Raw genomic sequence first — 116,922 nt, 5'->3', positions numbered from 1 at the left:
CAGGGGCTGGGGCTGGGGCAGGGGCTGGGGCAGGGGCAGGGGCAGGGGCTGGGGCAGGGGTAGGGGCTGGGGCTGGGGCTGGGGCAGGGGCTGGGGCAGGGGCAGGGGCAGGGGCAGGGGCAGGGGCAGGGGCAGGGGCAGGGGCTGGGGCTGGGGCAGGGGCTGGGGCAGGGGCAGGGGCAGGGGCTGGGGCAGGGGTAGGGGCTGGGGCTGGGGCTGGGGCAGGGGCAGGGGCATCTACTTGGAGCTACTTGGAGCCGGCCTCCAAATGGTCGTGATTCTGGGCTACCAGGGGCCCCCACATGATTCCACAAGAGCCCCCTCATGAGGAGAGTGGTTAGGGGAGGGGAGGGGAAGTGAGACCTCTGGGAACCTCTCCAAAGAGGGGGGAGGAGGGGAGACATGGTGCACCCCACGTTCTGTTTGGGGGTGGGGAGGGCTGGGCCTTCAATTCCTTATACTAGAAAGCATTGGAAGAAGGAATTTCTCCCCCTCTTCCCCACCCTGTGTCCTTGCTATGATGAAAAATAAGGATGTGTGTGTGTGTGTGTGTGTGTGTGTATCTGTATGTCTGTGTGTGTGCATGTGTGTGTGTGTCCGTCCGTGTGTGTCTGTATATGTGTGTGTGTGTGTGTGTCTGGTGTGTATGTGTGTCCGTGTGTGTCCGTGTGTGTGTGTGTCCGTGTGTGTGTGTGTGTGTGTGTGTGTGTGTGTGTGTGTGTGTGTTGTCTGAGCCGCTGTTTCGCCTGAGTCCAAATACACAGGGATTTCATCATTTAAAAGGCCCCGGCAGAGACAGAAGCAGATGGTTTGGGGCAGAAGGACGAGCCTGGGGAAAGGCGCCAGGCCAGGCCGCAGCGTGTAAAGCCCTCCCGCCTGGGCAGGAATGCTCAGCGGGTCTAGAACGCAGAATGAGGGGAACATCCCCGATCTCGACTTCAAATGCAGGAGGCACAGTTTGTGGCAGGGAGACAGCCGGGCCCAGGGGGGCCTCGAGTCTCCCTTGGGTGGCAGGAGCCCTGGAAGACGGGTGAGCACCACAAAAGGATCTGTTAGAACGGCGAGGAAGATGAGGGTCGGCATCTGCAAAGTGGTGGAGACGGGAGCGGATTGGCGGCAGGTTGGGGCCACGGGGTGATTGCCCAGGTCAGAGGCAGAGGGGGAGTCCCCGCTCCCAGCTCGGGTGCCCAGTTGGTGGCCCAGGGCCCCTTAAATAAGGCTTGGAGGTCATTCCTTCGTGAAGAATGAGCTCAGGGGAAGGTAAAGAGGTGCGAAGGGAGCAGGTGCGGCCTGGCTGGGCCAGGGCTGAAGCACTGTGAGGCACCAGAGACACTGAAGAAAGGTCACTTCAGTGGCTGAGGAGGCCGTGCCCGAGGGCCCGGGGGAAGGGGAGGCACCGAGACCCAAGATTCCAGGCTTCTTGGGAAGGTTTTTTGGTCTGTTATTGCCACCCACCCGGGTGAAGTGACTTGCCCAAGGCCTCTACTGTTCTTCCTGGAGCTTCCAAGGTGAGAGTGAGCTGGCTAACGGGTGCCAGCTGATCCCCCTTGGGCTTGTGAAGGGCTGGACAAGAGGACCCCCCACCTCTCTGAAAGGGAGATGGAGCTGCCTCACTGGGGGCCTGCCCTTCAAACCCGAGCTGTGAGTGGGGGGCTACAACGGCACCCCTAAAAGCTATCAACATGAAGAATTCAGAAAAGCCCTGGAAGACTCCTCCAAGCTGACGTGGAGGGAAGGAAACAAAAGGGGGCCAGTGATGGGCATGGCAGCGACAGGGACATTGAAACAAAACCAAAGAGGGGACAGCAGGCATCACCAAGCCTAGATCTGGAAAGGATGCCCGCAGAGGCCAGGGGTACGAAAGATGCCGAAGTTGGAGGCAGCAGCTCGCCAAGGCTTTTTACTAAACTAAGTTTTACAAAAACTTCGAGTTTTACAAAAAACTGCCCAGCTGGAAGGGCAGTGGTCACTCCTGGTCTGCCCCCACAGCTGCTTGGCCCCATCTTTCTGACCGGCACCTACTGGCCCAACCCTGTGGGACCTGGGGAAGGTGATGTGACTTGAGCCCCACGTCCACACTAGATCTCCTGCCCACCGTCCATCCACCAGGCCCTCCCTAGGACCAGGAACTGCAACGGCTCGGCCATACCCAACCCTCCCCAAGGGCTGATGCCCCCTCCGTTAGGCTGCCTCCATAGGGGACTCTATTCAGTTCAGTCTTTTTCTTTCCATGAAGTATTATTTTATTCTTTTATAAATTGCTTATTTATTTTTTTCCAACCATATGTAAAGATAGTTGCATTTGAGTCAGTCTTAGCAAGCTTTGATTAAGCAGTTACATGCCAGCAGCACAGCAGGTTCTGGGGGAACGGGCACTGCCAACAAGCAAGGAAGGGGAGAGGAAGACAAGCTTCCAGGACCCGGTGACTTTGGTTCGGCCAAAGGGCAGAAGGGGCACGGTCTGGAGTGTGGGGTCTCAGGGCGACTGGCCAGGGCTGGATGTTAGGAGTGTCCCTTGGCAGTGGTGTGGACAGACAGGAGATGAGGAGAGGACACTTGGGGGGCACTGCCAACATCCTGGGGTGATGGGAAGGCTGCCTGGCCGCCCATGGTGACAAGCTAACCCCTCCTGGGTCCCAAGCAGAGGGCCAGGTGATGGGGCAGAAACGACAACCTTCCATCATAATGAGCAGGGCATGGGCATAGCCCCCCAAAATGTTGTGCCAACCACAGTGGGGAGGGGGGTACCAACCCCTGCCCTCTAGGAGTGCCCTTTGTTCTTGAAGAGGACAATAGGATGTATTGAAAGGCGAAAGGTAGTTCCCAGGCAAAGTCTCAGAGGTGGGAAATGGAATTTGGGAAGCACAAAGAGCCATTTACCTGGAGTATGAGATGCTTGAGTGGGGTCCAGTGACTTTTAAATCCTAAAAAATAAGTGTGTGTGTGTGTGTGTGTGTGTGTGTGTGTGTGTGTGTGTGTGTGTGTGTGTGTGTGGACATCTATAGCTGCTTTTATTTATGTTTTTTATATTTATATTTATGGACACATGTATACACATATACTATTTCTTTTTAGTTTTATTAATCATAAAGAAATGAATTAAAAGCAATTTCAATAAACCAATTCATATATTTTATATTAAAAATCACATCTTTTGAAAGCCCCAAGGCAGAGGCCCCTGGTGAGAATGGCAGCGGGGCACCGGGTGCAGGTCCCGACCTGTTTCAGGTGTGGAGCAGGGCTTCCTGGGAAGCTGAGGGGTTGACTTAAGGCCCACACACCGGCAGCCCCGAGGCCCCAGCACGATGAAATCCTAACCAGCTCGGCTACCTGGTAACACCGACTCTTCGGCCTTGCCTCGACTTGCCCAGACGCCTCTCGGGGAGCCGGCTCCTCCAAAGCCTGCGTCATCAGCCTGGAATCATCCAAAGGGAGGAGGCCGCGGTGCTTGGAGGAAGGTCAAAGCCTTGCTTGATCCTGTGGACAACAGAGGCTCAGGACCCCCCCCCCCAGTGCTTGTGTTGACAAGGGGGTACTTGGGGATGAGACCACCCCCTCCTCTTCTTGAGGGCCACACTTCCACTGACTTGGAAGAGTCCCAGGCTGTAAATCCCACTGGTGATCCTTGCTCCCGCATGACTTGGGCCAAGTCTTTTATCCTCCCCCCCCCAGCCTCAGTTTGCCCCTCTGTAAAATGAGGGGATTGGGAGAGATGAGTCGAGGTGGCCCTTCCCAGCTCCCGAGATCCTGCTGACCTTTCCCAAGTGGCTCTGGGATGCCTGGCTCTGGCCCCGCTTCCTTTGCTTTCTCCTTTTCACTCTTAGGTTCCAGTTGTGTCAGATTTAGATAGGAGAGTTGGGGGGAATGGCCCTTCTGAACCGCCGTTCTCAGGCTTTCCACTGAAGGCTGCTTTGGGGGACCCAGGAGTTTCTGCAACAATCCATCCCCAAGAGCTTGGGAGGCCAGCGCCCAGGAGCAGAAAGGAGAATGGGGTGTGAGGGGGGCCTAGAGAAGCTCAGATTGGGGGCGGTGGGCACCCAGGGGACCCTTCCCCAAGGCACCAGAGACATTCCTAATGATACTCTTTCCTTGCCCCATTCCGGAGGTGACCCCAGCATAGACAGCTAGTGTCCACTGTGGCTCCAGGAGCCTCCCCTTGGTGGCCCTGCCTGGTCATCCATGTCCTGGCCTTGAACCATGAGCAAAGCCATGGACAGCCCTGAATTGGGAGGACCCCATAAGCCCCACAAGAATCAGAACACCACCCAGGCCTGCTTATTCCATGGGGAAAATGGGGAAATTGCCCTGCCTTGATGAATGGTGACTTCAGGTGGCTTTAGCTGGCAGCAAGTGGCCCTGGTAGAGCCTGGTCTCTGATGCCAGACCTACGCTGGCTTCCGCAAAGACCCCACTGGTTATTAGGAGCTATCTTTGGGGCAGCTAGGTGGCATAGTGGATAAAGCACTGGCCCTGGAGTCAGGAGGACCTGGGTTCAAATCCAGCCTCAGACACTTAATAATGACCTAGCTGTGTGGCCTTGGGCAAGCCACTTAACCCCACTGCCTTGCAAAAACCTAAAAAAAAAGAGAATCAATGATGGCTTGCCTTCTTCTTTACCTTTTAACTTGAGGGTTATAGCCAAGTTCTCTCCCTTCATTCCCACTACTTTGCCCCTCCCACACCATATTCAATTATCATTAATATCTTCTTAATCCACAATTTATCAGTTTATCTTTTCAGTTTATGTCATTTGCCTTGGCCTTGCCTGAGGATTGTCCTTTAGAACTTTCCTTCTTCCCTTACTCTTTCCTCCTGCTCCTCATCTTACAACTTCCTCTCATGGAAACAGTCTGGCTCTGGAGATGACGCTCCCTCACATTTTCATTTTCTTTCCAATTTCCCCAACCCAGATTTAATCACTAGTCAAATCCAGTTTCCTTCAAATCACCTTCACAGTATCATTCTTCTTCTTCAGCCCAAGCCCTTCTCTTTTCTGCTCCCTCCTCCATAGAAACTGGAAGTAATGGAAAAGCAATATGGTAGATATGTGGATCCCTAACAGGAAGGATGGCTATTTTTGTTTCTCAAAGAAACTCTTAAATGTTGTAAGTTTAGAGCACCGGCCCTGGAGTCAGGAGTACCTGGGTTCAAATCCTGTCTCAGACACACCTAGCCGTGTGGCCTTGGGCAAGCCACTTAACCCTGTTGCCTTGCAAAAAAAAAAAAAAGCTAAAAAAAAATGTTGTAGGTTCCAATTTTCTTTTAATTCTCAGTTGCATTTCTGTCATGCTGAGTACTTTACATACATTGTCTCTTTTGGACTGTACAAAAAAATTTGGTGACTAAGATATTATTATCCCCATTTAACATATGAGGAAACTGAGGCTCAGAGAGACTTGCCAGTTTTCCAGACAGCTAAGTTATGGGCAGCCTTTGAACCCATGTCTTCTGGATGATAAATGTATCTTCCATTGTTCTCATCCCATATCCCTTCTTTTACTTTATTAGGTATCCTTGGTCCTCAGAAAAAAGGACTATGCAAATACAGAAAAGGGAAATGACAAAGTCAATACAGGGGTGTCCTCTTACACCTAGGCCCTGGATCAGTTTTTTAAAAAAATATTCAGACTCATTTCAAATATCCATCCCTTCTTGTTGCCCTTGTCGCCATATTATGGAAAATAAAATAAAATAAAATATTCAAATACTGAAATCTCCCTCCCTCTCAGTTCACTGCTAATCTAACTGCCATGTTGTTTTGAAGGTCATTTTTCACTGATCTCACTTTGGTTTCCTAATATACCATGTAAATGTTATCTCCTAGCCTAAATCCAAAGTTGTGCTTCAAAAGCCTCCAGACATGCTTCCCCCCAGGTAGACACATTCTATTTTTTTGTTTCATCTTTGTTTTTAGGATTTCTCAACTATCTACTGTCCCCTTTGCTGAATTAGTGTTATTTCAGGATTTATAGAGGGTTTCCCCAAAGATCTCAGCTCAGTTTTGAGTTATTAAATTTCCACCTTTGAGACACCCCATGTCTTAGATTTCATTGAACAACTTTTGTCTAAGGATTCGACCTCATTTCTTCTCCGAGATCTGTTGAGAGTGGGTATTTCTTGAGTTTATAAAATCATAGCAGGGATGAAGTTAGAGGCTGTTTAATCCGGGGTGTCAAGCTCAACCAGAAACCATATATAAGGATCCTGTGGGCAGCATATAGACTTAGAAAACCAGAATATGTGCTTATATGTATGCATTTCTTTTTTATGAATTTATAAAGACATTCAAATCAGATGTGAATTACACTTTAATCTGGCTTGGACCACACTTGGAGAGTTGTGCGCCGGGGTCCCACGATTGACCCCTCTCACCCAAGCCCCCATGAAGACTTAGAGGTCCAAGATCAAGCCAGGATTCAGTCAGGCCCTCTCACTCCAAAGCCTGAGCCCTTTTCACCGCTGTCAACCTTCCCTTGTCTTTTTTTTTTTTTTTTTGCAAGGCAGTGGGGTTCAGTGGCTTGCCCAAGGCCACACGGCTAGGTCATTATTAAGTGTCTCCAGGGCCGGTGCTTTATCCACTGCGCCACCTAGCTGCCCCCCTTGTCTTTCTTCTTAACTCTCATGGCCGTCTGTCTCTACCAAGCTTCCCCCACTGTTCCAGTCCCTTTTTAGCTCAGATTATCACTGGGAAGGCCATGGAGGGACCACACGTGTTGGTGCTGTTTAGAGTGGGTACAATTCAAGCATTCAAGGACAAAGACTTTTCATTTTTATCTCAAAATCCTCAACACCCAGTAGTTTGTCAAGAGGCATTTTTTGAAGTGTTCACTGTTGTCAGCACCTGGGCTAAACCCCAGCAGCCTCTGGCATATATGGATGCTTAACAGATGCATGCTGAAGTTTGGGGCCAAAGCAGAGATTATAAGAAGCATCTTCCTCTCCCTCCACTTCCTTCTTGGCAAAGATGGTGAATCCACAGGAATGGGGCACTGCAAACAATGTTAGTTAAAAAAAAAATTTGATGATCAGTTTTCCTGAAATTTATTTTTCTTTTGTTATAAGGAATGGCTTTCAATTAGGGGAGGGGATACAGGGGATATTTAGGTGATAGAAAAACAAGAAACCAGGTGATTTTTAATTGCTAGTCCATTGATTGATGATTGCAGAGAAAGAAACCCAAAATAGGAAAGGAGGTCAGAGCAAAAAGGAAAGCTGAGAATGTTAAGATGAGATGGGAGACCTGGGGGAGGCCGCTTGGCAAATACATCTTCTCACTTTCTCTGACTCACCAGAATTTGGCACTTCTCAAGTACAGCAAGATGAACATTCTATTACAGTACACATGAGAAACCACGTCTAACCATTGGAATGTCCCGTCCCTCGGCACCACATCGTTCTGTCCCTAAACCAAAGTAGGCAGTACATCTGATCAATCAACCAACAAGCATTTATTAAGCCCGACACTGGGCGAGGCAATGGGAATTCAAGTACAAAAAATGAAATCAACCCTTCCTGCGAGCAATTTTCATTGTAATGTTAGAATCATGGTTCTTCTCAAATTCAGCTAAATCATCAACTGCCCACTGCCAGTAAGGCACTATCCCCTTGGTTGTAGAATAGCTACTGATTACTAATGATTCTGTTCTAGGTTAGAATCTATTTGAGATTTCACTGAATGAATCTGTCCACCAATGTCTGAAATACCAAAAGTCTCCCCTTCCCGATTTCCTCTGGGGTTGCCGTCGATACTGTCGGCCAAACAAATGTACAAAGGACACAGGAGGATGTTCAAAACCACAGCCATAAAAATAAAGGGGTTTTATTTGGTTTCTCTTTGCCACTTTTGGGCTAGCTGGGGAACATTTGGGGTTCCGGGGACAGTTTCACAGCATCCCCTTCTGGAGTGGGCATCCCTGCCTCACTTTCCTGAGCTGCCCCACCCGCGCGGAAGCTGCTGCACATCTCGTCATCCTCAGGGCTCCACCCCTTAAGGTGTCACCTTCTTGTAGGTGATGTGAAGGTGTTGAGTCATTGGCTGGGTGGTGGTTGCCATGGAGACCGTCTGCTCCAGTCTCCCTTCGGCGTTCAGCCGGAACTTTCGCATGATCTGGGGAGGAAAGAAAAGTCCCATCACTCGGGTGGACCAAGCATCAGCCTTTCTGCAAACCCTCAGAAGGACTCTACTGCTCCAGCTCTGGCAACATCCCCCCCCCCCCAGCCAGATGTCTAGTGGGCTCCTGGGGCACTCCTCAGTACCTCCAACCCCAAACTCCGCTGCAGCCCTCCATCTGGACTGTGAATCTCCCAGCTACCAAGGAAAAGATAATACATCTTCTCTTTTCTTGGGAAAATCCATCAGTATGTATTAATAGAACATCTGGAAGCATGCCCAATGTGGAAAGATGTTTCTTGGCTTGGCTCTGTCTCTTGTCTATCTGTCTGTCCCTCCCCCACCTCCCCCTCAGAAGCCCTGAGTCTTTCTAGGCTTTTATCAACTAGTCACACATTGTTTCTGTAATTCAGAAATATTTGATACAGAATTTAAATGACCAGTGGCCTCTTTACCATCTAAATCTCACAGAACCAAAAAACCAGACTGCTCCCCCCTTCTACCGAGATGGGAGAGAAAGGAGATAGAAACATCTAAAATGTCACTGAGACCAATCCAGTTCTCTCCAACCCACTAGCACAGTAGGGGGAGAGGTGCCAGGGCTCTGCCCCCTCAAACTGAGCCACAGGGCTGGGGGTCAGCTGGCACAATCTGCCAACATTCACTCGATCCCAGCTGCCTCTGTCTAGGTCCCTGCACAGCTGATTTCTGTTAATCACTTTTGCCCTGACTCTGGGGGAGTGGGGTGGGGAGCCCCAAAGCCTCTACATATGTCTTTTGAGACAGGCTGGGGCTCATAGTTCAAATGCTTCTGATCCCTGGGTGGTACAGGGAAGACTTCAAGGAATCTTAAAAAATTTCCCCAATGGGGTCATGGTTGGGGGATGCTCCCTCATCTGGGTTTCTCACATTAGAGAGAGAGAGGGTGGGAACGGAGCATTACCATTTTATTCACTCCAAGGCTTTTGAAAACAAACAGCTGAAAAAATATTTGTCCTTCCCTAATATTGACACGGCTGGCTTCCAGTCCTTTGCCTCTGAGTGCCAATCTCTCCATCGGTTAGAGAGCCATGGGCTGGGTGGACGCCCTCTTGGGTCTCACTGTGACCTCCTCATGGCCCGGAGCTGAGCCCAGAACCAGGAGGTCCTGTCCCAGAGCTCCAGTTCTGGCAGGTGGGCCTCTCTGGAAAGCCTTTGAGCCCAGGCCCAGCCCCAGGTGGATCCATTCAGAGTGGATTGTGTCCCAGAGATGGAACGTCACAAGACCTTCTTCCCAGAGAGACTGCTCCGGGGTGGAACAAGGGCCACCCCAAAGCCACCCCAGAGTTTCTGGAAGGAACCAAGAGACCTTTTCTATTGATTCTGATGCCATTCTTTCCTATGGGTGGCCTTACTGTAACGTGACCAATCCTCCACCCCTCTGTAAAATGGGGGGGGGGTGGACTTCCAAGGATCCCCTGGGCAATTAATTGATCAATCCATCGATTATCCTCCAATAGAAAGCTTAATGCTTTGTCTTGATTTGTACTGAAAACAGCTGCCAGGTTCTAGGTAGCTTCCCCGCTGGGAGCAGAGGGATGATTTTACCCCTGTCCTGGGAGAGGTCTTTTTTCCCTTTTTCCCACAACCCATGAAGCAAACCCTGTGCGTACAGTAGGACAGCCAGGCACCTCCCCACAAAGTCTCTCAGCCTCCCCAGGGCAGAGGCTCACCCATACCTTACTCTGACTCAGCCTCTTCCTTAACCAGAGGTCCTGGGGCTCAACAATGTCCCCATTACCCCAACCCTGTCCCCTGAGAGTGGATGGCATCTAATCCACACTAGAAAAAAGAGCCAAAACCCTCCAAGCTAGAACAAAAGATCAACTCTGAAATGCTGAGGAAGTTAAAGGCCGGACTTCACTTCCTAGTGGAGGCCGCTATTAGCAGGACACCTCTACACACTAGTCAGGAGGGCTTTTCCCATTTTCTTGGGGGGAAAGGGGCAGGGAGAGAAGAACATGGAGATAAAACCAAGCACCTCTGTCCATTCCCAGGCCCACTTCAGGCATTCAAATCTGGGCCCCCAGCTGCAATGCCTGGACTGTTTCTCTCCATCAGGTCATTTAAAACCCCCTCTGGAGGAAACAATCCTTACAGACAAGATGCCCCCCACCCTTGCCTAGAGAGCAAAGAGCCTCAGTGTAAATGGGGAAGGGGAGAGGAAGAGGAGATGACGGCAGATGCTTTGTGTCTCTCCAGTTGAGAGCAAACAGTCCAGGTGTCACTGGTCCAGCAACAGGAGGTTCCGGGGAGGGAGGCCAATGAGGTGACTTGGTCATTCCCCAGCCCCCCACGACAAGGCCACATGTCAGTCAGCATGGATCCAAACTGACCAGGTCCAACCAAGCTGGGGCGTGCATGAGGACAGGAATGGAAAGTTCCTACTGGCTCTCTTTGGAGAACAAGCAGCTTGGGGAAAGGGAAACGCACTGGAGGGAATGATGCCAGGCAGGGGCAGAGCTCTGGAGGACCCTTCCCACTCAGCGTCAACACCTAAGAGAAGATGGTTCCTACATCTTGATTTCTTTAACACTGCCTCCTGGTCACAAAGGTTCTGGACATTCTTCTGGCTCCTCTTCCTCTCCAGAGGAGAATCATCGGGGAGAATTTCCAGTTGAGGCGGACTGTGGGCTCCCATCCATCATGGAAAATCAATGCATTCTGTATTGATAAAGTGGGCCTGCTGCCCCGAAGTCCCTTGGGTCTTGGCCAAGGGATGGGCATGATGCAGAATGACTGGAGGGAGGGCCCAACATAATTTATCACGGAGTTTTTGAGGTTCATTCTGGAATTGGAGGAATCAGGTCTGGGAAGTCCTGGAGAGACACTAACCTGACTGGTGACTGATCGCAGTTTGAAAATCAAAGGGTGGGACCAGGTGGCAGGGAGAAGGCTGTGGCCCAGCTCGTGGACAAGCTGGCTCCCCTAGGGGGGAGATGCCATGCTGCTATGTGTGGGAACTCATTTTCTCTGCTTGTTGGGTTTGTTTTGGGGAGTGGTCAGGGAGGAGAGGGAGAACAAAGCAGGGGTGGACAGACTGTCTCGGCTGCCCAGGAAGTCAATGCGGTCATTACAATGCCACAGGCTCCTGGGGAAGCCCACAAAGGGAAGGGGGCAAAGCGCATTCTGGGGGGAGGGGGTCGCCAACCACCTGGGAAAAGAGGACTTGAAAATAAAACATCTAGGGAAGTGTCCCAAAGCCCTCACAGGCTGAGAGCAAGAAAAGAGAGGGAGCACCTCAGGAAAGCCCCCCAAGAAGCCACTTTCATGGGGCTCCTTATCCTCTTCTTCCTTTACCCATCCTGCTCCAGCCCCCCACCCAGGTTACAAACCCCACCCTTTATCACCCTCCCTTCCCCAGGGGCATCTGAGGCCGGAGAGAGGCTCTGCACAGAACAGAGACCTGAATGAGATTTGTTCAATTCCCATTGGGAAGATAATGTTTGTCCTTCGTTCTTGAAGAAGACCAGACATCAGGAGGTGATGCCATGACCAGCATGTGAACTGGACTGAGAGGGGGGGGCTGTGCTACGTCATCAGCACCAGCCAGCTGTGTGACTCTGGGCATGTCCCTTAATCTGTTTATCTTAATCCACTGGAAAAGGAAATGGCAAATGCTCCTGTGTCTTTGCCAAGAAAATTCTATGAACAGTACAAGTGGGCTAGGGTCTACAGGGTGACAGAGCGGTGCACCATAAACAGCGATACCTCAAGGCGGGTGGACCCGAGGCCCTGGTCACCGACATTCAGCCTGAGGGACTTCCAGGTTGCTCCCCACCATCTCCTTTAAAGGGAGACAGAAACAGCAGTGCACCTTCCTAGGGGAAATCCACCTCATCATGTGTTTGCATTACCTGAAGAGGGGCCTGTGCCAACTGTCCTGCCAGGGAACACATTTCCATCTCATGGACTGGCATTCTGGCATTCCCTCGCCTCCCACTCATGACGTCCCCTGGAATCAGGGAGGTCCCAGCTGCCTCCCCCCTCCCCCAGGGTGATGACTTCACTCAGGTCCCTGGGTTGGGATGACATTCCGGAAGGCTCTCAGCATCCTGGTGATCTCCACGCAGGAGAGGCCAGAGCCTGAGATCTGGGGCTTCACTGCCACAGCAGGAGGCAGCTTCAAACAAGAAAGCAGGCGGGGGGTGGGAGGCAGGAGACAAACGGCACAAATCTGACCGACCAGATGGAGCGTGGATGTGGCGGTCCCACAGGATGGCAGATGGCCATGGGGGAGGCGAGAGGCTCCTTGAGAAGAGTGTGGGTGGGGGCCTCTCCAGAGGCAGACTCGGGGGGCTGGGTATTTGAAAACCACCCAAGGGCCGTCCTGAGGAACAGGAGTCCTCTGGGCGCCAGCCTTCCCCGAGCCCGCAAGCCACCCTCTCCCAACACAGCCAATCACAACCCAGGCCCATGGAGTCATCTGACTTAAAAAGCCCAGGATAAGTTTTTGTCCATGGAAAGCGGGGGGGGTGTCTCATCCCCCCAGACTTGCTGGGGCAGAAAGAGCAGAAAAGGGAAATCACATAAAAGAGATTAAAGGAGTTAATTGCTGAGCTGCCTGGGGCAGGCCTTGGATGGAGGGGCCCAGGACTCTCCCCAGCCAGCCTAGGGAGGGGCAGAGGGAAGGAATGGAGTCACCGGCACCAAGGACTACAAACCGCAGGGCACAGTAGGGATGGCTGAGGTGCTCCCCAGGTGCCCCCCGGGGAGCTGTGCAGCCCAGATGGAGCCAGTTTCTCCCTCCTCTCTTCCTCTTCTGGGTGGGAGGGATTGGGCAACCTACCAGGACCGCAGCCTCAACTTGTCCTTACTAGCCTTGGAGGCCTGCTGCCCCCTTTAATCTTGTTAACAGAGAGCAAACAACATTCCCTCCCATAAATCCCTGTAGCCACAAAGAGAAGACAACTCTCCCTCTGGCCACCTCTGCTGCTCATCCTCACCCAAAGGAAGAAGGTGGGCGCCACCAAGAGGGGCGGGAACCAGTCAAACCAAGGATGAAGCCAAAACCACCACCTGCTAAGGACAAGAACAGCCAGTGCATAGATCTGGGAAGCACCAAGGTTGTGTGCCTGGAGACAGCAGGCCTGGCAGGTTCACTGCCCGGCAGCCAGTCTCCTTTGGGCATGGGGCCCTCCCCTCCATGGGAAGCTGCTCCTTGGGTACTGATCCCCTGGAGCACCCCGCTGCCTCTCAAATACAGGAAGCCAAGAGCTTGCTGAAAGAAATTCTGCAACATAAGAAGACCAAAGGCCCAAAGTCCCACAGAATTAGAAGCTGAAACATCAGAAAAGAGATCGTTCTGAACCGAGAGAAAACCAAATGGAAAGTTGAACGGATAACTGGCCTATGTCGTGGGGAGGTCAAGGGCCAGTCTGGGATGGCAAGGCCCACAGGCCAGGCTGGTGAGGCCCATGGACTGTGCTGGGGAGCCACAGGCTGGGCTGGCGAGGCCCAGGCCCATGAACGGCTACGTGAGCCTGGGGCAGGCCACTTCATTTCAGTTCTCCTGCACTGTAAATGGAGATAAAATAAGGGCACCTGCCTCCCAGGGTTTTGAGAGGACTAAATGACATACCATTCTCAGAAAAAAATGTGGTTTAATAGCTAAAATGCCTAAGATCACAAAAGACCACCAGTTCTACTGTGCACGACCCCATGTTCAGAACGTTCACCTGCAGTAAAGGAGTTGACGGGAGCCTGTGGCTCAGAACATGAGAGGAACTGACTCGGTGAACTCCAAGAAAGCTGACCAAAGACACCCCAGAAGTGGTCAATGCCAGAACCAACATGTGGGCAAGAATTGATGGGTCAGGGAGAGCGCTGCCCACACACACACACACAAGGAAGACTACGGTGAACACGGCATCACACCGGCCCGAGGCTGGGCTGGAACCCAGGGCTCTCCATCCTCACTGCCTCCTGAAAAATCAAACTAGTGCAGAATGCCAAAAAGCCCAAGATCCAAAGACAATGGAAGACAGAATAACAGACTTTACCCTAGGGGATCCCAGAGGATATTTTGTCTGATATGAAGAGGAGAGACAGGAAGACCCAAGTTCATATCTAACCTCAAAGGCCTGCTGGGGTGACCCTGGGCTGGTCACTTCACCTGAGCCTGCTTCTCTCTCTCAGCTGTAAGATGGAGATAATAATGGCCTGACCTCCCAGGAGGGCTGTGAGGATCTAACAGATTTGTGGCATACTCAGGTGACAGGTACTAGATAAATGCCAGTGGTCCTCAATGACCACATCTGATCCATGTGGGCTTGCCTTGGATGAAGAGTGTGGGAGCGACCTTGTAGGTCGGCGTCCTTCACGCATCAGGGTGCAGGAAGCTCTCAATGGAAGGAACCCTATTCTGCCTTTGAATTCTTCTCCAGGGGGTTCCAAAGTCAGATTGGGTCTACACCTTCAAGACTGTGGGTGCTGAAAAGGTCAAGTGAGATAAGAACACGGATGAGTTAAATATAGGATGAAATTTTATAGTAACTGAAATTTTAAAAATAAATTAAAAGGGATTGGCCTAGAAAAAAGTAATAATGATAATGCATTCCCCAGTTAACTTCAGTAGGACAAGACTGGGGGTGTGACTTGGTGAGAGAGAGCTGGGGGGGTGGGGGGAGAGAGCACCCTCCCCATGAGCCAACAATTCATGGTGGTGGCCCAAGGAGGAGATGACCACCTTGGGCTATCTGAGGAGAGGGCACGAACTGCCCTGGCCCATCCCTGGACCCTCTGCAGCAGCCAGGGGTAGCTGGGGGCAGCATTCTGATCATGCTGTCAAAAACAGGGACCCTTTTCAGGGATGCAGAGAAGAGGCAGCAGGGAGTCCCAAGGGGATGCTCATGAGCTGGGCAGCATGGGGTTAAACCTCAGATGGATTTAAAAACAAGCAACTGACTCCCGTTTCCTTTTGGCTTCTTTGTACATGGAAAGGTTTAGATTTGCTGTTTATCAGATTCATAAAAATAAAATAATTTTTAGAAAATTAGATGTGTTGGTGAGTCAGTGATCCCAATGCTGGGTGCAGCCCACCAGATGACCGGGGCCAAAGGGTAAATACAAAGAAAGGCCCCAGTGACACATGGACTCCGAGGATGCACCCCTGCCCAGGAGAGTGATGGTTCCTTGGCAGGTCTGACAAGGAGAAACAGGAGTGAGGGCCCATGAGCCACCGGGCCAGACCACATCAGAGCTTTGGGGGGTGGGTTGTCCTGAACTACCAAGTATGGTCCCCAGGCAGAAGGGGAGCAAAAGCTGCCCATCAGACTCTCCGAGAGAGCTTCTGGTTTACCAAGTTGCTTTGACTTCAAGTTCTTTGACTAAAACACCTTCAAGATGCCTCTATGAAGGAAGAAAGAACAAAACATGGGGGAAGGGGGAGGCCTGGATTCTCTCCAGACAGCTGGGAGCCCAGATGGTTATCGGGGTACTGGGTCCTACCAGGCAGGGGCACAGCCTGGCCCACTCTACTAAGAGCCAGGGTGTGGGGGCGCTGGGCCCTTCCTTCTCAAAGAGGACCTGGCAGACAGACCCGAGGCCTCAGGGAAGAACCAGGAGGGCCCCTTGGGAGCCTCTCTGCTGGCCAAAGGTCAAAGAGACGAGTGGTGACCAGAGACTGTCTCTAGATGGACGTTCCGTAGACTCTCAATTCTCCAGGGGGCAGTGAATGACAAAGGGACCCAGGTATCATCTGTAGGACTCCCACTTCTAGGTACCTGGCAGACTGGCAGAGAGCTGAAAAGGGGGAAAGTGTGCCAAGTCTAACTGAGGCTTCAACCAGATGCCCAGGATGAGGTGGAGCCAAGTGGAAGAGGGGCCTTGGACGAAGCCCAGAGGAGGGCTGGTGGGGAGGTGGGCATGAAGATCAGCCCAGACAGTCCCACCCAAGGAAAGGAGACCCTGGGGTCGGCAGAGGCCTCGGGGGAACAGAAGTGGTGGGTGAACCACCAAAGAAAAGAAGGTCCAGACAAGGCCTCTGGGAGCTGCCAAAGTGGGGTCCAGTCAAGGAGCCTGAGGAGGAGGAGGGCCAGGGATTGTGTGCCCAAGCAGCTGAGAGGAGGGTGGGGGAGCAGGAGGAAGACCATCCATCCCACAGGGGGGCCCCCAGCCAGCGCCATGCACTGCAGTGGTGGGACTGGACAGGGGCTGAGAAGGGACTAGCAACGAAAAACAGACAGTGGAAAACTTTTTTCTAGAAACTTGATAGTGCTGAGACAGTTCAATCAATGGGTGTCTGCAGGGAACAGAGAAGAGCTGGAGGATGCCAGGAATCCAAAGGGTGGCCCAAGGAAGGCCCCAGAGTTCCCACGGAGGGAAGCGTGGGGAGGCCAGAGATGAGCACTGGCGACGCCCAAAGAGCATGGCGTTTTTTCTGGGACAAACCGTTCTTTTCATCCTCAATAAGATGGAGACACTAACATGCATTCTCCTGTGTGCTGCAACGATCACAGGGAGAGCAAAGAGGCCTCCTTTCTAACAAAAGATGAGACGTTCCAGGGGAGCTGTCCGAGCTCGGGGCTCAGTCCAGGGAGACCCCTTCTAGGGGCCGAGCATGTCACCTGCCACGAGGAAGACTCTGGCCCCGGGTAGAAGGACCCCAAGGAATGGAAGAGGATTGTTTCCTGACTGGCAGGAGGTGCAGAGCTCTCCGGCCGGGGTGTTAGACAGGAGAAACAGAGAGCAGCCTCCCAGGCCATGCAGGCCTCTGCCCTCAAGGACCTCACAGTCTACCAGAGCCTGGAGGGCCCGACCCAGGTCCACCCCCGCCCCTGGCTGCTCTGGCTCTTTCTGGGGGCTCCCCCTAAGGAGAAGCTCCTCCCAGAAGCCGCTGTGCCTCCTTCCCAGCCCCTCCTTGTAGACTCCCGGAGAGCAGAATGCCCTTGTATGGGCCAGGCCCGGCCCAGCTGAGTCATGGGGAGCTGCCGGCTGGGAATATCCCTCTCCTCACAGGGAGGTGGAACTGTTTATTCTTCCTGTCACTTCAGGAGGTCATGGGAGGTAGACATGGAAAGCTGGGAAAGTGGAACGCCCCAGCGGGGCCCAAAGGAGGGCTGTGAGCTGACAGGATGTCCCCCCCTTCTTTGCATAGGTGGGGGCTCCCAGCCAGGCCTGCTGTGACAAGGGGTGGCTCCCCTGAAAAAAAGGGGGGGAAAGCAAACAGGGGACACAGATGAAATGAAAACAAAAGCTCCCAACAGAGATAGAGTTAAAAACAGAACAAAATGAAGATGGAAGGGGGGGTCTCAGGAGTGTCCCAATAGAGTTCCCAACTTCCCCCCATAAGCTCTGTAGGAACATTTTTAAAAAGAAAATGAACGTTCATAATCATCATCCTGCTCACCAGAGGATCTATTAGAAGAGGCCCGGCTCAGCAATGGCCCCCAGCCTCGGCCTGGCCCTCTCCCTCATCATCAACAGTGGACCATCCCCTGGTGCCTTGTGGACAGGCGAGTGACCAGACCCATCCCCTCAGCTGGACAGGCCTGGAGCACATGGCCGATGTGTGGGCTCATCAGCATCGGCCACCTGAGCCACGGGAGAGAGTGGCGACACTATGGCCAGCACTGCTCCTTGAAATGTGGAAGTCATCAAGATGGCACCATTCCTAGGGAATCGGGGGCCAGGTTAATTCTGTGCAGATAATTATGTTTGTCCTTCGTTCTCAAAGAAGACCAGAACACTAGGGAATGAATTGGATTGGAGTGAGGGGGCTGTGCTAGGTCCCCAGCCTCACTTTCTCCTCCAGAGTCACCTGGGGCCAGTGGCCAGATAGGAATCAGGACTGGAGATGGCCCTGGATGTGAGGAGTCAGAGTGAAGGGACTTGTCCAAAGTCACACAGCTAGGTAATGTCAAATGTCTGAGGCTGGATTCAAACTCTGGCCTCCTGACTCCAAAGTGAGTCTTCCTCCACTGCACCGCCTAATGCTGGTCTGGTCCTCTTTCTGAAACATGGGAATTTGTAATTAAGTGAAAAATGCCCCTTAAGGAGGAGGGAGAAACTGAAGGTCACCCCCACATATCTCTCCCTTCCGAGGCAGCTCCAATCTCCAGGAGTCTCATTTCTGGGCCCTGGCCTGGCCCTCCCTGCCACCCATCTGGAGCAGCTCGAAAACCGTTAATGTCAGATGTGGTGAAAGCCTTGGAGGGAGATTTGGTGTGAAGACAGAAAGAACGAAGAGAAGAGAATAGAAGAGAAGAGAAAGAAGAGAAGAGAAGAGAAGAGAAGAGAAGAGAAGAGAAGAGAAGAGAAGAGAAGAGAAGAGAAGAGAAGAGAAGAGAAGAGAAGAGAAGAGAAGAGAAGAGGACTGACAATCCTCTCGGCCCCTCGTGGAGGGAGAACGTGGAGAAGAGGACTCTGATCGGAGACCAGATCTGTGCAGGTTCTGAGCTGAGTGCTTACCAACACCCCCTCCTCTGACCCAAGAGTGGCACATCCCCAAAGGGGTGGCGGGCTCTCACCTGCTCCACGCGGGGCTCAGCAGCAAAGGAGATCCGGGCGATTGAGTGCGACGCTATACACAGCTCCTGCCCGTTCACTTCACCCTCCTCTACTTCGACAATACCTAAAGGAGCAAGAAGTTCCATCCTTTAGCAGGGATGGTCCTGAAAGTCTGGCATTGGGGTTTCCTGGCAGGGCTGCTCTGCCTCAATGGGGGAGACTACAAGCCACGCCCTCACCTGGTCTGCACACCCCTTCCTGTTACTGATATTCCTGCCCTAGGGCAGTCTCCCTCCCTCCCTCCTCCTTAAGAAGTCCTGATCAATTCTGACTCCATCTCACCAGCCAGGCGCTAATGGGAGGACGGGTCCAGACCCTGCCAAGCTCCATAACTCTGGCCAAGTCCCTTCACCTGCTCTTCCACTTCCTGAGCAGTTAAGCCCCCCCAGAGGCTACCCCTCTCCTTTCAGTACCACCTGGGGAACCCAAGAAGGTTCTAGACTGTCCAACCGTTTGCCTGGGGCTGCACAGCACTGTGCTAGGGCCTGCTCTCTCCCCCCCCGAGTCTGACATTGCTGCCTTGCCTCCAGGTAACGGCGTACACGAGAGCATGGTTAAGTGGGTTCCTTTCCCAGGGAGATCTTTTTGAACTGACCTGCTTGGGATGAGCATTTCAGCATCATTAACTAGATGATCAAAACTGCCAGAGCTCAGAGATGGTGACAGAGGCAGGACCACTGCCACTTTCCCTCCCTCAGGGCCCCCCAGATGCAGCCTGCAGGACCACCCCGCGTCTATGAGTCACTGAGAGAAACGGTTCCTGTAGACTGCGGCGGCCTGCAGCCTGCTACTGGGGAACCCCCCTCGCACCAGGTGAAGGAGTGGAAGTGACTGGCTGAAAGCAGTCTTCATGGGGGGCCCCAGTTCTAAACCTGGATTTCTGACCATTCTTCATCAAGCATGGAAACCTTGGGTGACCTTCCCCCCATCTTCCTGTTGTCCCTTCTCCTCCAGCAGCCACCTCAGGGCTGGGAACACTCTCCCCCAAAGCCCCCCACCATGCGGGTTCTCCTCTCCTCTGCCAGAGAGCTCTCTCCTGCCCTAGCAACGACACAATGGCAAAATATGGAAATGACCCAGGCTCCCAAGGCCCCTTGCCCAGGCCGCTACCTGTGTTCTGAGCGCTGACAAAGGCCACCTTGTTGGAGTCCGGCTTGAGGCGGATGAATCCACATTCTCTGTGCATGGGCTTCTTGGTGTCTGGGTGGAAGGCATTGAACCTAGGGGGAGACCAGGGATCATCAATCCCGACCGGGAAGCAGCCAGAGTCTGTCATGTTCCCCCAGAGGGGGAGAGCCGTGCTTGGGCTGAAAGCCTGGACAAGTCAACAGCCTCAAGGCACCACTGAAGGTTTCCCTCATCGTGATCTTTCCCTTGGCCAAGCCAGGGCCCCACGTTCAAGCATTCTGGGGTGAGGCTTGGGGGAAATGGGAACGATTGAAATGGTTCTTTCCCAGGCAAGGAAGCCACCAGACCAGGACTGTGGTTCCTGCTTCAAGGGGCTCAATAAATGTTTACAGATTAATTGATTAACTGATCCTGGGCCAAGCTGAGTGATGATCAGAGCAAATCCCTGTGATCTTTACTTTTTTAGTAAAAATGGGTGGCTCTACCTCCCTGAGAAGGGTGCTGTGTGAGAATCTTCATAAAGGACTCAATCTCGAAGCTCTGTAAAGCCACGGACCGGGGGAGGAGCAGCAAAGAGCCACAGAAACATTCACTGCTGTTATCAGCTCCGGTCAACTGGATTAGACCAGCAGAGAGAAGGGCTCCCACCCCCCCCACCCCCACTCAGTATGAAGCCTCCCTCGGCTCAGGGAGAGGGAATACTTGGAGAATGTCAGGTTGCAAGGGGCAGCTAGGTGGCACAGTGGATAGAACACCGGCCCTGGAGTCAGGAGGACCTGAGTTCAAATCTGGCCTCAGACAATTAATAATTACCTAGCTATGTGGCCTTGGGCAAGTCACTTAACCCCATTGCCTTGCAGAAAACCAAAACAAAACAAAAAAAGAATGCCAGATCCTGTGAGGGAGGTGGGACAAGTGACTACCATTCCCACTTTAAAAACAAAGAAACTGAGGCCCAGCACAGTGATCCGCTGCCCCCCCCAGAACAAAGTGGGGTATCAGTTAAATGCCAGGACGTGGGTACAAACTGCCAATTGGTCATCCTGCCATACCCATGACTGGGCCCAGCTTTAAAAATAACCAAAAACTGTCACTTCCATTGGCTTAAAAAAGGAGCAAACCATCACAAAAACAGTAGCAGAAGCCGCAGGAGGCAGAAGGTGAGGAAGCTCTGTGGCACAAGACTCCCAGAGACCACCGAGAAGAGACAATACAATTAAGACCTGGGGTTTGGATGGAAGGGATGCTGAACCAGCGCCCTTCTGGGAGAAGAATGGAGGCATGATGGGGTAAGTGTGATTTGCATTAACATGTCCATCATCACCTCCTTAGGTCGAGACAATCGACAACACAATCAATCAAGCCCTTGATCTATTGGCTTGCTGTTTCTGAGGTATAAATACTAATATTGACTATTTAACAACCAGCTCTCCTGAGTTGGCTGACTCAAACACACCCCTGGTTAGAGGCCTAATTAAGCTAATACGCCTGGAAAATCTTGACTGAAGTAGGGCTTGTAGCCCAAGCACAACCACCAGCTTGTTCAAATAGTCAATCATTTTAGCCAGAAGTAGTTTCTATGTTGGCAGTTCAAAGACATCTAGGGACCATTTTTATAAATCAACAAGCCAGTCGCCCGACATTTCTCCCAAACACCAAGAACGATGAGCTGCTGGACTTCATTGTGCTCAATGGGTGGCTATTTCATCAGGTTCCCTTTTCACAAGACACAACCAAAGGCCATATTCATAAGAAAAGACAGAATGAATTCTCCACTTACGAGAAGTTCAGCATCGGCTGGCCCACGTGAGTGATGTGCACCTCCTCCAAGTAATGAAAAGGTTGCAGGGTCGGGTAGATACCATCTCCAGGGGGTTCAGAGAGCCAGGTGCCCAGCATCCAGGAGAGAGGCTCAATGATAGGGTTCATCGTTGGGGTCTCTGAGGACAACAAGGAAGGTAGGGTCAGAATGCACCCAGGTCACTGGCTTGAACCACAGGATGGGGGACTAGTCCAACCCACTCATGTAATGGGAGGAAATGAAGGTACATCCAGGTAGTCAAGACTCCAGGCTCCAGGGCAGAGAGCTGGACCCAAGACCCTGACCACACAAGCTCCAGCTCAGGGTTCCATTTGCTTATTAGCTTTCTCTTGACTATTACTATTTGGATGTCTGTTGGTTTCAAATCATTTGGTAATTACTGAGAAACTGGTAGGGGAACACCAAGATCTATTGCCTGGGATTCAGCTCCCACCCCCTGACAGGGGCCGGGGAGGCAGACACCAGCTGATGCAGCCCCTTCCCACCGACAGCTTTTGGAGACTGTGTCAAGACCAATAGGAGTCTCATTGTTGCTGCTGTTGATGATGATGGGGAATGAAAAAATAATGACAAGAGGACCAAGAGCAAAAGGAACATGCAATGGGAGAGATTTCAATCCAGAATCCTGAGGGCCTTTCACTGGGATTGCACCATATACCAAATGGTCCCTATAATGTAACAGGTCCCTATAACATAACAGGTCATGGCCTGACTCCTCTCATCTCCACTGAAAGTGGGGGAGTCACACGTATGAAGCTGTCCACCTGAAGACTTGGGAACAGTGATGTGAGAATTAAGAAGAGGGAGGAGGTAAGGCCACTGTTGTAATGAGTCTATGAGGGTCCCTAAGACCTCCCCCATCAGAATACCACCAACAGTCAAATTGATATATCAAAATCGAAGACTCCACTTTCCAAATAAGCAAATTCAGCTGAAAAGTTTGTAAGAAACCTGGTCTGATAGACATTTACTTTTCTTTTTTAAAAAAGAAAGATTTTATTTGTTTTGAGTTTTACAATTTTCCCCCATTCTTGCTTCCCTCCCCACCCCCTGAAGGCATTCTGTTACTGTTTACATTGGCTCCATAGACATTTACTTTTACAAAATACAAGAAAGTTTTCAAATGTGAACTTTGAAGTTCAAAGGTATAAACTGGTGAAAACAAATCTCACTTAAAGGGGTGAAATAAATGGAAAATGGAGCCATTTAAAAGACTAGATCAATTTGGGGAGAACCTAGAGAGAATTTGTGAAAAGAGAGGGTGCTGCCAAGGGCCTGGATCTCATGAAAGGAGCAACAAACAGCTGTTGGTGGTGGGCCACCATGTTGTTGACCTGAGCTTATTGTGACAGGTGCACCTGAGGGAAACCAGTGAGGACCTGGAATCCTTTCAGAGCACCGTGAAGGTCACAAAGCTAGGGCTGGAAATTAGAGGATACTGTCTACTGCACAAGAATATATGGGACAGGGTATGGTGAGACAGGAGATGCTCAGGAAAGAGTAACTTAAGTTGTATACATCACACATAGCAAAGGAGCCAATATTCAGAGGAACTCTAGTGAGGACTTTTATAATGCTTGTCATTGAAGACACATAAAAGCAGAAATGGTGAGGCCCAAGAAAGTCCATGAGCCTTGGATTAACATTGGTCAAGAGAGATAAGCAGCAAGAATGGTCCAAAGGAATAGACTAAAATTGACTGCTCCCCATCCCCCACCCAAGAAGTCCTAAGCTCACAAAATCTTAAGGTGGGAGGAGACTTTTGAGATCCCAATTCCATTTTCCCCAAATGAGGATCTTCAGGTACCAGGAGGCTCAAGTCATTCGCTGACCTTGAACTGGGATCATCGGATTCTGGGTCATTTGCTACAATGAATGGCTTTGAGGCCTACCAAGCACTTTATACAGTTCACCCTTACCATGAAAGGCAGGTCTATTATCTCCCTTTTATAGCTGAGGCAGCCAGTTTCCTTGACTCTCACCATGGGGTCACCTTTCTTTTCCACATCAGCTGCTTCATACTCTAACATTTCAAACATCTTGGATTTCACTGACATGTGTACACCCTTTGCCCCCATGTCTTCAAAGATGGTCTTTGAGGATCCTGTGGCCGCTCTGTGGTCACTCCAAACTCTGCTAGACCAGTCCTTTAACCTTGCTGAAGCCTGACATGGACCGACCCAGGGCACCATCTTGAAGAACAAGGGTACCTTCCACTTCAGGATGAGGAAACCTTTCGGGTGGGGGGGAGAACAGGCCTTTTCCTGGCTATTTGGCCAAGTCTGCCAATGCCTCCCTCTAAAATAGTCACTGGACAAAGAATAAAGAGGAGTCATCTGAACTGAATTAAGAAATTCCATAGCAGAACACTCACAAAGTTCACTCACATCCATGTTATATTGCTATATATCTTCTTAAAAATCCCACTGCTGCTCTCTGTCAGTCTAGGCCAAGGTCAGGCCTGGATAGAAAGAGCAGTTTGCACATGGTGCCCACCTAGTCTCTGTCTGTTGGAGACAAAGCCGCCCCACAATCTAGATAACAGCCTGGACTGAGGGGTTCGACTTCCTTGTAGGCAAAGGCTTCAATCATGGAAGAGGAGCAATTAGTGGGCAAAGCCTTACGCAAACCAAAGCAGTCCCTATTCTCCATGGCCCGATTCTCTTGGGGGCTCAGGGTCATGAGGTCCAGTCATTCTCTGTCTGCTCCCCCCCCACCCCCCGCTCCCATCAGGAGTCTTGGGGCAGGAGAGAGGAACATGTTTTCTTCCAATTTTGCCACAGGGAGAGTTTCCAGGCTTTGGCTGCTATTAAAACCCAGACAAGGGAAGGGAACATGAAAGAATGGGAAGTCAGCCCCAGGGCAGTCAGCTGCTGCTGAGTCAGAAGAAATGAGTAAAGACCAGGCAGAACCTGATCTGGGGAGACACTGCAGGCAACAAGGCCAAAGCCCAGTCCAAGGTGTCGGCAGGCAGCCTCAGAGCATGGAGGCCATTCCCTTTGGGAGGCTTCTGCTGCGCTTGTCAAGGGGATCCTGATGGTCACACCTGGAGGGAAGAGAACCGAGGTCCTTGGACACCTCATTGAAGACATTGGCTTCCACTCTCTGACAGCAACCAATTCTAGTTCCCAAAATGTTATAGTGAAAAACAGACACTCCCTCAATGGCCCTGGCAAACCACTTGGGTCCTTGGGCTTTCCCAGCCATGCAGCCAGGATGCTGGGGTCCCAGCAACACAGACGCAGATGTAGAAACACACACACGCACACACACACACACACAATCTTGGGACCAGCCCTCTCCTCTCATCTACGAAATGGCTAAAATGAGTTGAACACACCATCATGGAAGACCAGTTGCCTGGACCACGCCTGCCCCCCAGTGGACATGTGATGCAACAGTTGCCTCCTCCCGGGGCTCAGCCTCTCAGCCAGGACTTTCACCTTGGGGACCAAGGAGGAATGCTGGTAGCTCAGGTCACAGTTTCCTGGTGAAATGGTTCCTTTCTTCTGAGGCCTAGCTCTGGTTCTAATCCTTCCTCGGTTCTCCCTCCATTCCCCAGGCATCTCTCCCTTCTCTCATGAAGAGGCATTTTTCACAGTAGCATCATCATCATCATCATCATCATCATCATCATCATCATCATCATATTCTCTTTGCTAAACCAACTGTATCCGAGTTCTTTGGGAGGCAGAGAGCAGAGGTTAAAGGGCTGCAGGGCCTTTCAAGGCCAGGTCTGCCGACGCAGAGGCCCTCAGGAAATGTGTGGTCAAGGGGCCCACTATCAGGCACCCCCTTCAGCCCCTAACTTCCTGATGTGTTCTCCCCATGCCAGTCTTCTGTAGTGGGGATGAGCAGTGGCACTCCCACTCCCCCCCCCACCAAAAAACTCCCCCCCAGGGCAGGGACTGTTGCACCCTGGCATTGCTTAACAAGAAAACATTTTGTCAAACAGAAGTTCACCCTCAGCCACCTATTATATGAAACTACATAAAGGAGATGAGCACGGTTCTGTCCGAAGCTTAGCTTTCCCTAAGATCCCGTACTCTCCCCTCAGAGACATCCACCAATGGCCCAGATACTGGTCAGCTGGGCAGTGGAGTCAGAAAGCCCTCAGTCTGGCCTCAGGGTCAGGGGCAGCTTGGACACCACTAGAAGAAGGGCCCACCTGCCCTGGGCTACTTGCATCAGGGGATCCCTGCCACCAGTTTCCTGACAGACAACCATAAACTAACATTATCTGTGTTGTATTGCTCTGGGTTTTGTTCAGTCTTTCCCAATTCTATTTTCAGCTGCACTGGTCTCCTTAGGGGTTTTGTGGGCATGCTGTCCGAGTCTGACCCCTCCACACTAGCAGGATCCTGCCCATGCTGACTGACCGTCTGAGGCCCTCTGAAGGAGGCAGCACCAGGAGGCCGGCTTGGCTGGCAGACAGACACTCAAGAGGGAGGTGGGGCTTCCCACCAGCACTACATACTATCTCCCCATTTTCACCCCCACTCTTTGGCCTATATTTAGCTCTGGGGTCACCCTCCTTCTCTTCTCTACCAGATAAATGACACCTAGAAGGCAGCTAGGTGGCTCTGTGGATAAAGGCACCAGGCCTGGAGTCCTCCAAGTTCAAATCTGACCCCAGACACTTACTAGCTGGTGACCCTAGGTAAATCACTTTATCCCATTTGCCTCAGTTTCCTCATCTGTAAAATGAGCTGGTAGATGACAAGGCAAACCTCTCCAGTATCTTTGCCAAGAAAACCCCAAATGGGGTCATAAAGAGTCAAACAGGACTGAACAGACCACTAGAAGGCACATTGGATAGGAAGACCTGAATTCCAGTCCTGCCTTAAACACTTCCTTACTAACTAAGCATGACCCAGTGTGCCTGGGCAGGTCGGCTCACCTCTGCCAAGTGAGGAGCGTCTGAGCATCCCCTCCCAGAGTTCCAGTCTTGTGAGGATCAGATGAAGACGCAAACCTTAAAATGCTCATGATTCACCTCAGCTTCATGGCCGGCAAGGCTTCTTCACTTTCCCCACATTTAAAGCCTTCTTCCAAAGCTCTGCTCACCCTCAGTCCAGGGGTCCTGCCCCCAAAGTTTGGCCTGACTTGTTCTTGAGGAGGCTGCGTTGTCTCTGGCAGCAGTGTTCCCCCTTCCCTGTGGGGTATGAGCACTGCGTCAGAAGGAGCAGACCCCTTCCTCCTGGTTTCAAGACTCGATGAGCTTGCACTGGAAGACACCAGAGATGGGGGCTCTTTCAGGCTCGGTCGGGTCCCCTCCCACTCTCATCTCCTTTCAAAAGTCAGTGATGATGGCACTACACACAGTCTGACTGAGGAGGTCGGCCCTTGTCTGCTCCATCATCTTGGACTCCTCAAGGCTCTCTTGCCCTATTTATCTTGTGGAGAAAACAAACTTCTGAACTCCCTAAGCCTCCTCTGTAAAATTAGCTCGACCATCCCCTTGGGCTCTACATCCATGATCCTGGGACCTTGAACCTCTGGTCACTCCACACCACAGGTCCAAGTGCACCAGAAGACTTTGATGGGCTCAATATGGCATTGGTGTTGGCTCTCGACCCAGGCCTAAATCTCGGGGGCATTGCCCAGAGAGCCTCTAAGACCCTTCCAGCTCCCAATATATATCTCCTCTAATGCTCCTCCTCCTGCAGAGGGTCAGACTGGTGAAAGCAGATGAGAATATTGATCTGGGAGCCAAGAACACAAGGCTGAGTTTCATGTAAAGAGGCCTCAGGGAGCAGAACAAGGAACAAAAGTAGAAGCAGCAAAAATCCATTTCCAACTGAAACTCAGGACCAATGTTCAACCTGGGGAAAGGGAAGTGGGTCCCCCCTCCCAGGAAGTCTCCAAATCAGGATAGCTGATCCCTTTGCCAGAGGGAACTCTGATGTCCCTTCCAAGTTTGGGCTTCTGTCAAGGGACGTTCTCAACAGCCAGAATGGAGTCAGGGAAGTCCTGGATTCGAATCCTGACATCATTTGCAAGCTGTGTGTCTCCACATGGGTCCCTTACTATTTCTGAGTCTATTAAATGAAAATGAAACCCCCTAACATACATCTCCCAGGGTTGTGTCCCAGCCTCTTAAGAGGTGACCTTAAAAGCATCATATAAATGACTATTAACTTATGTTAATTATCATTAACTAGGATTATTAACTTACACTTATTAACTTATTATTAACCTTAACAGTTTCAAATGACTCAGGGTTTTCTGGACTCTCATTGCCATTTCTATCTGAGGTCAATAAAGGTCTGTGTTCACTGAAAATGGAATCTCGGATCCCAAGGTCCTCCCCTCTTTAGATTAAGTTTCCGTGACTGAACATTGTCAACTGATCATGAGAAAAACAGAGAAAACCAGTCCAGTGTGTCTACCTGCAAACTCACCAGCACTCAGGGTTACAAAGATCCAACGGTTTCTATAATACACGCTGCTTGTTTGAAGAGATTAGATGAAATGAGAGAAACTTTATGGGGAATATCAGGAAATATTAGTAAGAAGAAGTCCATGAACTAGACCATGAAGGACTAGAACGGACAATAGAAATGAGCTGGAAACTAAAATCTCTTTCTGAAACCCATTATTAGGAAGAGTTCTACAATGATGTCAGTAATTTCCAAAGAAACGTGAAGGGATGAAGATGGGGTTAGGATGATCCACCAACTTGATCAAGCTGAGCTTCCAAAGAAGAAATCCAAACCAAACCTTTAGATTTCCTATTTCAATTTTAGACTTGGCCTGCCCTGATGGCCTTTGATTTCACCAATCAATGTGCTCCAGAGATATCTACCAAGAGTGAAAGCAGAACACTCTGAGCATGGGAAAACTCTTACATAGAGATGTGCCTATTTGTGTAGAAACATAGATAGATAGATAGATAGATATTGGTATATACACACCCAAAAGTATTCTCTCTATAGATATAAAAGTGTCTACATGGGAGTATGGGCATTTATGTGTGTAGACATACAGATATATTTGGAAAGAAAGAAGCATTTATATAGTGTCTACTGTGTGCCTGGGCTCCTCACTTTACAATCATCTCATTTGGTCCTCACAAGAACTTGGAATGAGGAAACTTCTAGATGAGGAAACTAAGGCAAACAAAGATGTGGACTGACTTGCCTAGAGTCACACAGCTTGTCAGTGTAGTAAGTCAGCTTTCAATTCACTCTATCTTCAGCCATCTTCTACACTTTTAGATAGATAGCTAGATAGATAAACACACACACATATCTTTAATTTTAAGAACTGAAAGAAAAAAAATCTGAGAAAATCCTAAAGCTCTACTGAAATATCGAAAACTCCACTTTTTGAAATAGAGTTCTTCTGGAGAAGAAAACTACATTATTTTAGAGAAAAAAGGCCTAGATGTTTAGTTCCTTTGACCTAAGCCATGGTCTTATAATTTTTGAAGTCCCAGTTTTGGAGCCAACTTTTCAGCTACCCTTATAAATGCCAGTTACCTGCCCAGATTCCTTCAAATGAATCTCTTGGCTGCTTTGACACCTGCCTCAGCCATCTGACCTAGCTACATCTTTTCCTTAGCACACAGATAATGGAACTTGGGTATATACTTTGCCCCCTTTGCTCCTGTCACCCACTCCTGGGTCCAGTGCCACTGACCTTCCAGCTGCTTCTTGCCCAAGACCTTCCCTCTCCCAAGTCCAGGCATTCCCAGACCTGGGATGCTCTCCCTCTTCACTTCGACCTCCTGGCTTCCCAGGACTCCTCCTAGTCTCAGCTACAGGATGCCTTCCTGGCCTAAGGTAACCTCCCTGAAGTTGGCTTGGATGTGGCTCATTGGCATGTTGTCTTCCCGATTAGACAGGAAGGTCCTTGTAGGCCAGGACTACTTTTGTCCCCCAAACTCTGCACAATGGCCAATGGCTATGGAGTAAGTGTTGAATAGTTGCACTATGACAAAAACACAGGGGAAAGTTCTACCTGGGCGACTCTGATCCAGGAAGTTCCAAGCTCTCCTCAGATTCACCAACCATTGCCTTCTATCCCTTGGAAGGCATGACAGATGAGAACCCAGAAGGTCAAGGAGGCCCCTTGAACTAATGCATCCACTTTTTGCCCCACATAGCTCTCCACCACTTCTGGGTTAGAAGAGGAAAGAGCTTCTTGGGCCCATTGCCAACTCTTCAGAGCCTGCCATTATCCCTCATTCTTTTCATTAAATATTGGGAGAAAAAAAGCAAGACTCAATAACATTGTTCTTTTTAAAAATAAAAACTCAGTGAAAATCAAATGAAATGCAGAGGCCTGATCCCTGTTGGTCTCTCTGTACAGATCGAGTAGGCGTGGCTAGCCTGGCCTTTACTTAGGAAGAGGCCCTCTTTTCATCAAGTCATTCATGGAACCTGCCTCCAAATGCAGAAGGTAAAAATGGGTCATTAACTAGCTATCTGAGTTCCTGGAAGAGGCTTTTATCTGGGCTGTCCTGGGAGATGTGAAGCCCCCCATGAAGACAGAGGGAGGGAAAGGAGGGAGGGAAGGGAGAAAGAACCATTGTCAAAACAAAACCAAAAAATCTTACAAGAAGTTCCTGAGGCTGCTGCTGCTCCAGGAGCCTCAGGCCAGTGCCCAGATCACTGCCACCTGCCGGGGTGGAGAAGGCTGCTAGGAAGAGGGGAAGGAGACCTCAGCTGGCCAATGTGCTTCCTGGGAGAGGATGCCAGGAAGAGGAGGGGCAGTCACGGGTGCAGAAATGTGGAGGAAGAATGAGCAGGGAGAAGGCACCAAGTGCCAGGACCAGGGGCAGAGAGGAACAATGAAAAGAACCAGGAGTAATCCCCACTGGCACTGCCAGGGAGCAGAAAGGGTGGAGCCGCTACTGCCTGGGCTGCCCCAAATTAGAGGGGAATGGGGGGTCACAGGAAGAGGAGACCAGAGCCCCTGAATTTCCTTCAGCCAGCCTTGGCCCCTGGCCTGGCTCATCTCCCACCCTCTTGCCCTGGGGTGCAAAGAGGCAGAGACAAAAACCAAGGCTGCCTCTGAAGCAATGATCCCAATCGCTATTTAGATAGTACATGATACTTGGCAAAGCCTGGCAATGCATCTGAGAATTTTATAGATATTATCAGTTTTACAGGAGACCGAAGCTTGAAGAGGCATAGTCCTGGGGTGAGGGCAAGCGTGGGCCAGACCCCCCCCTCCGACTCCAGCCCAGTCATCTGTGCCTAGAAGCCAAGCCCCAAAGACTAGCAGGAAAAAGCTACCTGAACAAGAGGGAAGATCTCCACTTCGAGATTCCTTGAAACAATAGCCATAGGGGAGCCAGTAGCTATTCGATCCCAAGTCAGAGACTAGGGTCAGTCTTTCTCTTTCTCTCCTCAATCCCTCTCTCTCCCTCCTTCTCCTCTCTCTCCTTTTTCTGCTTTCTCTTTTCTTCCTCTCTTTTTTTCTCCTTTTCTCTCTCTCCCCCCTCTCATTTTTCTCCTCTTTCCTCACTCTCTGTGTCTCAATTTCTCTGTCTCACAAATATACACACAGAGGACAATACAGGACATGAAGGGGAAGGAATCTTATGTTACCTCCAAGTTATCTACCTTTTAAGATATTGAAGAAAAAGAAAAATTATTTCTCTAGAAACGGGGTGGGGGGGGGGACAGCTAGGCAGCACAGTGGATAGAACACTAGCCCTGGAGTCAGGAGGACCTGAGTTCAAATCTGGCCTCAGACACTTAATAATTACCTAGCTGTGAGGCTTTGGGCAAGCCACTTAACCCCATTGCCTTAAATAATATTTTTTCAAAAAAGCAACAAGGGGGAGGAAATAGCCATCTGAGAGATAATGAAACAAAGAAAAATTTCATGTTTTAAATCTTTCAATGTAAAGAAACAAAAAGAAAAATCTCTACAAAATTGAGCACTGAATCTGCACCAGAAGGAAAGAGAAAATATCAAAAAACAGAAGATTTTTTTAAATTTAATTTTTTAAAGTGACTAAGTTCTGATTCAGCAAATTTTTTTAAAACAAAAAACCAAGCTAAAACAAAAGCCAGCTCACTGAAGTGAGGCAATGGAACAGGAGGATGAATAGCTATGAAGGGCAAAGGCTAGAGGACTAAGGAGAAGAGCAAAGCTCCTGGATGATGGTGGTTTAGAGGAGAGATGAGCCCAGAATGCTGGAAAGCCAAGACAATTTGGAACCAAAGATTCAGGCTTGGGGGAGACCCCAAAAGGCCAGGCTGCCCCTGATTGTTCCCTCCACTAGCAGGTCTTTGCCTTGCTTCAGCAACCTAACCACAACTGTTTTCTAGCCACCATATCACACGCACTCTACAGTCTCCCCATCTTTCTCAGGAAGCTGGCTGCTGAGCCAGGTCTCCCCCCATTTTGTGCTTGGAAAGTTGGGTTTTGCATTTGTTCCTATAAGGTTCTTGTTGGCTTCAGTCTAATATTCTCATCTGTCAAGGTCCAAATCCTGACTCTGTCATCAATGAACCCTTCCTGCCTCGTGTCATCTGCAAAGGTGATCACGAAGTTGTTTATGCCTTTGTCCAAGGACTCACAGGACTGCTTGGGCACTTCCTCACTGGCCAAGCTGACCCTGAACCATGAGGGAATGATCACTCTTGGGGGCTGTCTCCCACCAGTCCTAAATCAATCTCCTTGAAGGTCTGCTGGAAGGTTCTACTCTGAGTCGCCTTGACCACCAGGAGGACACTAGCCTGTCCTGCTCTTCAGTCAAACTCTGTCCATCACAGGTCATCTGTCCCCAGGGACAGCCGGAGTGCAGTTGAGTTAGGGAGCAGACACTCCTTTCTTGTCTTGAGCACTAGCTACCATTGGCCATCTCAAAGATCATGCCCCATAGCAGAAGAAAAAAAAAGATGGCAAATCAGACATCTCTCTCTACAACTACCAGCTGCCTGTGGGCCTGGATAGCAGCGCTTCTGTGGTCCTCCTTTGGGATCTGATACTGTTCCAAAGCACCGACCTCCACCTTGGGGGCCCAGGATTCCTCCCACTCTGAGTTGACACTGAGTGACCTTGCCTCCACGTGGGTGGCCCCTCGTCTTCCTCCTGGGGCCTCACTCTCCTGACCCCTGGAACTTCCCATGCCACTGTTCTTAGCACACGCTGAATGGCTCTCTGGATGCACAACTCTGGTCATGTCTCACAAACATCTTCACCAGCTCCTTTGTGGCTAACAAGGGTGATCCTGACTCCCTCCACCCCCACTGACCCTTTGCCCTAGCTTCCAAAGACTCCCTCTTTTCTCCACCATTGAGCCTTTGCTCACATAGGTCAGGATGATAAAAGAATTACAAGAAGACATGGATAAGGAGAAAATGCCGCGCCTCTACTATCAACATATGTTGAGACTGAACTGAAGAAAGACAGTAAAAATGACAAAACTAAATTAATTTACTTTTTTAACATAATGAGATTTGATAAAAGCATAATGAAATTTATATGGAAAAACAAACAGGCCAGGATCACCTCAACTCTTTTGGTGCCAGAGCTTGTTATGTTGGAAAAATACATGTTTCCTGCAAGTCTGGTTTGCTATTTAGTTGTTTTTGGTTCATTTATAGGATGGTTAGGAAGAAGCTAACAACCTGCAACTGTAATGGATCACTTTGAAATTCGTCTTTGGCACAAAATATTCAGCCCTGGGATGAAAGGGAAAAAAATTTTCAGCACCAAAAGAGTTAAAGGGATTAATGTGAAAACTAAAAGGAAGAAGGAAGATTTGATCTGGCAGGCCTTGGATACTGGAGGGAAAGTGGAAAAATAAAATACTGTAATGTCCATCAACAAGCTAGCATCGAGTATCCCCCCCCAGTCTGTAGGGTCTTGAATTCAAAGCCATATACAATAAAAAACAAACAAACAAAAAACCTCACCTGGTTTGATTAACTTGTAAGTAATAAAGTGGGGGAAAATATTCAATAATAAATTTTGTTGGGAAAAACAGGACAGAAATGTGGCAAAAACATTTCACATCATACCCAAGACAGATTCTAGCTTGTTCACAAAGTGAAACTAAGGTGGGGAAACTTATTAAAATAACTAGGGGAAAAAAGGAATAGTATATTTACTTCATTGTACAGGACAGATAAATTTTTAATTACTAGAAGAAATGGTTAGGTAAAAATTTAATGTCCCAAATTGTTCTACTGATTTGCAATTCCTCCATCAATGTATTTATTAACCTGGTTTTCTCTAACCCTACCAATACTGAATTTTGTCTTTTTTTGCCAAGGTGATGGGTGGGTCATGGGACCTTTAAGCTGCTTTAATTTGTGTTTCTGTGTTTATTAGTGAGCTCCTCCCTCTCCCTCTCTGTCCCTTCCAGGAAACAAACCCCTTCAGCTAGCTCCTCTTTTACTTGTCTCTTGGCTTACCTGCTCCTGTGCTCACCCCTCCCTCCTCTGTCCCTGTGCTCCCCAGTCCCTTCCCTCATCTGCCCCCTCCTTCACCTGTCCCTTGTGCTCACCTATCCTCTCCCTGTCCCTGAGCTCATCGTACCTGTGCTCACCTGTCCCCTGTGTTCACCTGTCCCGTGCTCACCTGGATCTGGACTTCCTATGCTGCTCATCATCTCTCTCCCTGGAAGGTCCTTCAAGGTTGTTTCTAAGCTTTCTACCTAGTTGTTAAATTGTTGCACAGGAAGTGACTTCTAAGTCTGGAAAGTGCACCCTGGGAATTGTAGTTTTTTTTTAAAGATCATTCACAAGGAGGGAGAAGAATAAAAGACAAATGACCCCCCAGGGAGCCCAGGGGTGCAGAAGGGCCCTCCAAATGGGGGCCCTGGCCTGAGTGGGGCCCGAGCCAGCCTGCCTTCTGCTCTGTGATAGATTCTCTCTTTCCTCCCACCTATCCCTACCTGGTCAGTTCCCTGAGCTGGGCCCGATGGCGCAAAGGAGAAGAGGTGAGATCTTGCTGCAGGCCTTTGCAGAAGTTGAGGGAGCGACTGCCTAGCTTTTCAGCATTTCTCCTAGCAGGGATCGGTGTTTCTCTTCTTCCTCTTTTTTTTTGTCCTTTTAAAATTTACTTATATGTGTTCATGATCAAGTATTATATGATCAAATGTCTTAACATTTATATTTTGGAAATATTTGGAAATCTTAAAAAAAAACTACATCGCTGCCCCTGCTTCTTTTTCTCTGGCAAGGGACGCGTGGGAAAATAGAGGCAATCTACAAACAAAAGATTCCAGTAAAACATACACATTTGAAAGCATTTCCTGGTTGGTAATGAGAGCCCAAGCCTTAGCCACTAAATGACTGGCAATTTTGTATTGAACAAGCAGACAGGCCCCAAACTGTCCCTCCCCCCAAGTGACATCACCAAATGATGTTTTCAGTTGGATCAGGCAGAAAACAGTGAACTTGGCCTCCCCTCCATGCTCTTCCTTTGACCATGGCTCTCAGGTGACATGAGAGCTGAGGGCGGGGTGGAGGGATATCCATCCACACTGCAAGTTCCCCAGATCGTAGATTTTCAAAGATGCACCTCCTCCAGGGAATCTGATTTCATCCTCTCATTTTACAGCTGGGGGGACCATGGCGGGGGAGAAGAGGAATGGCAGGGGAAATGTCTGAACTGAGCTCCCCCATCTATGCAGGGTTGGGGCTTTTGCCAAGAGTTTCTTTGGGGTCTTTCCATCACCCAAGAAAACAAGAAGAAATCTTCAGGAAAATGAAAACATTCCTTCCCGGATAGAATCTCTTCTCTACAACCTCTTGCCCAATTGCCATAAACAAGTTTATTCTAGCCTGAAAAAGCCAGAGGCTTGAACCTCTCCCTTACCCTCCCACCTGAACATTCTTTTTCTCACCATTCACTGCCTGCCTCCTAGAGCAAATATCCCAGGGCCTCACAGGAGTCCTGCCAGGCTAGCAGAAGCCCTGGAAGGGTCTACATGTAGAAAAGAGGCTGCTATGGATTGTTTGTTTCCTAATAGCTTGTCTAACCAAGGACAAAGAAGTCTGTCACCAGCAGGTGATAAATTCTTGGGCGTGGCAACCCTGCACCACAGAAAACACCCAATCCCAATGGTGCTCAGGTCACCTCTGCAGTGATGGGGGCAGAACGGGCAGGAGAGCAGGTGGGGCGCTAAGAATTAATCCTAACACTAACTCCATTCTCCATATGAAGTCCTCTACTGCCCAGTGAGTCAACCTACCATTGAAGAAATGGAATTGTATTAATATCATAAATAAAACTAGAAACTAGAACTGCAGCTGAGCTGAAGGGGGTTTGGGGGATTCCTGATTCTGCTTTGAGAAGTGGTTACAAGTCAAGGAGTCAAGGTTCCAAAACACCCAGAAAAGATGAGTGGCACTAACTCCATGTCAGGAGACCCTTGATCATCTCTCATTTTGGGACTGCTGATCAGAATGAGGATGAAGATCCTACTCATGGCCAACCTTCCTCACTTTCCTGCACTTCTAGCTCCATCACTCCCTCTGCCTTGCCTTGACCTCTTCCTAAATTTGGAAGGCATTGGCAATCTTCCCAGTCATCATATTGAAACCTTGGCAACATCCTTGACTCCCAACCCAATCGGTCACCAATGCTTGACATCTTCTCCAACCACAGAGTCACAAACCCAACCCAGGTCCTAAGCCCTCATCTCCCAGGCCAGTGTTTTTAATTGAGTGTTTTCTTGATGGACTTCTTCTCAGAAGTACTGCTTCCACCTCCCAATGATTTGCCTCTTCAAAACCGCTAACTACATAAGCCAATGCACTGTCAATGAAGGACTCCCTGTAGTTCCCATTGCTCAGTACACAGCTTCCCCCATTAGTCTTTTGATGCCTTTCCTTTCCATCACTGCCATCATCACCTGTATCATTCTCTGTTCCCCTCAGTCTGAAGGTCTCAGTTTCACCAAGGCTTCTCTCACTCCCTGAACTCTTCCCTAGTTGTCACTCCTCTAAGGGCAGCCAATCACATTCACATACCACACTTTGTCCAGTCATTCCCACACTAAGGGGTGCCCACTTTTTCTAGCTCACATGCTATGGTCCACATGTCTGCACATCTGTGACCTTTCCCATTGTCTTTGATCCCCTTCAGGGCCATATCTGGGCAGGGTATCACAAGCCCAAGGTTAACTTGGTCACTTTTTACTTGTTGTCTTCCCCTTCCTCTCTCACTTTCTTCATAACCATTTTTTTTTTTGGCTTCTGACCTAATCATTCAAGGGGAACTGCTCTCTCCCAAGTGATAGTCTTCTCCGTCTGCTCCCTATCATGCTCAGGACTCACATCCTATGTGGTACTCCAATCCCTTCACAACTCAGCCTCTCCAACCTGGCACTAGCCTCCACAATGCTTTCCCCCCCCATCATTGCAGCTCCTTCACAGACTGAGTCCCAGGCCTAGAAGACCTTATCTCTGTCTCTCAGCTTCACTGGCGTCCTTCAATTTCCCAGTAAAATCTTACCATCTCCAAGCAGCTTTTCCTGATCTCCCTTAAAGCTAATGCCCTCGGGCGGCTAGGTGGCATAGTGGATAAAGCACTGGCCTTGGAATCAGGAGGACCTGGGTTCAAATCTGGTCTCAGACACTTAATAATTACCTAGCTGTGTGGCCTTGGGCAAGCCACTTAACCCCATTTGCCTTGCAAAAACCTAAAAAAAAAAAAAAAAAAAAGCTAATGCCTTCAAGCCTGGAAGGATTTGCATGAACTGATGCTGAGCTAGATGAGCAGAACCAGAAGACTATTGTCCACCCTAACAGCAACATGGGAGTGATGGTCAACCTTAATGGCCTTGCTCATTCCATCAGTGCAACAATCAGGGACAATTCTGGGGGATCTGTGATGGAGAATCCCATCTGTATCCAGAGAAAGAATTGTGGAGTTTGAACAAAGACCAAAGACTGTTACCTTTAATTTAGGAAAAAAAAATCCATTATCTTATTCTGTAATTTTGTGATCTCTTATACTTTATTTTTCTTTCTTAAGGATGATTTCTCTCTCATTACATTCAACTGAGATCAATGTATAGCATGGAAACAATGTCAAGACTAACAGACTGCCTTCTGTGGGGGGGTGGGGGGAGGGAAGTGAGATTAGGGGGAAAATTGTAAAATTTAAAATAAATAAATGAACAAATAAGCAAACAAATAAATAAATAATAAATAATCAGCGAGGCACAACCCTCCTTCTGTGGATGGTTTCCATTCCATCTCATTCATACCTTGTTGGTACATTGCTACCTACAAATTCTCTTCCCCTACACTGCCGAGCAAGGACTGATTTCTGACCCTTCTTTGCATCCCTACTAATTAGCACACTGCCCAAATTGGAGCCTAATCAATACTTATTTCTTTTCTGACTCTCATCCTCTCTCTGGACTTCTTCCACCATGGGCAGGGCCTGAAACCTCACTGGCTCCTCTCTACCCTTCCAACCCTTGCCCCCTCCCCCTGGGGTTTTCTTTTAGAAACAGAATATAAGTTCCTTAAGGACAGGACCTGTCTTTCTTTCTACAAGTGTTAGTAAGCCAAACATAGGAGCTGGCACATACTAAATGTTTAATAAAACCTTGACTGTTTGACTTCCTGACTCAATGATGTGACATATGAAATGCTACATCAGAGCCAAGAAAAGGTCCCTGCTAGCTGGGGGGGGTGGGCAGAGAAAGCTTTACAGAAGAATGGAGAAGAATTCCACAGGTTAATAGAGGAGAGGAATAGCTGAAGCAGAGGAAGACCATTGAGTAAAAGTGTGTTTCTGTAAAGGTGAAGGGCACATACAAGGATGGGTCAATAGTCTGGTATGGCTGGGGCATGAAGCACAAAGAGAGGAACAGAAAGGTATAAGGCTAGGGAGGTTTGGGCCTGGAAGATCAAACAAAAAGAGTGATGCCACCAGATCCACACAAGATGGAGTAGGAGGAGGTAGAGAAGTAGGAAGAGCTGCCACAAATCTCGTGAAAGAGTTCACGTGGAGAGAAATGATGGGCTGCATGGAGACAATGGAAATAGAAGAGGATGGATGCCAGACAGCTCACAGAGGCAGACTTATTAGGACTTTAACTTCCAAAAGAAGATGCAGCCAAAGGATATCAGAGATTATGTGAAGGAGACACTGTTAACTCAGTTGTTCAATTAGCAGGTGGGTTACCATCTTAGTTTACTAGGAATTAGGATTATCTTTGGGATTGCCACTACTATTGATTCTTTCCTATCCCCAACAACCAAAATAATCTTTCTTAAAAGACCAATTTCACTCTGGTTTTCTAACTCCTTCAAGATCTGCCTATCCCTTTCAAGATCAAGGCCACAACAGGTACTTCCAGGCCTGTACTATCTGCCTCAATGTACTGTCTAGTCTTCTCTGCCACTGTTACTTGGCTTCAGTCAAATTAATCTGTTCATACATAATCTTTCTTTTAGAATGTCCTCTCCTCCTCAGCGCATGCACACACACACACACACACACACACACACACACACACACACACACACACACACAAACACACACAGAGTTTGTCCTTTGTTCTCAAAGCAGACCACAACCTCAGGGAGGTGATGCCATGACAAGCACACATGAATTGGATTGGAGTGGAGGGGGCGTGGCTGTGCTAAGTCACCAGCTTCACATTCTCCTCCAGAGTCATCTAGGTCCACATAGGAAATCAGGACAACTGGACATAACCCTGGATGTGAGGCAATCAAGGTGAAGTGACTTATCCAGCCAACATCACCAAGCTGGTGAACAGTAAGTGACTGAGGCCAGATTTGAACTCCCATCCTCCCGACTCCACGGCCAGTGTTCTATACACTGTGCCACCTAGTTGTCCTTGGGCGGATAGACAGACAGAGTTAGTTGATAGAGAGACAGAGAGATGGACAGACAGATAAATCATATTTTGCTCTTCATTCTCGAAGCAGACCACAACATCAAGGAGATGATGCTATGACAAACACATGAACTGGATTATAGTGAGGGGGCCTGTGCTAAGTCACTAGCCTTGCTTTCTCTTCCAGAGCCATTTGGATCCAGTGGCCAGATAGGAATCAGGACAACTGGAGATGGCCCTGGATGTGAGACAATCAGGATTAAGTGACTTGCCCAAGGTCACACAGCTAGTAATTGTCAAGTGCCTGAGGTGGGATTCGAACTCCTATCCTCTTGACTAGCTAGCTAGACAGAGAGATGGATAGATAGATGGATAGAAGAATGATATATGGATAACAGATAGGTGATAGAGTTAGATGATCAATTAATTGATAGAGATAGATAATAGATCGATAGATGATAGATCACACACACACACACACACCATAGGGGCCACCATTTTAAAGAAAGCCTCTCTGTACTTGACCAAACTCATAATTTTTGAACTGTCCATTTTGGGGACCTTAACTGAAACCTTTCCAGTTTAATAGGCCCTTCTAGAACTTGGATGTCTTCGACAACACAGGGAAAACTAAAAGCTGACCAATGTTTACTATAGAGCAAACTAATGACTTTGGAGTTACAAATTAGGGCATGATATTGAAGAATAAATATTGTGAAATAGCTAAGAAAAAATAGAGTTAAATTATGTTTGAATGTATAAACATGATGCAATAAAGAATAAAGATGTGTTCACTTCTTCCTGAATGAAACAAAAGGCCAAATGAAAAGATATAACTCAGTCAGCATCCTTGTCTATTAGAAGGCTTTCAAGAAAACAATACCATAATAAGTAAAACTTTTGGTAATTAAGTTTTTTTATGATAAAGTTAGTCTAGAAAAAAATGTATTTTTAAAAAACATTTTGAAAAATCATTCAAAGAAAGAGGATCAAAATCTTTCAGCTCAATGAGCAAGGTCCTTGGAACAAAAATTCAACTCCCATCCAGAATAAATGGAGGAAGGGATAATAGGACCTTGGTTTACAGTCTATGGGGTGTGTGTGTGTGTGTGTGTGTGTGTGTGTGTGTGTGTGTGTGTCTGTGCATATGCCTTAAATCAGCCCTTTATCTGCTAATATATGTCTTCTCTGGGAGTCATAGATGTAGGGGGTGGGAAAAGAGTGAGCATCTGTCCCAAGTCTACATCCATCAGAGGCTGGCCTGCCTTGTATTTCTCAAGGTCTAAGACATTCTTTTTTTTTTTCAGATCTACCCTCTTCCTCCAACTTTCCTGCCCAAGCAATAGCAAGATATATGTCCTTTCCTACCTACTTTTAATGTCTTCTCCCATGCAAAGACTCCTAAATGCCTATTTTATTTCCCACCACTCCTGATATTCTTTTTGCTACTATTTAGCAATGACTATCATATTGGCATCCATGGTATACTGCCTCCTTCATTCCTGCTTTTAACTTCTGGTAAAGTTCCTAATCAAATATAGAACATTCTAACTAAGATAAAGAACATTCTCTAAATTATACATAAGAATTGTATTTCTCCCTGAGTTTTTAGGTTTACACTTATCCAAAAGCCTTGAAACAGTATCAGTAAAACGATAACATAGTACACATTAACCTTTAAAAATGCTAGTAACATCATAACATTTTATAAACATTGTTTACTTTTTTCCGAGGACAATTTCTAATTTCTTTCTGTATTATGTTCATTTTCAAATGCAGTCTTTCAATTATCCCTCCTCCCATTGTAGACACTCATCAAAGCCTTTGAATCGCTGGTAAGTTAGGATAAACTTCAATTTTTCCTTTCTATTTTGTTTTATTATAAGGGATGACTTGCTAAGTGGGATAGAAGTAGAGTGGGAAATGAAAGCAAAAGCTATCAATAAATAAATAAAGTATAATTCCCCCTCAATAAGTATTTCTGGCATGACCACTGGAAACTTCCAAACCATAGAGCATTCATTGTAACAAAAGTATTATCGTACTTTTCATACTCTTCATACTTCATACTCTTCGGCAGGTCCACAACAAGCTTTGATCAACTGCGGCCAATAAAATTTCAACCAACCTACCAAAGTTATGTTAGACCTGGACAGGGGCAGCCTGGTGGTGGAATGGATAGAGCAACGGCTCTAGAGTCAGTTGGACGCTGAGTTCAAATCTGAATACTGACTAGTTGTGTGACCTTGGGCAAGTTGCTTAACCCCCATTGCCCCACAAAAAACCAAAAGACCTGTACAAGAGACAAATACATCAATACACAGATATCTAGCAGCTAGATATTATGTGGGGGGGGGGGAGCATGCGTAGAGTGATCTGGAAGGAAGGCAATCATTTTTTTTCTCTCTGGTGTTTCTACTTGGATTTTTTTTAATTTAGGGTTTTATGATTTCTACAGAAAAGAGAAGGAAAAAGTCAAAATATCCCACAAGAAAATGAAAAAACATTAAAACAGAAAATAAATGAAGCAAAGGGGATAACAGAGCAAATGAATCACCAAAAGGGCCTGAAATACCAGGAACAGAAACCAATGCAATCCAATGTAGTCATTTAGCACCCGCCATGTGGATGGCCCCAAGTTGGGTACGAAAATTAGAAGGACAAAATGCCCTGCTCTCCAAAGCATATAGTCTATTGAGGGATAAATCATATACCCAGATAAACCAATACAAGATAATTTCAAAAGGTAGAGCAAGAACAACTATCAATAAAGGTTTTGAAAATAGGGGAGCTCTCAGCCAAGCCTTGAAGAAAACTTGGAATTCTAAGAGGCAGAGATGAAAGACAGTGGATTCCAACAAAGAACCTTTTCCAAGGCAGAGTGGTGGGAAATAGATGGGTGAATTCAGAGCACAGCAAATAGGTCAACTGACTGGAATGCGAGAGTGTGAAGGGTAGTAAAAGTATGAACTTAAGTCTTCAAAGGTACACAGAGTCAGATTATGGAGAGTCTGCAGGCTGTCTGTAGAATTTGTGTTTTATCCCATGGTCAAAGGAAGCCTTGAGCAAGACTGACAAGTCCAGACCTGGACTTTGAGGTACTGGTTAGTTTTGTGGAGTTGCTGAACTAGCCTTTTGACAGTTGTGTGGAGAATGGATTGGAGAGGGAAGAGGTTAGAGGCAGAAAAAACAATGAGGAGGACAAAACAATAGTTTGTGAAGCAGAATAATGGTCATGGGAATGGAGGAGATAGATGGGAGAGATGGCACGGGAGTAGAACTCACAGGACTTAAAAGCTGATTAGACAGGGAGCTGGAAAAGAAACGGCCAAGAATGACAGGCAGGATGGCAGTCTTTGGGGACTATAAGGATGGTGGAGGAGAGATGGGTAGAAGATAATGTGCTATGTTTTTCAGCTGAAACATGATTCAAATTAAGATACTCAGCTGGAAACAGCTATTATGCCCTGGCTCTACCTTTGACCCTAATTCCAGCTTTAAATCTTATGAAACTGGAGTTCACAAGAGATGAGATCTGAAGACACATTTGTTGGTCATCAATGCAACGGTGATAATTGAATTCATAGGAATGCAGAAAGTTGGGAAACAATTTTCTTAGCTACTGCTTCTGATAATGAACTCATTTCTCAAATATATAGAAAACTGAGTCAAATTTATAAGAATACAAATCAATCCCCAATTAATAAATGGATGAAGGATATGAAGAGTTTTCAGATGAAGAAATTAAACTATCTACAGGCATATGAAAAAATGCTCTAAATAATTATTGATTAGAGAAATGCAAATTAAAATAATTTCAAGGCACCACGTCACACCTATCAGATTGACTAAGATAGCAAAAAAAAAGGAAAATGATTAATGTTGGAAAGATTGTGGGAAAATTGAAACACTAATGCATTTCTGGTAGAGTTGTGAGCTGATCCAACCAAAGGGCAATAAAACTATGTATACCCTTTGATCCAACAGTACCAATAGGATTATATACCAAAGAGATCATAAAAAAGGGGGAAAGACCCACATGCACAAAAATATTCAGAGCAGCTCTTTTTGTTGTGCAAAGAATCAGAAATTGAGAAGATGTCCATCAATAGGGGAATGGCTGAACAAGTAGTGATATAGGAGTGTGATGAAGTACCATTGTTCAGCAAGAAATCAGTAATGGGTGGATTTCAGAAAAGTCTGGAAAGACTTGCATGAACTGAGACTGAGTGAAGTGAGCAGAACTAGGAGAACATTAACAGCAACACTGTGAAATGATCAAGTATGATGGACACAACTCCTCTCAGCAGTTTAGTGATCAAGGACAATTATAAAAGACTTGTGATGGAAAATATCATCTACATCCAGGATAAAAACACCTATGGAGTTTGAATGCAGAGGAAAGAATACTATGTTCTCATTTTAAAAAACTTCTTTTAGGTTTTTATTCTTTCTCAGTTTTTCTCCCTCCTCCCCCACTTTAGTTCTGATTTTCTTTCACAACATGACTAATATGGAAATATGTCAAACACGATTGGACATGTACAACCTATATCAGATTACTCCCTGTCATGGAGAGGAGGGAGGGAAGGTTGGGTGGTAGAAAACTGTGAAACTCAGAGCTTATAAAAAAAGATGAATGCTGAAAATTATGTAACTGGAATAAATAAAATGAAATAACATTATAAAAAGGCAATATTTACCTAGTAACAACTTCAAATGAATAAATGACACACTCAGAGAAATTAGATAAAAAATTAGCAGTGACAAAGGAATCAAAAAAGTCAAACAAGAGTTTGAAGAAAGTAAGAAATCATGGAAGAATTAAGCTAGAATTAAAATATGCCAAGAGTAAAAACTGAAAAAAGTGACCAACATGGAAGAGAACAGAAAACATTGATCAATAAACTCAATCAATCCAGAGGAAAATGAACTCTTAGCCAGAATGAATGAACTAGAAGAAAAAAAGAGCCCAAAACTCTAAATTATCCTAAGCACTGAAAAGAAACTCACAGATTGTAAGTGGAAGAGTTGAGATGTCAGAAAACTTACTTTTAAAAAATGTGAATTCAATATTGCAGGAAACTATCAAATAAAACTTCCTACAATGAGCAAAAAACAAGTTATCAAATGAAAAAAAAACTACAGAGAAAAACTCAGGAGTCAGGATTACCAGATAGATTATTGTTATTATAATGTTAAAAGAAAAAGATATTTTAATTTGTTGAGAATAAGGACAAAAATTATTTACTGGGAAACAATCAAGATTGCAGTAGGTTTTTACAAGGAAGACAGAAGATGATAGGACAAAGTGGATTGTGATGCATAAAAAAATTTTAAAAACATGGACTATAAATTCAGAAGGAGCTACCCAGCAAAATATCATATCCTCTTTCAAAGAAAGAGCTCACATCTGAAAAGCAATAATGCTTTTCAATATGACAAAGGCATCAGGAGTCAAACAATTCTCAAAGAAAGATAAATCAATTGCCATCAACATATGAACCCACAGAGAATAGTATCAACAATGTTACTAAGATATCTGAGAGAACTAGGCAGGGGAAGAAGAAGGGGCAGCATAAGACAAAAGAGGGGACAAGGTGATCTCAGAGCACCTAGTGTCATGCATATAAGAGAATTTTGTTTAGAGTATTTTTTTAAAGTTTGAAATGAAAACTGAAAAATATAGAATAAGAAGTGCATGTTCACATCTAATACAATGACTGACAAAAAATCAAATCTGATAACTGTAAAGCTAAATGTAAATGAGCTAGGAGCACTAATAAGCAATCGAAAGAAATAACGTATTTGTCACGACTATGGAGAAAAGAAACATTTCTGTCAGTCAAACAAACATTAAGAAACTTTGAGAGATAAAATCTAGGGGTCTAATTTATAAACAGGAAAAAGAATTTTGCAGAGCAAAGAAAGAAACAGATCCTCTGGGATTAGAGGAAAATGAGCTCTCCGGTGACTGAAGGTCAAATAACAACAAAAGATCCACTTTCAATAAAGAAAATTCAAACTAGGAATAACCACATGAAAAGATGCTCTAGTTCCCTAATAATCACAGAAACACAAAGTAAGGTATCCTCAGGAAACTTTATGCCAACTGGGATGGCAAAAATAGTAAAAAATTAACAAAATTAAAGTTGGTAGGTCTTCAGCATAGTCAGTAGGTACTTTGGGATAACACTGGGGATACTGGAGAAGAGAGGGTCAAATTGGCAATTTATCAATCACAAATTTAACAAAATTCTTTTCATACTAATTCATCCATTCATAACCTTTTGACTGAATGCCTAAATTACTAGGACTTCAACCTAAAGATAATCTGAAAATGAAAAAAAAGGCTCTGGTCCTACATAAACATTCAATGTTACATAAAAGTTTTCATTTGCTACATTGATCCATAATAAAAATATGTAAACAATCTATGTGTTAGATGATTAGCAAATGACTGAGTAGATTAAGGTAACTTTTAATTTACAAGCTTATGATGCCATTAACATAATGACTAGAAAAAAACAAGGTAAGACCTAAATGGTCATACAAAGCAGGTCCAGGAGAAGGACAATTTGAAGGAAGCAAATGAAGGCAAGGCCTCAGCTTGACTTGTAAAAGGGTCACGGAGAAAACCATTTTTGTTTGTTGTCTGTTCATTTGTCAGACTCTATTTTCTTAAGTGCTAATGGTTTTGGATCAGATTTCAGTTCTTATTTTGTATGTCTGTTAGGTTCATCACTGAAAAAACCTCTGATTTTCTGAGTTGGAAGGGACTTCTGTAGCCAACTCACAGAAACTGTTCTTGAAAAGGAATTCCTGGGGCAGTAAGGAGGTGCAATGTTTCCAACTGCTCCGAACTGCTCCTAACTCCAGAACTCAACTTGAAAAGCAATATTCTCCCAAGAGTTGGGACAGTCTGACAAATGAATTGTCATAGGCCATCTCCTAAGAACCACATCACAAATAATCACACAACAATGAAGAGTGGGGATGAAAGGCACTTAAAAATAATCCAAGCCCATGAAGTCTCCAGTGGGAACTTCCTCCACTGTTCAGATTGGTCCCTTTTCTACCACTTCTAGTCTTGGAGAGCTGCTGCGATAACTAACAAATACTTGGGATTGTAAGTGGCATAAAAGACCCATATAAATCATGGAGGACATATAGTGCCTGAGAAGGAGGTGAGTTATGGAGCTCTGACCCTACACTGCTCCCTCTAGGTCAAGGACATTGAAAGAAGTTGAAGGTAGCCTTCAGCACAAAATTCACCTTTACTGAAACCTTCTGTTTCCCAGGTCTTTCCGTTTAAGCTGAGCAAAGTATAACCCCTTTCCCATCTGATGGCCTTTCATGTCTCTCCTATCCCACCATGTCTCCTCTAAGCAAACATTGCCCAGTCCTGGGGTACAGTGGATAGAGTACAAGCCCTGGAGTCAGGAGGACCTAAGTTCAAATCCGACCTCAGACATTTAATAATTTAACACTTAGCTGTATGACCCCATTACCTTGCAAAAAAAGCAAAAACAAAAGATCTCCCAGTCCTTATGGCACAATCTCCATATTGGTCACCCTGCTGCTTGTCTATATGGTTACTATTATAGCATCAAGAACTAAACACAACCCCGTTCATGTGGCCTGATCTGACAAGAGCAAAGTCCAACCAGATTTTTTACCTCCTTCTAGACCCTGTGTCCTTCTTTAATGATGCTATCTGGGCTACCTGGAGGCCACCAGACCCCCGGATCATTCTCAAAGCCACTCCTGTCTAGCCTCACCTCCCTGATTCTGTACCTGGGAAGTTAATTTTATGAACCCAAAGGTAGAACTTTACATTTATCTCAGGTTTAGCTTATCAAGATATTTTTGGATACGGTATTCAATATTCCACTATTCCTTCTGGATTTATTTTATCTGAAAACTTGACAAGGACACTTTTGTGACACAGATCATAAATAAAAAAGTTAGGCAACAGAGAGGATTGATAATGCTTGTCCTTCATTCTTGAAGACCATGATATCAGGGAAGTGATGCCATGACAAGTACATCAATTGGATTGGAGTGAGGGGGGGCTGTGCTAAGTCACCAGCCTCACTGTCTCCTCTAGAGCCATCACAGGGTCCAGGAGCCAGAAATGGATTATGATGACTGAGGAAGAGGCAATCAGGGGTGACTTGCACAAGGTCACACAGCTAATAAGTGTCAGAGGTTGGATTCAAACTCCTGTCCTCCTAACTCCAAGGTCAGTGCTCTATCCACTGCACCATCTTGCAATAACAGTCAATCACAGATCCTCAGGATGCTCTGGTAGAAACTTCCTGCCAAGCTAGCATCAACCCATTAATGACTGCTTTGGGGATCCAGTTATTCAATCTGATCCTAACTGTACTAGGACCCAGGACACATTGAGCCATCTGGGAAGCATGAGACACCAGGTCAAATTCTTTGTGGAATTTAATTCTACTGTCAGCTACAGCATCCCCCCCGCCAAATTAACTCCAACAGCCTCTTAAAACAAAGACCCTGGCTCCACCAATCCTCTCCCCAGTCCTCCCTCCTTACTTCATTCCTCAAAACAGCACCATCACAATTATCAGCCAGTGCTATTGCCTTTTCCTCCTTCCCTTTGCTTATGGGTGAAGAGGTAGTCCTAGTCCCCACGTGGGGAAATCCCTCCACCTGTATCCTTGATCCTGCTGCATCTCCTCCTGTTTTCTAGAACCCTGTTCTAGCAATCATGCTTCTGCCCATAATCCTCTCCACGGATTCATCCTCACCTACCCACAAATATGCCGAACTTAAAAAAACCCACCACAAAAACAAACCCTTAACCCTTTTTGCCCCTATCTAGGTAGTCTCATTAGTCTCTTTCTCTCATCATTAAATCTCTTGGTCACTGCCTAGACGAGGCCTCTCCTTCCTCACTAACCACTCTCTTCCACAACATCACACCAGACTTCCTCTGCCTTCTCTGTTCTCCTAAAACTGCTCTAACCTCACTACTTATTTCTTCATTGTGAAATTCAAAGGCCTCTTTCCACGTTCCTCCTTCCAAGACCTAGTTAGGGGAGATTGTGGGTCCTAGCTCTGGAGTTACAGGGATCAGGTTCAAATTCTGTCTGATGTTTCTTCCCAGTGTAGTCAACTGAATGAAGAGATCTCCTGGGTCTCTTCCAGCTCTAGGTCTAGGAAGTACTGGAGCTCCTCAGTTGACAACATGGCCTCTCCCACCCTCGTGATGACCCTCAGGGTCACCTCGCTGCACCATTCACCTAAGCTTTCCCTCCTTACTCCCTCCACTGCACCTCCAGCCTGCTTCCATGGCTCTCTCCTGCCCTCTGAGTGAAGTTCACACTTCTCCTGGCAAAGTCCTCCTGATGCCACCTGATTTTTTTCAGCCTCATATCTTATTCTTACCCACTATGATTCAGCAAAACAGGTCTCCCTTCTGCCTCTGGGTCACGGCTCTTACTGTGCCCCAAGACCTTCCATGCCACCTCAGCTCCTTTCCCCATGGATTCCTCTCTATCTTTTTAAAGCCCACCTCAAAGACCTTCCCTCCCTCCTGGAAGCATGGCCCGATCACAGATCCGGGCTTCTCCCCACACTCCACAGTGCTTTGTGGTATGAACAATGGCTCGATTACAGAAGGTGCTCCATCAAAACTGTCTGTGGTTTTGACTTTTCTGTCTCATGATCACATGACTAACTTGAGTTCCGTAAGGGCAAGTGTTCTACCTTGCCTGCTGCATTTGGGGGCTTCTCAGAAACAGTTGAACCAATGGTTCAACAAGATGGGCTGACCTGGACTCCTGGGATTCCTCACCACCCAGACAAACAAGGACGTCTGAAGCAAGGGAGACTTCCCATTTCCTCCCCAGAATCTGATAGCAGTTTATTTTCGGCTTTCACTTTCATATCAAGAAGCTAATGATTACACTGGATTCTCAACTTCCTAGCAACCTGCACCCATCGTGATTCTATTGTGAATCAGAAAATGGAAAGTATTTAGAAGTCTTAGCATTAAAGGGACAGACAGACAGAATCCGCTTAATTCAACAAAGAACACAAGGACTGACTGGCCAGTCATTGAAAAGAACATCTGAAACCCAACTGGAGCCTCTTCCCCGGACACAGGAACAAAATGAGGTCATTGTCTCCCATGGGAGAGCTGACGGCCCTCATGCAACGAAATAGCCTCCCTTTAGAAGACAGGAAAAGACTGTGGGGGCAGCTAGGTGGTGTAGTGGATAAACACTGGCCCTGGAGTCAGAAGTACCTGAGTTCAAATCCAGCCTCAGACACTTAATAATTACCTAGTTGTGTGACTTTGAGCAAGTCACTTAACCCCATTGCTTTGTGATAAAATAACAACAACAAAAAAAAGACAGCAAAAGAATGCAACATAAAAATATATAAAAGCTGAGCTGATCTTGGATCTCGACTCCCTCCTTAGCCTCTGTTGTGGCCCAAGGGCTCCCAGAAATAAATCAGCCTTAAGGGCAGAGATCAAATTTGCTTCCCTCAAAAGGTTCTCAGGCTGAAAGCCAATTGCATTCCTCTTCTTCTCAGCTTATTCCTTTTTTTGGTCAAGCATTTCTCCATTACCAAAATCTAAGATCTTGTGCTAAAATGTTGGCTTAAATGAATTCAAAATTCATTGTATAAATGAATTTTTCATTTGTTTAATTTTCATTTAATTCATGGCTTTGTGCATATCGTAATAAGCATATTTTTAAAATGGTGATCAAGTTTGGAAATGCCTTCTAGCTACAATCACATTTACTTCTGACAGCTGAAAAGCCTTGAAACTACCGCTCTAAGGATATGGAAGAAAGCCCTCCTCTGAGAAAGACAAGCCCTTGAAAGAAAGAACCATAAGAAGCTCCCAATTCCAAAGCCCCACGGGATGGATGAATACTGACCACAGTCCGGGGCTATAAGGCCGTTCAAGTAGGGGAAAGTGAGTCTCTTGACTTCCTCTAGTTTCTCCCGCAGCTTCTTCACTTGGTTGTCAGAGCGGCTTATCTTCTGCCTCAGCAGCTTCAATTCGCCGTTCTTCTTCTCCACCTGCTCCCGCAGGCAGCACACCTGGCTCTTACTGGGCCTGGAGGAGAAGCAGTAGGAGTGCAGTGAGTCGATGAGCTTGCACGCCCCTGAGGCCGACATGATGACCTCATTGATGGACATGGGGTTGGCGTCCGTGTCTCCCTTCTGGCCCAGCACAGCTTCCGTGGCGGGCTTTGGGGTGACGTCTGGCGGAGGTGCTGACGAGCTCGGGGAAGGCTTCTGAGGCGTGGCGGTCAGTGAGGAGCTCGGGGTGCTCTCTGCCAAGCACCGGCTGGGGGCCACGCTATTGCGACTGCAGCCAGGCTCCACGTCTCTCTTGAGTCTTTTCCTGTCCAACTGCTCCTTTGGAAGAGAGGGCCTCTCTCGTGTGTGGCGAGATGAGAAGCTGTAAGAGTGGAGCGAGCCTATGAATTTACATGCCCCTGATCCCGGAGGAGTAAAGTCATCGATGGAGATGCCACTCTTATCTGTATTCCAAGCCCCAGCTTGGACATTTGTTTCAGTACAGCCCTCGAGGGAAGGTCTCTCAGGCTTTCTCAGGACATTGGGTTCTGTGGCCAAACTGTCAGTGGAAGTCCTCCTGGGAGACCCTTCCAGTGGGCTGGACCTCTCTGCCCCTTGCTCAGATTGGGATGCTGCTTTTTCCATCTTGGCAACCTCTTCTTTTACCGTCACCTCTTCATCCACAGACAGTGGTGAACATTCATTGAGGTCCCCCTCAGCCTCCTCCTGGGGTTCCCTCACATCCCCCGGAGGTTGGCCAGCCTCCTTCCTCCTACTCCGGACATGAGCTCGGGCACTTTTTTTCTTCTCTGCCAAGTGAAAGATGGAAGGTACAGCGGTAGGTTTGAGAAGTCGGTGCTGGTCCTCCAACCTCTTTGAGAAGCTGTCTTTGGTGAAATGCTCACTGCAGAGGAAAGAATACTTGGTGGGAGTCCAGTTATCCCTCTGAACTGCTTTCAACCACTGGATTAGGCGTTTTGAATCCTTAAGGGGGAACCTGGAAGACAATTAAAGTAATAAGTAAAAACTTCTTCTACTTGTTAAGAAAGCAAAAATTTTCCATGATGAAAAATGCAAGTCTTTACTAAAGAAAAATACTGAAAATCACATTTTCTTTCAGACTCGCAGCTGTCTGATTCTTACAACAATGACAAGCTGCTTCTCCACGTTTGGCATCATGGGGTAGCGTGGCTTTTGACGTCCTATCTAATCGTCTCAACAATTCAACAAATATTGTTTGTTGTTGTTTGATGGCATGAAACAAGAGACTGGGACTCATCAGAGTTATTGATCACCATCCTGGAGGATAGCTATCCTATAGAGGGAAGAGGATTTCCCTCTAGAATCGATTAGGAGGTCTTTCTGGGGCACCTCTTTTCCAGATAATAGTATTCTAACTGCATCAAGAGCCAAACCCTTCAAATTGGACCCTGAAACTAAACCGATGAGAGCTTTCCATCGTCCAGACTAGAACTTGCAATCGGAAGGCCTATGGCTATGAGATGGACATGGGGTTAAACAGCACCGTGGATAGCAATGGCCCCTCTTTTGACTCCTGAGTACCAAGGTAATTTTTTTTTGGCTTCTACATAGCAATGGGCTTAAGTAACTTGTCCAAGGTCACACAGCTAAGTCATTATTAAGTGGACCTGAACTCAGGTTCTCCTGATTCCAGGGTAGGTGTTCTACTCACTGTACCACCTAGCTATCCCTCCAAGTTAATTTTTAAGGTGATATCAGACTCATAAATCTTGGAGCAAAGAATCAGAACACCTTTGGTATAAAGGGTAACGAAGAAATACACACAGAGAGTATGAAGCAGGTTAAAACTTATTTCTGACAATGACCTAAATCATGCCATGAAAAATGATGTAAAGAACAGAATTCAGGAATGAGAGATATGGAAAGGAACTAAGTTGGTCAAGGAAGAACTGAGTCAAGTCAATAGACAAATATTAAACATTTGCTATGAGCCAAGAAAGGTCAGAGACCCTACTTTCAAAGGGCTCACAGCCTAACAAGGGAGACAACATGTAAACAGCTACATGCAAATGTCCTATTCATGTGACTAATGAACCAATGTAAAAGCAAATATGGTGAAGGGGTCATGGGTACTTGGATTTAAAGAAATCAAAGCAATAATTTGGAAAAATAATGAAAAAGTGCAATGCAAATTCAAATAACGTGACTAATTTCTGGGATGTGGTGTTCACAGGGGCAGTAATCTCAGAGGGAAAGCATTGATATTAGGGAGTCTGGGAAAGGGTTCTCATAGAAAGAAGCTAGGGAAACCAGAAGAAGAGATCAGGAGAGAGCACATTCCAGGTATGGGGAACACAGTAAAAATACCTCAAGTTGGGAGATAGGAGCATCTTAGATAAGGAGTGGCAATGTGGGTAGACTTTGTAGAGGGGAGAAAGATATGAGATAATTGGTAAAGTTAGAAGCAGCCAGGTTAAGAAGGGATTTAAAAGCCAAACAGGACTTTATACTTTCTCCAAGAGATCATTGGAAGCCTCAGGAGTTTACAGAATTGGGGGATGGGGGCAGAGAAGTGGATGATCACTTTGCTAGTTGAGTGGAGCTGACGCAGGGAGACCAACGTGTACCCATTGAGAGTCCATGCACAAGCTGATGGAAGTCTGCCCCAGGGTGACTGGCAACTATCCAAAGAGAGAAGGAGTCATCCCTGCAGACAGAATGACCAAGGCGATGGTATCTGTGAGATGGCAAGGGATCTACATCTAATGGAACAGACAGATTTCATCATGGAAAAAATGTGGACCAGGACCACAGAGGATAGGAAAGCACAGATTGAATTCTACAAGGAGAGAAGGAAGATCCACATCCTTAGGGGTATAAAGTTACTGAAGCCAGTGAAGGCACTGAACTACGTCTTAGGGGTCCCATGACATTCCCAAGGAGTTTACAAGCCACTAGGGTTTAAAAGTCTCACACTGGTAAAAGGAAGATCAACAAATATTCAAGCATTTATAAACAGGCATCACATCAACAAAATAAGAAACTATCACTCAGTTTCTCCAAAGCTTTCATTGGTGCAGATATGTTTGGATTATATTTGAAAATAACAAGGAAATAAATATTTTAGCTGCTTATGGCTGGGAAAGGAGCTGGACCAGTCCTGGAGTAAGTGAGGGAGAACAGACAGTCTAGCACCTGCTCTGGTCACACACGACAGGCAAAGAATGAGGAAGAAGGTCTCTAGCACCGCAGTCTAGCACCTCTCATAGTGCCAAGCATGCAGCAGGTACTCAATAAATGCTTGTTGATCAACTGACTGGACTGTTGTTGTTCAGTCCTGTGCCACTCTTCATGACCCCATTGGGGCATTTCCTGACAGAGATCCTGAAGTGGTTTTCCAAGTCCCTCTCCAGCTCATTTGACAGATGGGGAAACTGAGGCAAACGACTTGCCAGCTAATAAGTGTCTGAGGCTGGATCTGAACTTGGGAAGAGAAGTCTTTGGGACTCAGACCCCACATCCTGAACTATGGTGCCACCTAGCTGCTCCTGGGAGACTGAAAACATCCAAGTAAAATTTAAACTGAGGGGAAGAAGTCTTTTTTTTTTGTCTTGGACTCCCTGGCTTCTAATTTTTTTTTTGTCTGGCCCAGAAGCACACAGTGGATAGAGCACTGGCCTTGAGGATGGGAATTCGAATCCAGCCTCAGATACTTGCCGCTTACTAGCTGTGTGACCTTGGACAATCACTTAACCCTAATTGCCTCATATCCAGGGCCAATCTCCTCATCCTGATTCCTATCTGGCCACTGGACCAGGTGACTCTGGAGGAGAAAGTGATGCTGGTGACTTAGCACAGAGCCCCCTCACTCAAATCCCATGCATGTGTTTGTCATGGCATCACCTCCCTGATGTTGTGGTCTTCTTCGAAAATGAAGGACAGGGGTAGCTAGGTGATACAGTGGATAAAGCACCAGCCCTGGAGTCAGGAGGATATGAGTTCAAATCCTGCCTCAGACACTTAATAATTGTGTGACCTTGTTCAAGTCACTTAAAAACAAACAAATAAAAAAAAGAAAATGAAGGCCAATAAATGATACATTTAATGAACTGAAATGGGGAGATCGCCTATGGAAGATTTATGGGAAGACATGGATGGAAATGGGTGATCTCCTACAGGGGATTTATAGAAAGGCATAGATGGAGATGGGAGATCTCCTACAGAGGATTTATGCAAAGACATGGATGGAAATCCATGATTGGGGTGGAGAGTATGTGATAGACTTCATCAGTGGAGGAATTACCATTGGGGAAGTTAGGATCCATCAGGTACCAAAGACAAAAAGAAGTAATTCAAAATCAAGAAAGTAAAATGCTCATTAAGTCTCAGTTTCCCACCTGTGACAAATAAAGATGCTGGGCTTTAGGGTTCATTTCAAAGGTCATTTCCAGCTCCATAGCCTATGGGTTGAATACAGCTAAGAATTTTTCAGATTCAATTTGCAGCGTCCTGACCTCTTTTCAAAAGAAGTGAACTGGTATCACTGGCCTGAAAAATCTGTTTGCGAAGCTCACGGATTTGTGAGCTCATTTGAAAACATTCAGGTGGGGTCAGAGAACAGCAAGATCCAAGCCGAACCAGAGGAGCCTTTTCTAAGGACCTTCTGAAGGCTTCTGTAAGAAGTGGTACTAAGCAATCAGGCCTTGAGAAAGAAGCAGATTAGATTAGTGGTAGTTTCCACTGGATACTGGGGAGGACTAACAAGGCCCTGGTGTAGGACAGCCCAGGAGCTTCAAGTTCAAGCTAAAGATGGTTGTACAACATAAGCCAACAGTAGCTCCGGAGCACATGTGTTTCACCTATACATCCATCCATCCCTACGGACATCTACATCTGCAGAGGCTTCTTATTCGTCAGCCTAGTGTATGATGGGGAAAGTGGCAGGCACGGCGGCTTGTGTGACCTTGGGTAAATCACCATTCTTAGGCCCCGAGTTTCCTGATCTGTATCTTGTTTGATCTCTACATGCCATGATCCCAGGACCCAGGAGTTCTTCCTGGTCGGCCCGAAGGCACTTCTCTGCGGTGTAAGGCCAAGGCCAGGGGCAGAGGTCAGGCCATTTAACTAGCAAGATTGGAAAGAAACTGTTCCTGAGATCTGTGAAAAGAGGGCATTTTAAACGCCCACGTTATCGGGGCGGAGGAGGTGGAATCCAGGTCGGGGGGCTGGCGGCACTTGGGGCGGCCGCGGTCCGGCCCCCGGGGAGGACCCGGGATGCTGTCAAGATGGCAGCTCGGGCGCTCCGGCCGGGTCCGAGGCCCCTCCGAGGCGGCTTCACGCGCCGGGGGCACCAGCGGCCGCCACCCCCTTTAGCATCCCGGGGAAGCTCCCTCTGCGCCCACTCCCTGTGGCACCAGCTGAGCTGGGGCGGGGGGCAGCTCCGAGCCCCCTCCTCCCAGGGCCCGGGGCAGCTTGGAGGAGACGCGCACAAAGGAGCGCCCCGCGGGGGGCGCGGGGGGCGGCACGGCCAACTCCAGAAGCTCCATTTGCCCGCAAAAGTTTTGGGCTGGGCTTCTGGCAGGGCGCGCGGGGCAGCAGCGGGCCCCGGGGAGGGGGCCCGCGGGGAGGGGGCCCGGCGGACTCGGGGTGCCCGCGGGGGCCCCCGTTCCGTCGGCGAGGCTTCAGCAGGCCCCCGGGGGGGGCTGCCACCCCAGAAGCCCAAAGCCAAGCCCGGCCGGCCGGGGCCTCTGGGTCCCGGCGGGGTCCGGGCCGGCCGCGGGGCAGCCTCCGAGCGCAGGGGCCCGGGCCGGGCTCGGCTCCCCGCCCCCCGCGCCGCGGCCTCGCCGGGCCTGGGCGGGAGGTGCGGCCGCGGCCGGGCCGTGACCTTGGCCGCTGCGCGCGGCGCCCACGGCCCCGGCCCGGCCCGGCCCGGCCCGGCCCCGGCCCCGGCCCCGGCCCCGGCCCCGCGGCGCGGTTACCTGTGGAAGCTCACGGCCCGCTTCTCGCCCTTGCCCTGCCGGTTGGAGCAGTTCACCGCGGCGCAGCAGATCACCATCTCCGGGCGGCGCGGCGCGGCCCGGAGCGCGAGCGGCCGCGGCGACGGACGCACGGACGGACGGACGGGCGGACTGGGGCCGGAGCCCCGCGCCGGAGCCAGGCAGCAGCGAGCGCGCCCCCGCGCCGGCCCCGGAGCCGCGGCGCGCGCGGAACGCCGGCCCCGCCCCCCGCTTCCTCCCGCCTCCGCCGTACGGAGACATGGCGGCGCCCGCGCCCGCGCAGACATGGCCGCCGCCGGGCGCGCTGCCGCGCCCCGGGCCCCGCCGCCGCGCCGGGGGGCCCCGCCGCCGCCTCCATCCCCGGGAGGGCGCCGCGGCCTCGCGGGGCCGCCGCCACCGTCGGCGCTGCCGGGCGGGCCGGCCGCGGCCGCCGCGGGCTCCCCTCCCCTCCGCCACGCCGTATGGCAAGATGGCGGCCGCCCCGCCCCCAGCCCCGGCGCCTCCCCGGAGGGCGGGGCCGCGGCTGCCGGAGCCCAGGCTGAGCCGCGGGGCGGGGCGGGGCGGGGAGGGGCGGGGCGGGGCGGGGCGGGGCGGGGCGGGGCGGGGCGGGGCGGGGCGGGGAGCCCTTCGGAATGGGGGCACGCGGGAGCTGCCGCGTGACGAGAGCGTGGGGCCCCGACACGCGGGGCGGCCCCCGGGGCCTCTGACACGCGGGGCGGCCCCCCCGGGGCCCGGGCCTCTGACACGCGGGGCGGCCCCCGGGGCCGGGGCCTCTGACACGCGGGGCGGTCCCCCGGGGCCGGGGCCTCTGACACGCGGGGCGGCCCCCCGGGGCCCGGGCCTCTGACACGCGGGGCGGTCCCCCGGGGCCGGGCCTCTGACACGCGGGGCGGCCCCCCGGGCCCGGGCCTCTGACACGCGGGGCGGCCCCCGGGGCCGGGGCCTCTGACACGCGGGGCGGCCCCCGGGGCCGGGGCCTCTGACACGCGGGGCGGTCCCCCGGGGCCGGGGCCTCTGACACGCGGGGCGGCCCCCGGGGCCTCTGACACGCGGGGCGGCCCCCCCGGGGCCCGGGCCTCTGACACGCGGGGCGGTCCCCCGGGGCCGGGGCCTCTGACACGCGGGGCGGCCCCTGGGGCCCGGGCCTCTGACACGCAGGGCGGTCCCCCGGGGCCCGGGCCTCTGACACGCGGGGCGGCCCCCCGGGCCCGGGCCTCTGACACGCGGGGCGGCCCCCGGGGCCGGGGCCTCTGACACGCGGGGCGGCCCCCGGGGCCGGGGCCTCTGACACGCGGGGCGGTCCCCCGGGGCCGGGGCCTCTGACACGCGGGGCGGTCCCCCGGGGCCCGGGCCTCTGACAAGCGGGGCGGCCCCCCGGGGCCTCTGACACGCGGGGCGGTCCCCCGGGGCCGGGGCCTCTGACACGCGGGGCGGCCCCCGGGGCCTCTGACACGCGGGGCGGCCCCCGGGCCCGGGCCTCTGACACGCGGGGCGGTCCCCCGGGGCCGGGGCCTCTGACACGCGGGGCGGCCCCCGGGGCCCGGGCCTCTGACACGCGGGGCGGCCCCCCGGGCCCGGGCCTCTGACACGCGGGGCGGCCCCCGGGGCCGGGGCCTCTGACACGCGGGGCGGCCCCCGGGGCCCGGGCCTCTGACACGCGGGGCGGCCCCCGGGGCCTCTGACACGCGGGGCGGCCCCCGGGGCCTCTGACACGCGGGGCGGCCCCCGGGGCCTCTGACACGCGGGGCGGCCCCCGGGGCCGGGGCCTCTGACACGCGGGGCGGCCCCCGGGGCCGGGGCCTCTGACACGCGGGGCGGTCCCCCGGGGCCTCTGACACGCGGGGCGGCCCCCGGGGCCTCTGACACGCGGGGCGGTCCCCCGGGGCCCGGGCCTCTGGCACGCGGGGCGGTCCCCCGGGGCCCGGGCCTCTGACACGCGGGGCGGCCCCCGGGCCCGGGCCTCTGACACGCGGGGCGGCCCCCGGGGCCTCTGACACGCGGGGCGGCCCCCGGGGCCTCTGACACGCGGGGCGGCCCCCCGGGGCCTCTGACACGCGGGGCGGCCCCCGGGCCCGGGCCTCTGACACGCGGGGCGGCCCCCGGGGCCTCTGACACGCGGGGCGGCCCCCGGGGCCTCTGACACGCGGGGCGGCCCCCGGGGCCTCTGACACGCGGGGCGGCCCCCGGGGCCGGGGCCTCTGACACGCGGGGCGGCCCCCGGGGCCTCTGACACGCGGGGCGGTCCCCCGGGGCCCGGGCCTCTGACACGCGGGGCGGCCCCCGGAGCCGGGGCCTCTGACACGCGGGGCGGCCCCCGGGGCCTCTGACACGAGGGGCGGCCCCCGGGGCCGGGGCCTCTGACACGCGGGGCGGCCTCCGGGCCCGGGGCCTCTGACACGCGGGGCGGCCCCCCGGGCCCGGGCCCCGCAGCCCCGGGGGGCTTCAGGAACGGCCCGCGCGGCCAGGCCTCCCCTGCGCCCCGGCGGCCGCGTGTGCCCAGGCGGAGGGGTGCCGCAGCCCCGGGGGGGGGGGGTGCCAGGCCCCGCCCAGGCTCGCCCGGTGACCCGCGGGGCTGTGCCGGGTGCCCACCTCAGACCCGCGGCGCCCACGGCGCCAGTGCTTCGCCCCGACTGCTCGCATCGGGGCCGGCGGCCCCTGGCCCCGGGGGCTCTGGAGCAGAACGCGGGCTGGGGGCCTAGGCCGGCCCCCTCGGTCCAATCCAAGTCACACGGCGCACCCCCGAAGCCTCGGCCGCCTTCGAGAATGAAGGATCATTGGCTTGAAACGGGGTGGGGGCAACCCCACTTTCTTGGTTAGGAGACCAGAGGCCGGCGGTGTGGGGGGCACAGAGGAGAAGCGCCCCATCCCTGCCCACCCGGAGGCCATCCTCTGGGGAACAGAAGGGGGAGAGGCGATGGGCCTAGCTCCGTCTGTATGAGGGGCTACTGGACGGAGCGCCCCCATCCCACTGGGCACCGTCTCTGCACTTAGCATGCCAGCTCCCTTTAGTGCTAGGTGCTCAGATGGCTCGAAAGCAGGGTGGACATGATGAGTCCTGGGCCGATGCCAAGTTCAAACCTTGTGGACTCAGAGGCCGGCCCTAGCCAAGCCGCAGCCTGCAGCCCTCGTCGGGTCCATACGTGGGGGTGTACAAAACACATGCAGAAGCTCTATGCACCCATGCAAAGTGAAGTGAGAAGAACTGGGATCACTGGGCCCCCGGGCAGCATCGCTGTCACGGTGATCCACTGTGAAACACTGGGCTATTCCAATGGCTGTAAAGAGCCAAGGCTATTTCAAGGAGCTCATCATGAAAAAAACACCACCTGCATCTAGAGGGAGAACTGATGACATCCAAGTGCAATCTGAAGCATCCTTTTCTCACTTTTTGTGACAGGGTTAATATGGAGATATGTTTAGTATGATTTCACATGTATAACTCATACTTTGCTTGCTTCACAGTGGATGGGGGAGAAAGTTTGCAACTCAAAATTTGAAAAGAAAAGGCTAAAAATAAATGATGAATGCTAAGGTAAAAAAAAAGAGAAGGAAGACACCAACTGTGGCAGGCTAGGGAGAGCCCCCAGTCAAGTGCCTGTGATGATGCAAGGAGTGGTCCTAGAGAATGGAAAGGCAGCCCCTTAAGGTGCATGCTTCCCCACCACCATCCCCTAGACTGCCAAGCCCTGGAGGGCAGGAGCCGGTCCTGCCTGTTCCCGGTACCTCCGGGGCTCAGCGTCAGGTTGGCAGACTTGATAAGATGGCCAGCCAGGAGCTGGCCAGAGGAGATAGAGAGCTGCTCACGGCGATATCTGTCCTCCCTCCTCAAAAGAGGCCATGCCATGAGGGAGCTGGCACCAGGGCGAGCGCACGGACTGGATCTGAGTTGGGCGGGGTACCAAGTCACCAGCCTCACTGAGGCCCAGGGGTCGTGGATCATCAGGACAGTGGAATTTGCCAGGCAATCAGGGTCAAGTGACTCGCCCAAGGTCGCCCCTCCCGGCCAGCAGGCCAGGTACAGAGGTGAAAGGAAGCTGGATCCGGGGCCCCTCCTGCAGCCCCCCCGCCCCCCCCCCGGCTCCACCTGCAGCGGCGAAGGCCACGCCCTTCCACTCTCCGGGCCTGTGGTTCCGTACAACAAGATGGCGCCCCCCGGCGCCGCCACGGCTCCCCGCCCTCCACTTCCTAGCCCGGCTCCCTCTCCGGCCCCGCCCCTTCCGCCGCGCCTCGGGCTCACGTGCCTGCGGCCGCGAGGTCGCGTCCCGATTGGCCCCGTCTCGGCGTGACGTCACGCGGCGTCGCGTCGCGGTGCCTGGGCTAGCGACGCCGCCGGTTAGTCGGTGGGAGAAGAGGGAAGATGGATGCAGGTGAGGAGGCGGCGCCCCCGGCCCACGGCGGCGGCCGGGGCCTGCGCGGGGGCGCGCCGGGCGGGTGGGGGGCCGGGGGGCCGGGGGGCCGGGGGGCCGGGGGGCCGGGGGGCCGGGCCTCGGGGTCCCGCGCCCGCCCGCCTCGGCGTCCCCGGGGGCGGCCCCGGCCCGGCCGCCGGGAGCGCTTTGTGTCCGGCCGCAGCGTCCCGCCCGCCGGGGCCCGTGCCGGGGCCGGGGAGGCCGAGCGAGCCCTGGCGGAGTGTGGCCGCCTTCGCTGGCAGTGCCCCCCCGGAAGCGCCGCCGTGCCAGTCTTCCCGGGGCGCTGGGCAGGTGCCCTTCGGGGGTGTCGGGGCCGCCCCCCCCCGCTTGCCCCTGTCCGTGTCACAGAGCCGGCGGCTGGGGTGGAGCCGGGCCCTGGGCATCGGAGCTGGCATCGCTGCCCAGAGCCTTGCTTGCGTTCATGGAAGCCTCCCTAATGGCCCTGAATTATCTCCATTTTCCTTCGGAGGCGGCGGGGGCCTGGTTCCTGCCCACCCCGAGTGCTCCCTCCTTTGTCTTGGACTTCGTCGGGTGTGGGCCTTCTTTTGTGGGTGGCCTGGACCAAGCGCCGCCGGGACCTTCCCCCTCTCTCAGCTAAGATCGGGACCAGAGAGAACTTGGTAATTTCTCCATTGGGGTTTGAGAGGGTTACAATTAAGTTTAAGAACATCACTGTCAACTGTTGTGTTTTCAGAGAAGAAAATAGCGTTTCCTTTGATAATCATTTTATTGTTTATAGACTTCTGTAATAGAATTTTTAGTTTTAAAAGCAGATCCGAGTTTAAGTCCTGACTGGCACCTAGGTGCCCCGACACCGTGGGCAAGCATCTGAAGTTACCCAGCATTGTCCAATCGCAAAGGTTGGATCAGTGACTCTAGAGTTTCCTCCACCCTGCTGAAATTATGGGCAGAAACCCTCCAGCTTCCCAACCCCAAAAGGAATTTTCGTAGAAGAAAGGTGATTTAAAGGAATGAAATAGGCATGACAACATTTCTGAGGAGTGAGAGGGTGAGCTGCTTCTTTGGCACAGGGCTGTACTTGGTCTAACTTAGATGTTAGACAATTAAAAAGTTTATTTCCACCTAGTAAACTTCACATTTTGGGAACAAACGGTTATGATTGGTTTATTTATTTTTTCAAGAACTTTCACCAAAAGTGCTGAACCCCAGATGTCCAGCAGTATTTTAACTAGCTCCCTATTCCAGTCCAAGGGAATGCTCTGATGGAGGCCTCCTTGGGAAACAGACTGTAGGCTTGTTTAGAAAAGGATTTTAGCTTTTCTGGTTAAAATGATGTGATTGTTTAGGAAGAGCTAGTTGAGGCTTTTTCTCCAGTTGCCCCAGCTCACTATCCTGCGCAGCGCAGGATGACATAGTTCAGTGCTGCCTAGTTATTTTGGCCGCTTTGTATATTTCAGCTCAGGGTCTCTGAGGTTCTTTTGGGCCTTTTGGTTTCCATTCAACAAGCCTGTGACCTCCAGCAGTCCCCGAAATGGCTTAGATATTTAATAAAATATTAAATGACCTAGTGATGAACTTCTTTACTCTTGTCTGGACTCCTAGGATATCTTTTTTTTTTTTGCGTCTTTTTTCTGTAACAGTATGTTGATAGAGATAAATGAAATTTAAAAGGACAAAATCAAACTGTATTGTAGCATGAGTTAGATGTCTTTGGAAAAACTATGGTTTTCTCAGTTGCTTATTAAAACAGCCTGTCTTTATGTTGCAGTGCATTCAGAACTAAATCCCCAGCATGGGAATGTAAATTATTTGGGGGTTCATGAAAGGAGATCCATTTCACCCCAAATATTTCAAACCTCTTAAAAAGAGCAAATGTATACAAATGTTGTAAATTGCAGGGTTGATGCTTCAGTTGCACAGTGTTACCTTTCAGAAGTTCTCACAGGTGCTTAGGAAAATGCTTTTGAAGTAGACCTGGGCCACATCCAGGCACATTCTCTTTGTGTGATTCTGAGATTGGATCCAAAGAGAGAAATCAGAATTAAATTAACCCCATTGCTTTGTTGTTTTCCCACAAAAATCAAGCAACTTTCTAGATGCATCCAGTAGTCTTAATTTGTACAAATGTTGAATCTGAAGGTCTGGAGAAGTGAGAGGGTTTGTCCAAGGTCACCCAGCTAAGTTCCTTGTGGACCTGGATGAGAACCCAGGGCTTCTCCATCTTAAACCAATGTTTTCTCTGTAGTGTTCTCATTTTAAGAAAGGAGCAAGAGAGGTGAATTCTGCAAACTTGACATTGAAACACAGGAAAAATTTAGATTGGATTAATAAAGAGATGATTTTTGAGAAGTTAGAAATTGTGAACAACATTAGTTCACCTAAGTTAGTCCAAACTCAACTCATTTCCATCTGAGATGATGTTTTGTCACTTAGCACAGCGCCCCCTCACTTGAATCCAATTAATGTGCTTGTCATGACATCGCTTTCTCTGATGTGACTATCTTCAAAAATGAAGGACAACCATTTATTTTCATGATTAAACAGATTGACTCTTATGTATTTCTTAAGTGAAACTACTACTGCAGGTTTCAAGTGAATGGAAATAGCAGTTGTGACTGCTTTGGCCAGAAACCCCGAGGGTCTTCTCCTAGTTTTGTTTTTTTCTTTGAAGTAGTCATTCTTAGCCTCTTCTCCATCTCTTTCTCTCTCTCTAACCAACATTTATCACTTGATGGGTGTTGTTTCAGTCAAACTGAGACCTGGGAAAGTTACAGCTTTTAAAAGGGTAGGGTCTTCCACTGCAACCAGGGTCATTTCTAGTCATCCCAAATCCATATCTGCTCTCTAATCCCCAAATGGATCCCAGAGAGAGAGTAAGGCTCCTGACTAGCACAGCCCCACCAAAATCCAATTCACTTGCATGTCATGACATTACCTCTCTGGTGTCATGATCTTTTTAGAGAATGGAAGGACAAGCATCAATTTTTTTTTTGTCAAAATGCAGAGATTATGAATACCTCTTCATATAAAAGGTCACAAAATGATAAAAGACTGAAGACGGTTCTCCATGTAAATGAATACCAGCAGGGGAAGCAAAGGGTTAATTTAAGAGGTCAGAGAATAAAATAAGCTGAAAAAATGAATACTTCTTTAGATAGTTTAAGTCAAATTATTGTTTAATTTCTATTGCTATGTGAACTAACACTTCTTGAAGTGTTGTTCTGGAGCTAAATAAAGAATGGCATGATGATAGAGATATTATGTTCAGATAACCAAAGTTAACATTATTAGAAATTTTACTTAAGCTAAATGGAAGCTCCAGGCTCAGCAGGCCACCCTTCCAGAAGCATAGGTGGCCAGGGATGCCACTGAGCAGAAAAGCTGGATTTCTATGACTCCCTCTGGTACTGTGACTGCTGTCCTGTGGTGTCCACTTCCTACACCAGAGGGCATTGTTTGCACTTGCAGACAGTGACATGAGTGGTCAGCATGTGTCCCCTTTACACTGCACCGTAGCATTGGACCCTATACCTTTCTATGTCACTGAGATGAGTTCACCTGGAATTTTTCCAAGATGTTCCTAATAAACTGTCTACAACCTGGAATTGGACTAGACTTTTTTCCTGAGTCAGAAACCTGTACATTTGTGGATATTAAGAAAGTCTTCATCCCTTAATTATTTTCACCTTTTTAAATCTAATTTTAACTTTTGAATCAGCTGGTTGGATCTCCATATGTAAAAAGGAAAGATTCACCTGACTGAGAAGGTATAACAATTTCACAAAAGAAAACTTGCTCTGTAATAATGGTTTTAAAAGTGCAACGTTAAATCTCTAATTTCCAATGCCTAATTGTTAGGAAAACCACAAATTAGAGAGTTTAGATGGACTCCTACAATGCATAAATGAAAAACATCCCCACATAAACACAACTAACAAGTGATGATCAATCCCACCTTAGAACAAGAATTCCAGCAGTTACTCCTGTTGAAATATATATAATAACATGAAAAGATTATCTTGTTCCATTTTCTCTCATATCTATATGTTGCTTCTCTTCCTTTGGATTGTTCTTGAATTTTCTTATTGTTCATCCTGTGTGCTTTTAAATCTAAGCTCACTTTTTCTTGGAAAGCAGTAAGTTTTCACAATTACAGGTCTAGACTTCTCTCAGCTTTATTCCAGTTTTCCTTTTTAGACTATTATTTAACAGATCTTGGAAATCATGGCAATGGTTTTCACTAAACTTACTTTTTTAAGCTTTAAATTACAGATATTTTAAGAATATTCTGAGTTTTTATTTTCCATCTCCAAGAGAAAGGACTGTGTAGTGTTGTGAGGATAGATTAGAGACTGGTCACAAGAGTGCAAGCAGGAATTGGTCTTTGGAAATGTCTAGACTGCTAGTCCTGCCTTTGGAAGGTAGGATGCAAAGTTGATTTGACTCTGAAATCTAGGGGAGAAAGATTAGAGTTAGGTTTCATTGGGGATTGGGTTTTCAGGACTGTAAGAGCTGGTCAAATTATCCTCCTGGAATTTTGCCAGCCACCATCTGTCTTCTGTTTACCTTAGCATCCTTTGAGCTCATGGAGATAGATGCTTTGGACTGTGGCCTTCACCAAGAACTTGGAAGGCATTCTCTTTGCTACCAGGGGAGAAGAGGAGGAAGCACTAGTACCTCAAACCTTTATCTCCCGTCTAAGCAAGCAAGTTGGGAATCATTCAGTTTCATGTATTGCTTATGATTTGTTTTCATTAGTTGTTATATTCTGGCCTCTCCTTGCAGAGTTAAATGCTTTAGGGGACAACTTTGTCTTAGTCCCAGTTTTCTTAGTAACACTAATTTTAATGATTCACCTGAATATGAGATTGTCACTTTAACACTATGATGAGCTGGTTGGAGCTTGACCTTCCCAATTTTAATTGGTTTGTTTGGTGCGTTTTCTCACATCTAGGTTGGCTTTGTCTCCTTGGAGTCCTTTGTACGTATCAATTTTAGGAGCTAAGGAGGTTTCAGTAACCCATAAATTTCTTAGTTACAACAGAAGACAGGCTGTGATGTATTTGAACCTGTTTAATAAAGCTGACTAACCAGTACTATATTGGCTATAAAGATGGCTTCTTGACCTATAAACCTGGATAATAAATATAAGAAATTTGTCAGCTCTGTATTTCTCCACTCCATTAATTTAAGTAATTTTACTTCAAAATAATCTTGAAGGAATAATACACATTGTGGACTTGGCTTAAAATTAAACTCTTTGAACTTTTGGTCAAGTATCTTTTAAAAACTTTTAAACTTTTTTTTATGGAAAATGATGCCATTTTCTTCATGATTTACAGTTTGTCAGCATTCCCTGGTAATAAGCCAAGGAAAATAGTCTTGTTCAAACAAAACCTGATTGTTGTGTAGACCTAGTGTTTACTAGTCCACCAAATAATTTCTCTTGTGAACTCCCTTCTTCATCCCCCTAAGAAAAGTCCTCAGGGCAGCTAGGTGGCCTAGTGGATAGAGTACTGCCCTAGAGTCAGGACCTGAGTTCAAATATGACCTCAGACACTTAATGATTACTTAACTTTGTGACCTTGGGCAAGTCACTTAACTCCATTGCCTTGCAAAAAGATAAAAAAGAAAAACCCTCATGTTTCTGTTTGAGGTGAGTGAGTCAGGGTTAGTCATGGTTTAGGAAAGAAGCAGGGACTCTTGCCGATGGCCAATGAAAGTCTGCTCTCCCACATAAGAAGCACATCATCCTGGTGTTTGTGGGACAGGTTGCTGGCAGTGATGCTTCTCCTCCCGGTGCCCAGGAGTTGAAATGGGACTTTTTAGTGGAGAGCCACTTGAGGCCAGGATGTGGAAGGAGGGGCTTGAGTGAGACTCAGAGTGTGCAGGTGTTCTCAACCCGGCAGGTGGACTCTGCTTTGATGGCATATGAGATGAAAAGCTGGGGAGTGGGCCTTCAAGGATGAAAAAGGGGTCAGGGTCTCTGACCCTGCCAGACTCTGCACAGCCAGCTAGGGCAGCTTAGAGAGGAGAAGAGAGGATTCCAAAGGAAAGACGGTCTTCCTTCTCCCGAGATCTCTGGTTCCCCTGCCTCAACTCTCTTCTCTCTTAGGGACTCTTCATGGTGGAGCTCTAGTTCTGTGTGGCTGCTCCATGGGGAAAGCGTCCTGTCCTACTCAGGCACTTCCTCGGTTGGAACCAAACAAGTCCCTTCGCCTACCCCTTGGTGCTCTTGGCACGTCCAGGCTGCATTGGTACTGGGGGCTTCCTTATCCAGGTCTGTCCAGCCCTTAGCACAACTTGTTGATTGACTACATCAGTGGCTTCCTATGATTACATAGCTGTGTGACCTTAGGCAAGTCATTAACCCCATTGCCTTAAATAAATAAAAAAATTTTTTTTAAAAAGATATATTTTTTTTTAGGTTTTTGCAAGGCAAATGGGGTTAAGTGGCTTGCCCAAGGCCACACAGCTAGGTAATTATTAAGTGTCTGAGGCCAGATTTGAACTCGGGTCCTCCTTACTCCAGGGCAGGTGCACTATCCACTGTGCCACCTAGCTGCCCCTTAAAAAAAGATTGTTAACCAGCTTTCTGCTTTCCTTCTGATCTTGATTGTGCAAAGACCTTTTAATTTAATAAAATCAAAATCATCTATATTACATTTTTAATGCTCTATCTCTTTTGGTCATGAACCTTTAACACTTGAAGAATTTGAAGGCGACTATTTTCACCTTTTCTTATTTTTTTTCTCATGGTTTTTCTCTTTTGTTCTGATTCTTCTTTAACAACATGACTAATATGGAAATAAGTTTAATATGGTTCAACATGTATCTCCTCTATTGATTATTCACTGTCATAGGAAGGGGAGAGGAAAAAGACGATTTTGCAAAAATGAATGTTGAAAACTATATGTGTAAGTGGAAAAAAATACTATTAAGCTTTTAAATACCTTGTACGCTACACTACTTGGTGCATATATTTTTCTTTGTTATCTCTGGCACTTTTAACAAGATGCAGTTTCCTTGTTTATTTTAATTTGGTCTGTTTTTTGCCTTTGTTTTATCTGAGGTCCGAATTGCTATTCCTGCTTTTTTTTTACTCCAGCTGAAGCATAATAGATTCTGCTTCTGCCCTTACAAAGCTTTGCTCTGTGTGTCTCTTTACTTCAGGTGTGCTTCTTGTGAGTAACACATTGTAGGGTCCTGGGTTTTGACCCATTCTGCTATCCATTTCTGTTTTATAGCGAGTTCATCCCGTTCACATTCACAACGGATTACTTAACTATACTTTCCTCTATCCTAGTTTTCCTCCTGTTTGTCACCTCTCTTTCCTTTCACCTTTTCCTTCCTTGACAGGGTTTTATCTGTGAATCAGTAGATTTCTGTATTCAACTAATTGTGTATATTATTCCCTCTTTGAGCCACTACTGTTAGAGTAAGGTTCATATGTTGTCCTTCACCTTCTCTTTCTTTCCACCATCAGAGATTTTTCTTGCTTCTTCATGTGAAATAATTCTCTTTCTCTCTTCCTTCTGCAGCCAGTGTCCTCTTCTTTCTCATCCCTTAGTTTTATTTTATGTCATCCCCTTCAATTCATTGTAAACTTGTACCCTCTGTCAATGTATATTCTTTCTAGAGTACTATTATTGGTAGAATTTTTAAGAATTACAGGTATCATTCTCCCATATAGGGTTGTAAACAGTTCATTGAATCCCTTATGTTTTCTTTTTCACTTTTACCTTTTTTTAGACTTCTCTTGGGTCTTGACATTAGAGAGCAAATTTTTTGTTCAATTCTTGTCTTCTCCTTAAGAAAGTTTGAAATTCTTCTATTTTTAATAAATGTCCTTTTTTTTTTCTCAAAGCATTATGCTTCATCTCATCAGGCCTTCTGGAATATCATGTTCCATGACCTCCAACCTTTTAATGTTTTACAGCTGTGATCCTGTGTAATTCTGATTGTGACTCCCTGATTTTTGAATAGTTTCTTCCTGATCACTTGAGAATTTTTTCCTTGACCTGTGTGTCTCTGATAATTCTGAGATAATTGTTGTCCTCCTCTGAGTTTGTGTCTTCATCTTCCCTGTTGCCATAATAGCTTTTTATGGTCAGACATTTTGGGTAAGGTTTTGATCATTGTTTTCCTTTCTCGTAGATTTGAGCTCTGCTCCTGGGGTACAAGGGACACTGTCTCAGGCTTCATGTGCTAGGGACTGCAAGCCCTGGCTGTTTACCTGGAACTGCCCTGTGAGACCTGCAGGGCTCCTCGGGTCTGGGTTCCTAGTGCTGGGGTCTGTCAGCTGCCTGTGGGTTCTTTCTGCACTTACCCTGGGCTATATTGATGCACACAGAGGTCTGGAGGTTGCCTCCTTGTGGGGGTTCTACTGAGGCTTGGCTGTTGCCTATGGGAATTCTGGGATTGAGTGACCTTTGCCTAATTCACTGCCTTGGGGCTCTGGATCTCCCTCTGGTTTGCTATCGTGGGACTTGCTGGGACACTTCCTGTCCTAGACCACATTCCCCTTTTACCCAAATGAGCCAGACCTTTCTTTATAATCTTCCAAGTTTCTTGGGCTAAAGGATTGCTTCCCCCTGTCTTTTTGCTGGTTTTTGCTGTTCGGGGATTTGTTGTGGGCTGCTATTTTATGGTTATTTGGAGGTTAGTATAGAAGTTATGGCAATTTACTGTTTACTTAGGCTATTTTGACTTCCAGAGGTTCTAAGAGATTCTGCTTTTTAAGCTGGAAGGGAAGACTTTTCAGGGAGCTGCATAGAGCCCCCATTACCAGGGTTTGTGGCTGGCCAGATGGACGTTTCTCCCAGTTTTTTTTAAATACGCCTTTGTTGTACTGTATATCATGTCTTGGAAGAGTCTTATAAACTAAGCATATTGTGTACTTTGAAACAGATTTTTACAATATATGTATATCACTTAACTGATGTCTTTGATTTCCACAGCAACCCTTACCTACGATACTCTCAGGTTTGCTGAATTTGAAGATTTCCCTGAGACTACAGAACCTGTTTGGATATTGGGTAGAAAATACACCATCTTCACAGGTATTCAACTGTTCTAGAGACTTTTTGGCCTAGCATTAGGCTCTGTTTCATAGAGTAGTTTCCAGCTGATCAGTTTTTGAATATCAGTAGGTCATGTTAAAAGTAGAGAAGGTAAAGTACTATTGCATGTATTTGGAAAAATATATAAAATATTTTTCAAAAAAAGTAGAGAAGGAGCTAGTAAAATTTTTTACAGGTCACACATGAATGGAAACTTTGTATGTTCCATAGGAAGTGTAATGCACTGGATGCTTTCAAGATCATCTGAATCCAGAACAAACTGTGTAACTTGTGAAGCTTTGTGGGGGGACTTGGTTTTATGATTATTTTGTTTTTTATTAAGAATTATAAAATTCTTTCAGAAAAAGAAGAGATCCTTTCAGATGTGACTTCTCGGCTTTGGTTCACATATAGAAAAAATTTTCCAGCCATTGGTAAGCAAAGCAATGTAATACACACACACTAAGGTAGTTCATGCCACTTTTGTCTGGGTGTGTGCTGTAGATCCCGTCTCTAACACATACCGACCAGGTGAATCTTACCAAGACACTCGATATCTCAGGGACCTAGGTCATGTGCCAAGTGCTAGTTTAATGACCATTACTTCTGGGAGTTTCCCTACTGTAAGTTCCTTCTTCCAGTGAAAGCTTAGGTACAGTTAAAAAAAAAAGACTTATTTTAAACTACATGTAAAATTATAAAAATATGATCATTTAAAAATATTAATCTTATGTTTTTGAGAACAAACACATGTGTATCATCTTCAAAACCATATTTATTTTCTGTTTCTAGTATACAAAGTGTAAGTCCTTGGTGGGTGGGATGTTAAGTCAGCCTGATAGCTGGGACTTGGAATGTATTTTATTGTTCCTCCAAAACTGGAGTTTCCCATTGCAGTATGTTTTGGATGTTAAGTCATAGAACTTAAATCTTTTTCTGAAATTGATCTCCAGATTTCAGAATTGGTCATCTAGGCAACCCTTTCCTTTTTTTTTAAATTTATTTGAGGCAATGGGGTTAAGTTACTTGCCCAAGGCCACACAACTAGGCAATGATTAAGTGTTTGAAGTGGGATTTGAGCTCAGGTCGTCCTGATTCCAGAGCCAGTGCTCTATTCACGACACCACCTACTTGCCCCTAGCCCTTTCCTTTTTTTTTCCTTTGGAAAGATTTTATTAATTCTGAGTTTTACAGTTTTTCCCCCATTCTTGCTTCCTTCCCTCCACCCCCACAGAAGGCATTCTGTTAGTCTTTACATTGTTTCCATGGTATATATATTGTTATCAGTTGAATGTGATGGTAGAGAAATCATATCCTTAAGGAAGAAAAATGAAGTATAAGAGATCGCAAAATTACATAATAAGATAATGGGTTTTTTCCCTAAATTGAAGGTAGCAGTCTTTGGTCTTTGATCAAACTCCACAATTCTTTCTCCAGATACAGATGGTATTCTCCATTGCAGATAGCCCAAAATTGTCCCTGATGGAATGAGTGAGTCCATCATGGTTGATCATCACCCCCATGTTGCTGTTAAGATGTACAATGTTTTTCTGATTCTGCTCATCTCACTGAGCATCAGTTCATGCAAATCCTTCCAGGCTTCCCTGAAATCCTGTCCCTCCTGGTTTCTAATAGAACAATAGTGTTCCATGACGTACATAGACCACTGTTTGTTAAGCCATTCCCCAAGTGAAAGACATTCACTTAATTTCCAATTCTTTGCCAACACAAACAGGGCTGCTATGAATATTTTTGTACAAGTGATGTTTTTACCCTTTTTTCATCATCTTTTCTGGGTATAGGCCCAGTAGTGATATTGCTGGATCAAAAAGTATGCACATTTTTCTTGCCCTTTGGGCATAATTCTGGATTGCTCTCCAGAAAGGTTGGATGAGTTCACAGCTCCACCAACAATGTCCCAGATTTAGTGGATTAGTGTCCCAGATTTTCCACATCCCTTCCAACATTGGTCATTGTCCTTTCTGGTCATATTGGCCAGTCTGAGAGGTGTGAGGTGGTATCTCAGAGATCCAGCCCTTTCCTTTTTAAAAGATGAAGAAGGTCAGGCTTAATTGGTTATGCCTAAGGTCACAGGAGGCCACTTACTGCCCTTTATACAATTTTGTAGACTGTTAATGGCCACATTGAACTCTTTCATTAAGTTCTTGATTCAGATAAATTTTAAAGACTTTTTTTTTTTTACCATAGCCAAGAAAGTCAGTGGAAAAGTATTGGGCCTGGGCAGAAGCAGCTGGCATCTCACTGCTGCTTTGACCTGTAGGGAGAGGTTGTATAAACACAACACTGATCCTTCCTACAGCTTTCTTTCCCCTAACTCTCAGTCTCTAAAATCTAGTGACGTTGCCCCTCTGCTGTCCTCCTGTCTTCCCTGGCTTCCTGCAAGTCTCACAGTCATTTTAGAAAAGAAGAGACTGTAGCTAACATCTATATGATGCTTTTCAGGATTGTGCTTTACAAATGTTATCTCATTTGATCCTCACACAACCCTCGGAAGTAGGTGCTTTAGTTCATCTTATTTTACAAAGAAGGAAATTGAGGCAGAATAAAGTTAAGTGACATGCCCAGGATCCCATAGCTAGTAATTGTCTGAGGACAGATTTGAAATCAGGTCTTTCTGACTCTAGGTCTGGCATTCTATCCACTGGGCTACTTAATTGGAAACTCTTGCTAGCTTATCAGTGCCGCTTCTGAAAAGCACTCCAGGTTTGACATGACCAAGACTGAATAAAACAACTATCACCTCCATAGTCCTGAACTTAGGTAAACCTAAGGGTTGAAAAAAAGAAATGAATAACTTGAGGAATCTTCATTTATAAAGGCCTTATGGAAAAGAGAGTCTTTCTACTACCTGACTAGAAAGCAAAATGTTAGAAAGGATAGATTTGAGGCAGCCTCAGGGAAGAAGGCTCTAGGTTGGCTAGACGATGAACTCTGCCAGAGCTTAACCGTCCAGAGAGGTTTGTTCCTTTCCAAATTGGTATTATGATGGACCAATTGGCTTTCAAAACAAGCCATCTCACTACAATCTAGCCATATTTCTTTAAAGTTGTTTTTTTCTTTTGACCAGGGTCAATATCATTGGCTCCAAGTGGCTTAATATCAAATCTGTTCTCAAAGGATGAAGATTTGTCCCTATTGATTCCCCTTGTGGTACAGACTCTAAAGTTACACTGATTCTAAAATTACAGCACCATCATGGGATAAAGCCTTCTTGGGGGGGGGGGTGCTGTGTCCTATGAATGAGATGCCACTTATTTCATATGCATTTGAAATTTGAAATCTGTTATGTTTTAAAAATTAGTCTCTATAGTCTCATCTTTACCAACAAGCACAGTTAGATCGGCACAGAAATCCTAGTAAGGACCTGAAGAGGAGATGAATTCAGTTGGTGGAGGGCCTTAAGGGGGCTGATGAAGACTTAGAATTATTTATCACAATATTATTATTGTGCTAAAAATACTTTTGCAATTTTATTTTCATTACCTCCTTTTCTTTGATACCCTCATTAAATTATTTTTTTTTTGATCATGGGAGAGATGTGTTAATACTGTGGCACAATGATGGCCTAAATGGGAGAAGACCAACCAGGCCAGAAAAAGGTGAATTATGACTTGGTGTGAGGACAAAATTTCCAACTACTTTAGCTCTCCCAAAGTAGTCCTAACATGGCAGAGATAAAGCAACCATTTAGATTGGAATGGGGGGGGGGGTCAGGAGTTTGCCCATCCAGATTGAGGGGTTTTGAACTCAGAGTAACTGGGCCTTGGGCTGGTAACATCATACTGCTACCTCAGTAGCATACAAATTGAATTCAGTTGGCCAGTTGGATGTCTTCATATATAGAAGGTAATTACCAAATGTTGAAATTCAGTTTAGTGTTACACTTGGAGTTTAATCTTGCTAACCTTAATTCCCAAGAAGTTACTTAGCATTCTTGGTCCCTATCTTAAAGTTATACATAGTTCCTGGCAACTCAAGCCACTGGATGCAGAATTTGTGTATTTTTGTTTAGATTGACATTTGTAAAAAAAAAAAATCTTCTCTAAGCAAACTTTTAGATAGTATTGAAGTTGTTATACTTATTTCAACACCTCATATTACTTAAACCAATTCTAGTAAATCTCTGGAATTGATGAGCATAGTTGGGCCTTTATCCTCTGGAACCAGAGAATTTTTGCTTTCTTCATTGTTACAGATTTTGTCACCATTCTGGCCAGACGTTTTAAAAGTGCTATTGGGTAAATAGGAGACAAGGGAGGAGTGAGTGTCTCTTTGGACAGATTCATGACTGTTACTAAAATATTCAAGCCACATGCCCTATGATTCATCTTAAATTTATTGATTCATTTTCACAACCAATGCGTTTTGATCCTTCTTGAAACCTTTTTCCTCCCAATTCTTATAGACTAAAAGTATTCCTCATACGTATATCTGTGTTTTTATCTATAATTATTCATGTTTGAAGAAGCAGTTCTCAAACTTTTTGGTCTCAGGACCCCTCTTCATTTTGAAAAACTATCAAGGACCCTCCGAAGAGGGTCAATATTTACCATATTAAAAATTAAGTCCTTTATTCTATAATAGTATTAAAATAGTTTTAATTTTGCAGAACTTCTGAGTGGGCCTCAGTCCCCAAGGGATCTCCACACCTTGCCAAAAGAACTGCTAGTACAATATTGGATAGCTGATTAGAATGCACAAAAACAGTGAAGACTCATTTGCCCATGTAATATTGACTTTCATCCTGGTTTTTTGGCTCAACCTTAATCACTGTTTCTTTTTGTACTACAGGAGGAACAGGCCCAACCTCGGACACTGGCTGGGGCTGCATGTTGCGGTGTGGGCAGATGATCTTTGCACAGGCCCTAGTCTGCAGGCACTTAGGCAGAGGTGAGCTACAAAGCTAGATATGGTACCTTTTTTTTTTTTTTTTTTTTTTTTAGTTTATGTCTTTGAATGGAGATATTGGTTTGTACACTAGAGTTCTAAAAGAGAACCATTTGCAAATATAATAAATCTAAACCTTGGTACTGGTTTTCCTAGTAAAAAGTGTAGCACAAGGGGCAACTAGGTGGCACAGTGGATAGAGCACCGGCCCTGGAGTCAGGAGTACCTGGGTTCAAATCTGTCCTCAGACACCTAATAATAACCTAGCCGTGTGGCCTTGGGCAAGCCACTTCACCCCATTTTGCCTTGCAAAAAAAAAAACACCTTAAAAAAAAAGTATAGCACATAAGCAAAGGATTTAGTAGCATAAAAATGAAGAACTTTCAGGAATTTGAAATTAAATCAGCATTTTAAAGTTAAATTAAGTGTAAATTTGTTTTTAAGAAATTCTCAACCCATAAAATATTGAACCTTTGGGATCAGATTTGTTCTTATCTACTAGTATAAACTTTAAAATGTTTTCAAGTATGTGTAACTTTTTTCTTCTGCCTGTTAGAATATAGTGTGAACTTATATTAAAATTAGCCCCTTTGAGGTATTTTTTTTTTTTAGGCTTTTGCAAGGCAATGGGGTGAAGTGGCTTGCCCAAGGCCACACGGCTAGGTAATTATTAAGTGTCTCAGATCGGATTTGAACCCAGGTACTCCTGACTCCAGGGCCGGTGCTTTATCCACTGCGCCACCTAGCCGCCCCCTGAGGTATTTTTTTAACCAGAAATTAAATATATGCGTTTTTTAAGTTTTTTCTCATATCTACTTATCTCACTTTAATCAATACAAAATTCATTTTCCATAAATGCTCTGTTTAAAGAAAAGCTTTTTTTTATATATCTGTCACATACTTGACATGGGTGTGAGGATGTGGGTGTCTGTGTATGTCTGGGTGTGACGGTGTCTTGGGCAACCAACATTTCAGAGGATAGACTTTGTTTGCCTTTTGTAACCATGAATCAAATGCAAGTGAGTCACCCCTTAGGACTAGTAGAAGCCATCAGGCTGTTTGGCTTGCCCGACTCCTGCCTGCTTGTCTCTTTTACTGTTCAGCAGCTGATAATTTTTATAAACCCAGATATGGAAAGGTGGAAAAGAAATAGAAAAGTGATGTGGCATTTGTCTCTGCTTGGACCAGCTCTCTTCTCATGAAATGTACTTAACTTTGTCACCAGGCAGGCTTTTTTCCCCTCTTCATAACCTGAATTTAAATTCTGAGGCCCCATTTGTTGTCTAATAGAAGTGTTCTCATCATCCACCTCAGGTAAATCTCCTCCTTTGGGCACCTGGAGACCATGGGGGTAACTTGGGCATCAAATAACTTTTAGGAATGAAATCATCCCTGTTCCTGGGATGTATTCCTGTATTGTAGTCAACTCATTGCTATTGGCTGGACTGGTTGTCCAGTTTGCCTCCCTTGGTCCCTCTTGGTCTTCCTTATAGTTCCTTACTACTTCTTTTCTGGTCTTTTCACTGAACTGGGTGGACAAACTTGAGGGAAAACATTAATCATTGTTCTTTGTTACGTTATGGTCTCCCCCTGCTACCGTGGCCTTTTCTAATGGGTTTGTATCATAAATCCAAATGAAGATTTTTCTGTCTCTCCCAAGGAACCCTGATGTTTGTGTGTATTTCCAATAGATTGGAGATGGAAGCCGGGGAAGAGGCAGATGGACAACTACTTGAGTGTTCTCAATGCCTTCATTGACAAAAAGGATAGCTATTACTCCATCCACCAAATAGGTAGGAGGGGCATGTGGGGGGACTGGTGGTACCCTTGGAAAGAGCTAGCAACTGTTTCCATTCTCTTCAGGGAACATCTTTTAACTTTCTGGGCTGACTGAAGGGTTTATTGAGGTGTTAGAGTCCTGTGGGATTTAGTCAGAAGTTCTGCCTTATGTTACCTTTGTGTACTTGGACAAGGCACACTGTTGCCTCTGGGTCTCAGTTTCCTCTTCTGTGAAATGAGAATACCTATGCTCCCAACACATAAAAGAAGGGACTTCTGCTGTAGGAGTCTCTGTGACCATCGCTCCAGAGGGTGGAACTTTCTGGAGGGACAATGGACGGTGTGGTGTCTTCACTAAATGTATCAGGGCATTCGGCTAATGGAGATATACTGGAATGGAAATAAAAGGAAGCCACAGGGGAAAAGTGCTTCCTTTGGGGATGAGGACAATGCAGTGACTTGGCTCTGTTTCATATGGAGAGCTAGTGCTTTCTGCCTACATAGATATAATCTCATTTGATCCTCCCAACAGTCCCAAGAAGTCAACACTGTTATTGTGACCCCATCTCATCCTCTTCCCAGGTTTAAGAAATTGTTAGATTGACAAAGCCCCTAAGAAATCATGCTTTACTACACCCTCTAGCTCGTGACAGGACAGACTTTCTCTTTGAGTGGAAACAGCAGCTCCTCCTATCCTTTTCCTTTGTCTAATCATTTTTTTCCACATAGATCATTATCTCCTTTATATGAGTGTTCATCCCAATGATAGAAACTGCAAATCCATCTATACCTGATCCATCTGCAATAAATCTATCAATGTTTACCTCTAATGAATTAGTTTCAGGCCACACTCTCTTCTGAGATAGATATTAGGTTTTCCTAAAATAAAGGCTAAGCTGTCACCACAGGGCCTTATAGTTCCTTACTACTCTTGGTCCATCATCCAATGTCATAAAAATTCCCAATAAGATAGAGTCTAGTCCTTTTAGACTTAGTTTACTTAATCATTTTTGTGAATGTTTGTTGCACAAATGTCTGTGAGTTTCTAAAATACCTCATTCCAAGTAAGATTCAGATATGTTCTTAAGGGATGCTCCATATGAGAAGGTTCTAAATGTGAATAACTTGATTCTTTTTGATACAGCTCAAATGGGAGTTGGAGAAGGCAAATCTATAGGCCAGTGGTACGGACCAAACACAGTTGCACAAGTTCTCAAGTATGTACTGAACTTCTATTCTATTTTTTTCATTTCTTTTAGGAAAAACAGGATTGTAACTCAGATTTTTAAAGTTTTTTCAAGCTTTTCTCTAGGCAGTCAGAGCATTAGAAAATATGTTCAACAATTAATATTGTTTGAAAGTTAATTGAAAAAACCCATTATTAATCTTGACTTTTTTTCCTGGAAAGGGCCCTTTCCATGCATTTCCAAGTGATGAAATGATATTCTTAAGATTATTTTTCAATGGAAACTGAAGACAGAATTGACTGAAAAGCTGTACTTTGTCTTCCAAGTAGCTTCTCAGTACTGTCATTTTAGGGGATATAGGACAACTTTGGTTGTTTTCTTTCTCCCCTCACCCCAAATTCTCCCATCTGCTGGTTAATACCTTAAAATGTCAGCATTTGAGCTGCATCCCAACCACATCTGAGAGCACAAAACTTGTTAAAAACATATATAGTCAAGCAAAAAAAGTGTTCCCCAAAAATGTCTCCATCATCACTTCTGTCCAGAGTTAGGCAGCAGATTTCATCATGAGTTCTGGAATTGTGTCTGGTCATTAGGTTGATTGAAGTTTCCAAATCTTTCAGGGTTATCAGTCTTATATAAGGTTGTTGCTCTACATTGTTCTGGTTCTGCTCACTTCACTTTGCATCAGTTGATGAAAGTCTTCCTGGGATTCTGTGAAACCATCTCCTTATCTTCCAGCACACCAGTATTCCTTCCCCATGTATATACCGTATATAGCCATTTTCCAATTGATGGACATGTCTTTAGTTTCCAAAAGAACTGGCATAAATATTTTTATAGGTATGGGTCTTGTTATTTTTCTTCTTCTTTTGATCTCTTTGGATTATTATAGACTTAGTAGTTATTTCATAGGCCCAAAGGGGAAGCAGTTTAGAAACTTTTTGGGCAGACTTCCAAAGTGCTTTCCAGAATGGCTGCATCAATGTTCAGTTCCCCCAAGAGTCTTTGAGTGTGCCTGCTTCTCATGGCCCCCTCCAAACTGATAACTGGCTGGTCATTGTGCTGGCCAAGGAAGCAAAGGACTCTTCACAGATGATCAGAAAAGAGCAAGAATTAGGAAGGAGAGAAAAGCTCATGGCCTTCAGTCTCTCTTCCCTTGAGTGGCATCATTTTCTTCCAACTTTCCAGTGCTAATTAACCACTTTGAAGGTTCTGATATCATTATTTAAGTAAACACAGACTAAAACTTACAATAATGTATTATTCCTTTCCTGGTTATTTTTTGTTTTTAAAGCCTCTTTTCCTTTATTGTGGAATGAATAAAAGGACACTGTCTCATTTTTTTTTTTACTTTGTATTTGCTGACAGCAATGGGGTTAAGGCACAACCAGGCAATTATTAAGTGTCTGAGGTCAGATTTGAACTCAGGTCCTCCTGACTCCAGGGCCAGTGCTCTCTCCACTGTGCCACCTAGCTGCCCTGACTTTGACTCTTATTAAAGAAAATCTCCTTTCTTTCACAATGCCCTTGAAGCCTTAGGGCTGGCCAGCCCTTGAGGTTAATGTGACCAATGCTTTCATCTTATTTAGTCCCTACCTAACTTGAGTCATGAATCCTGTGGACCATTTCCTTCCCTTCTTCCTCCCACTATAGTTTCCCTCAGCTATATAGAGCTGCTGAGGGCTATTTCTTAGGTGTCCCTTGAACTTGTCCTGCCTGAGACCAGATCCCAACTTCAGGCTTGCCTCTGAGATTTCCTCTAAGCCTCAGTTCACCCTGCAGTTGGCAGAGCTCAAGGGGTCTTGTCCCATCCCAGATCCTGGATATCTGTTCCTCTCCTCTTACCTTCCTAATCAGGAAGGGGAAGCCCAGCTGTAGTGCAGCCAAATCCAGCTCCAGTCTCTTTGAAGGGACTCGAGAGCCAGTTGTTTACATGGTAAAGGAACTGATCATTGATACTTAGAGACCCTGGGGCAGTACTTACCAGGAGAAAGCACATTTTGAAACTTTAAAAGCATATTAAAAAAAAATAGGAATTGCAGGGATCTTGTGAGAAAGCCACTTAACATTTTTGCCTGGTCTCATGCAATAGCACAGGAGTGAGCTTGTGTGTCATCAAAATATGTCAAATTCATTTTAAAATGAAATAGTGAGCCTGATGTGAGTGTGTGGCCTGGTCATCTTCTTAGGGCTTGAACGAAGTTGAAGGAAGAGAAATTGGCATGTAGTGTTTTGTTAGGTCAAGAGGGATCCAGACCAGCTGGCTTGGGGTTGGGGGGGCCCTGCCTGGCAGACTATGAGTGGAGTTGCTGCCATTGCCACACCTGCTTCCATCCTTGTAGCAGCTGTGCTGTCTGTCTTCTACACTTGGTCACCCCAGGTTTTTAACCTTTAGAATCAAAGGGAAGAGAAACAAGTATACTTGTCTTCTTTCAGAGCCCTTGGTCCTGCTTATTTCTCTCCCACTCTTGTTTATTTTTAGGAAACTTGCTGTTTTTGATACGTGGAGTTCACTGGCTGTCCACATAGCAATGGACAACACTGTGGTGATGGAGGAGATAAGTAAGTCATTGAAATGTTGAGAAATAGAGCAGAGGCAAAATGAACTGTGGGAACAAAATGCAGGTGGTTGATAAAGTTTAATTGTAAACTTGAGGCTAAACAGATTTTAAAACATGGAGGGAAGACTCCTCTTGGCAACTCAGGGTGTGGGTACTTGGAGGGAGGAGGAAGGGACAGTAGAAATTGCTTTTGGAGTAAAATCAAAGCAGGCTTGTAAGGGGACATCCTGGGTTCCACAGAGTTGGTGACAAGGAGGGTCCTGATCTAGAGTGAAAAATAGTTTGTACTGGTCTCAGCAAAATGAAAGAAATCATTTGGAATCCCAGGAAGCTCCTGGGAGAGGACTGGAGAACTGGACAGGAAGACTGGCCTGTACATGGACATTTCTTTCTTTCTTTTTTTTTTATAAATATTTTATTTACTTTTCCAGCTACATACAATGGTAGTTTTTACCAGTCTTTTTGTTTTCAATTTTTCTCCCTCCCCCCTGCCCCCAACAGAAAGGAATCTGATAAAGCCTTTATATTTGATTCCATGATAAGCATAGTTTGAAATTGAATGTGTAGTGAGAGAACGACAGAGGAAAGAAAACATTAAAAATATCAAAATGACATGACAACTTTAAAAAATTGAAGATAGTCTACTTTGATCTTCATTTAAACACTACAGTTCCTTGTTTGGATCCTGGTGGTATTTTTCATCACAGGTCCCTTAAAATTGTCTTTGTTTTTTTTAAGTTCTATGTATTTAAGAGAATGGGATTAAGTGACTTGCCCAAGGTTGCACAGCTAGGCAATCACTAAGTGTCTGAGGTGGGATTTGAACTCAGGTCCTCCTGACTTCAGCGCCAGGACTCTTACCTACTGTGCCACCAAGCTTCCTTGACTTGGCTTATTGTACTGCTAAAATGAACTAGTCCTACATGGGACCTTTCTTAAAAATGATCTTGGAAGACTGAAGAAGGGAGAGTCAAAGAAGAACAATGCACAATGACCTGTGCTTTCCTCTAGATGTGTTACAGCTAGATTAAAAAATAACTCCCTTGGAGCTTCTCTGATACTTGGTCCAATGTTAAGCCATGTTTCACCCAACAAATGTTGGAGTGTCACTTGCTCTCTCTTACCCAAGCAGCTCTGCCTTTGAACAGGTGATGGCCATCACTTCATTGTTTCTCAAATGATCCTAGAAAGGCAGATTTGCAAGAGTTTAAAGATTAGTGGTTCTGTCTTTTGAAAAGTTTAAATAAGTGTTTTTAATAGTTGCCTGAATACTGGGATTTATATATTAGTACCTTAGATTCCTCAAATCCCCAAATCTGAGCCAGCAAAGACTTGAGAAGCCATCTTGTGAAGTTGGCTCCTTAACAGGAAGTCCTGTCGAAACAAGTCAACAGCTGACCTTTGTTCAAGTACTTCAAGTGAAATCTTCTCAAAACAATCCATTTCTCTTTGGAATAGCTCTTAAATTATTGTTTTTTACAGCAGGTCAGTTTTATCTGATCCTAAGGAAGAGAAATTGGGAGGGCTAAGTGGCGCAGTGGATAGAGTACTGGAACTGGAGTCAGGAGGACCTGAGTTCAAATGTGACCTCAGACACTTAATAATTACCTAGTTGTGTGGCCTTGAGCAAGTCACTTAACCCCATTTGCCTTGTTAAATTTAAAAAAAAAAAGAAGAGGAACTAGTGTGTGTCTTCCACACTGATAGCTAATTTTTCAGGCAATTGAATATTGATCTTTGCCTTAGGAAGCTTATTTTGGCAAATAATAAATGGAAGAGACTGGAGAGACAGGAGAGCAGTTAAGTCATTTTCTTGCCTAGAAAGACCTGCAGGAACTGATGCTGAGTGAGATGAGCAGAGCCAGAAGACATGGGGGGTGAGGATCAACCTTGATGGACTTGTTCACTCCATCAGTGCAATGATTAGGGACAATTTTAGGGCATCTGGGATGGAGAATCCCATCTGTATCCAGAGAAGTAACTGCGGAATTTAAAGACCAAAGATGATTACCTTCAATTTTTAAAAAAAGTTGTCTTAGAATTTTGCTATCTCTTAATATTCATGTCTTTCTCAAGGATATGTGTTGTTTTTCTCTCAACACATTCAGTTTTGATCAGTGCGATATCATGGAAACAATGGAAAGATTATCAGACTGCCTTATTTGGGGGGGGAATTGTAAAATTCAAAACCTTACCAAAAAATGATAGATAGAAATATATAAAAGGAAGTCATCTTCTTGGCTAGGACTGTGGGAAGAATGGAGAATCATTAAGGATGTCCTGGATTAAACAGACCTTGGTGACTGATTGAGTGTAAGGTCTCAGAGGAGGAGGAAACTGAGGGACCCTGGAGTTATACACCACACCACAGAGGGAATTTCAGAGGGGGGCAGTGGTGATGTCTGTTGGAGAGAAGTTGCATCTGAGGTCCCAAAAGGCTAGCCGGGGGAGGGATGGGAGGGGGTCCAGCAGACATCTCTGAGGGAGTGGAAGTGATCATCATGGGGGTATATCCTGCCTTGGGAAGCAGGAAGAGGACGATGACCACAAAAGGAGGTTGAGAGAGAGTTGGGGAAGATATGATGTAGAAGAGGCCCTTCCAAGAGTGGGTAGTGCCAAAGGAGCCGGGGGAGAAGTCTTTAGAATTTTTTCTCTGAGGAGGAGACACTTAAACTCAATAGTAAATGAAGACCCGATTTATTCATTTGTAAGGGTTAGTTTTGTTTGAAATGGGTCCTGGAGTTATTTGATCTTTGTATTGAGCTTCTAGTCTTCCTACTCCCTGTTTGTTTTTGCCCTTCTCTAGGGAGGTTGTGCAAGGCCACTCTTCCACACACAGATGCTGCTGCATTTCCTCCAGACTCAGCGCCGCTCTCCAATGGGTACCCACCTGGAGCTGAGGTCCCAGACAGGTTGTCTCAGTGGAAACCACTGGTGTTGCTGATCCCTCTGCGCCTTGGCCTCACAGATATCAATGAAGCTTACACTGAAACCCTCAAGGTAGGGTTAGGGAGCCCGAGTCAGGTTCTGGCTTTTTACTGAGTAGAGACCTGAAACAAGTCTGGCAGTCTTTCTTGCTTTCATTTTTAAAGATGAGCAACATTGAAATCAGATTTTTGGTTGCCTCCAAACCAGTGGTTGATACCTCTGGTGTTTGGCAGTGTTGGATGCCTAAACCATTGGGTTGGATGGTAGGTTTAGTACAATTTGGAGTTTGTGGACTGACAGAGCTGGGTTTGGACCCAGTCTGCTTAATCTAGGAAGTCATCCCTTCTCACTTATTTTTCAGGCAAGGAAAGAATAGTGAAGTGACACCAAGTCCCACTGAAAGTCACTGATAGACCCACAGTTATCTGATGGTGGGACTTTGGGTCCTTGGCTCACCAGGGCCTTGCAGTGCTTGTGGCTGTGACACTGGACAGCATTTTCCCGAGGGCAGTGCCATGTGTCCAGACCAGGAGCTGGACTGGGGGCAGAAGCCAGCTCTCCCAGCCAAGGCCCCTGTCAGGAGAACTCACTGACAATTCAGAGTCTCTTCCCATTCCCCAGAAGCTCTGCTGACTCCGGGTGTAGACTTGGAGACTGGGTTTGAAATACTAAGGACTTGACTTTGGGGAGTTCTTTGGGAGTCTTCTCTCTCTCTCTCTCTCTCTCTCTCTCTCTCTCTCTCTCTCTCTGTTCTTGTGTCACCAACCTCATTTCCAAACATGAAGTTCATATTGGCCTTGGTGTTCTTGGAAGGATTTTGCTTTGCCTAGTCCCCCTACCATTGCAAGTGAATGACCTTTTGGATCTGATCTCCATAGGAGCATCCCAATAAGTCATGAAATCATAGAGATTGAGGGGGACCCAGGGAGCCTTAAGTCCAACCTGTCCTCCATTTTACAGATCAGGAAACTGAGCCCAATGGGAGGGGTATGACTTGCCCCCCATCTTACAGTTCTGAACCATCTTACACATCACTGCCAGATGGGGTTTCCTTTTTGTCTTATTATTGCTGAGTAGAGCTCATCCTTCCCCAGAATCTACCAGAAGCTTCTCTCCCAGGCAGTTATGGCCTTCCTTCCATCAGCTGGCTCATTGGGCCAGAGAATCTCGGAGCTCTCTGAACACCATGCTGTTTTCCCTTCCACAGTGTCTTTGCCTCCACTTCTCTGTCCTGTCCACTCTCTAGGAAGTCCTTCCCAGACTTAACCTTCTGAAACTGTCTCAACGGTAGGCTGCCCCTTCCCCTCTAGCCCTCAACCAGAGCCTCCGTGTGACATTGGGCCCGCGGCCCTCCTGACCATGCCGTCCTCCTGGCCCATAGCCACATATGATGTCTCAGTGGTTCTCTCTTTCTTTCTCCCTCCTGTTTCTCCTGCAGCACTGTTTTATGATGCCCCAGTCCCTGGGAGTAATTGGAGGGAAGCCCAACAGTGCTCACTACTTCATTGGATATGTAGGTGAGTCGCCCACAGCTTGGGATGGCTGGGGTCTCCAAATTGCCTTGAAATTCAAAAAGGGAGTCAAAGACAAGTGCTCCGAGTCTCACGGGAACTTTGAATTCATGCCATGGAGCAATGCTGCAGTCCTTCCTTTTCCCCCAACCCGGGCTGGCAGCCCAGGGAGCCGTCCCCCCTTTCCTAAGGCAAAGGGGGCCCTTCCTTCTGTGTTCCTCTTATCTTATTTTGGACCTCATGACCCTACACCCACTTTGTATGTGTGCGGTCCCCCTAGCCCCAGTCTGGCATTGTAATGACTCATGTTTTCTTAGCCCCATTTAATTTTCACTTTCTTGACTCTCACCTTTTTCTCTGAGTTTTACTGTGGCAAGGAGGGCAGGCCCCCTTGCCTGCTCACTCCCATTCCCTTGTCCAGGATGGGTATTCACTGTCTCCCCTCTCTACTTGCCCAGGGGAGGAGCTGATTTACCTGGACCCCCATACAACTCAGTCTGCTGTGGAGCTGGCCGAAGGAGGCGTTTTCCCCGATGAGACCTTCCACTGCCAGCACCCTCCGTGCCGTATGAACATCGGGGAGCTTGACCCCTCCATCGCAGTGGTGCGTATCCAGTGCCCCTTTTCCATGTTCTCTAGGTTCTGTCTAGTCAGTTTGGCCCTGGGTTTGTGTGGTTTGTTCTTATATGTCACAGTCAGTATCACCCATCCTCATCCCCTTTTGAGCTAAAGAACAGAACAAAACAAAAACTTGTTATGCGGAAATTGTTATACGGAAATCTCAAGTTTGGTCCTGGACTGACCTGCCTCCCTCCTGTCTTCCACAGGGCTGCCTCTGTTCTTTTTTCATTGTTTTCACTGTTCAGGAGGTCATTTTCCTTTGGGGATCCCCTTTCAGTTCTTCTCACAATTTTTCCCGAGGGCTGCTGGGATTGATTCTTGGTTTCTTCAGGGCCCTTCCCTCTCTCTTTGACTCTTGGGGGTTGTGCATGGTGGGGCATAATTATGACCTCGTCTCCTGTGAATGGTTCTTCCTTTCTCATGTGTATTTTTATTTCTGGGACCATCTTCTCCGTCTGGTTGGTCCTCAAAGTCACTTTGGACTATGTCACAGGTTTTTGCCAAGGCATCTTTTTTTTGTATTAGGTTTTATTTATTTATTTATTTTTTTTAGTTTTTATAAGGCAATGGGGTTAAGTGGCTTGCCCAAGGCCACACAGCTAGGTAATTATTAAGTGTCTGAGGCTGGATTTGAACTCAGGTCTTCCTTACTCCAAGGCTGGTGCTCTATCCACTGTGTCACCTAGCCACCCCTTGCCAAGGCATTTTTTTTTTAAGGTTTTTGCAAGGCAAATGGGGTTAAGTGGCTTGCCCAAGGCCACACAGCTAGGTAATTATTAAGTGTCTGAGGCTGGATTTGAACTCAGGGACTCCTGACTCCAGGTCCTGTGCTTTATCCACTGCGCCACCTAGCCGCCCCTATCCACTGTGCCACCTAGGCGCCCCTATCCACTGTGCCACCTAGGCACCCCTTGCCAAGGCATCTTAAGAGAAAAATGAAACCCTCAGAATTGAAATGGGCTTGTCCAGCTAAGAATGAATGTCTTCTGTCTTTGTCTTTGCATTCCCCGAAGTCTGACTCTAAGGCCTCAGAGTGTTGCTGTGAGTCACAAGGGCTCTGTCTTTGGAAATCAAAAAACCCTGGCTGTCTTCCTCAGCCTGCTGAAGACCACAGTCAATCTCTGGGCCCCCCCAGTTTCCGACTCTGGCTTCTAAAGACTGTACTTTCCCCACAACACAGACTGAGATTTGGGTTTCTCTACTCTCCTTGCAAATTCTTGTAATTGAAACTCCTGAAAGAAGGGCTTCTTTTCCTCACATTGTACTTGTTTCTGAACCCATAAATCTTCCTTGCCCTAGACCCAGCAGACGTTCCTTTATCACAAAGATTTAAAGGAAAAAAACCAAACCGAACAGCCAAACCAGACCTATGCCCCTTTCTGGTAGTAGGTGCACCCTCCTGCACCAGCACCCTCCCCTTTCAGTTGCAGGAGGAAGGGACGTTTTCTGAGCTCTTTCCTGAGGCCAAGCTTGGTCCTTTGAAGGACTGTGTTCAGTTTTGTTTTAGTCATGTTTCTTTATACATAATTAAAATCACCTATGTTACAAAGTGCATTTTTCTTAAACCTGCTTGCTGCTACCATTTTTGCCTAGAGGTGATCAGAAAACACGTGGTCTTGGTAGCTCCCTCATATTTAATTAATTCTTCTGAAAGTACTGAAACCTACATTAATTCAGATGCTGAATCCTTAGGAAGAGCAAACTTGTCATCCTCTCTCTGTCCTAGTCTGATCCTTCACTCAAGGCAGATTGGGTGGGAGCTGTGGGTTGGCATCAAAGAGGCCAGAGCCAAGCTACCTCAGAGTGGAACTGACTGTCTCGAGAAGGAGCAGGTTCTCCTCCAAGTAGCAAGGTGCTAGTTTGTAGCTTAGCACAAATGATGGGGACATTTCTGACCAGAGACCCTGTCCCAAGGCTTCACCAAGCAGCCCTCAGCCTTCCTCCTGAAGGAAGCGTATGCTCAGAGATAGAACTGTGACTGAAGGGAAAAGACTGACCATCCCTCCCTTTTAGAAATATCAGCGGAAAAAAAAAAGAAATATCAGTGAGCCTTGGCTCCCAGCTCACCTGCCAAAGTCCTAGCACCTTCCCCGAGGCCTGGCCTTGGGGGCCACTGCTCCCCCTGTCCCCTGCTCTTCAATTCTTCTGTGTATGTGGTTTCCCTGGTGGAGAAACCTGGAGAGGGCAGAAGCAGTTCTGAGGTCGGGTGCTTCAGAAATGCTGCTGCTTTCTAAAATGGGAATGCACAGGCTTCAGTTGCCCAGACCCTAGGAGGATTTGTGGCATTTCTTCCTACTGTGTATGACAGAGCTGAGGGAGACTGCAGAACTACCAGGATGGTTCAGGGGTGCCCTCTGTGCTTGGAGGGCATTCTCAATTGTGTGAGTAGGAATGGGCCAGAGAGGAATTGGAGGCCTGAAAAAGTTAGTGACTTAGTCCATCACAGCCAGGTACAGTCTTGTTGATTTCTGAGCTGATGTGTAATGTTGAAAAAGTTTGAGTCACATAATTTCTGGATAATTAATCATTTATTAGTGATACTGGCATTTTATTAACAAAAGGAGTCAGTGGCATTCTCATGGTGGTGGGTTCCCTATGTAAGTCTTAGAAAGGTGGGTGTTCCTGAGGGTGGTAATCCACAATTAACAGTGAGTGAGAGAATGACAGATGGGACTGAGAGTGACAACATATCATTCTTGGGCTAAGAAATTGTCTCTAGGCCCAGCCCACGCCCAGTTTGGGGCAATCTAGTCAAAGATTTATCCTGAAGGAGCCCATGGGCTTCCCCATCTTTCATTAACTATCTTAGAAGGATGAGTGGAAGAACTGCTAAGTGGCCCAGTGCATAGAGCACTGACCCTGGAGTAAGGAGGACCTTAATAACACCTAACTGTGTGACCTTGGGCAAGTCATTTAACCCCATTGCCTTATACCCCCCCAAAAAAAGATTGGGTGGAGTCTGATCAAGAGTTAATTCAGTCACATCAGCAGTAATGTCCTTCAAGAGATTGAACTTTGAGATGAGGTCAATAGAAAAAAGGGGGGCTCTGAATCTCCCCAAATGATTGGTCCTTACTGCACCATCCTACAAATGACAGCCTTGATTGCTCCCCCTTCTCTGTGCCAGGAGCTTATGGCCCAACACAAAGATGAGGTGACAGCTGGCAGGCAGGGAGGCCCAAGAAAGGCCTCATGTTGGAGGGGAAATTACTTCAGTCCACCCACATACAGTCAGCACCTTCTGTCTCCCTAGGACAATGCAAAGTGTTAGAGAAGCAAAACTAACCTCTCCCCTTAAAGAGCTTCTGTCCTCTTGGGCACATCCAAAGTAATCTTGGGTGCGGCAGCAGCGCTAACAACTGGGGTGACTACAAAAGGCCTCGTGAAGCCAGTGGAGCTTGGAGGGAACAGTCACCAGGACTCCCAGCAGCCCACTTGGAGAAGGAAAGGGGTCTCCAGGAGGGGATCAGGGAGAGTCTGGTGTGAACAATGATCAGAATGCCATGCAGCATGTGGAGGGAACCTGTGTTGAGTAAAGCTGCAAAGATTGTCAAAGATGGAAAGAGAAATGCTGGAGTACTGGGTTTGCCTGGTTTGTAGTTAGAAGAGGCCTGGGAAGCTGTCTGGGCTATACTCCAGCCTCCAGGGAGGGGCAGGAGAACCTCCTGGATTTCTTCAGCCCCCCCCCCCCATATCTACTTCTGCCTTGCACTGGGGGCCAAGCAAAATAAGGCCCCTTTGCCCTTTCCTACTTTGGGCAGCTCTCATGTCCCTCCTAGACAGAAGCCTCCTCATGGAGCCTGAAGATGCTTGGAGTTCACAAGAGCTCTCTTCAGTCAAGTTCATAGCAAGCCATGCTTCCCCAGTCTTCCCCTTATACTTGGGAAAGTTGAGCTTCATAATTTCAAAAGTTAGCCATCATTTCTTCGAAGGACCTTTTTGTGCCACCTCTTTTAAAATCTATGTTGGTTGTTGAATACATTGTGTGCCCAGACAGACATTCTCCCTTTTTTTTCTTCTTAGTACTGTTTATGTCTTTAGAATTTTTTTCTTGAGAGCTCCTTATCATTCCTTCTTTAGGCTCCAGAATTGTCCCTAGCCGTTAAACCTGTTGGAATCTGGAGTCCCCAAATCTAGGGAACTGTATTGCTTTTCTCCTACTGTTCTCCTTCTATCACTTATTCTTTTATGGAATGATCCTATTTTTTTTTTTTTTTTGCACACACATTTTATCATATACCTGTCAAAGAACTATGGTTAGAAAAGCCAAAAGTTCTTCCTCTTTTGGAAGTTGCCATTTTACTTGAGGGGGATGCCCCCCAATTTGTCTGGAGATGAGTGGGAGTGGAGATTCCAGGTGATAAGCTCCTAGTGCTCCTGATTTGGAACAGAGTGCAAGAGTAAAGTTGATGTTGAAAGGGCCTCGGGCTTTGAGCAGATAGTTGTCTTGAGACTGAAGCAGATGCTCAAGGAGGGACCCAAGGTCAAGTTCCTGGGGGGACTCCCCTGTCTGAAGGAGTCTGGAAAAGGCCAGAGAGCCAGCAGAAGAGACCAAGAAAGGGGAGACTGAGGGGGAGGGGGAGCATGTCTTCAAAGGGGTCATGGCCCAGCTCTTGGACTAAAGAGAACATTAGCCTGGTCCTGGCAGTTTGCTCCATTCCAACCCCTTCTCTGTGTTCTGAGTAATGGAATTTTCATTAAGGCCCAGCATAGCTCTACAAGGGGTTTCTAGCTGTGTGACATGTCTAGATAATTGAAGGCTTCCTCCACTCCTCAGTCAAGCCTTGGGGCCAAGGTTGTGATCCATTTGTTATTCAAGGTGAATAACATGCTAGTTAATAAGAATGCTAGTGATGTCTAGAGTCATAAAAAAATTGTTTAGACAGCATGTTTTCTTTTTTAAAATAGCATTTTATTTTTCCAATTACATCTAAAGATACTTTTTACCATTTTTTAAAATAAAGTTTTAAATTCCAAATTTTTCCCCTTCCTCTCTAAAACGATGAGATTTCAAATAGATTATAGACAGGTGCAGTCATCAATAGCTGTTTATTAAACATTTGTTTATGCTAAGTCAGGTGTTCACGCTGAGCACTGAATTAAGTTTTTATGAATTTTTGTAATTGTTTGGAGTGATTTTTTATTCTGAATTTAAATTTTTTTTCAATTTTTTTATTGTTTCAATTTTACGTGTTAACTCAATTATTTGTAGGTTTTGAGATTTTTATTTTTATTCTTAGTAAATTTGACAACTTTGCACTTTTTTTTAGATTTTCAAGGCAGTGGGGTTAAGTGACTTGCCCAAGGCTACACGGCTAGGTAATTATTAAGTGTCTGAAGCCGGATTTGAACTCAGGTACTCCTGACTCCAAGGCCGGTGCTCTATCCACTGTACCACCTAGCCGCCCCCTTTGCACTTTTTTTTTCAGTTTTTGCAAGGCAGTGGAGGTTAAGTGACTTGGCTGCATAATTATTAAATGTCTGAGATCGGATTTGAACTGGGGTCCTCCTGACTCCAAGGGCCGGTGCTCTATCTACTGTGCCACCTAGCTACCCCAGTACTCACTTATTTAAGGGAAAAAAAAGTTTCTAAACTTATCTTAGGTTGGCTTTTGCATTTTAGTGGTTTTCCCTTAAAGCATTTCAATTAATGTAATTGCTAGAGCCAAAATCTTGGGTCTCCATAAGTATTTCATTAGCATATGTACACTCAAAAGAAAATCAGGAAGGGAGAAGAGGGGAAAAGGGTGTGTTGGGGGGGGTAGAAGATAGTTGCTCTTGTTCCTTTTGCTAGATTGGCAGGTTGGAGCTACTGAAGTATCTGGGTTCACTGTTTTCCAGGGGCCATTTTCATTTATGTCTCCACATTTCCACTTAATCTAGATTTCTCTTTTAGGGTTTTTTCTGCAAGACTGAGGAAGACTTCAATGACTGGTGCCAACAAGTCAAAAAGGTTTGTCTTAATTCTTCTTTTCAGTCCTATAAATGACAAGTTTTTGTAAAGTCAGAATCTTAATGTCTTGGGTAACAGGTAATACTGGGAACGGTATTCTGATTTATTTTTTTAAGGGAGTTCAAAGATGGTTTGGAATCTTGTGTTGATTTAGAGATGATTGTGATGATGAGCATTAAATTTGTTCTGAATTTGAGTGGTATTTTAACATTAAATCCATGCCTCGTTTGCAGTGCCTTTGTTTTTCTTACCTTCATTTATGTAAGTTATAAACAACTGAAGTGATCTGACAAAGGATTATCTTTATGGAAAATAATACTGGAAATTTCTGATGGGGAACACCTCATTGGAACTTCTCCCTCCAGATGTCAGGGCTCTTGTATTCCTTTGCCCCTTGACTCAGGAGCATTGTTGACAGGGCATCAAGTAGGCTGGGTTGATTATTACACTTCTTTGTGTGATTTTCCTCACAGTTATCCAGAATCCCAGGAGCCCTGCCCATGTTTGAGCTGGTCGAGCGTCAGCCTTCACACTTCTCATGCCCAGATGTTCTGAATCTCTCGCTAGGTAATATCCGTGTGGTCCACGTGGCAGTGTGGGAGCCCATGGGGTTCGTAGCACCTCCTTTCTGACCCCCTTTTGCTTTTAATTGCTCACATGTGAACTTTCATTGGAGTGCCACGGCCAGAGAGAAACAAGGATTGAGGAATTTTGAAACTTAGGCCCACATTCTAACCTGCACATTTTTTCTTCTGAATGTTCATCTGTGTTTTTGGTCCAGAGCAATGAGCAGTTACTAGTTTTTCTTTGCTTTTTTCTAAACTTATGTGAACATTGCTCTCTAGTGAATTTTGGTGGTTTGTTTTGTTGTAAACTTGTGTTGAGGCCCATGTGTCCTGTTGTCATTTCTGTTTTTAACTTGCTTAGACACTTGGATTAACTGAATAGTTTGCTCATTTTACATGTGTTTGTGTATGTCGTGGTTATTAATGTTTGGCCACTCCTGATGTTTGGCTCTCTATGAGGATAATGTCCAGTATCTTGTACTTGAATTCAGTCATGTTACAAGCTCATCACAAGCCCATTTCCTCTATTGGATTAGGGGCAAAGTTTACATCCAGCATCATAATTAGAACAGATATCATTTTGGAGGATTGGATCAACAAATTTCAGTTTACTTTTTTTTAATGAAAAAAAAAAGATTTTTGTAGCTTCTGATTTTTATCAATTCCTAACTGTACTGTTTCCTCCTGACTTCTCCCAACTCATAGCATTTCATTCCTCTAACTCCTCTCAGATAGAATTGGCACAGCCTGGTGGAAAGAGGTCTTGATTTGTAGTTGGTGTCACCAGCCTGATTTCAAGGCTTGGCTCTGCCTCAGCAGCAGCTTGTGGAGAGGTTGGACAAGCTGGCATCTGAACGGGGGTGGGGTGGGGTGTCCGGTTTTCTAAACTTGCCTTGTGGCTTCCCTAGAGAGTGTCCTACTAAACCCATCCTGCCTTTCTTTTAAGTTCTAGATCAACCCCTTAGGCCTCTCCTGACCACACCATTTGGAAACCCTTTTATATAAAACTTACTCTGTTTCATTTAGTTAGAATATACACACAGGCTAACATCAATAATGATCTTTCCATGTACATGTATTTCTCTCCTGAGTTACAATATAAACTCCTTGAAAGTGGGTTCCTTCCCTTAAGCTTTATAACCCCTACAACCCCTAGGAACTCAAGGAGTATCTGTTGGTTTTACTAGAACTCTATCTCTGTCTCTCTCCCACCCCATCATCACCCGACCCAAACATCCGTTGACCTGAAATGATTTGTTTTCTCTCTCCTAGATTCCTCTGACGTAGAGAGACTGGAAAGATTCTTTGATTCAGAAGATGAAGACTTTGAAATTTTGTCCCTTTGAAAAGGCTAGGAAACAGACTTGCCCGGTCTGTGTGGCATGGGGGGGTGGGGGGTGGGGAGGGAAGCCCCTCTGAGAGCCCAGCTCACCAGTTTTCACAGGCGCTTGATGACATCCCAGTGTTCCATCCATCCCGGCGTGCGTGCGACCTCAGAGCATAGCGTGCATTGTCTGCATTCTGTCCTTGGATCAAGAATATGTTTTCATGGAAGCCTTAATGCTTGGAGTCAGGATCCTCAGCACAAAACACTTTTTTAGGAAATAGAGACGAGGGTGCTTCAGTGTCAAGAGGTCCCGTGTGGGAGAAGAGCTGAGCTGAGACTGGAATGTGTGTGGAACCTGGAGAAGGGCTCTCCTCTCCCTGCTGCTGGGCCTGTGGTCCACTTCCTGATGCTCTCAGCTTTGGTTTGCTTTGGATGTCAGTTCTTTTTTAGTTATGCTGTGGGAGCAGAGTAGGCTGGACAGCCCTCAAGTAGAAGTCTCTGGAGCCAAACAGAGTGTGTTGGACCCAGAATGGACTGGACTCACCCCGATTTGCACCTCCTGTTCCACAGAGTGATGCTGCTCTCACTTCATATGCAGTGCTTTCTCACAGACATAGAATTGTCTTTCTTTGTCTTCTTTAAGCCCTAGCCTATTCCTTCATTATTTTTAAGGGCTGCCCTTGGAGGGTGGGAATTGGACTGATTGAATTTTATTATACCAATGTTTCTTATTTTAAAAAAAAAGGTCAAAATTGGCTACTTAAGACCACTAAACACACACATACACACACACACACGCGCGCGCGCGCATATCTTGTGACCTCCCCCCCCCCCAATTGTGGACAGTGTTTTTTAAAATAAGAGAAAGCAAAAGAGAATGATTTTTGCCCCCTGGAAAGGTGAATGTGCCCCTGAGGTCATAGATATCTATGGGGTATAGAGAAGTTTTTTTGAGTGGTTGATGCTTTTCTAGAAAATGTTCAGCATATAAAAACTCAAGGTATGTGCTGTATCACCCATCAAGAAGCTAGGGCAGCACAAGAGGCTGTTTTTCTGAGGGGGAAGAGATTAAGAGAAACATGTTCCTCCCATTGCACCAAAAATCAAACTGGCCTCTGGTAGAAAGCCTTTGAGAAGATGTTGCCTCCCCTAGGTGGGCCTCTGCCCTAGGTGCTGCGATGGGCTCTGGAGGAATAAGTGTGTGCTTTGCCCAACCATGAGGAGTCCCTGGGAGGGTTCCATGCTCTGAAATATTACCTAAGATGGAGTTGGCTTTATGCTCCTTTCAGCTGAACAAGTTTGGGGTAGAGCTATCCAGCGCAGTGATGCAGCAAATCGCCACCACAGTTATCCACTGCTTAAGCCAGCTCCTCGTCACAAATGACCCATTGGGTTTTTTCTTTGGGTCATTCTCATCTGCGTTGCTATACACATTCAAACCATTTTAGACCTTAACTAACTGGATCTCCAAGGCTTATTTCAGGATAAAGCTGTCATTTTTTTTCCTGCAAGTGTTGTCAGTTCTTAGGAAATGTTTAAAGAAAGGGAAAGGGGACTTTGTAGGCCATCAGTTAATCATGCATATATAAATATATATATATATGGAAGATGGGTGAAGTGGGTCTTCTATGAGGAAAGAGCACTTTTCACTATCCTTTGTTACTTAGGAAAGAGAAATCAGTATTGGCAAAAATACTAAGTGCCCAAGTTAGTTGCTTTTTGACTCCTGTTTCTGTCCTCAGCAAGTAAAGGGGAGTCAGTTAAAAGAAACCCCTGAATATTCAGTTCCAGAATGAAAAGTGGGTCATAGCAAAGAGGCGCCAAGGGCCAAGGCAGCCTGCTTGTGTCTGGAAGGAAACGAGCTACTCCATTTCCCTTCTTTTTTCCTTGTCTTTCATCTCTATTGGGGGAGGGGGGTAAGGAGAGTGGGGATAAGTCTCCATTTAGTGCTTTATGTTTTTATCTGAATAAATAACAGACAAGCTTCTTTAAAGCCCTTTGGTTTCTGAAGCCTCACTCTGAATTCCAACTGAGATGGATTTGTCTGCCTAAGTGCATGGCATGGGTTGACTGAAGATGGTTCATTTGAGATCCAAACCTCAGGAGGAGGATTGTTTTTGTTGTGTTTATTCAGGTGGTATCTTCCCCTCCTGAAACACTGAGCAACAAATGTGGCCTCTGCTCCACCCTGTCTTCCTCTGTAGAGTGAGACCTGGGCCAGGCTTCCTGTTACTAAAGTCTGCAGCACTCAACAGATTGAAAAAGTTTGCTGAAACAAGACCTGGATGACAGATGGGGCCCTGCTATAGTCTTCACCTTCTCTTGCCCTCTGATCTTAGGTTAGCTATCCTGGGAGGAATAGCTGGCTCTTCTTATGGCATTCCCAGAGTTAACCAACCATATCTAGGACGTTTCCTCTCCCTGGGATCAAAAGAGAGTTTCAGAGAGTGTTAAGACAGACATCAACCAATCCGTGATTGGGCATTGATCTTATTCACCATCTTTGGAGTACTGAGGATGGCCTGCAATAATTCCAATTATTGCTACTGAACAGATGCCACCAATGTGTCAAATCTCAATGTGTTAAATCTTCACTACATCGAAGTATTGGAAACAACTCCCACAAATTCCACAAAATGTGTCACAACATGCTTTATATATTGATGCCTCTTCAAGTGCAGAGAAAATTCTCACTCCTTGTTCCCTGCAGGATGTTTGTTGGTTGCTCTGTAGTTCAATTCTGTTCCCTGATTCTGCATCCACCATGCTGCTCATTGAAACTCCTACTCCCTGGAATATCTCATGGAGCTCATCATTGATCAATCTAGAACTGTCCAGATGTTTGATGCCCCACTATTCCAAATCCATGAAAGCTAACTTAGGCACTTTTTAATGAGTTCTTAGGTTTTCCAATCTCTGTCTAAATCATCATCTGGGATCAGAAGGGTCCAAAAGAACAATCCAGTTAATGCTGAAATGCCTATTTAGTGTCTTGGCTAGAACTCATAAAAATGGAAAATTAATTAGGCGATAGTTGAAGTATGCATTCTTTTGTGTTGTGCCTGAATCTTTGTCTGGCAGGTAATGGAACAAAATTTTGATTTTTTTTACCACTTGTTTTTGAGTGATTCTTCTGGAGAATTAGTTGATGATTTTGGGGTTTTTTTAAGTTTTCAAGTGAAAGATTATCCAACAGCATGAAAAAAATAGTCATCTGAAAAGGTAATTTATCCTTATCTTAAACCCATATTCTGCTTCAGGTTTGGGACATGGTTGTATAATTCATCTGACCTTCCATGTACTTAATGAAACCTTTAGCCTAGAAAAATATTAGAAAAGCTGTTTCTAAGAAGTGAAAACTATTAGTTTTCTACAGTAACAATACACTGTTCATCTGTATTGTTTAAAGATTGCTAGAGAAAGCTTCCCAACAATGAGAAGAGTACCTTTACGTTGAGAAAGAAACCTATTTTTGAGTTGTATGGGTGCCCTCATTAAATTTGTAAAGTGTTGATTGATAGATGTAAGACAGCTGGTAGGGTGAGTTGGCCCAAACCTACCTTCGGATCTGGAGGTAGAAGAGAATTAGGCTCATGGAGCATCCCCATACTTGTTGATTGCTCTCTAAGACTTGGTGGGAGGAAAAGATTGAGTTGCAGCATGGTATTGAACAAAGTCAAGTTTAGCCAGTTTTGCTACTGTGCTAGAGTCTTGTTCTGCATTATTCAGTTTGGTATTGGGATGAAACTATTGAACTCGCATCTTGGTATATTGGAACTATCAGAATGACCTCATTAAAGTTTTCATACCCAGGTTCGACTCTGAGAAGAGGGTTATAGTGAGGCTTACTCTACTGTTCACTTCTCCACTGGACCTCTTGCCATTTATTGGCTGACTTGTTTCATTTTTTAGTGCTTATCTTCTGTTAGATCTGCATATAAGGGATGAAAGAGCCAAAAGGGGCAGAGGAAGTAATTTCCTAAGTTTATTCAATAGTTAGATAGTTTTCACTCCCAAGCAGCTAGTGGTTTCTCAACATAGAAGAAACTTCTTCATGGAGAAGTAAAGAAATTGGTCGCTCGCAAAACAATATGTTCCGGGGCGGCTAGGTGGTGTAGTGGATAAAGCACCGGCCCTGGAGTCAGGAGTACCTGGGTTCAGATCCGGTCTCAGACACTTAATAATTCCCTAGCTGTGTGGCCTTGGGCAAGCCACTTAACCCCGTTTGCCTTGCAAAAAAAACCCCAAAATGTTCCTTCTCACAAGGTTACTGTCTTGACCTCCATATTTGAAAACGGTGTCAGTGTTGTTAACTATGTTAATGGAAAGACTAATATGGATCTTGGTTTATATTCAAATTTTGTTTCATTTGTTCCCTTCCCCCTTTGCTTGCCATTTAGTGGTTACTGGAGTATCTTGAGTAGCAGTTTAGGTCTGAGGTTGTGCATTGAGGTACATGGGGGTAGTTTGGGTACTTTAGTGGGATAGCCTTTTTCCATCATATCCTGCCAAAGCAGTTTGGTTTCCTTTGGCTGCCCTCAGCCCAGTCTTGCTGAGTATTATCAGTAGTTTATTTCAGAAGTTTATTGGTTTAGTCCTTAAGCTTATGGTAGGACCATCTCCTATAACTTCATCCTGAAAGACACAAGCACGGGATGTAGCTCATCCCTGTTGACCTTATGGATCTAGTCCTTGGCTTGGTCTTTGGTGCCTAAGACCAGGGAATAGTTATTTCCCAGATAGGATGCCCTTGTTTATGTTGGCATGCAGAGTAGAGCCTCTGTGGTACAGTGGAAAGAGCACCAGTTCTGGAGTCAGTAGATCAGGGTTCAAGTTTCCATCTCTGGTCTTGGGCAAGTCACTAATCTCCCTAGGGCTTAGTTTCCTCATCTATAAAATGATTCCGACTCTGAAGTCTCTTCCAGCTATAGGTCTGTTGTGTCCCTATGACTATTTTCAAAATAACGTGAGAAATTCCTTGGAAAGGCCTCTTGAGGGGGGTGGCAAGGTGGCATAGTGGATAAAGCACTGGCCCTGGAGTCAGGAGTACCTGGGTTCAAATCTGGTCTCAGACACTTAATAATGACCTAGTTGTGTGGCCTTGGGCAAGCCACTTAACACCATTTGCCTTGCAAAAAACTAAAAAACTTCTTAAAAGATATGCAAATTTGACTAGCCTAATATTCTCTTCATATCCTTACCTCTGGTTATTGTCCATAATTCCTCCTGTGTCCTCCATAGTGGGTTGCCCTAATCTTCTGTTGTTTTTCATGCTTTGGGGACGTCAATGAACATGTCCCTATATGACCAGGTTGCCTCTCGAAGCCAGTTCCAGTTCGTGACGAGTCACTTGAAGTGGGCATGTTGGTGAAGTGGTTTTGCCTATTCTGTGTCCTTGTGTCCCTCTTCTTTTGTGAGCTTAGTGTGTTGTTGTCTTGGGCCCAGAGCTTCATTCTAAGATTTGTGTTAGGGACGGGCTTCTGTCTCAGTGCAGTCGGGGATCAGTTGACAATACTACTTAGTTTCCCAGCTGCAGTGTAGATCCTGAGTGGGTCAGTGGCTCATAAAAGGAGGGAGTGGAAAAGGTTCTCCCCCCAAGCTTTAGTAACAGCCTTTATCTTGATCTGGGATATTGAATGTCTTGGACTAACTAGTGGCTTTCTATAGTCAAACTGACCTTAGTGAATGAGATCTCGTTGTGGGTTTGTAGCTTTGCTCTTGGACGATGATGACTGTGAGGCCCATGTGAAAGAATTGTTTGTTCATGGACATTATCCTCTCGCATCAGTGATTGGGCTAATTCCAATCTGTATTGATTGAGAAAAATGATATGTACGTTATTGAATGTCTTTTCTGTTTACAGCCATTCTCTTGTTTTGGGGGACCACCAAACTAGTTTAAGGGAAGGTCCTAGAGTCCCCAGGGCCCTTTTATTTACTGATATTAAAACATCACCCTTTAATATGGGCTCTAGCCACAAGATTTGCCTTCTGTGATTCAGTGGGGAATTCTCTCCAAGTGATCAAAGATACTAGAGCTGTAGTTAATCTGATGCTACCAAAAAGCCTTAGGCTAAAAGGATGGGGTAGGACATTCCGGGCTCCACTCCAGCCCTTAGCTCTTGGTACCTGGCAAACAGAGTTTAATCAATGTTTTTTGACTGATTTTTGCCTCTGGCAAATATTGCATCAATGCCAAATCCAAGTTTCTTGCAGCAACTTTTTGCTTTTCCTCCTGTTCTTGAAATCTTGGGCATTTCTCCACGCTTTGAAAGGAAAGCATTCAATCTTTTAGTTCTCATTTTCTTTCTTAAATCTCTTAGTCATTTCATCCGATGGAAATCTTCAGTTTTCAGTCCTGATAGTCTTGAACCATGAACTCTTAAGGCCACAGGTTTCGAAATGCAAAGGACCCAAGAAGGAATCTAATCCGATTGTCTTCCAGCTATGGACACAAGTCAGGTGGGTTGTCCTGTGTGACACAGGAAGCAAGTAGGACTGGGATCTGGTGGGTTTTATGCCCCCCAGTGATACAGAATGGGCTCAGATTGTTCATGGCGCTTGTGATGCTGGAAAGACTTTTACTTCTCCAGGGCTGATGTGATTGTGGGGAGGACCTGAAACTTGCTGATAGGCCTATGGAAGCTGTCATGTCAGAGGAGGTCACAGTTGCTCTCTTAAATTGCTGTAGTTGTCAAAACATGGCCATCCTTGCAGTGGTGAGACCAGTCATTCAGGTCAGCATTCCTTGTGGATTAAGTTTTCATGCAGGACTATTTCTTGAACATTACATTTTTTTTTTTAGAATTACTGTCATAAGGCTGGCAAAATCAGGGGCATTGCATTTCTCCTAAGAGAGGGCAGAACAATGGCTAATCCATTTAGCTTTATCTCTGTAATTAAATTCTGGGACCAGGGGATTTGGTAATAGTTTGCTTACATTGACACTGCAAGATAGGGTACAACCAGTTTCACTTGATCCTCAGTCCTCATGAAGTAGGTGCAAAGTATTAGCCCTGGTACAGATGAAGAAATGGCCCAGGACTAAAGTGATGTGCGTCAGATCAGTCAGATGCCAACGGCTGCCAAGGCCAGTGTTCTTCCACCAAATATCTGTATATGCCTTGTGACAGATTTGCCCAGAGGTGTTCTCTACCTTTTACATAATCTTTTTGAAAAGAGGCAATCAAGCCTAAACTTTGTAGACTGTTTGGTTTCTTTTTGGGAGGGCGGACGGTGATGCCAGTGATGATTGTCTTAGCTGAATTATGCTAGTGCAGGGAGAGCTCCATTAAGGAAAAAGGATTTTGTGTATATTAATGTTTGTGGAAATGGTATTTACTGACATCAAACCTTGTGTTCAGAGTCCAGTCGGAGTTGGGTGGGGTATGCTGCTTGCATAGTCACATTAAAGTAATGCCTTTTGAGAATCGGATATGGCATTTCTTTTAAGGGAGAGGCCTTTGAGAGGCCCTCCTGAGGTGACTTGAAGGCAAGGGCAGTGTTGATACTTGGATTGGCTGGTACATGGTGAAATCACAGCTGGATTCTCCACCCTGCACACACTTGGTTTCCAAGTAAAACTGCTGTGTTCCCTTCCACCCCCTCCTGTCCACTGCTGGCCTTGTTTTCAGCTGCCATATTGAGCAGATGTTCACATTAGGTGCTTCATAGAGACTGAAGAGGGTTTGGGGAGAAAAGGAGGGGCAGAGGTCCAAGTGCACGTAATGCCCTTGAGAGCCAGCATCCAAGATGTGAGGTCGTGGATTTTGGGTTTGGATTAGAGTGACCAATCTGAGTTTTGTTCTTAAATTCCCTGTAACCAAGGGCATGAGTTGGTGAGGTGGTTGAGAGGGAAATGAGGGACAGTCTATGGGAGAGCTTTTTTTTTCTCATGAGTTGGTGTGTTTGGTAATGAAAATCGGTAACCCTGGTCTCTTTTGTGCCAGGATCTGATTGAACCAACTGACCTCAACCTGTCCATAAGAGTCAAGGTGAAGTTCTGGGGCTTAGACACCCAGAACACTAGGGAATGGGGGAGGGCTTCCCAGGATTATGAACCTAGGTCATAGGACAAAAGAAAGTGAAGTGATGGTCATTTACCATATTCCTAATTCCCTAAAGCCATCGTCACTCTCAGATGGCTGAGAAATAACTGGTCTGGCAGGAAGGGACTTCACATGGTAGATTGATTCATAGCTGTCAGACCAGAAGGCATCTTCACCATTTTTTGTGCCATGGACCTTTGAGTGGTTGGGTTAAACATGTGGGCTCTCAGAAGGTTTTTAAATAAATAAAATACATAGGATTACAAAGTATGTTAAATTAAAATTCACAGACGCCATGATCTAGCCTAACACCGTACTTTAAAAAGGATACCTCATGTTTATCTTTAGCACTTAGAAGGTCACTTCTTTGGTAGACTCGTTTTCCCTGTACTACAAACCAAACCCTTCAGTTTACCTTTGTTTTCAGACCCTTTCCACACCGTGGTGCCTGCAGCTAGCCACCATCCTCCCAGAACCTTGGACAACTCAGAGGGTTTATTACCATAGTTGAGCCTTATCTAGCTCAGAATTGGCCACCTGGCCACTTCTTGGCCCTCTCTGTACTCTCCTTTAAGTGTGGTCTTGCTCTGTTAGAATGTAAGCCCCTCGAGGGCAGAGTGTCTATAACATGGTAAGCACTTAATAAATGCTTTCTCTAAATCTCCAGCTCCTATCCAGTTTCTCAAGTAAAGTAGGCACTTCAGTAACGTTTGTTGAGATCAGGCCCATTTGATATGGGTTTCAGTGTGTGGCAACTTGCACTTGAACTTGGTCTGTTCTTGTTGCCTAGGGCCCAGAGGGGATTGTGGCATTTTAGGAGCCAGTCAAGCTCAAGTTTTTCAGAATAATCCTATTAAAACAAGCCAAGAAACTAGGTCTATCTTATCAAGAATATTCTGTTTGGACTTATGTTGGGAACAAATTCATTGTAGGAACTGGAATCTCCTTTGACTTGCTGCCTACAGACAGTGTAAGAAGTTTTCAGTGAGAAAGGGAAGGGAAATGATGCTGGGTCCTGGTGCTGGTGCGTTGGCTCATCAGCTGGGTGAGCTTGATGATGGAGTCAGCTTTCTCCTTCCTTAAATGATGGGCTTCTTATCACCTGCCTACTCGGGCTCCTTCAGGCTGCTGCCACCAGGGAGATAACAATGAAGAACCCTTAGCTCGATATTTGAGGCATGAGAAGAACCCTTCTGAGATGGATTATCGGTCTGAGGGTGGGCTAGTCAACTTCAATGAACCTCTGTTTTCTCCTTGGTAGGGACCCATGGTTGTAGGGAATAGTTTGTGAACCATATGCTAGTTCTAGGTCCCAGTTGTAAACAAAATAAAAAATATTTTTAAGGTCTTTAACATCCAGATTCCAAGTCCAATCAGTTTTAATTTGTTGTGGATCAACAATAATCCCAAGTGTACTTTGAACTTGAGGTGGTTTTTTTTTTAATTTTCAGGAAAAAAATCATTTTGGTTCATCAAAATGGCTATCATCATGTCCTTTAGGACATGGCATGGTATAGGCTTCAAAGACAAGACATGGCAAGATTAGGAAAGTTTGTTCAGTATTTCATTTCTGGTTTAAGGCAATATTAAATGATGTGAAATGCTTCAGTTCACTTTTTACACTTACATGGAAGATTTTCTTTGCTTTTCCACAGAAATTTGTTCCAACTGTTGGAAAGGAGGTAGGACAGAGCTCCAGAATCTTGTGCTCCTTGATTACTCATTCCAGTGATGCTTTTGCCCAAGGGCAGAGGCAGAGAAAATTGAATAAAATCAGTAGTTTGCTCCTTTGCTGTAGCTCCAATGGACAATTGGTTTGATACCTGACTTCGTCTACCCAACCAAATTAAGGGTTGGTAGCAGCTCATTCTAGCCCAAGCTCAGGCAGAATCCCAGAATGGTGGGGTCTCCATTTTTATGTCACTCTGTGTAGTATAGACCTTTAGATTCTGTGTTTATTTCTTGGAATTTTCTCATAAAAGTGAAAATATCATGATTAGTAGATAGCTAAAGACTGTCATTACTGATTTATGGAATATGGCTCCCACCGGGCCTTTTTCTGTGATCACCCTGATATTTCAAACACAGACTCATAGTGGGACCTGCAATCTTTACCTTGGTTATTTAAGGCCTCTGTCAAGTCTGAAAGTCCAGCCGAGGCAGCTGGGTGGCTCAGTGGATAGAGGAGCTAAACCTGGAATCAGGAACACCTGAGTTTAAACACTGTCCAAGATACTCCAGCTCATTTTATAAAGAAACCGAGGCAAGCAGGATTAAGTGACTTGTTCAAGGTCACAGTAAGTATCTGAGGACAGATTTGAACCAAGGGAGATAACTTCTTGATTCCAAGTTTGACACTATCCACTGTGCCACCCAGCTGCCCATAGTTCCAATAAATCTCACCAGAAAAGGTTCATGAATGACCCATTATTTTCACTACCAACACCAAAAAACCTCAACCCTATAAAGAAGGAGCCTTCTAAGTGGACTGGATAACCCTTCTGAAGCTGGGTTCCAATTTTATGAGTAAAGCTTGTTTTTAGAATTGACTACAATGAAAGTTTTAGTGACTCCAGCTAAAGGCTGCTTTGGTTACTCTGAGAGGTAGAAGGAACCCTCATGACTCAGACATAGTCTTTATAAGTAAGCCCATTGATCTGGAAATGCCAAGAACTGAGGAAGAAAAGTCCAATTTTAAATGCTATTTTCTAAAGAGACTTAAATGGAAACCCTGAAAAGACAAAGAATACTGAGATTGCTAAGGAGGAGGGCCTCCAACATTAATTCCTTCCTCATGCGCTTGGTGTTAAGTCCCTGTAACCACATACAGCTGTTGGATAATCAAGTGATGGTCTGGACCCAGTATTAAAACCAATCCAAAACCTTGTATTCACAAAGCATCCATCTTTTCCCTGGTAGCTCAGGATCAACCACAGCATCAGGGCATAGATTTTCAAAACACAAAAAAGGCAGGTGAATGGAAATTTTCAGTTGACAAACAGCATTCTATGGCCAATGAGCTCTTTCATGTTAGAGAGGTTAGAGGTACTGTACTATGTAAACAACATTCTTGGAAAAGTTCTGGTTATTCCTAAGACTTAGATCTGACCTTCATATTTTAATAAAGGTGTTTAGAAATAGGGTTCTTTGAATAGTTTTCTTTACTGAGTCTAATTGAGAGCATCAGTCTCCTTTGTTTTTAGTTAGCTCCTAGGCACCCCTCCCAGAAAAAAGCTTTCAAGACATCTTAATTCATGGAACTCAATCTTTCAGATGATGGTTTTATTCACTTTCAAAGTCTTTGTTTTTTTAGTTATATTGAATGAGAATCCATATATGTTGTCTAAGCTACAGGCCCTCGGAAAGTTCCGTGACATGGAATCACTGCTAACTTGGGCAGTTTCAGTGCCTGTGGGTAACCCATTGAGGCTTGGAATGGTGTTTGCCAGGCATTTGGAATGAATAGCACCCTGTGCGAAGATGGTGAACCAGGTGAAGGCACAGAACAAGGCTCACTGGAAATGGGCTACCAGAAATGGCCCAAAGTACTCCCTGGGGGCTGTGGATCCAGTCACCTGAATCTAGAACAATGCTGAGCTAGTGAAGCAAAGATCAGTGTCTGTTTCAGGGGTGATAGGAGAGAACCTTAAGGGCCAAGGGTTTGGTGATCCCCTTGGGCCCGCTTCCTTAGAAACCACATTTGTGTTCATCACTTCAGGGCCTTTCCTTGAGACATTGCCCCCATAACTGAGCCATCACACATGACAAGCAACTGCATTGATGCCCAGGTAGAACTCTCTTGAGGTCCACAGAAGGAGTCTCGGCAATGAGGGAGTCCTGTCTGGGGTCGCTAGGAAGGGCTCTCCTCTGTTTTAACAGGTCACGAATGACTGAAACTAATGAGTGTAACCCAACACTACTTGGATGTGTGTCTTTTAAACCATTTGTTTTCTTTTCATCCTGACATGGAGACAGAGAATTCCTGTTCAACCATTAAAAAGCCAATCGGGTGATTTCAAAGACCCTGCCCACCCACTCCAGCATGTCTGTCGGAGAAGACAGGCTTTTTAGGCTGTGACATTGCTCACCGCCACCCCACCATCCCCAGGACTGGGCTTCATTGGGCCTTTTTCAGTAATCCCTAGAGGAGTTCTTAACCCAGCCCAATTACTGCAGACTGAAGCCAAACCTACATACGCTAACAACTGCCTCCTTAAAAATAAACTTTCACTCATTCCCTTATGAAGAGAGCTATCAATTCACTCAGGGTTCACAGAGTATTTGGAATTAAACTACTTGGTACTTAATTTGTAATAAGGATACAAATAAAACGTGTGGTTTTATTTATAAGGGTGTGAAGGGGGTATATTGCTGTTTCATTGTCATCCTTGCACTTCTATGAGGCATCCTTGAACATGGTGGGCTCCAGCTGGTGCCCACCAAGGATTCCACCTTTTTGTTATTCTTACTGTCTGAGTCTCTACTTTCATGGTGAATTCAAGGGAAAATTCCACAATCTAGAAGCAGGGAAGTTTATGGTTTCTTTGGGCATTGCCCCTTCCAAAGATGTTCTCTTAGGAAGCTTGTCTTCTCTCAAAGCAAGGTGCCATGTTCTCCCTTTGTGTGGCAGGACTGCCAAGAGTGGCCAGAACTGAAGGCTAAGACCTGTGGTGGTTTAAAAACCTGTGAGAACGTCAGCTTGGTTTGGTCATAGGCTGAAGTCATTTTGGAAGCCTTTTAATGAATGAACTATAAGCACTCTTGCTATTGTAGACATGGGCAGGCGAAGGAAACACTAAAGGAAAAGTTCTTGTATTTTAGGTTGATAATTGGTGATTAAAATCACAAAGGAGGTAAACACCCTCGAAAGGATACCAGAGGAGCTGCTAGGTGGCACAGTGGATAGAGCACCGGCCCTGGAGTCAGGAGAAGATGAGTTCAAATCCAACCTCAGACAATAATTACCTAGTTGTGTGACCTTGGGCAAGTCACTTAACCCCATTGCCTTAAATAAGTAAAATTTAACAAAGGAAACACCACCAGAGTTCAAATTCTGCACAAAGGGAGGGATTACCTGGGAAGGTTCTCTGGCTTCAAAGCTGTAGAGAAATGGCCCAAAGGGGATCAGAATATGCTACTTAGGAAAATAAAGGCAACAATGATTAGTCTACAGAATGATAAACTAGCACCTTGAAAGTCCAGAAAGAAAAAGGAAAGCTTGTCTAAAAAGGGTGGGAAGAATTCTGTTGTCAAACTATGAAGCTATTTAAGAAAAAAAAGGTAAAAGGCTCTGGGATTGATTTCATTCTTAAACTGCATCTCTTCAATTAAACTGCAGCACAATGGATGATTTGGCTTTGTGAGCCCCAGGATAGTGGGACTAGCCTTCCCCTCACCCTAACAAATATAAGGCCTTCCAAGGACCTTTGACCTCTGTCCTAGCAGGTCAGGCACCTGCCTCCTGGTCCCTTCCTCTTGGTCTGAGCCATCTGTACCAAAGATGAATTCGTGCCCTGCCTCTGCCCACTCCCACCCCCTCCAGGAGAGGGGATGGGTTCAGCTCAAGGGTATTGCCTGAGCTGATTACACTAGCATCCAGGTTCACTGACCACATCCACTTTAACATATTGAGGTTTGTACACAAGTGGGAGATTTTTTCATTTGAAAATGCTTGGTGTGTCAAGATTCTGGGCACTACCAGTTTGACCCAGGACTGGCATATTTGTCCAGGAATGTCAATTCAGAGGCTGGGGGTGGGTGGGTAGAAAGGATGGCCACTTCTCCAATCTAATCATAGGCTCATTCCTGACACCAGTCTTGAAGTCATCAACCAACTCTCCACCCCTCCCCTTCAGACAGCAGAGTGACCTCAGAGGCCAAACACTCTCCAGGTCGGCTGGGGTGGTGAATCCAACATCCAGTGTCCCAGAGTAGGGAGACTGTGACAACTACATACAGCGTGTGCCATAAATGGCAACAAGTGGATGGTTGGAAAGGGGAATCCCCTGTGAATATCCTAGTTCTTCCTCATGGGATTCGGTTTCCTCATCTGCAAACCAGGACTTGGAGTCGACAGCTCTGAGTTTGCTCCCTGCTCTGATGACGTGTCTGTCAACTCTAACCAGTTTCTTCCTCCCTTTCCCATAGCTATTCCTTAGAGGTCTTCTACCCAGAGCAAATGAGATGGACTTTCATACTCTGGCAGAATAAATAAAGAATAACAATCAGGAGCTTCAGGGGTGGAGTACCTGCCAACCTCACCAAGAACTGCCAGCTGAAGAATTCTTCCAAACTGGCCATTTGGAATTGTATACTCACGTGCCAGTTTGTTTCTCCTCTGAAGTCACTGTCTGGCTACTGGGCAAGGGGAGAGGGGGCTTCCAGTTGAATGCCAGTCACAGCAAGAGGGAAATGACTTAGGTTGAGAATCTACTGCCTGTGCAACTAATTTTTCTTTTCTCTGTCCCTAAAGAGATAAACACAAAGACATTACACTTGATCTCAAACAAAAAAACAAATGGAGCCTTTATTTCACAGTGACTTACAAATAGAAGTGTTCAACCTAGCAAAATATAGGATGTTGATCCTCAATAATGAACAAGCATTTGTGACAGGAACCAACATTTCTTGAGGCCTCCTAAGGGTTACATACAATGTGGACAACTGTCCTGGGAATCCAGAATTGCAGGCTTTACCCTCATTTTTCAGCCACTGAAGGCAAGGTGAAATCAGGATTTAACTCAGCTTGCCCACTCTTCCCAATGGGTCCTGCTGGTTGCTCTCCACCATTATATAGCAGTATCTTTCAAATCACTAGAGTTTACATTTGTGAGGCTACTTCAGAAACTTGACAGGAAGGAAGGTGTTACCTATCCTTTTATCCACCCTGAGCCAAAACTCCATCCAAGAATTGACTTTTGGGAGATGGGAGCTGTGACCAATACTATCTAAAAGCATTCAAGTACTCATTCTAAGCCAAATTAGGGTTTAAGATTCCACATTTTGAAGAAATGGGGGTAGGAAACATCAAGCTTCCCACAGCTCTAGGTATTCCCACTGTTTTTATTCATCCTCAAAGGATGGCTGGTATTTTAAAGGACATCAGGATGGAATGTTGAAACAACTGGAACTTTTCAAAACACCCCCATCACCATCACACAGTTGAGGTTAACACTGGGGCTGAAGTTGGCCTAGAGATTTCAGGATTATTCAGATTTAGCATTGACCCTAGAATTGAGGAAACTAGATCAAACAATTCATTTATTTCACTAATACTTCTATGATTTGAATTAAAACAAGGCTGAGAAAGGAAAGTGAACAGGGCTAAAAAGAAAGAGAATGGGCTTTCTCTGATCCCAGAATTGGGAAGAAATATTAAATCGCTTTTCTGGCTCAGCAAAAACCTATTTCCAGTCCTCTGTCTTGAAAGGGGATTGTGATCCACCATCTTATCCTGGTCATCACAAGAAATGTTAGGACCTCAACTGGCATTGAGAACTTCTTGGCAAGGCCTCTCACTAGAATCCACCACCATCCAGTGGCCTGGTCCTTTTTAAGTCCTCCAACATTAGCTTTTTCTTCCAGGGGTTGTGCTGAGCAGAGGGCTAGAAGCCCGGCTCTATTTCCACAACTCTCCCAAGGGCATCCCTTGGGCCTTTTGAATCGTCTCTTCAGAAAGGGAATAAATCTCCTTGTGTAAGTCTTCTATGGCTTGAGAAGCGTCGATGGTCTGCTTCACCATGAGGACAGGAGGGAGAAAAGAACAAGAAGAGAATGGGTTCAAAGCTGGAGATCTGGGATGGGAACAACATACTCCCTGAGTCTGAGGACTCTACCACACCAGGCTAGGCCCAGGGATGCTTAGGTAGAAGGAGGAGGCTAAAACTGAATGCCAGGGGGCTAGGTGGTGTAGCAGATAGAGCACTGGCCCTGGAATCAGGAGGACCCAAGTTCAAATCCAACCTCAGACACATAATAATTGCCTAGCTGTGCGACCTTGGGCAAGTCACTCTTAACCCCACTGCCTTGAAATTAAAAAAAATAAATAAATAAAAAGAGAGGTTGAGTTTAAGTATCAGAGAGAGAAAGCAGGCAGGAAGAAGAAAGAGGCATTTCTTTAGGGGGTGGCATAGTGGATAAAGCACCGGCCTTGGAGTCAGGAGTACCTGGGTTTAAATCCGGTCTCAGACACTTAATAATTACCTAACTTTGTGGCCTTGGGCGAGCCACTTAACCCCATTTGCCTTGCAAAAATCTAAAAAAAAAAAAAAAAAACAAAAAACAAACAAACCCTGAATGCCACTCATGTTCTCTGGTGCACATTCCCCAAAGGCTAAAAATCCCAGTGTCTAAACCATAGACATGTCATCTGGGTCACCATATCACTGGGCACTATGCAGCGCAAGGAAGTGCAGCCACCAAGGAAACTATTACAAGTTAGCCTCAGGTCTCAGATGTAAAAGAAACCCTGTCCTGGGAATAAGATAATACTTGATTATGTATTTTTCATACATTAATATAAATGAACCTGAAGTTTACATATTCACAAAATAATAGCCAGCATTTATACAACCCTTTCAGACATGGGACCAGAATCTAGAAGAGGTGAGGGCAAGACATAGAGATCTGGGGATTGTATGCATGGAGCTAACTGAACCTACTGAAGCTAATGGGTTTGCCAAGAGGAAGGCTGTAGAGAAAAGTGGTCCTGGGACTGACCCTTGGGGAAAAGCTCACCCAGAACAAGGGTAAGGATGTCTCAGCAGAGAAGACTAAGGATGCTTAGAGAGAAGGGGGTGGACAACACTGTCAAATGCTGCAAAGATGTTGATGTGGAGGAGGCCTAAGAAAAGGGTGGGGGCCTTAGCATCATTCCAGTTGTGAGACTGGCAGCCAGAAGGAAGGGGGTTGAGAAGGAAAGTTGAGGAAACAGGCCAGCAAGCAGAGAAGGTGAAGGGAGCAATGTTGGGTTTGGTAGAGGAGAGGGAAGGGTGACTGTAGGAGTGGGCAGACACCAAGGTGAGAGGCAGGGGTGGGGAGGGAAGCCGGGGCCTAGAGAGACCAGGCCATGATATCAAGGGGCTGATGACCCATAGAACAGGAAGGGAGTACTCAGGAGTTCAAAGGGAGAGGGGAGGGAGGCAAGAACTCTGCCCTAGTTCTGCGGCTGACCCAAGCCTCTCCTCTCACCTTCCAGTTTAACGAGTCATCTTTCATGAGCTGGTAGAAGCGCTGTAAGGCTTTCTCCTGGAAAGCGTTGTTTTCATAGCGCTCGTTCCCAAAGTCTCCACGTTTTGCTGCTTCCAGGGAGCTCAGGTGAAGGAAGAGGATCAGGTCAGGCTTGGGGAGCCCCACGTCAGGCTGCTTACACCAGTCCAGCGAGAAGTTCTGACAAGAAGGGGAAACAGACCACAAAATGCCAACAGGTTGAAATGAGTTGGGGTTTTTAAAATCCAAAAGAAAATGGGAAAAGGGGAGCAGGGATTCCTAAAAAGTCCATGGAGTGGTAGCTACCCAGGAGGCCACATTTCTTTTATAAAACTGATGGACCTACATCAAATGGAGAGAACTTCAGGGATCCTCCCTGATCCCTAATTCATTGAGTAGGTGAAGAATACCAACCCTTTTTCTACCATCTGGCTGACAACTGATTATGGTGGAGAAAATAGAGAAACAAAGGAAAAAACCCACAGCTCCCCTTTCACCTGCTCAGCTACATGGCAAAAGGAGGCCTGCTCTTTACTTAAGGGTTCCTACCAAAAATATTCTGCTAGACATTTGAGTCAGGAATGCCAAGGACCATATACTTCTGAAGTGTTGCTATTGGGTGATGTCAGTTTTTTAAAAAGGTCAACTCCATCCTCCTAAATAGTAAGCCCAAGTGATACCGGACAGAAGTCCTTTGACTGTGCCCTCAGCTTAGACTCAGGCTCTGTCCCCACACAAATGAAGGTGCTCGAGGGTCAGAAGCACAGTGAGTTTTCAGGCCTCCTTCACTCACCAGTGCTCTACCCACTCTAGGTTCGCACTCAGGCCTGCAGGTCTGACTGGCTGTGCCCTGGTGCTTCCCCAGCACTTCAGACCCTGTGCCCACAACCTGTCCGTCCTCCACCCACTATGATTTGTGTGAACACCACAGGTGACTGTCTCCCTTCTTCCCCTCAGAAGGCCTTCCGAACGCCTCTCTGCTCCCCTGGCCTCTATCCCCATCTCAGACACACAACATCCTGGCTCTGCCCACTCAGCCTGTGATGCCAAGGAAGACTCTAAACCTCTTTCCTGTAAACAAGGAGGCAGATGGGAAAGTAGCCATGTGTCCCCCTCATCCAGGCATTCTCCAGGGGTGTCAGGGGAGGACAGAGCATGCTTCTTGGCCTGGCCCTCAAGGCCCTCCCAGCCACCCCCAAACTCTCACTTCCAGGCTCCACTCCTGCACTCCAGACAAGCTGGGCATCCTCAAACCCGGACTCACACTTTTCCCCAAGTGTGGAATGCTTTCCTCTTCCCCATCTCCGCCTGGAGAACTCTTCCCCAGTCTCTGAGTCCAATTCAAAAGCCAAGGCCTTTCCTGGTAGTCTCCTCAGGGACCTGCTTTGCCCCTAGGCTTCTCATGGCACTTTATTCCTTTTCCCTCCAAAGTATTTATCAATTTGTCTATTAACGTCTTACTCCTTGCCTAGAGGAGCTACTTAGGGATAGGGACCAAGTCTCATCTAAGGATGGCAGGAGCTTACTCAGGGTCCCTGCTATTACAGTTAGAAGGTGAAGGCAGATAAGGCTGGATCACTCACCTCTTTGGCACTTGTAAAGGCTACACCAGAGAAGGCATACCTGTCTACTACCAAGGTGATGCCTTGACTTAACTTTTCTTTAATCAATGGTCTAGACAATAAAGAAAGAAAAGAAGGATCATTCTCTATTTCAAATGCCCTCAAAATTTTTAACAGAAGCAGGGAGAAACCACCCCAAGAAACTTAGGAAGTAAATGAAAAATAAAAAGGTGTGGGTCAAGAGTGTGTTTGGGAACCTGGAGAAGACAAGAAGTCCTGTCATAGACTCTGTACAGAGGACTAGAGCACCTAGCAGGCAGGTCAAGGGAGAAGCAATGGGGGAGCATCAAACTAAGAGCAGCTGGCTCAGGGAGCAAAGCTGAGGGCCAAGGCCCCAGCTTCCCAGGGAGGGAAGGGCTGAGGGGAGGCCCTCTGGAAGAGGCTGGCCCAACAAGCACCTTTAGGCCGGTCACTGCCTGTTGTAAAGGAAGCAACTGTCTGACCCAGGTCCTTTCTAGGAGGCCACAAACAACAGCAAACCCAACCTCTGGCCAGATGTTCTAAAGTAAGTCATATGGACCAGGGTTGGCTGTGACTTTGACTTAGCCAGAAAAGTACCACTTCCTCTTTTTGACCTGACTCCAGATTCATATAAAGCTGGTATTCCCTAAAAGTGATGTCCAGGAAGGAAGGCGATTGAAGAGGACTGAGGTGAATCTGAGTGGCATGCTCCCCAGGAGTGCCACCATCTTTGCCTTACACCTGCTCCCAGCGGTTTGCAGAGAAAAGGAGATGCACCGTGTGATCCTCCATGTGGATTTTCTTCTGCAGGTAAGAGTTCAGCAGTTTTCCGATTTCTGTGGATCTCTCTGCAAGGAAAAGAATTAAGAGATTAGTTGAGTTTAGCCCAAGTAAATGTTACAGGTGGAACTTTCCACAAAGAATCAAAGCTTTGCTCTTAGCTTTTTTTTTAGGGTTTTGCAAGGCAAAACTCACAGATGCACACACAGGACACAGATGTGCACATATGACAGATGCACACACGACACACAGAGCACACACAAGACACAGACACACACACGCCACAGATGCACATACGCCAGATGCACACACGCCACACAGACGCACACACACGCCACAGACACACAGACGCACACACAAGACACAGATGCACACATGCACACACAAGGCACAGACGCACACACAAGACACAGACGCACACATGCACACAAGGCACAGACGCACACACAAGACACGGATACACGCACACACAAGACACAGATGCACACACGCACACACGCCACACAGACGCACACACGCGCCACAGACACACAGGCGCACACACAAGGCACAGACGCATACACGCACACACAAGACACAGATGCACACACGCACACACGCCACACAGACGCACACACGCGCCACAGACACACAGGCGCACACACAAGGCACAGACGCACACACAAGACACAGATGCACACATGCACACAGACGCGCACACACACGCCACAGACACACAGGCGCACACACAAGACACAGACGCACACAAGACACAGACGCACACACACGCACACAAGACACAGATACATGCACACACGGGCCACGGGACAGAGCCCGGGTGGGCCCCGGCTCGCGGGGTGCTCGGGCGGGGGTCCCGGGCTCCGCTCGGGGGCAGGCCGCGGGGAGGGCCCGGGGCCTCCGCTTCCCCACGTGACGAAGACCCGCCCGCCGCCAGAGGCCTCGGCCAATCGGGGCCCTGGTGGGCGGCGCTTGGGCCCGCGCGCGCATGCTCCGTCTGCCCGCCCGCGCGCGCTCGCGGGGCCGCTGCCGCCCCGCCCCCCGGCCCGGCTCGGCCTCCTACCCGGGAATCTCAAAAGCTCGGCGCTGTGTCCGGACTGCAGCAGGGTCGCCACGAGCTTGCGGCACTGGGTGCTCTTCCCGGCGCGGTCCATGCCCTCCAACACGATGAGGGCACCCCGCCGCCCCGCCATGGCTGCGCGCCTCCGCTTCGGCCCGGGCCGCGTCTGTCCTTCCCGCCGTCCGCGGGGGGCGGGGCGGCGGCACTGCGCACGCTCGGCCTCGTCCGGCTCCCGCCGGCGCCTGGGGGGAGGGGCCGTTGCCGGGGTGACCCCGCGCACCGCGCGCATGCTCGCGCCGCCCCTGCCCGTTGCGTGTGCGCACGCGCGCTGCCTCGCTCCTCCGCGCGGCGCCCCGGGGCGGGGGGCGGGGCGGCCGTTGGGCTGTGCGCATGCTCACGGCCGAGCCCGGGGCCGCCGGGGCGCTGCTGTCCGCGGGGGCCGCCGGGGCGCTGCTGTCCGCGGCGGCCGCGGGGTCCGGCCAGTCCCGGGCCGTGCGCTTTCCCGAGCCAGAAGGGCGGTCGAGGCCCTGCCATGCCGAGGCCCCGCCGGGCCGGGGTGGCTCAGCCCCAGCCAGGGATGAGCTGCCCGGGCGCCTAGCACCGGCCTGCCTCTAGGGGGCCCGGCTGGAAGCGCCCCGAGACCCTCGGCCCGGCCCCGGCCCCCGGATGGAGGCCACGTGCCACCTGCGGCGGCCTCAGCTGGCCAGGAAGCACGTGGTCACTTGTCAGCTAAGCCGGCCCCTGTGCCCGGCCACCAGGACCGTCCACTTCATCCCGAGGCCCTGCGCCACGGTGCCCCTCGGTGCCCACCCAGCCTTGATTGGAAGACAGATGTGCCCACTCCACGGTGTGCCGCCTCACTGGGCCAGGAAGCTCATCTTTACGTGTAGACTCGAGCTGCCCCCGCCCGTGACCGCCACGACCCTCCACGCGGATCCAAACCCCGGTTCAACATCCAACCTTGACAGGAAGACAGACGAACAGCCCACCTCCCCTTGCCGTGCCTCGGTTGGCTAGAAAGACCATCCTTCCTTGGAGGCTCAGTGAGCCCCGCCCTGCGACCACCCAGACCCTCCATCTGTTCCCATCCCAGCCCTGGGACAAGATCCAGCCTTGACCGAGGGCAGATGGGTAGCGCATTCTGCCTCAGGTAGCCTCAGGTGGCCACTTGTGGACTGTCTGCTCCTTTGTATGACCACCAGGACCATCCATTTCAATCCAAGGCCTTGAATGACATTGCCCCTAAGGGCTCATCCAACCTTGATTAGAAGACAAACGTGCAGTCCCCTCCACCTTGTGATGCCTCACCTGTCTAGAAAGTTCATCCTCAATCTGCCTCTCCACCCTGTATCTTACTACTTGTGCCCAAAGAGAAGTGTCTTCCCTCTTATAGATGGTGAGGGGGCGCTGCAAATAGCTACAGGATAGCTTCTGTAAGTCCCATCTTCTATATTAGCACAGACCTGCCTCTAGCAGGGGCTGAAGGGAGAGGGTCAGGGAGGAGCACCCGCCAGGGCACATCAAGACCCCAGCCCTGGACCACATCTGACCTTGACTAGAAGACCCCAGGACAGCCTGTCTATTCCACCTTGGGCTCCCTCAGATGGCTAGAAAGACCACCCTTCCTTGGAGACTCAATCTGCCCCTTTGGATGACCACCAAGACCATCCATTCCGATCCAAGCCCTGGGACAACATCTAGCCTTGACTAGAGGACAAGTGAATATCACATTCCACCTCGGGTATGCTTCTGGAGAGGGCAGAAACTTCATTATTGGTAGAAGACAATGACAAGGGTCACCGGCTTCAAATAGTAGACTGAGCTCAGGAAGTAGTGGGTCAGACAATCTTATATAAAAGTCCTCAAAAGCTTCTTAAGAGTTGCTTTGCTCATTTTTGATGAGGGTCAGTTGTACCACTCTGCCTCAAATATTGCGGAAGGTACAGAGAAAACAAAGGAGGAGCCCCCACAATGTGGTGTAATAGTTGTCATCCTTAAAAACAAAATCTTACAAGTATAGAGGGTGAACCCTAAAATTATAAAAGCTTCCAAAACAGGGTTAAAACAAACATCACAGAAAAATATAGATTAGACATGAAATTTTATTCTCTGGGATTTTACCAAACAAAACCTACAGGTAATGGAGACCATTCCATGATGATTACAAAGACACTAAGCCAAAAACATTTTAAAAAGACAACTGGACAAGGATGCCAGATAAATTTCTTGCACTTTACCAAAAAAAGTGCCAGGGCTCTAACCATTAGACCACTTCACCAAAGAGATATCTCACTTAGATCTAGGAATAAGTCTTCAGCATCCACCAGGCACTAAAAACAAAGCAATTCTCACCAACCTGTGAGAATTCCCAAAACCAAAAGGTTAATCTCCCAGAGAAACTTCAACTTCCAAAACAACAGAAACACAATAGTTCAGATTAGAGCAGTTAAGTTTGAAAAGTAAAGAAATCTCACCAGACAAGACCACTGTCAGGCTCAAAATCTGCCCTGGTTTTCTAGGGATCCCTCCTTGTGGTATTGCCAGGAGAAAAAAATCCATTTTCCTTTCACTGTGTCTAGATCTGAGTCACAGCACAAAAAACTGAACACTAAAATTATAAGAACCTCAAAAACAGAAGGTTAAAAGAAACATCACAGAAAAATATAGATTAGACATGAAATTTTATTCTCTGGGATTTATCAAACAAAACCTATAGGTAATGGAGTTCATCTCATGATGGTATGGAGACTGGGAAAGCAAGCAGATTCTTATATCATTTGGGAAATGTGAAAAATCCTTAACATTCTTAGTAGCCTATGCATAGGAATTTGCTCAATATTTGTAACCTTAGCTGGTCATTTCTGTGTATCTTCCTGAATCCTCCTGGGAGGGTGGTCTCCTTACACTTGCGCATTGTTCTCCTAAATTTGTGATGAACACCAGGGAAGTTTAATTTTTTTTTTAATTTTTGCAAGGCAATGAGGTTAAGTGACTTGCCCAAGGCCACACAGCTAGG

At 46.9% G+C, this 116,922-nt stretch overlaps 3 protein-coding genes across 8 annotated transcripts; 1 reads left to right on the top strand and 2 right to left on the bottom strand.

The window, feature by feature from the left end:
• Nucleotides 1-7,803: 7,803 nt before the first annotated feature.
• THAP4 (THAP domain containing 4) lies at nt 7,804-56,621 on the bottom strand. Of its 5 annotated transcripts, XM_074190680.1 has the most exons (6): nt 56,442-56,621; nt 50,334-51,478; nt 21,567-21,726; nt 19,769-19,878; nt 18,619-18,722; nt 7,804-8,107 (listed from the first exon to the last, which is right to left on the bottom strand). In XM_074190680.1, exons 1-6 carry the CDS (start codon nt 56,516-56,518, stop codon nt 7,988-7,990), a joined length of 1,716 nt encoding a protein of 571 aa, XP_074046781.1. In that variant the 5' UTR covers nt 56,519-56,621; the 3' UTR covers nt 7,804-7,987. The 5 variants fall into 5 exon arrangements, with proteins under 5 accessions (XP_074046781.1, XP_074046784.1, XP_074046785.1 ...); XM_074190683.1 differs by lacking the exon at nt 50,334-51,478 and having other exon boundaries at nt 56,442-56,509; XM_074190684.1 differs by lacking the exons at nt 50,334-51,478; nt 56,442-56,621 and adding an exon at nt 34,474-34,670.
• A 4,105-nt stretch (nt 56,622-60,726) lies between these two features.
• ATG4B (autophagy related 4B cysteine peptidase) lies at nt 60,727-105,823 on the top strand. The gene is made up of 13 exons (XM_074190675.1): nt 60,727-60,826; nt 69,787-69,888; nt 70,251-70,322; nt 74,701-74,799; nt 76,488-76,589; nt 77,720-77,792; nt 80,248-80,327; nt 83,133-83,326; nt 84,693-84,771; nt 85,224-85,369; nt 91,283-91,339; nt 91,813-91,906; nt 93,178-105,823. The coding sequence occupies exons 1-13, from the start codon at nt 60,817-60,819 to the stop codon at nt 93,249-93,251; spliced, it is 1,182 nt and encodes a 393-aa protein (XP_074046776.1). The 5' UTR covers nt 60,727-60,816; the 3' UTR covers nt 93,252-105,823.
• A 1,955-nt stretch (nt 105,824-107,778) lies between these two features.
• On the bottom strand, nt 107,779-114,116 carry DTYMK (deoxythymidylate kinase). Of its 2 annotated transcripts, none has more exons than XM_074190676.1 (5): nt 113,910-114,116; nt 112,809-112,917; nt 112,070-112,160; nt 110,469-110,666; nt 107,779-109,011 (listed from the first exon to the last, which is right to left on the bottom strand). In XM_074190676.1, exons 1-5 carry the CDS (start codon nt 114,037-114,039, stop codon nt 108,898-108,900), a joined length of 642 nt encoding a protein of 213 aa, XP_074046777.1. In that variant the 5' UTR covers nt 114,040-114,116; the 3' UTR covers nt 107,779-108,897. The 2 variants fall into 2 exon arrangements, with proteins under 2 accessions (XP_074046777.1, XP_074046780.1); XM_074190679.1 differs by having other exon boundaries at nt 107,779-109,008; nt 113,910-114,113.
• Nucleotides 114,117-116,922: the final 2,806 nt, after the last annotated feature.

Source organism: Macrotis lagotis, chromosome 6 (assembly GCF_037893015.1).
Source record: "Macrotis lagotis isolate mMagLag1 chromosome 6, bilby.v1.9.chrom.fasta, whole genome shotgun sequence".
NCBI classification, from domain to species: Eukaryota; Metazoa; Chordata; class Mammalia; order Peramelemorphia; family Peramelidae; genus Macrotis; species Macrotis lagotis.
Note: the sequence above shows the minus strand (reverse complement) of the source record. Positions and strands in the feature narration are given on the sequence as shown.

Bases quoted from the DNA above. Each gene is read 5' to 3' on its own strand.
- THAP4 (XM_074190680.1), bottom strand. From the start codon at position 56,518: ATGGTGATCTGCTGCGCCGCGGTGAACTGCTCCAACCGGCAGGGCAAG. The intron at 51,479-56,441 runs GTAACCGCGCCG...ATTGTCTTCCAG, and splicing joins CGGGCCGTGAGCTTCCACAG to GTTCCCCCTTAAGGATTCAA. The intron at 21,727-50,333 runs GTCAGTATTCAT...TGTTGTCCTCAG, and splicing joins CCTTATAGCCCCGGACTGTG to AGACCCCAACGATGAACCCT.
- ATG4B (XM_074190675.1), top strand. The intron at 76,590-77,719 runs GTAGGAGGGGCA...TTTTTGATACAG, and splicing joins TTACTCCATCCACCAAATAG to CTCAAATGGGAGTTGGAGAA. The intron at 91,340-91,812 runs GTTTGTCTTAAT...TTTTCCTCACAG, and splicing joins GGTGCCAACAAGTCAAAAAG to TTATCCAGAATCCCAGGAGC.
- DTYMK (XM_074190676.1), bottom strand. From the start codon at position 114,039: ATGGCGGGGCGGCGGGGTGCCCTCATCGTGTTGGAGGGCATGGACCGC. The intron at 112,918-113,909 runs GTAGGAGGCCGA...TTTTCCTTGCAG, and splicing joins CGAGCTTTTGAGATTCCCGG to AGAGATCCACAGAAATCGGA. The intron at 109,012-110,468 runs GTGAGAGGAGAG...CTCATGGTGAAG, and splicing joins ATGACTCGTTAAACTGGAAG to CAGACCATCGACGCTTCTCA.